Genomic DNA, 117,399 nt, shown 5'->3' on the forward strand with positions numbered 1-117,399 from the left:
CAGCTTCCTGCAAGCCCCTAGCACAGCTCTTTGCCTCCTGCACAGTGCGGATCCCAGGCAACTCCTGCCCGTAAGGCTGGAATGAGTCACTCGCTGGCTTTCTCGCTTCCCGCCTCCATCCTGCAGGATGCGGTGTTTTGTCGAGTCTTATCTGCACTGAGGTTGGAGGAAGCAGATGAATGCAGTGGTTTCATGTCTGCAGAGCGCCGGCCTCAGCAGAGGGGTGGGGTCATTAACAGAAACACGCAAACTTTATCTGGGAGGAATCAAGATTCCGAGCGGCCATCCAAGAGGACCTTTAGATTGCAATGTTCAGCCTGCATGATGATGTTCAGATCCAAGCCAAGAGAAATTAATTTAAAAGAAATAAAATAAAAAGGTTTTGTTAGACAGTACATCAAACTCTTCACTGATGAGTTGATGTATTGCCTTACGGTGTTCCCACACCCACTCATTATACAAAATGATAAGAAATCTCTCCATTTTTGCATTCTCGATAGCCTTACTCCCTAACTTTCGTTATCCCATCATCCTTTCGCCAGTCAGAGATTGATGTCACTCCCTGCCTTCCCCCTTGCTGTGTTCAGGACCGAAGTCAGAATTGCCAGGTAAAAATATCCAAGATTGCTCTTCTTTCCATTTCCTTTTCCAAGTTCCCAGCTATCTGCTTGGCTTTCCATCACTTCTAAAAGGTCACTCTCTCAGCAGTCTGGAGTACACATTGTCCTTGCTTACCACACACAAGCATATTCTTGGAATTACCTTCTTTTTAACCACTCACTGCTTCTGCATTGAGCCACACACTCTGGATGCCCACGCAGCTGTGACTGCTGCTCACTGGCAGCAGAGGAAGCTGAGGTCTAAGCGGGCAGCAGCAGTGGGTGGCTTGAATGACTCTTGACATGAGGTACTTCAGCACCCACCATGGACAGGTTTGGCACCTCCATTCTGCCCAGTGCTGCAATCTTCATCATTTCATGGGACAGGGCAGCACTGAAGGACACACGTAGGAGCTGGGGAGGAGCTCAGTAGGGCTGGTGCTGTGAGGGGAAAGCTTTGCACAGGGCTCAGAGCATGCCTGGGAATGTGGTTTTTGTGGCCGTCCCTTCCAGCACTGCCCAGGCAATGTGACAGAGCAGGGACACATCTGCCAGTCCTTGTCCTCCAGAGGCAGACCCATGCCTCTGGTACTTCTTGAGCCTCAATGCTCCCTAACTGCTCTCTAGGATCAACCCCCAGCTCAGAATTGTACGGTTGCTCATCCCCCCACCTTCCCTTTTCTCCAGAAAACCTGCTTGCTTTGCCCTTTTCCATTTCCAGACCTGTTATTTTTACCCACGGAGCTGTGTATTCCCAGGGGGAGCCATGTCTGCTGCTGCTGTCCTGCTGGAGGAGGCAGGGCTGTTCTGCCTTTCCAGGGCTCATTTTTAGGGCTCTGCAGCTCTCATGGGTGGTAGGTGCTCCCCACACATCCAGGACAAACAGCAAGCTGGGAATCACGAGCAAATCTGTAGCTTTCGGGTATGTGTAGGGACATACTCCATGAGGTTACAACACACTCTTGAGCTTCCTTCAGTTTTGCATGGAGCTAAATTTCTCATCCTTGCCAAAGATGACTGGATTCAAGGCCAAGGGCAGATCTAAGGGTCTCAGGGAAGATAAAGAGGGTGAACTGAAGGGCTCCCATGGGATCAGGGCCTCACCTTGCAGAAGGACACAGCCAGACTTAGGCCCCACTGAGACAAATCCCAGGAACAAGTTGTCTGCACAAAGGCTCTTAACCTGGGGCTTATTGCAGAACAAACTCCTTCACTCCCTGCAGTGACCAAGGAGCCTGAATTTCCACACCTAAGTCTGGGCAAACAGGAATACACCAGCAGGTGATGTGGAATGACCTGTGCAGGAAGAGAAGTCTCTTGCTAAGTGCCAAGACTGGAGAAGGGAAAGCTGCCTTTTGGTGTTCCTCCTGTTACACCAGAACCAGGAGAAACTGGGATTTGCCTGGCTTGCAGTGTGCAGCACCACTTCAGGACATAACTCGAATGTTGTTCTGTGTCCCAGTCTAAACCAGCAAGGGAGAACCTGTGCTGGATGGAGTTAGGAGAGAGCTTGTTTTATCCCAGCACACGGTGGGGCTGATACTCTCTGGACTGTTTTTCCAGGTGCTCATATTGAAGGATGTGGTGATTTGGGTCATACTCCTGTCTCTCTTCTCTGACTTTGTGTTGTGTATCCTTCTCTTCTGACATCTCTATAGAGGGAGTCCTCCTTCTCAGCAATGTGGGGAGGCCCCTGAACCCCACAGTCAATCCACGGGTGTGGGGGCAGGTCGGGAAAGCAGCAGGGATGGCACTCCCACATCCCACAAACCTCTGAGCTCCACCTGCCAAGGCCACACAGATGATGCCTATGAGCACGAGTCCATCCCAAGCCTCCAGCAGTCACAGGACTGTTGCCTCCCTCCTTTTCCCAGGAAGCAGATTGCAAACCTGTTGGAATCCTGGATGCTGAGAATTTTAAACTTTCTGTGCTGAAAGGCACAGACTTGCAAGAGAGCACTGCATTTGATCTGAGGCTGTGGAGAAGACTTAAAAATTGATTGATAGTACTGGGATTACAGGTGTGCAGTTGGTTAGAAGTGTGTAATATCACAGGGTGGAAAACTTAAGAGTTTGGGGTTTTAGAATATAGAAATAAATATGAAGCAAGATGGAGGTTTTAGGGTGGAGGCAGGTTGTTCTTTACTTTCTTCTTCCTTCTTCTTCATGGGCTTGGGTGATGTTTTGTAATTAGACAGAAAAGTCCACATTGCGGGCTTTGAGGGGTCAGTTACTAGGTTAAAAGGGAAAATAATCAAGGTGTCATTTCTTAATTGGATAGTTTAGTCTTAAAAGGCCTTGTAACAAGAGATTGTTAGCCATTTTGTGCCTTGCTAATGAAAGACTGCAGAACTCACGGTTGTGAGGCTGTTTCACTGATAAGAAACAATAAACACCAGAGTCTGAACAAGAACTATCGTCTCAAGTGCCTTAAATCCTGACCCTGATAGAGGTAGAAAAAACAAGCAGAGAACCCACACAAACCCATGTAACCACAGGGATCAGCAGAGCATGGAGGGTTCAAGCATCAGTCCACACCCATCTGTGGCTCCTGGGAAATTGCTTCTGATGAGGCAGGAGAAGCTGAGCCTGGGAAAAAACAAACCTTCCACTGGGTATGTCACTCTCCTCTCTTCCCGGAAAAAATGGAAGCAGTGTTCTGCAATGGACTGAGAATTTCTGGATCTGTAGATAAAAACAGCCCTGGACCATGTGTCACCCCAGCCCCTCCCAAAAAGCCTTTTGGTGGGGGTGGGTTTGAGCTCTGGACAGAACAGAAGAGTCTGTTTGGGTGGATTTGATGCTGGGGCAACAGTAAAGTGCAGCTTGACATCCCTGAATGACCTGCACTGAGTGAAAAGGCTTATTCCTCCATAGAATATTATTTTTCTCTTAAGTGAGAAAAAATTCTCTTCATGGGAGCAGTGTGTTCCCTTATTTTCCACTTGTGCCTGAGTGTTAGGAGGGTCTTAAGTGGAGCATCTATGGCCATGGAGGGTGACCTTGGTGAACAGGCATATCCTTCCCCAAGCCCTGCCCTTCCCAGAACTGCTGCCAGTATTTCCACCTACAAAACTAGGAACAGACACAACAGGAAGCAATGCTCTGGAATAAAACAGCTTTTCAGAGACTGGAGACTGGGCACAACCTCTCCCCAGGAAGTGCTGGGATGGGTTGGTGGGTTTGGCATGTGAATCTTTCATGTGTGTGGCCATATAATTGCATTTTGTCAGCCTGGGAAGTGAAAGGATGCTTTCCTTTTCCAGAGGTCAGGCATTACTACTCCTTATGGATCTCTGTGCTAAAGATCAGAGAACACCTGCAGTGGAGAGGATCAGTTCCAGGTTATCCGTGGCTTTTCCTCTCCCTGTTCCTGGCTGTGGAGATTTTGAGTGAGGAGTCTGTACAGGATGCAGAGCAGTTGGCAGAAGCTGCTGAGATGGTCAGCAGCTGGCTAAGCCACTCCAGGGAAAAGGGATGGGAGCTGGCATAATCTCCACATGGCCTGCGGCTGGACACACCACAGAAACAGGGAGAGCCCAACAACCTCACTGGAAAAGTCATCTTCTGCACAGATCAAAGCATGAGACTGTCCTCAAGAGGAGAAAATAACTAAAGAGAGTGAGAAACCTTGGGCTGTTTAGAAGAGAGGCAGAGGGAGAATGTGCCTCCCTGGATTGGCCTGGCAAGAGTCAGGCTTGCAGAGGTGGGACAGAACATCCTAGGAGAGTACTGGGAGAGCACTGAATTTTATAATTTTCATACGAAATCGGAACAGGTTAAAAACCTTTGTTTGCAAATCCAGAGCATAATTAGCAGTGAGTCATGGAAAGTGTTGTTCCAGCTACTGTAAAAAACCAAGCTGGCGCTGAAGAGTCTGCTGGTCATTTGAAAGCACTGAGAGCTTCAGCCCAAGATTCCTCCTTCCTTAATTGCACCACTCTTGGCCACTCACTCTAAATTAAGCAGACAGGAGCACAAGAGAACTAATGCACTGCTCTGAAAGGCCAACTATTAACCAAAGTGTCTCTCAGATGTTTAACTTCAAGGAGGTGCGATTGAAATCTCATCAATTATGATCAGCGGACATGAGGAGGGCTTGAAGTTCATCCATAACGTAATTTGCAGAGTAATAAAAATTAAAGATGTGAAATCTCTGCTAGGCTGAGTCTGCTTCAATCCCCGCAGTGAGTTAGATGGGTCCTTGTACCATAATTCCAACTGTGTTGCCTGTGTGCAATAAGTGCAGTGCAAGGAAAGTTTCTCTGATGCACTTTTGCTAGTCAGAGGATGTTGCTGTTGAATATTTACACCACACTTATAAATGTTAGGATTTTCTGTGCAGTCCCGGGCATATTTCCTGCTTTTGGCTTCATTGGCAGTTTTCTCTTTCCAAAATTCACCCAGTTTTTCTGACTGTTCTTGTGGACCACAAACAGCTCTCCGCTGTCCCCTCGCATGCTCTTCCTTTAAACACTTTGCCCAAGTTCCCTGCCCTAAGCAAACCAGTCAACATGAACAATAGACTTAGGGGAGACCGTGACATTCTCGGCTGAAAAACAAGATTGAGTCCTTCACTTTCCCACTGTGCTGCTGACAGAACACTACTTAGCACTCCTACCCTATGACACATTACCCAAACACGAGTTAATTATCCTGCCTGACTCCTTAGAAAGTAGGCAATTAAGTATTTAGCTTCATTCTCCTTGTGAAGAAAACTGGGCACAAAAAGAGGTTAATAGGGGAAAGACCAATCCTGTCCTATAGGGTGGAGAACATCCCTGCACCTGTATCAGAGAAAGGTTTGGGTTGGAAGAGACCTTGAAGACCATCTCATTCCAGCTCCCCTGCCATGAGCAGGAACACCTTCCACTGGGTTGCTCCAAGCCCCATCCAGCTTCTTGTTGAACACTTAGAGGGATGGGGCAGCCACAGCTTCTCTGAGCAACCTGTGCCAGGGCCTCCCTACCCACATAAGGAAGAATTTATTCCTAATACCCCATCTAACCCTGCCCTCTGGCATTGGGAAGCCATTCCCCCTTGTTCTGTCACCCCATGCTTTTGTCCCAAGTCCCTCTCCAGCTTTCCTGGAACCCTTTTATGCACTGGAAGGAGATCTAATGTCTCCCCAGAGCCTTGTCTTCAGATGAACATTGCCAGCTCTCCCAGCCTGGCTCCAGAGCAGAGTTGTTCCAGCCCTTGGAGCATCTTTATGGCCTCCTCTGCACTTGCTCCAACAGCTCCATATTCTTCTTATGTTGAAGGCTCCAGAGATGAACACAGTACCTTAGGTGGGGTGTGACCTTCCAGTCAATTCCAATTGAATTCCTCCAGTTTACAGGAGGAATGCAGAGCATGGGGCTTGTCTTACCCATCTCAACCATCTGCAATAAAGCTGAGCCCTTCTAGAATGTGCTTAGACAGAGCAGCACCGCAGGAGAGTGATTCAGCTTCACGCAAGATGTGTCCGACTATGGTGGGCTGAATCATCCTCTGGGAAGAGGACTCAAGGAGTCCACCTTCTCTGTAGCCCCCAGGGAAAGGTGTGGATGCCCCAAGCAGACAGCGTGACTTGTCTCCAAACCACAGACAGCAGTGTTGCCAGAAGCAGTGCTCAAGAGTTCCTGGATCCTGGGAAATGTTTTGCTGCTGTCATTTGAGCTGACTTTGGTGATCATGGTGGAGCACCACAGACAGAAAGAGGGCTGCAAGCTCGCTGCTATCAATTTGATGACCAGTGCTCCATGAATTTGGGATATTTTTGGAGGGAGAAAACGCTGCAATACACTATTTCTAATGCAGAGAGAAAACATTTAGCAAAAAGAGGAGCTTTTTAGCAACAGAAGGAGCTCAAGTCTAGTAGCAAGAGCTCTAGCCATTGTGACTAAGTATGCCATAAAATGTGTAATTAGGCACTATAGCAACTATTGAATTCCAAGGCACATTTTGCATCTGAAACACAGGACAGAGCTCTCTTTGGGTGATTCAGAGGAATCATCACAACACCCCAGCGCTCTGCAGTGTACAATGAGCAGTGAGTGCTTGCTGTGGAAGAGCATCCCTGTGGGAGCAGTCCCGCCTGGGATGAACACACCTGCCTGGGGGGGAAGAGATGAGTAAATATTTTTAGCCTGAGGCACAACTGGGAGTGTCTAGTCTGCTTCCTACGAGTGCTGAATTGTGGAGTGGAGCTGAGCGTGGTGGTGCGCCACACCTGTGGGCACAGAGGGAGTGGCATGGGGGTGATGTCGGAAAACTGCATTTTCCAAAAAAGAAGGACATGGTATTGCTTGAGCAAAGTCCAGAGGAGGGCCACAAAGTTGGCAAGAGGACTGGAACACCTCCTTTACAAAGACAGGCTCAGGAAGTTGGGGCTGTTCAGCCTGGAGAAGAGAAGGTTGTGTGGAGATCTCATAGCAATCTTTCAGTATCCTAACAGGGCCTACAGGGAAGTTGGAGAAGGATTCTTCATCAAGAACTGTAGTGATAGGACAAGGAGTAATGGCTACAAAGTAGAAGAGGGGAAATTTAGGCTAGATATTAGGAAAAAGTCTTTACTGTGAGGGTGGTGAGGCACTGGAGCACCAGTGGGAGGACATGGATGACCCAACCCTGGCAGTGTACAAGGCCAGGCTGGATAAGGCCCTGAGCAATGTGGTCTAGTGGAAGGTATCCGTGTTCATGGCAGGTGAGGTTGGGACTAGCTGATCTTTAAGGGCCCTTCCAACCCAAACCATTCTGTGGTTTTACCAAAGGATGGAGAGTGTGAGTGTGATTTGTACCACCATTCCCATCTCAGTGTCTTTCTCTGCCCTTGGGTGCCCTATATCAGTTCAGACAGGGCTGAGCATGCAAGGGTACCAAGGAGATCTTCTTTGCCCAGTGTGGCTCAAAGCCACTTGCATCCCTTAAAAGGCATCTTCTGACTCAGATACACTTTCCTCCATTTTTTGGGGCATGTTGTTTTGCAGCTGGAGACTAGTGAATGAAGCTGAGTTACTGACCTTGATTTGAAAAAAATGCACACTTGTGCTTTGCAAAACAAGGCTTTTAAAGCTGGCTTTTATGCAGAGAATTATGCCAATGTGTGTATGGAAGCGGTGGCATTTTGGGCCCCTTTCAATCTTCTGGATTGTCAGTGAGGTCTTTCACTGATTTAAGCCTTCAACCAAAGGACAGATGCTGCAAGAGGCAGTGAAGAGGACTCAAGCAGGTATTGGAGTGTTTAGCCCAGGAGCAGATGCTTGGATCAGGGCCTAGATCAAAAGAGGTATTTTATTATGCTGAAGGAGGTATTGTTTTACTGCATTGTAAGGAGGCACAGATGATCCCTCTCTCTAAGGGAAGAAATAAAACATCATCTGTTTTTGAGGCTTGTTCTCATCCCTTTTCGGTGTGGATGTGCATGGCAGCCCCACAAGAAATGGGTCTCAATGAGCTTTGCCACTTTTTTCCATCATGTCATCAAAATGAGAGATGAAGATGAGTGAGGCCAGTTTGAGGAGTTTTTGGAATTCCCTCTGGTCCTGCTCCAGCCTTGCCCAGAGGTTAGAGGCATTTTTCTTTGAAGATGCTATGGGAGGCAGCAGGCCTTTGGCTTGGGAGGAAGCTCTTAGCCTGTGTCTGGTGCAGGCAGGAGGTTTTATTCCCTTTGCACCATGTCTGAGTTAAACGAAGTCCTGGCCTTGCAGGAGGAGCTTGGTTAGGTGAGCACCGCCAAAATCTGGTAGGACAATACCCCGCTGGGCCAGTGCTCCGCTTCCGCTCCCTAAACAATAGGAGTTTACACAACTGCAGCCCACTTGAGGTTTCTGCCTTGCTTCATGGCTGAGCAACGAGACCCCAAATGTCACAGCTCTGCCTAATGTCCTTGGCTCTGTCCTGCTTTGGAAAGAAACATGCAGCGGCCTGTGCTGCCAATGCTATTTCCTCTCTCACTCGTCTTTAAAGGTCTCTTTTTCCAACAGCTGATCAGCTCCGCAGCTCCGGGGAGGACGTGAGATCCGGCTGGCCCACGAGCTGGCTGGTATGGCGGCGTGCCATGTTGTTGTTTGTATTGCTTTCATTTTTCTGGCGTTACTTGGCTCTTCCACGAAACTTGTTTTCATCCTGAACTATGTGCTCATTACATATCCAAACGCCCACGCGAGGTTTTGCATGAGGAAACTCGAAACACACGCGCAGTAGAGAAGAGTTTCTGATGGGGGGGATGAGATATTTGTCTCGAGACTGACAAACAATTGTAAAATCCCCAAGTTTCCTGCAGTTGGGGTTCCAGCTCGCTGATGACAAGCATGTGAACGCTGTGTGTGCATCCTCCTGGCAAAGAGACGTGGGGAACATCTCTTGTGGTCACCTTGGCCTTTCCCAGAAACTCCAGCTACTGTCCAAGGCACACGTCCAGCGACCTCCGAGCTCTCTCTGGCAGGCTGGTCCCTGAACGCCGAAGGGACCTTGTGCTGCTAGGAAAGCTCTCACTTCCCCTCTGCGGCCCCTCCTCAGAGGGCAGCCAGCCACAGGCTGCACGGATCCACCCAGCCAGCTCTGGGCCAGGAGGCACCAAAACGTGCTGGAGGGTTTCAGTGAGGTCCCAAGTGAGGGGGCAGAAACAGGAAAACTCTGCACGGAGTTTGCTTCATAAGGACAAGGAAGCTTGTGAAGGGCCTGGAGCACAAGTCTGATGAGGAGCAGCTGCGGGGAGCTGGAGGGGCTCAGCCTGGAGAAAAGGAGGCTCAGGGGGGAACTTCTCACTCTCTACAACTCCCTGACAGGAGGGTGCAGCCAGGTGAGGGTCAGTGTCTGCTCCCAGCAATGGGATGAGAGGAAACGTCCTCATGTTGTCCCAGGGGAGCTTTAGATTGGACATTACAGAAAATTTCTTCACTGAAAGTGTTGTCAAGCACTGAAACAAGCTGTTCTGGGTAGTGGTGGAATCACTATCCCTAGAAGTGTTCAAAAATCATGTAGATGTAGCACTTGGGGACATAGTTTAGTGGTGGGTTTGACACTGCTGGGTTAATGGTTGGACTTGATAATTTTAGAGGTCTTTCCCAACCTTAATGATTCCGTGATTCTATGTGTAAGTGCCCTCTTTGTGGTACTTCCCTGGAGCAATGGGTCTCTGTCACTGCTGGAGGCAGGATGAAGCATGCTGGTGTCATTGGGCTCCCCACATTCCTCAGATCCGGTGTTATATTGGCAGAGCAAGCACAGCACAGGCCTGGACCAGCACAGTGGGGTTCAGATACTTGTGTTTTCTGAATTTTCTCCCCTCTTCTATGGCCCCGTCACCAGCTGGGCTCCAGCAGCTGCTCTGGTTGGGATACAGAGAGCGCATCTGGAGGCTGCAGGCCGTCCAAATCTGCAGCACAACTCTGCCTTGCACATCATGCTCCTCCACACTGTGCTCTGTCCACTCAGTGTGGAAAAACCCTCTTCTCCAGCAGCCACTGGTAACTGCACAGCACTGGGCAGGCTGAGCCGGAGGGACCAGAGGGCTTGGTTTGCAGCTTTGGATTGCTCTGCTTCCTCAAAGCCTTCCCTCCTGCCTGTGCTGCAGATGAATAAAGATTTTCCAGGGCTGTCAGTACTGCATATTTCACCAGCATTCCCTTCACTTTAAGTCCAAAATGCGCTAAAAATACGCTGGCTTGGCATCCAGGTCTTGATTCAAGTATTAACAGGATACTGGGCAGAGAAATCCTGGGGTGGTTTCACTGTGCAGCAGCGAGCTGCTGGCTCTGCCTCCTTTTCCTCCTCCTCCTGGCCGCTGCAGGGCTGTTACCCCCACTCTCAAGCCCGTAAATTTCATATTCAGAGGTCACAGGTTTCACATGGCATCGCTCCCCTTGGGCTGGTTGTTAGCAAGGCTCCGAACACCGAGGTGACGTCTCTTCCTCTGGGGTTGGGAGTATATGATCAGCAAAGTATTTGCTTTATTACTCCTCTGGTAATTTTGGGAGGGGGATGCCTGCAGGCTGGAGCTGGGATAAGTAAAGTCTGAAATGCCACAAACTTCAAAAGGCCTCGCTAGTGAAGCAGAAGGAGGAGATGTGGAAGTTTGTGCCTCGCCCATAGATTTTGTTGTGTTGTTGCTGAGCCACGTGGCTTTGATACCAGTGAAAACACAGCAAAACCCCTCTGGGAAGGGGTCTTGAGATGAAGTGCTTTCTGCTCCCCCTCACTTTTAAAACACCCAGTTGATGTTCAGCCTTCAAGGCTGCTGAGCGACTTTTTCATCCGCAGGCAGATTTTGCTGCCACATTCTCACTCACTTTCCTAAAATAAAGGAGAAAAAAAATTTAAAAGAATTCTTGTGCTAATTTAATCTAGCCAGGCATCCTGCTGTCCTGCCTCATAATATCTCTCCAATCTGTCATTTCCAACAGACAGTGGTTTATTGGTTTGGCTTTTATTTTTCCTCCCCCTGGTCTTGAAATATCTCCCCTTCTTTCTCAAGTAGTCCAGAGCTCCCCCAGGGGTGTCCCAAATTTTCCCCTTGCTTTGATGGGAGCTCTGGGTGAAAACATCTCCCTTCTCCAGGAAAAACCCTACAACAACCTCAGACAGAGAAAACCTTGCCAAAGAATGCCCAGCTTATGTGCTGGGCCTGTCAGTGCTGCATTGATGGTTGGACTCAATGGTCTTAAGGGTCTTTTCCAACCTTCACAATTCTATAAATATAGGAGCTGGTGTAGGATCAAACCTCACTGGGTTTCTCTTGATCCCTTTCCCAATCACCTGCCCTTGTGGGGCCAGGGAAGGAGCATCTCCTTTGATAATTAACACTCCTCAGCCCCCTTGAGCCCCTCAGGGTATCCTTCTCGAGCCCCACAGGTCACCCCCTGAGCCCCTCATCCCCACAGTGCATGTCCCAAGCTTCTCAGCTCACCTCAAACCCTTGAGGCATCCCTTGAGTCCCTCAAGGCATCCCCTCATACCCACAGCCCCTCTGAGCCCCCCAAGGCCACCTCAGCTCCATGGGGCATCCTCTGAGTCCCTCAAGGCATCCCCGCAGACCCACAGCCCCTCTGAGCCCCCCAAGGCCACCTCAGCTCCATGGGGCATCCTCTGAGTCCCTCAAGGAACCCCTCAGACCCACAGCCCCTCTGAGCCCCTCAGGCCACCTCAGCTCTATGGGGCATCCCCTGAGTCCCTCAAGGCATCCCCGCAGACCCACAGCCCCTCTGAGCCCCACGGGACACCCCCGAACGCCTCACGGCACCTCAACCCCACAGAGCAGCCACAGAGCAATCCCACAGCCGCCGCCCGAGCCCCCTCAGACCGTCCCGGCGCGGCCCCTTTAAGAGCGCGGCCCCTTTAAGAGCGCGGCCCCGCCCCCCGCGGTCGCTGCCGGGGCCGCTGCTGACAACAAGATGGCGGCGGCGGCGGGTCCGGCGGGCGCTGAGAGTCGCGTGTTGGGCTACAGCCTGCACCGCTGGAGCAGCTTCTCCTCCACCTACCTGCCCGAGTGAGTGCCGGGCTCGGCACCGCGCCTGGAACGCGCTCCGGGCTCGGGTCTGGGGGTGGCCGGGCGGCTGGGCCTGTGTGCGGCCTGCGCGGACCCCGCGCTGAGGCCCGCGCGGGGAGGCCGCGGCGGGGGGGAGTGGGACCGGAGCTGTGTGTGAGCGGCGTTTTGTGTGTGAGAGGGCTCTGTGCAGCAGATTTTGGGGGGGACGTGTGTGAGGAGGGTCTGTACAGGACAGTTTGGGGCGGCTGTGTGTAAGAGGGTTCTCTACAGCAGGGTTGGGGGGCTGCGTTTGACGGAGATCTGTACTGCGGGACTTGGGGGTGTTAGTGGGGCAGGAGGTGCTCAGCAGGGCTGGAGGTTCAGGGACAGGTTACCATCACTTGGGGCTGTGTTTGAGAAAGTGGCTCATGAAGAGATGTGGGAGGAGTTGCGTGGGGCAGAGGGTCTGGGCTTGCAGGTTTGGGGTGGTGAGTTAAATGGGGAGGGCCTGGAGGGTCAGGTTTGGGGGTACCTTTAGCACGAGATATGGGCAAAGGAAAGTTGCAGCTAAAGAGGAGAAGCTGACCCCAGATTTGGGGTGAGAACAGGTGCCGGTGTGGGAGAGGCTGGTCAGTTACTGGGTGAAACAAGGAGAAGGGTCAGTGCCCCTCCTGCTCTGCCTCTGTCAGGTGCTTGTGGGCTCTGTGTTTTTTGGCAGCTGGGCGTCCTGTCCTGCCCCGACCTCTGGAATGCTGGGCTGTCTCCCCTGCTTTGTGTGGCTTTAGGGAAAAGGGGTCACTTGCTGCCCTAAGCGCTTGCCTCTAGGAATTTGGGGGTTGGCAGAGCTGTTACAGCCATCGGTTTGTGCTGCTGTACCAAGTGATCCCATCCTCTGTTGGCCACATGGCATCCAGCTGCAGCCTGCTGACAGTCAAGTTTGGAGTGGCCACAGCGTGGTTTACATGTGATGTTTTTGGTGCACCTTTTGGATAAGCCATCCTTGGTGCTGGAGTTGAGGAGGGCTGCTGGGGTCACAGCACAACGAGCTCATCATGGGCTGTCGAGACTCATCCGATCATCGATTGTGCTGCATTTGCTGACCTTTGATTGATGTGTCCTGAACTCACCTGCTGTCAACAAGTGACAGAGTTGCCTTAGTTGTTAATTATTAATATCCTCAATTATCTCCATTTTCCAAAATGAAGCAAACCTCTAAAACCAAATTTTTAAGTGAACTCTGAATTGTTTTGTTTTTCTGTTTTTTGTATATTTTCTGTGATGGATGGGAAAAATAACTGGTTTCTTTTCTAATTGGTAATCTTTGGTGGTAATTAAGCCATCCCTTTACCTTTCCTGTGAAAACAACTTGCCCTTAGGGTGCCTCTTTCAGGTCTTTGATGGTCTTGTAGTTGTTTCTACTGGCATTTCTGGCTTTTAAAATCTTGTTAAAGCGTTGGTCCCTGAGGAGAGGGGTGACAGTCCATTATTGATCTCAGTGATGCGATAGAAACACAGAGTATTGTCTTTGTCCTTGATATTCCTTTCCAAGGCTCCCATTAGTCCCTTTTGCTACCGACTCGTTTCAGGAATTAAATTACACGTGGCATCTGCAGTGCTGCCCAAAGTCCTTAATGCCTTCCCTGATACAAATTCCCATTCCTGTAGCTGGGATGGTATTTTACAAATGTGTGACCTTGCATTTGGCTGCTTTTAAGATGTTGTTTAAAAGTGCTTGTCATCAGTGAAAACCGTTTTATCTGCTTTTAAGCACTGTAATCCCAACAACAGGCTTGTTCTCTGGTGTGCTGACCTTGGTCTGAGGGATTCTGGTCCTAATGTGTTGTCTTGCTATGGAAGTTTTGGTTTTTGCTTGCTAACTTTATTCCCATGGCCTGGGAGAGAGCTGGAATACAGTCTGAATTGGAAAGGAAAGGCTTTGACCTCTCCTTGATTTAAGACCAGCCTCTCAAAATGAGGAAGATTAATAAGAAATATATGGGAGCGTGACTTTTTGGGGATGGACTGAAGATGGAAATCTTGAAAATTGCTGGGACAAGACCATAACACCCTGTGAGATGAACATGTGCATAGAGCTAAAGGTTCTCTTAGTATTTAATATGTAGAACAAAATGATGCTTGTCTGGAAGAACTTGATCTTAGAGGATGTTTTCCAGCTTGCATGACTCCATGACATTGGGAATTCTGGTTATGCTGTAGTTTAAATAAATTTGCTGGCATAGCTAGAAAGAAACCACTTAAACCTTTAAGGAGAAAAGGGGCTCTGCCCTCATGTGTGTAGGAGTGAATATACAACTTATTAAATATTATTGATTGTTGGGAGTTGTGATATTGCAGGCAAAGTGCTTGGGGAGGAGCAGCAGAGGAGTTAAGCATGTTTTAAACACATGCCTTAAGTAGTTGTATGATTTTAAATGTAAAACAAAGTTCTGGAATGTAAAACTTTCATCACTGCTGACCAGGGAAGAAATTAGATGTCTAGTGACATCTCACCTGCTTATGTGATGCTGAACTGACATTGAAACTTTTCAGAACACTGAAATCATCTGATAACCTCTCTTTTAATTAAAAAAGCCTAAACAAAGCAAAACAAAAAGTGTTTTTCAAAGGCCTTTCTGGTCATGCTCTAGTTGAGGATCAGTAGTCTATTGAAAAGCACTCATTTTCTTTCAGTACAGAGAAGCTTCCTCTGCTGAATGCCAGTGTCTTTCCTCTTGCATTTGGTGGTGGTACTGGAGGATTAGTTAGTGCTGGATCCAGTTTCTGGCAGTTTTACCAGTGCTGCAGCTACCTGCATGTTTGCAAGGACTTTCCAGACATTAAGTGAGGATTGTCTTAATGAAAAGAAATAGTTCTCCTGTTTTTCAAATCACTGGAGTTGTCTATTGGTTTGTACCCGCAAGAAGACTGACTTGGTTATTTATTTTAGAAACTGTGTGTAGAAATCAAAGAATTGGTCTGGTAGTAGTGGCTGTCTCAGTCTGTGTTGTAGGGGAGGTTGTACCTTTGGAAAGAGAACTGGTCCGAGAGGAAACTTGGTGTTGAAACATCTGGTGTTTCCAGAGATGTTCTGCCTGTGCAGAGGCACCAGTGCATTGAGAGGCTTTGGCTTATCCAACTTGGAATTGCCTGAGACTGTTCTGTCAGATCCATTCCTTGCCTCTCCAAGGTTCCTCCCGGGAGGAATGGAGCCTCAGGGGAGGCTGCTCCCTGATGCCTCACATGGGGCTGGCCTAGGGGTTGCCCCAGCACCGGCAGTGGCTTCACTCCAGTGACACAAACGAGTGCTGGTGTCTTTAGACATGCACAGAGACAGGGAGATGGACTTTATTCCTCTCTCTTCTCTGCCCTCCTGCACGAAGTGATGAGCTCAGTCACTTTGTTTCTTTCTGGACAAGGAGGGAATAAACAGATATAGAAGGTAATGCAGTCCTTGCTCCAGTTTGTTTTTTTTTTTTTTGGTAGGAAATAGAACCAGAAGCTATTGCTCTACACTGAGAGAAGCACTTCATATCCTGACTTTTTTAGTGGCTTGTTTTTGTACCTGCTCCAGTTTAAACTTCCTCCTTAGGTGAATGAGAGGTGAAGTGCTGTGCTCTGTGTGATGGTAGCCATGTACCCTTTATTATTGCCAGATTACTGCATCCTGGGGCTGTGGGTTCTAGTGCCTGCATCAGCCTCATGACTGATGGCATTTTGTATTTGGTAATACACCATGTCCTTCTGTCACTGTTTTATATGGCTGAAATTCCACTTCAGAGATTAACAAGAGCTTTTTGCTGTGTTCCTCTATTCACATACTTTGGTGAGGAACGTTCATCCTGTTTCTGTTGCTCAAATTTTCAGTCCTTCAAGTTTTCCTGTATGGAATCTCTGTAGAGGAAGATCAGCATATTTCCTATATTTGACTCCAGGATTTTTAATTAGTATTTTGTTTATTTCTTATGCTAAGGTTGTTATTAAGAATATAAATTAAGATTGGTTTCTTAGCTGATAATTAAATACCATTAACAACCTCTTAGCTGGTGTCACTTTTTCACTGCAACTCACTTTTATCTATTTAATGGTCAACTTCAGAGAATTCCAGTCTTCTCCAGTTTGATGCCTTGAGTGGTGTCATATGCTGAAGGCTGAATAACTCTGTTGTCCCTTTCCTAGGAAGTGTCCTGGAGCAAGGAAGGATCTAGTTGATTTGTTAAAATACCCTCAAGATAATTTTATTTTTTCATTGGTTTTCTGTATTTCCATCAAACTAGGGGAAGAAAACTTAGTGAAAGATACTTTGATAGTAAAATATGAGTGACTCATAGGCTTTTAAAGTGAGAATGCAAATTTAACTTTTGCTTTCAAGGTATGAGGATGTAACAGCAAGTTCCTGGCCAAACTAAAATGTACTGCTGTAGTGGTCTGCTCTGAAAGAAGTGTACTCTAATGTTTTCAAATCTTGCAAAACCTTATCAAAAAGGTGAAGAGAACACATGCAGCAAACCTTTTGGGGTAAAGTCCATAAGGATTAAAAACAACAGACCTAAACAAACAAACAAAAAGCCCCAAGTGAAAAATAACCTGAAATCTAGCTCCTGTGCTCGCTGAGATTTTTGTAACAGGAAAAAACATATGTTTGTGGCCAGTGAAATGTGGTTCTCAGTTTCTTCTCCAACCACATGAAACTGATGACTCAGAGCTGTACCATAGACGTTCATAAATCTCCTTGTAGATGCATCCAGCTCTTGAAGAATCTCCTGTTCAAGCTGAGATCAGTCATGACTAATGAAAAGGTATTTTTAATATTATGTTCCCTGAGCCCAAACTCTGTTCCCTTTACAAGGCGAGGATACCTTCTGCTGAGGTCTAAGCAGTTTAAAGCCATCTAAACCAGACCCAAATGGTGGAAGAGTTGTAGAACTGTGACTTTGGAGGTTTTTTGCACTGATAATAACCATTCATGTACTTCTTTCAGCTTAAGTTGTCAGCATTTCTAGCTTTACTTCAGTATTTTGACATAGCCAATTCACTTTCCTTGTCGTAATTATTTTGCCTTTAGATATGGGAAGGTGAGCAGGCACAGGGGCTGGCTCTGTAACTGCTGATGACTTTCATTATTGATCAATACTTCCAACATTTATTAAAATGAGCAGGGGGATGCAAACCCTGGCTAACCAGTGAGCTGCCCCACTCCTTCCCTCTGAGCTGAGCCCTGTGTATAGGTATGCTCTTAGTTCTGCTTTTCGTCCTTTCCAGTGGCCAGTGGAAAATATTTTTTCCCTCTGCTTGTTTGTGTGAACTTTCTGGATGTTTCTAGACAACCTCATGTTCTGACAGGCATTTTCCTCTTGTTTACATCACTTCTGTAGCCTAGGATTTTTTCTGTGAGTGCTGAGATTCAGTACTTACAGAGCAAAATATTTCTGTAGAAAATCAAGTTGCCTACAGATTGAATACATAACTATAAAATGTTTCTTTGGTGTCTGATAAAGGTAATTAGTGAGAAAGAAACATGTCAGAGGTGGAGGGAGTGAAAATAATCACAAAATTATGAAGTTATGAGAGATTTTGAGTTATGATATCTCTTGCTCCCCAGGTAAAAGCACAAGTGCTGTAGTATCAGGAGAAACCTCTTTAGGCTCCAGTTAAAATATAGACATTATTTAAGAGATTAGACAGGTTTATTCACTGACAGAAGGAGGAAGGTGAAATGCTAATTGCTCAGGTTCCCTGGTGTGCCCAACCTGGCAGAACCTGTAGTGCTCTAATGTTCAGCCTATTCTGGGATGGCATTTTACAGAACATTAAGAATGTAAAATTTTCATGGGAGGTGTTAACATCATCAGATTGTGGATCATTTGCTGTGTATGTGGCTGTATAGCCTGTGAGTTTAATAAAAGTTTTCCAGCCTTTAATTACTAATTACTGGTTTAAGGACCAACTAGTTATTTAAACAGAGTTTTCCTTGGGATAAATGTTGTTGCTCAGGCATCACATATAGTCTGCTTGATTTTTTTTTTTTTTCGTGGCAAAGAATATGGTTTTTAATTCTGTACATTCATTATGTTTTTATCAGATTGCAGGTAGAATGGTCAAGTGTATCACCACCACCAATTTTGTGATCTGATCCTCATTTTTTTGCTGAGATTAAGTGGTGTGGGTAGCACTGATTCCATCACTTACATAGATGGTGACTTGTTCCAAAGCAAGCCAGTGCTTGACTTCAATTGCATGTTAACACAAACTTGTAAACCCAGATGTCATTTTGCTTTTTTTGCCTGTTGAATTTTGTGTGAAGAGTGAGCTGTAAGTTCACTGGGTTTGAATTCCATAATACACCAGTTACTGGAACAAGGGAGGAGGAACACTGAAGACGTATTTTGTTGCTTTAGGTAGTTGCTATTTCAGTCATTACTTCCAACTCAGTGTGCATAATCCTTGAGAAATTATTTCCTGAATCAATTTAAATCAAGGAGCACAGCCATCTATTTAAGTTGAGGACAGCAGCCTGCACGTCTGAATTTAAACTGCAGGAGCAGACTGGCTGATAGCACTTGCTCTTCCTTTGCTGGCACCTTCTGGTGTTCCTGGAAGAGGACAGGATCTTCATCATGGAGAAAAATTGTGCTCTGGTCAGTCTGAATTTGGTGGTGTTTTCCTTGGTCTTCCCTGCCTTTCCCCTGAGACTGGCTGGATTCATAATGTCATGCTCAAGCTCTGGGAAGGTGCCTGAAAAAACATTGAAACTCTGTTTAGGATATGACCTGTATTTTTCTGGAATCCTTTTCTGTCAGTACATAGTTTAAACAGCATTTGGCTGTTAGGATAATTATATTTAAATAGCAATTTCCCAGCCTGTCCTGCACTTGAAAGTTTTATTAGTAAAGAGATGCTCTTAACACAGAGTGTTAAGTTGGAGGTAAAAAGTTGGGTTAGGTAAATTGACCCGTGAATAAGGAATTGATGAATGAGTGCCCACTACACTCTCATGTGACAGTGTACTATTGCTACTTTTCAATTTTGTCTTCTAAAAATCCTGATTTCTGCTACAGGATTTGGAAGCTGCCAAATATGAAAGTAATTTTGGCCTGGGAACTGCTGTATCCTTTAGCATGAATTATGTATATTGATCCAAAATAAAGAATAATTCCCTAACGTAATCCAGGGTTAAATGTTTGACCTGTACTGCATTTCTCCACATAACCAGCACTTAACAGGCTGATACTTCCTTATCTTTCCACATCAGTATTTTGTCTTCTGCATTCCCTGAGTTACACTGCCAGTGAGAGAAGCTTAATTTTGAAAGGAAAACTGTGAAAGTTTTCCCACTTGGAACCAGGAGGCATTTTCCATAGAGTTTTGGTGGAAAAATCTCCAAACCTGACATCAGTTTGGGCATGAGGGTGCTTCAGTCTATTTTGTTGAACATAGTCTGCTTTAAATTCTTTTACAGGCATCAGTTTTTTGGGTGAACTTTTACTGAGTGTGAGGTTACAGTGCTGATGAGTATTAAAGATGTGTTTATGGCTTACATTAGCAATGTATATCTTTACATATAATCACTCAATCTGGTTTTGTGGCTTCCCCTGAGTGGAATTATTACAGATATTGTGGAAAATAAGAGCATCCTTGCACTGTTGTGAAATCGTGGAAGGCCTTAATCTACTCCTGGCCTTTGTTAAGTTTTTCCATATGTGCATTAGTCAAACAGAAATACTCTACTGAGGTTGTGATGCTTCCAAAATACAGCACAGGGAATTTACATGGATGTGTGCTAGACATTGCTTTCCTCTAATCTACTTAAAAAGGATCTGTCCCGAACCAAGAAAATTATTTTGGAAATGAGAAGTGAGCAGTGCTGAAGTGGGCTGCTCCACCAGAACTGTGGAAGATTTGGAAAGTCCAAGTTTTTGTGCTGATTGCTGGCAGTAGAAATCCCTATGTTCATACATGACCCAAACGATTTTCAAGCTAGATAGGAGATTTTCTCAAAATGAAAACTGAATGTTGTTATCCAGTGGTTGTGGGTGGTGATGTTTTAAACTCTGGAGGATTTTACTGCAGTATTTTATCTATTGGCTACAAATTCAGTCAACTGAAGAGTGTAATCTCTTCATCTTTATCCTTGAGTCTTGAAGGGCAGAATTCCTGCTATTCTTGGTCTTCTTATTAAGCCTGGGATTTATTTCTACTCAGGGAGTCTTCTGGTATCTTACCTAAGCTTGGTTAAAAGGTAGGAATTCAGATATCCTTGTGTACTCAAGTGTCTGTATTGAGGGTAATGATATGTACAAGTGGACATATGTAATATATGTGCAGGTAATAATATGTACCAGTGAACACAGAGTATGAAATGAGTAAAAGAAATTGCATCAGATGATCTTATAATCACTGAGTTCACTAATATCACCGGTATTTTAAGTTATTTTCTTATTAAAAACCAGGTAGACATTAATCAAACTACATAGAAAAGATCTTTTTAGTGATCTAACAATTCTTAAATGTAAACTCAAAGTTAGTGCAGGGAGAGAATGAACCTTGGTAATTTTTCAAGCTTAGAAGAGTCTCAGCATCACTTAGCAGTGAAATTGCATCTAAACTATAATCCCTAAATGTTGGGACAATTTGGCTGGTAATCATCTGTGATGCGCGAAGTTTCTGTGGGTACCAACTTAAGTAAATAAGCCTGACTTTATTTTTTCTCCTGTTTGTTTTTCCTCTGTGCTAATACTGATATTCCCAGCCTGGAGCTGGGAGCTCTTGCCACCAAGGATTTGAATCTCTCAGTGATACAGTCAAAAGTTTAATCCGTGATTTAGGGATGTTGAGTGTCACTGGAATAGAAGTTATTTACTGGGCTCTGATAACTTGGAAATGACCTGAAGTTGTGCCAGGGGAGGGTTAGATGGGATATCAGGAAGGGATTCCTTACCAAAAGAGTTGTCCAGCCCTGGCTCAGCTGCCCAAAGCTGTGGTGGAGTCACTGTTCCTGGAGGGATTTTAAAGACACATGGATGTGGCACCTGGGGATGTGGTTTAGTGGTGGCCTTGGCAGTGCTGGTTTAATGGTTGGACTTGGTGATCTTAGGGCTTTCCCAACCCCAAGTGATTCTGTAACTTCCCGCACTACACTGCTGCAGTTTTAGTCACTATTGTTACTATTTAATTCCTGTCATGTCTCAAGGAAGAACTGATGAATCAAAAAATGTCAAACAGAAACACTCTATTAGTTTTAAAGACTTAACTAGATGGGGGAGTGGAAAAAAAAATACTTGCTAACTTGCCTTACTGGAAATGTCTGTGACAGGGCCATTTCGCATTTAGGAAGCATTTAGGTTGGTCTGGCAGTGATGATAGGCAGCTTAAAAAACAAAAGCATTGTCTCATTGAAAAAAATGAGAACTTGATTTTTACTGGGCTGTTTCTAGGCCGGAGCTAAGTAATGCCAGGTTTATTGTCCAGTATAGTCAGCTGTGATCTGATGAATGTATTTCTGTAAGGTTTCTGAATTCTTCAGTTTATTTTTCTAATGTTGTATTTACTAAGCTATTTCATTTTTTCTAGAAATAGGTTTATAATATACGGATGACAGTGTGAGACTGCTGAGGACATGACGCAAAATTGAGCAGAAAGTTGTCCAATCTTGTTACATTATAATATTTAAAACTGCACTCCTGTACATGTTCTACTCAAACTTTGTTTTGCTATGCAAGAGGTTAAGAAACCCTATATTGTAAAATAGCAACCCCAAAACCTCCCACTTTTTTTCCTGAATGGATCTGCAGAGTAACTTCCCATTTCTACTGTGTTTCAATCAAGACGTTCCCATGTCTTTACATCCTTCTGCCACTCTGAGCAGAGAACTTTTCCAGCGAGAAGGAGAGAAACTGTAGCAGAACCTAAAAAATGGTTTTTGACTTGCTTTAGGGGACAGCTATAGGTACATGCAGGTTTTCAAACATTGCAGCCAGGTGGTTCAAAACCAGCATGGCTTGTAATGAATTACGGGAGCTGCAGGAGAAAAAAAAAAAAAAATCTACAGTTCTTTCCAGATCCATTGGGTTTTTAGGTGGTAAGTCTGCTTTTTCCCCTGTTTTTCTTGGTTAAGGCTGTGTGTACATTCCAGTGTCTAGGCTGGGCAGGATTATCTCTGTGGATGCTTTCTGCTGGCTGCTGTGAGGGTTCTGCATGTTTGGAATAGTTTGGTCCACCACGTCTTACAGTGGACTTAGTGGAAATTCTAGCCTGCGTATTCCAGTTGCTGTATTCTTCCCAGTCTCTTTTGGGATGGTTGTAGGAAAAACAGAAAGAATCATCATGTGGACAATGCTGGAGCAAGTATTTAGCCAGTTTCTAGCCAGTCTGTGTTTTTCTAGCACTCCAAGTGCCTTTTTGCAGTGTAATGGTGTGGTAGCTCTGTGGTTTTGAAGAAGAGAGTCTGAGTTCCAAGTCCTCTTAGCAGAGCCTGTGCCCTTTCCTGCACAGCTGCTCTCTGAAGAGCCATATGAATGTGCCAAGCAAAGAGAGTGTTTGGGATTTGTTTATTCTTAAAGACTTGTCCCTAAAGTCATGGATTTCCCTAATAGCAGCTCCATGAAAATATTTAGGTTAGATGCAAATTATAGCAGCCTTAAACCTAATTTGCAATGTATTCTGCAAAGTCATTTTATTTCTTCCTTTCCCACTGAAGCAGAGGAAAACTCTCCTGTAGTGACTGTCATGCATGAACCCATAGAACTCTTTGCACAGAGAAGTTCCCAGGCATGAGGACATCTATGTCATTCCAGCAGAGATCAGCCAACAGTTGGCACAAAGGATATGATGGTTTCTGGGTTGGTAAAAGGAAAAACTATCTCCTTCCAGCAGTTGTGAGACCAGTGTCTGCCTGGGTAGTGAAAAGAAACTTGCACTGTGCTTTGCCAAGAGCTTTCTGCATGGAACCATCCACTCTTTAGTGGTGGGAATGCTTACAGTGAGGCTTAGCTGCTGGGAGCTGTGCAGGCAGTCAGGTTAGGAAATAAGGCACACCAGGGCTGCCTCTGGAATTGCTTGTGGTGTTAATAAAATGCCCCCTCCTGCTTTGCTTCTCATAGCAGAGGTGCTACATCATCTCATTTTTTTAGTAGTTTCTTTCCAGTGGGAAGGGGGGGATTGGGGAGTTCACTGCAGTGGGAACCCCATGTCCCAATCCAGCTGCTCATCTTTTAGTCTCAGTTTGTGCTGGTATGAGCTGAGCTGCAGAAGTGATCTGATGAAAGAAGTTATTTATACAAATCTTTATTATAGCTGCTGGTGTAGGGAGGGGGAGGATCCTTTGCGAGTGGGTGGGGTGGTCCTTTGGCAGTGTTGTAGATTCGTGCTAGACTTGATCTTGTATCCACAGCTGATGATGAGAAGTTATCTCAAACCACATTTAATGGGTTGCCTTTTTCACAGGAAAAGCTTGCGTAAAACCATTGGTACTTGTGGTAGCTCGAGGGCTTACAAATACCTTTTTTTAATGTCTTGTGAAAATTACATGGAAAGTCGTTGTGTTAATGGAATTTTCACTTCCAAAGTTTCTCAAATTTTAATTTACGTGTCATATCTGCAAAGCCTCCCTCCGGGTACTGTGTAGGAGTTTTGTGATGTCCAGAAAAAGGGCTTTACATGGAAAATGGCATCTGCTATTAGGACATGCATTTGTTTGTTTCTTATTGCCTCACGTCTGCTGCAGTGCTTGAATTCCTCCAAGTCCATAAATTTTCCTAAACTGTTATGGTAAATTTGCTTTGTACACATAGACTTCTGTCTTCAATGTTTGTTTAATTTTAATAAATTAATAACCCATGTATTTTAAACATTTCCAACTCCATTGATACTGCTATCTTTATATTTCATATTTCTTTTTAGCCTTTATTTTGTGTGAGCTGCCTGTCCCTCTTCTCTCACTCTGCGGAAGGGTTTTTATCTTGTCTAGCTGTACTGATTGAGATCTTTCTTGGTTGTGGCAAAACTGATCTTTGACCTGGAGAAGCAAACAAATCTGCTTCTAAAAATATGATATTTGGGATCTGTCCCAGGTACAAAATGCTTCTTTCCAGCTGGGCATTATCTGACCATGCAGCAGTGCCAATTCCTGCGAGTGTTGTTCAGTGCATGAAGAGTTTATTGTCTAATGTTTAAACAAATGTAATGGAATAATAAATAAAATTTATTCCGTAGGGTAACTTGTCTTCTTGTGTTCCAGGATTAGGATAAAGTTCCATAAAGGAGAAAAGCCATACAGCATTATCTAGTTTTATCTGCCTTTGTATCCCTAAAGTATTTAATATAAGTTACATATCTTTAAGTTTAGCATTTTTTTCTCTCCAGATGGTAGGAGGTATTAAGAATTTATTAAATACCATGTCTTGCCTGTGGCATGGTACAGGAGACTGCAGGTGATTCTTCTCAAAAGCAAGTGTCTTGTGGTTTCTAATGGTGACTTAGCTTTCAGACTGACAGCTTTTATTAGAAATTTGTTTCAGTTCCCAAATTCTTCCCTTTGCTTAGATTGGTTTGGTTTGTCCCAGTTGTAGTTAAAGCCAGGGCCAGGTTTTCTCTTGTAGTTGAGCCTCTTTGCAGTGCAGATGATGTTGTTAGCTGGATGTTGAATTATGTAGAGCCACGTTTTTTATGTTTGATGGGATTGGAACAGAGAGCAGTGCTGTTCCATTGTGTTTTCCCAAGTGGGAATAAAGCAGCCACAGACCTGGGTCGGTGCTGGCATTGCTGTGTTAATAAATGCTGTGCTGTGATGGGAATCAGCTAAAGGGAGGGAGAACTTCAGTTTTATTCCTGCACTGTGTGAAAATCCAGAGGTGTTCTCCAAGCCTATGGATAGACACAGCCACTTGGCCAGCTTTCAAAAGTGTTCAGATTTAAGAGTCCACCCTGGTGTGACTCCTGGCCGTGTCCCTTGTCCCATCATGGGACTGCTTGGATACCGTTGCTACTGCAGTGATTTTGGGCTGCCCAGTGTGGAAAGAGCCAGCTGATTTCTGTCTGGTAATGCTCAACCTCTGACTTCACCTCTTTCCCTTTGGAGCTTTCATTGGAGTGCTTTTTCCTCCAGCCCTTTGTAGTAATCCAGATGCTCGTGTTCTTTTCCTCCTACACAGCAGATGGAGATGGCAGAAGCCTTTTGATGACTGTTTCCTTCTTTTTACATAAGTTTTAAGAGCTGATGAGTTCGTTAGTTGGAAGTGGTGGAGCTCACAAGCCCTGTCCAGCAGGTGGTGCATTGTCACCTTGCCAATAATTATATATATTTTAGGGATTTTTAGGTTTTTTTTTTTTAGTTTAATCTGGGATGTGAGCTTTACTGCATGGTTATAGAAGAGAAGGCAGATGTGTCATCTAACTGTCATGATGAATCTGTTTTCATTTTAGCCAAAAAATAACTATTTTGAATTTATTAAATACCTAAGTATTGTGCTATTTCAAAGTGAAGAAAGCAACTCAGTTTTGCTGGTTGAAGAGTTGAACTACTATTTTGTATGTTGTTCTGAGCTTATAGCTCATGAAAAATACTTGTTAAAATTTGGCATGGCTCCGGTGGTCATCTTTCTATGCTCCAGGAAAGATTAAGTGGGTTAGCAGCCCTCTCTCTCCCTTCCAGTATTGCCTGGAATAAAGGAAAGTTTTTGGCTTACTAATCCTCCAGCTGCTCATCATTTTAACCTTATTGAAAAGTTCTTACCCTACTGAGGTGTATAAGCCCATTTTTTTTCTGCTTCATTAAAGACTTAATCCTATGTAAATTCATCTGTTTTACATTTATTTCACAATTTTAATTTTTTTTTTATTTCGCAACTTGGAGCTCTGTTTCACAACCACAAAGCTCAAAGGCATAATTTGATGGGTCCTGTAAAATAGCAATTTAGAAAATCTTTAATAAAAAAGGGAGAGAACCTGAGTCTGTACCTAATGATTTAGGTAGCTGCATGAGAATGCTACTGATCTGAATGCAAAACACATTTATTGGATATGTAAAATATGCAGCTGTTACTTAAATTACTTCTGGCTTCTCGTTTCTTAGGAATATCTTGGTGGATAGACCAAATGATCAGTCCTCAAGATGGTCTTCAGAAAGCAATTATCCTCCCCAGGTAAGCTCCTGAATCTCTGCTGTTCTATGCAATGTATTCTGGGTTTTTATTTTAAATGTGGGCTGCTGCTATTAACATCGACATATTTATAGGCTTCCTTCTCTGAGTAAAATGCAGGTTGTTGATACATGAGATATTTACATTTCTAGCAATTTGTGATCCTTCTAGAAGTGCTTCATTGCGGGGGAAGTTTCAGGTTTCCTCCTTGGCAGTCGTGGTCCTGCTGGAAATAATCAAACCTTCTGGTGAGATTAAGCTGCTAATGAGGTGTGCAGGTTCCCCTTTGTCAGCACTACTGGAGGCTGTTGTAGGTTCTTGGCCTTGAATCCCAGATCTAAGGAGCTGGTATTTGTTTCTCCTTATAGCACATTCAGAAATGTGGCCTCTGGTTAGAGGCACTAATGTCACCTCTTCTGCTGGTTAATCACCTTATTAAAATAAGATTTGTATTGATTTTAGCATCTAATTTGCTTTCTCGCTATTATTAAGGTTGTTAGATTACAAAGAATATTCTTTTCCACTTTTTTTTTTCTCCAATGAATGTCATCCTTTCCTCTGTTTTAGATCTGTACCTTATTACTCTGACATGTTTGATCAGCTTCTATGTCTCTTAGGGTGCTTGTTTTCAATTCTGTGTTTAAAGCACTGATACACAGCAGAGTGACTTGCACAGTGTCTCTCTCATGCAAAGTTCTGCTTATCTACTTATTTAATCCAAGTATTCCTCATGAGTGAAATCTCACAGGATCTTTCTCCAGGTAAATCTTGCTGCTTTGTCTTGGAGTTGTGTTAAAGATCCAGAGTCTACAGTGGTGGCTCCCTAGAGCAGCAGGTCATCTGCTGCCACTGAAGAGCTTTCACCTGGATTTTCTGATCAATCCTTCTATGTCACTGTGTCTGTAAAATTAGGTTTTTGGGTTTTTTAGAGGAGAAGGAAAGGTATCCTTTGTATTCTTTAAACCTAATTGTGAAGACTGATATTGATCCTCTTGATGCCTCTGTGCATCTACTGCTCTTTGTATTAGATTATTTTACTTATTTATATTTTGATAAACAATGTAGAATTTTAATCCATAGCCTGAAGCAGTTTAGTCTATCTAGGAACTATGGATTGCAGAGTAATGAGTATTGAGCATGGATTGTATCCCAGCCTGTGCCATCCTTTACTTTTATGCAAGAAGCACATGTTTTTCTTGGGATGCTTTTGTTCCCAAGGCAGGGTTGGCTCTTGGTATGTCTTTGGACTGGATTTTTCATCTGAGATGTGCTCTTAGTTGTTGCTTAAATTCACTCTTTAATTTTCTGAGCCATCATGAACATTCAGTCCTTTTAAAAATCTGATTCTGGAATGGAAACACACCTCCTGTAAGTGGATGCTTTAGAATATTCCCAATTTATACTTAAGGCTGACAAAGAGTGATGCAGATTATACTCAGACATGTAGATTAAGCAGGGATTAATTAGAGTGGCAGACTTCTGTACAAACCACATGAGCTTGTTAAAGAGATATCTTCCAAAAAGTTCATGTGTATGAGTCGTGACCTGAATGGAGATACTATTGCAGAATGACTTGACTCCAACCCTGGAGAGTTGGGCACTGCTCTGCATGCTAAACAAGGCATTTAACCCAAACTTCTTGGTAGGAGAGAGTTGAATTATCACTGGCATTATCTACCTGTGTGTCACATATCAAGACATATGTCAGGTATCCAGAATTAAGGCCTGGCTTGCAAAAAAAATGTCCTCATGTGGCAACTGAGATTGGCAAGACAGTATTTCAGTTTTATTCTCTTACTTAAAGACAAAACAAACAGAAAACGTAGCTGCCTGACTGGAAAAGACCATGTTGCTCTATCCTCTTGCTTGAATCTTTGTATCCAATAATGAGAATATAAAGTACTGTGTAGTTGCTCATGTGTTCAGCAAGCTGAATCCTGAGCACTGAGTAAGAGAGAGGATGTATTTGCAGTGCCTTTATGCTATATAAAGTACTATATGCTGCAGCTAATTCTCATGTTTCTAATCTGAGCGTTTAATTATTCATGTAAAGCACTTTTTATGGTTTAATTTCTCTGTTGAAAAATCAGCTGGAAAGAGGAAGTGGGGAATTAAAATCTGAAGAGTCCTGTGTGCAAAGAGTGCAAATTTTGTTATTTCTGTGTATATAGAAGCAGTTCCCATTTGTGTTGTCTCACATGTGACAGATGAAAGAACTCCAGATTTGGTTGCATTTTGATTGAAATAGTTATTGCACCTTGTCCATTGAAAGACTGCCAAATTAAATGCAGGAAAAACATTTATATAGGTGTTCTGCTTTCTTGGATTTTTTTTTTTCCCCCAGTGGCTGAAGTTGTTACACAGAATCTTAGCTTGTAAAACTTCAGTTGAAACAGTGGATGACTGAATTATAAGTGTGGTGAGGAGAGAATTTGGGGAAAAATCAAGTTGAATAGTTCATATTCCAAAAAATGTTGATTTATGCACATGACTTTTAATCTCTGGAATAAACATCATGGATCTTATAGGAAATGAAGCTGGAAAGCATTTTATAGGTGTTGTGTTGGCAGCTCTTCCGTTAAAAACTGGTCACTCGTGCGGTGACGCACTTTCTCGAGTGTGTGGGTGGCCATAATGGCCCGGACAGGAAGCGAACTAAAACTCAGGGAAATAAAGCTCTCCTTGTTCCCAGCTTTATTAGCTGAAACCAGGGCTTAGGCACAGCACAAGGACTGATGTCCAGCATGCTCAATGTGAGATATTTTAATAAGCTCTGCAGCCCTGATCGCTCGTGTTTGTCTCCTCAGTGCCTCACCTTAATGCCAGGGTTTAGCAATTCCCTGTTGAGGTGATGATGCTGTGCTGGCTTAAGGGGTAAAAATATGAGTGAGTCCCTAAACATTGGTTTATCCCTTCCCTCAGTGACTGAAACAAAACCTTTCTAGGCACCTTTTCTTTCAGAGCACGAATCAGAAGGACATAGGCAAAAACATTAAGATGTGTTCAGAAGCTCAGTGAAAATTGCAGTAAATGTGCTAAAGTCCGTACCAAACCTTTTTAAAAGGAGAATGAAAATGAAAGTGGAAGTGTAGGTACTTGAAATGCTGCCATGTGACTATATTTAGTAAAGGGTTGTCCTGGCTTCATGGATATGGTAGAGTTAAATAATTCCCATGGCCATAAAAGCCACCAGTTGGTTATGAATGAGTGCCAGTGAAAGGAAATACATCTGACAGCTGTTTTTCTGTTTATTAAACTAGATATCTTTCTTGAGTCTTGAAATAGATGACCCAGAAATTATATATTTAATAACAAACTTGTTATGTAGTAACCTATTCAGGCAGGAGAGGGCTGATGATTCTATTTTTAATGCTGTTCTCGGCTTATATTGGAAGTGTGAAGCAATGAGGCTGGTGATGCTGAAGACCATGGCCCTGTCAGAAAGACTCATCCTGATGATTCCAGTGATGGTCTGATGTGGAAGACTGTGCAGAACATTTAATTCCTCTGAGTGGCTTGATTAATAACATGTAGAACAAGAGCATAGATTTTTATTTAGCCACCAACTTAATTACAAGAGCAATCAAGATGTTTGTGTTGAGGACAAGGGCAGCCTTTGTCATTTTGTTATTTTGTGGGTTTTATTTTTACATGCAGTGCAAGTTTCACTGTTCCCTAATCAAAAAATATGCTTGAGCAGGACTAGTTAAAGAGAAAGAAATTGGTAAAAGATGGTGTGACTCTAATTGTACAGGCAGCTTGTGTAGTGCAGTTTGGAATCTAGTTCAGCATATTTGGTCACAGAATCAATTAGGTTGGAATAGACCTCTGAGATCAGAGTCCAGCCTTTTACCAATCACCACCTTCTCAGTGCCAGGGTCCAGTTAAATGCCACATCCACTTGTTTCTTGGACACCTCTGGGGATGGTGACTCTGCCACCTGCTCCTTGGGCAGCCGATTCCAGTCTTGTGGAATTGTTAATTTTGAACAGTTGAAGATCATATGCATAAAGTTAGTGGCATTGTCCAAACAATTGGTTTCAGTTTTGCATCTGAAGACCAGTTTTCCTCTGATTTCCATCCTGCTGTGTAGATTGTATCAGGAATTAATTTAAAGTACATTAATAAAATTTACACTCTGTTGTGTGATGCAGCAGCCTGCATATGGTTGTCATCAAATGGTAGCACAAACCAGAGCTTCAAAAAAGTTTGGAATTTGCTGCAGCTCTCAGGGTGACAAGGCTGGACTTGCTTATTTTGGGGGTACACTGTAAGCAGCTGTTGGGGTGTTGAAGTGCCATATGTGACTTACTCTGCTCTTTGTGCATATTTACTTACAAATGTGTTGAATCAGAAACCAGAAGTTGTCTTCTGGCGTTTTTCAGCATCTTTTTTGTTAGTGTTGTGATTTGAGGCCTAACTGGGCCGAGGTTTTTGCTCAGTCATGCCAGTTAGTATCTATGTGCCATGTTCTAATGGACAAACACTTCAGTTATAATTTGGATTTTTGGAATACTGCATGAATACGTGGACATTAAATGTACTGATGTTACTCACAGCAATAAAATGGAAAAGTGTCAAATATCTTGATGTATTTGCCTGAAATCTCATAGACCTGTTCTCTCTCCAGGTTGAATAAATCACTTGATCCTACAGACACTTCTGTTACATCTTATAGAGCTACAGAGAATAGTCTGTCACAGCTAAAATCCTGGTAGCAGTCCAAAAATATCCATGCAGCCAGCTGTTAGCTCTTGAGGCAGTCTGTTTTTTCAGCATCAGTGAAGTTCATAGCTGGTACTCACACAGTGGCAGTGGTGTGTGTTTGTATAGAAACCCAAAAAGTACCTCTCTGTATTTGTACCTATATCATTGAATTACAGAATAGTTTGTGTTAGGAAAGTCCTTAAACATCTCATATCAAGACCCCTGCCATGGGCAGGGACACCTTCCACTAGACCATGTTGCTCCAAGATCATATCATTCATCTAACCTGGCCTTGAACACTTTCAGGGATGGGGAATCCACAGGGTCTCACCACCCTCCCAGTAAAGAATTTATTCCTAATAGCTAATCTAAATGTATCTTCTAGTTTGGAAGTCTTTCTGTTTGATATGTGTGTATGTGCATAAGAGACCAGAAAAACACATATTTAGGTACAGGGTTTTATAGCAGATCTGTCCTTTGTTTCCATGTCAATCAATAGATAATTCACAAAAAAAGGTTGAGTTTAGCTTTTGTGCTTCTATTTTCTGTAAGGTCTGCATGACTCAGCAGGTGGTGGGATGTGTGGAAGTGGGAAGGAGGGTAGCAGAGTTCCTTCTCTATCTGTAGGGTTAAGAAATCACTGCTGGCCATGTGGAGTAATTGCTGTGCCTTGCTCCCTTCCAGGCATAAACGATTTAACTGCAGTCCTGGTTTTCTCTCCCTTAATTTAGGGTAAGAATTGAATAATGCAGGATGACATTTGTGCCAAGTTTTTGCAAATCTTGTGTGGTACTTGAGAAAGTATGTGTTCATGGCCCAGGCATTAGGTCTGGGATTCCAGCAGGATTAAGAATTGCAATTGCTGGTAGTGCTGGCTTCACTTTTCCAGCTTTGGGAGAAATCTGCAGCGAAGATATGATGGTGTAGGAGGAGTTCTTAGACTTTGTGTACTGTCTGTTCTTTATGGGAATTTTGGCAGCGGGCTGTGCCATGTATCAAGTGCTGCCTTGCTCATTAAAGGACCGTCCTTTTGCTCATCCTTTCCTTTCTTCTGCTTTAGAAAATCAGTTTTCTCTCTACAATTTTAGTGTTTTTTTTTTTTCCTGAAGTTTGGGAAGTACTTTGAGACAACAGCATGGCTTGCTGCTGCGTTAACGATGGGTTCTGACATTTAGGTGGATGGTGTTCTTCACAAAAGTAGAAATTTGTCATTAAAAGTATTTGGAAAAGCACTAAAGTGTTCTTCTGTTGTACCCTCACAGTGCTGCTACTGGTTTATTTTCTTAATTTTGAAAAAATTTGAGATACTGGAAGCATCTTTGACAGTAAGTCTGCAATTAGTACCTATCCAGTCTGCATCCTCATCTGTAACTGCTCTATGTACAAGTATTTCTCTGAATCTAAGCTTTTTGTAAGACTAGTAGGAACCAGCCATTGAGGTCAAACCTTTATCCTAGTGCTCTCCAGAACAATATCACTACTGCTCCTAGATTGAGAATTATTTGCTTTATAGGGCTGAGACAAAAAAACAAAACAAACAAACAAACAAACAAAACCCCAAAAAAAACCCCAAAAAAAACACCCAAAAAAAACCCCCCAAAAAAACCCTGAGAACTAAATGGATGAGCAAGTTTTTTCTGTTGCTCTCCCAAAAGTTACCTTTCTAGGTTAAGATTGCCCTGCTGATGTAGTTACCTAGGATAGTAGATACTCTCCTAAGATGTTCAGCATAGGAGATACTACTCAGTCTCTACAGAAAGCAACCACACACATGCAAATAACTCTACTTGATGTTGATGAAACACCAAAACTTGGTCATCATGTCTGGCTTGGCAGTGCTGCTGTTAGGAGGACAGAGCCACCAGCAGAGCGTGTGGTGGGAGGTGTCCTACAGCGTGCTGATCTGCTTGTGCTGGAGTCCTGATGACAGGGCTTTGTAAAAAAATCCAGCATGATGACTAATTGTCGTTCTGTGCTTTGCCTCTGTGGTGCACTGCTTATTTCTGAGAAATCAGAGACGAGAGTGAAACACATTGTTTTCAGATATAAAACTTGATGTATTCTGCAAGGTAAAAGAACCAGGTGTCTCCAGACTCCCCTCAAGAGCTGTTTGGTAGGGGAAGGCACTTGGTGGTCCCTGATGAATGGTGCAAGTGCTTCCCTGCTCCTGCTTTTCCATGGGAACAGACCTCTTCCTCCATTAGTGCTGGTGAAGCTGGTAGCTGTGGCCTGAGTATAAATAATTTGACTACTCATACACAGATTGTGTCTACCCAGTGTGAGAGGGAGTGTTCACAAGGGAGAACATTTTCATCATTTTCCATGTAAAGCTCCTTTTCTGTAATTAAGTGGCTCAGTTTTATTTGGGATGGTTAATAAGCGGTTGGTTCCTGTGTTTGCCACACACTAAACTTTGTGTTCAGTGGTTAAACAGCATCAGCCCAGAGAGGAAAAGTAATTTGATGTTCTCTTAGCATGTGGAACATACTGTATTTATCTAATTGTGTATTCAGTTTAGGTTTCATTTCAGGCTGTAGTGGGTGTTTGAATCTTCACTCTCTGTAGTTTGATCCTATTTGCCAGATTTCAGGAAGTCTTGCGTCCAATTTAAAGGAATATATGTAAGCTCTAAATAGAATTGCTAGGCATAAGTAGTTCAACCAAATACTTTTCCTAGGTAAACTGAGTTTAAAATAGTATTGTTTAAAAACCTTTCCTTCATTCCAGAACCAAATGAAAAAATGCCACAATGGGAAGGTTTCATCTTCACTTTCATTCTCTGATTTTGTAAACTGAGTATTTGGAGGCTGTAATGCTTCTCCTTTAGCGTGTTTTGCAGCCTTGGCTTTAATATTGAAACTCACTGTTTTCTCTTCCACAGTATTTGATTCTGAAGCTTGAAAGACCTGCCATAGTCCAGAGCATCACATTTGGCAAATATGAGAAAACGCATGTCTGCAATTTAAAGAAGTTTAAAGTCTTTGGTGGAATGAATGAGGAGAATATGACAGATCTCTTATCCAGGTAAGACGTGATTGCATCAGCTCTGGGAATCATAAAGGCTGGACCAAAATGCTCTTCCCCCTTGGCTCCCCAGCAGACACATGGCCAGTAGTGGGGCACAGCTGTGGTTGTGACCCTGCCATTGGCTGCCCTCGTGTTTGTGGTCAGGTCAGAGAGCAGCAATCCCAACACTTGCTCCAGGAGCCTTCCTTATCCTGCTATAACCACAGAGGGTTTGTGGAGAGCGAGCTCTTGGGGATTGGGAAGAGCTGAGCGCTGGGTGCAACGTTGCTGGATTGCGATTCCTTCCTTCCATGTGCTTGAGGCATGGAAGAAATGATTCCCCAGGTGTAGGGGACTTTGAAGTAACTTTTAAAAGCCCAAGTAACCTCCCCATGTCAAAACCCTTGTTGCAACCTTAAAGATCTCAACTAATCAGCTGGTCTGCCTTTTTCAGATGGGTAAATAAATCAAACAGGCAAATGGAAACCTGTATTTTCCTTTGTTTAGTTGGATTTTGTAGAGTTGTACTGATAGGGATTAAAAAAAGAGCCTTTTGGCTGTTCAGGTTATCCAGAACTTTTGAATAGGTGCTAATGTAAATTTGCAAGGGCCTTTTATGTTGTGTGCAGTTTCAGAAAGGGAAATGAGAGTTAAAATCCAGGAGTACAAGAGAAAAGAGTAGCAAGAACCAGTGTATTTTGGGGAGCCTACAGTAGAGAAGTTCATCTCCAGGGAATGTATGGGGTACATCATCTGTAGTCAAGCAGAGTAATCATGGACAAACATGGGAAATTCTATGTTGCAGGTATCATTCCAAGACCATATAGAATCTATCCACAACCCTTCCCACACTTTTGCCCTCTTTAGATAGATCAGTCTTGAAATTTGCCTTTATTGCTGTTACAATTGTGGGGGAAGAAGTCTTTTAGTATCACATTGGCATTTAATACTGTTTCACTTCTGCTGAAGTTTAATGAAAATCCTCATTTTGGGACCTGCACTTGTATTTTCAGTAAAAATGGACTTAAGATTTCTGATAAATTATACTAAATATTCGATATTTTTAGAAAGCAATGCCCATAAATGAATCACAAAGCACTTTGTCAGGGTGATAATTTTGAGATCTGATCCATCTCCCTCTTGGGAATGGAAGAGTGCAGTTCAGCACATCAGGAGCTGAAGTCTCAGGGTTCCAGGTGCAGAGGAACAGCACTGATCCAAAGCCAATTCCCTCCCAAAATCCCAGTGCTGTCTCCCAGGGAGGCACAGGTAGGTGGAGAGCAGCCCAGGCCTTGGTCCAGCACATGTACTGATGATTCAGAGTGGTGTGAAACAAGCTGTGTGTTTCAGGCGTGACCTAGATTGCGTTTATTAGCTAGTCCTTAAATACAAGGTAAGATTTAGTAACCTTATTTATTTTTTCCCACAGTGGCTTAAAGAATGATTATAACAAAGAAACATTCACCTTGAAGCATAAAATTGATGAACAGATGTTCCCCTGTCGATTCATTAAGATAGGTAAATGCATTTTTTCAGCATTCTGAGTAGAAAATAATCTCTTCTGATACTTGTGCCTGTCTTGGCACTTGTGACTTCATTGTACTCAGGCAAAGTATCCACAATAGCTGTTCCATTTCATCATCTTTTAGGCTGGTTAGATTGAAACACAGTGAAGTCCTGTTAATAAGAAATAGTAGCTTTATAATTTAGATCCTGGGGAGTGAAAGCAAAATAGAGTAATTTTCAGAAATACAGCTGTTGAGTCAACTAATTGCGGGAGAAGCTGCTTACTGTCCTCCTATGAATTGCTATATAGAGCTTTAAATAAATAACTGAGCTAAATATCAGTAAAAGTTTCCATATTGACAGCCCTCAAGTCTGAAAAAGCTGGAAAAGTTTCGTTCTGAGACACACTCGCAACATACAAAGCAACAGCAGAAGCCTCCCTTGTTCTCTCCCTGCTGCTCTTATCACAATGTCTCACTCACCTCTGGCTGAGGATGACACCCAGGGGCAGGGCATGTACCCCCTGATGTCTGGTTTGGCTGGGGCAAGGGTTGAGGGGGTGATCCCCAAGGCCAGGTACTGGGACGTGTGATGGGAGCAGGAAAGGATATCTCTTCCTTGCTTTCTGCAGGCCAGAGAGAGCAAGAGCCTAACAGTTGTTGGATTTAATCCAAGGATTTGGAGCCTTTCAGCTTGCTCAGTAAATTTATCTTTCCCTTCCTACCTACTGAGATAGTACAAGAATGACTGGGTTTAAACTAGCTGTTTAAAGTTAAAAATAGAGCAGGGAGGTAGTTGCTGAAAAATGAGATCCTGTTGGCTAATTTAAATGAATTTAGGAGTGTTGTGATGTGTTGGGTGATTCCTTTGCCAAGACTCTGATGATAGTGGCTGTGTAGGGGCTCCCCTCTGAGCCCTTTGCTCCAGTGTGTTCTTTCTGAATCTCCTCATGTTTGTCAGGAACTGAAAGCTTCAGGCTGGGAATCCAGTAATCATTTGTGGGGTTTCCTGTTCTTAGAGAAGCAGAGGTTTTGGTTGTTCACTGGGCTGGTTTCTGGCTGCTACTTTTGGAAGCAACTGTAGTGCTTGGCTTTAGGAAACCTCAAGAGTAGCAGAGGAATCAAGTTAAAGGTTGACTACAACAGGGAAGTTAAATGAATTTTTAAAAGCTTTATTTTTTATTTTTTATTCTGAAGCTTCCAACATTAAGTTTTTGGAAAATGCTATTTTTCAGTGGCTAAAAACTATCAAGTAGTTCCTGGAGGGCTAAAGGGACCAATGGAAAGATTTTTGGCTGCTTCTTTGGATGTGTAAATTGTATTCCAGGAAAGTGTGTTCTGATGAAATGAAGTGTAGCTGTGAATTGAAACTTGTTATGAAAGTGAAATGCTGATTAATTCCCATTGCCAGGATGTTTTCCTCTGAAATTACATCAGTACCTTGTTTTCTTGGGATGGGATCTTCATGTAGCACTTTTCTCAAGGGCATGTAGTGATAGGACAGGAGGAAACAGCCTTATCTGAAGGAGGGTAGATTTAGATTAGATATATTAGGAGGAAATCACTGATTCTGAGGGTGGTGAGGTCCTGGCACAGAGTGCCCAGAGCAGCTGTGGCTGCCTCTGGATCCCTGGAAGTGTCCAAGGCCAGGTTGGATGGGGCTTGGAGCCACTTGGGATAGTGGAAGGTGTCTGTGCCATGGCAGGGGGATGAAGTTGGATGCCCTTTCAGTTGCCTTGCCACCCAAACCATGCCATGAATAAACATTATTATCTACATTAATATTAGATTTGCATTGGGCTGTCACTTCCTCACTGGTTACGGTTTGAGATGAGTTTTTCTTTATCTATAGCCTTTCATTTCCTGAAGCTGTCTTCCATGAAGAAATTCCTATGCTAAGACAGAACTGGAAATGATCTTTTCACCTAAACCTATGAAAGCCTCTGGTTGATGGCTGGTGTAATTTTGTTGATGAAGTTGTGAGAGCAATTTTGCTGTGAAACAACTGCAAAACACTGTTACGAAATTCTGTTATTTTTCAGATTCACAGCTTGAAAATGTTTTGAGTTTGTTAAAATTTCCAAGCTGCTAGCCAAAGTAACTCAAAATTTCAAGCACCGTGCTGTGTTCCTTGTAACAGTGCCAGGAAATAAGGCCAAAATCTGCCCTTTTGGATTCTCGGGCACTGACACGGCAAAATCCCGCTATCAGTGAGGTTTGGGTTTGGGGGTTCACAGCACTTGCATGAGGAATGGGCTTTATGATTCCACAGATCAGCACAGGGACCTACAACAGCACTGTCAGTAACAAACAGTGGGGCTTATATGGGGGCGTGGGGCAGGAGAAACCATGGACAGATCTGGGAGAGGGGAAAGTTCCTCCTCCAGCCTCCACTGCTCACGTAGCAGAGGAATTTTCAGGCTCATAAAATGCAGAAAGAATAGCCTCTATCCTTCAGTCAGGAAAAGCCTTGCACTTCTGTTAGTTTAATAACTTCAACTTCAGTTCCTAAGTGCTGAAATGCCCAGTTGTGCAAACTTTTGACTTATTTGACAGTTAATTTTTACATGTCATGTAGTACCTCATTAAAGAACTGGAGAGAGAGAAGAAGGTGTTTATCCAGACAAAATATCGAAGAATAATCTTTTTCATGTCTGTGAGCTTTGTTTCTGGCTCTGTTCTCATGATTCCTCCAAGCAGAGATTTTTCTGTGCTGTGTCCTTGAAAGCAGAAGGTGTAAAGATTGATTGCCATGAAAGAACTTGAAAAATGCCAGGTGTAATTCTCATTGCACTTTGTTACTAACATGGGATTTGGTAACTAGGCTTCAAGATTTTTTGGCTTTGACGGAACAAAAATGAGGGACACTTTTTTAAAATGGATATTTTCTTCATTTTTGTAAGCGTACCTGTTTCTATGTCTGCCTGTAGATGAGGGACACAGAAATTAGCTTGAGAGAGGTATTTGAAATAACCATGTTTAATGCCCTTGCTATTATTATCTTCTTTACTACAGAGTTGCAGTCCTTGTCTAGGCATAGCTGTTATTGAGAAGTATCCCCTAAAATCATCCTTGTATGGATTAAGAACTGTTTAAGTGACTCAAATACCTTCTGTTTCTCAGAAGAATATTGATTTTTTTTTTTTTTTTTATTATTATTTTTCCTCTGCTGAGCTCCTCTCACTGTGGAGTGACAATTCTACTGTTCTGAACAGTTACACCTTTCCGGATGGATTGCTGTGGTACCTGCAGGAAAAAACATAGTGAGATGACTTTTTGATAAAAAGTGTAGGAATTACATATCTTTAGGCCTTCAACATCTTTGATTGTAGTACATTTCCATCTCAAAGGTGTGCAGAAAAAAGTGCTTCTATACTGCACTTAGTGCCTTCTCTTTCCAGGTATAAGTCAGATTGTGGGTGCTCTAAAAGGAGATTTTTCTGAAGATTTGAGCACTCCTATGGAGGCTTCAAAAAAGAGAGGGCAGAAGAAAGGGTGAGAGATGTCTCCTGGGAGTCAGGAAAGAAGTTCAGAAATGGGGAGATGATCCAGCAGAGCACTTCAACTTCCCTAACTGGAATAGAAATCACATCTCAGTGTCAACCTTCAGCTTTGTTTCTTTTCCTGCTCCTATGGAGTCAGGTTCAGTTTTCTCTGCCTGTGCAGTTTGGGGAAGAGTTTTCCTTCCCTTCCCTGTACAGCTTAATGTGCTTTCCTTAGAAAAGATGGTTACACTATGAAAATCTTGCTGTTAAAAATCACCATTTCTGGTGTTTTGTTTTTTTCCTTTTGGTAAAAAAAGGCTGTTGGAAGCTCTGAGTTCACTGTGTAGAAGACAAATGTCAGTAATTTGATGGCTTTGCTTTTTCTTGTGGTGGAAGCTGCCCCAGATTCTTGTGTACATCCCAATAACTTCTTAGGGGTTGTAGTTGGCATCAAAGAGAGGAAGGTGAATTGCTAATTTGTTTTCTGAGAGAAGCTCATATAAGTTTTGAGGAGAATTGATGAAAAGAAATAGAGGTGGATAGAGAAGGTTTCAGTTTGGAAATTGGCCTCAGGTTTACCATCAGGAAATGTATGGTCTTGGCCCATTTGAGGTGGTCTGTGGTTTAGTTAAGCGTTTCAGTTCAGTGAGCTGTTGGATAGACTTTGATGTTTATAGCTGACCAAATACCAAATTTAACCTCAGTTTGATCTGGTCTGTGTGTTCAGGTCTGAGGACAGACCATAGGTGCTACCCTCAGATGTGGTATTTTGCCAGATTGCTGCAGTAATGGGTAGGATATCTGGAACCTAACTTGAATTTAGCAGCAGTCATGTTTTATGGTGTTAAGTTACCATATTGGCAGCACTCAGCTTGTGCAGGGGATGAAAGTCAGCAAGAGGGAAATTTCCTGGGCAGAGAGTGTGGAATGTGGATGGGAGACAGGTGACTCTTGGTTTTTCTGACCACCTCACTTCTCTCCACAAACATGCACCTACAAGGAACTGCTCTGAAAGCATCACACTGTGTGCTTAAGTTGTAAAAAAACTGAAAAGATGTTTTGAGAGCCATAAAATAGAAAGTACCTTCTTAGGGATATTAAAATCAGTTAAGAGTTGCATATACAAAGTCTCTCTGGATCTTGACTATTCCCAGAAGTTACTGTGTGTCTTTAGCAATAGGTTTGTAAATCCACCCTCTAAAACTTAGAAAATCATGTGTTTGAACATGTGCCTTGTGCCCAAACACATTGCAGACAATCATAGATGTAGCTTGTTTGAGGTACAAATACTTAAGAACCTGTAAGAGCTCAGGAACAGCTTTATCCTGAGTTTGGGGATTTTATTTCCTCAAGGAGTAGGTCAGAAAAACCTGAGTTCAACAGGTTAATCTCAGTGGTATTTCATGGTGCCTGTTTCAACAGGCAGTTTCTTAGTGGCAAAAATAGTGGAAGGGAGGAGGTAGTGGACTCCTTGCTGTTGCTGGTAACTGCTCATTCCACTTCAATACTGTCTTTTCCTGTTTATCAGTTACAGTCACATAAAAAGGAAACAAAAGTATTTGAACTGAAACAACTCAATTTCATTGCAGTTTTAATGAGTCAGAGTTCACACACAAGTTTTCTGGGGGTTGGAGTTGCTTCAAAAAGCAGAAGCAGGTCTTAACCTGCAGATTAACCACAAAATCAGTGCAAGGCCACAGATGTTAACCCAGAGTGGTAGAGAAGCCATAGGTGAGAGGCTATAATGTGTTTCATGGGTCTTTTAGTATTTCAAGTCCATTTGTTCCAATATTCAGATAAAATAGTATCAACAAAAAACCTGCACAGATTAAAAATAAAGCTTAAAAAAATAGAATTTTTAAATTAGAAACTGACAGTTATCCCTCCCTCGCTCCTCTACAACTTGCAGATGTTACTAATTTTGTAAAATTTAAAATACCCAAGCTTCTTGTCTTCACCATTAGGGAAAATAATTGTTGCTGACAAATGGGGAAATAAATGTACTATTAGGAGCAAATACTGTCGTTAGTATGCTCGTGATTCCCATCCTTGTCAAAGCTTGTTGCTTCTTGGAGCTGTTTTTAATGATAGTGTTTTTGCTCTTCTGCTTAAAGCAAGCTTCTGCTTTGTAATGATCTGCTGTTTTAATGTTGCTCAGCACAGGTTGCTTTAAATGACAAACTTGAACATGATGTATTAGGTAATTTTCCTAAGCTAAGTTAAATGAGCTAGAACCTAAGTCAGAAACACTGAATTTTGTGTAAACTTTAAAAGCGTTCTGTTGCAATAGTGATTGTTTGATGTTTATGCATACTTTTTCTCCTTTTCCTTTCTTCTCCAGTTCCACTCTTATCATGGGGACCTAGCTTCAATTTTAGTATCTGGTATGTTGAACTAAATGGCATTGATGATCCAGATGTGGTCCAGCCGTGCCTCAACTGGTACAGCAAGGTAGGCCTGCATTTTAGATGCCTGTTTGTTTGAGGATTCCCAGTCTCAGAATCTTGTGAAACTTTTCTTACTGGAATGATGTGACCTTTTCATTCCTTGAACATCAGCTATTAAAACAGCAAACACGCATAGTTGGAACCACGTGGCTGACTTTGACCCTAAGGGAAACTTTCTGAATTTTATCTGTTTGTTCTCTTCGAAAAACCAACAACACAGCCCCAAGGAACCCCAAAACCACCAGCATCACCCAAAAAAACTGACAGGTAGACATTAAAAGAAGGGAACACTGAGCCAAAGGAGACAATATTAGTATTTGTGTTGGAAGGGAAATGAATCTTAACAAAACCAGATTCCGTTTCTCCCTCTTCTTGCCTTCTGATTCTTCTACCTCCAGTCCATGGAGTCCACAGCCTTTTGGGTTACAAATGCAGCTTTTGTTACAGGGTATAAAAATGACCTTTTTTAAAAGAGAATCCATGTTGGTGTCTTGCACTTCAGATGTTTTCCTCTTACTGTCTTTTTGCTGAATACCCTGGAACAGAGTAGAGCTGGTGCCACTGGACTGTGAGATGAGATGATTTATGCCATTTGTCATTTAATAGACAGAAAGTTCAAGGGGTTCCAAACTTTGTTTTTATAACCTGTATTTAATTGAGTATTAGACATGTCTCTCCTGTGGGAGGGAAGTGCACACTGACAACCAAAACACATTTTATTGGTACATTTTGTACATTGGATCTTCTGGAACAATTAATGAAACTCATATTGTGTTACAGAGAAGACATCCTTTCCAGCTGAGTAGGACTGAGTAGTGGAGCAGTGTATCTCTGCTTCCAGAAGGAAGAACTTAGAAGGGGATAGAGAATGTGTGTGATTAGTTATGGTGCTGCCAGAATGGTGAAGAAGCTGTGTGTGACTGTGGTGTCTGGCTCGTGCCCATTTACACCAACATCATGAGCTGCTTTGTGGAGGATTTAAATAACCAGCATGGTGGAAGTTGTCTGGAGCTGCTTTATGGCCCAAGTGGTGTTGTGGTCATGAGTCAGCTGATGATGGATGTCCAGTTCTGAAAAGTCCAGTTGACAGAAGCTGCTGGTGGTTTTCCTTTTGCTGGCTCTGCACGTGGTGGTGTGTCTGGCAATTTGGACCAGTTGCTGCAAGCAGGAAGCTCTGATTTTTATGTTCTTTTTTGGTCAGGAGTCATGCAGTGATGATGTCTACATCTGTTTTGTTCCATCTTATCCATGGAATCGGCACTTTTCCTGGTCAGCATTGTGTGTAGGGACGACTTCTTCAAGGGGTGCCAGCATTGTTCTCCTAAAGCTTGGAGCCCCAAAGCAGCAGAGCAGAAACTGAGTCACGATGGTGTGAGCTTTGCTAGGATCCACTGCCAAGTTTTTGGTGATGAGTGCATGTGTCACTGATGTTCTCCTCTCTCACAGAGGAGAGGCCACTGTTGCTGGATCCACGGAGGGGGATGTGCTGTCCCATATTTAGGGAAAGGCAGAAAGGTTGACCTGTTTCTTCCAGTTCTTTGAGGTGGTGGGAATATTTTCATGTGTGTTTTTGGAAATCTCAGAGTCTTTGAAGTGTAATAATTCTTCACTGCCCGCGACATCAGATGAGAGGAAGGTTCTATATCACGTTGCCCTTCCTTTTTGTTTTGTGCCAACAAAACCTCCCTCTCCTGTGGGGAGTAGAGCTGGGAATAATGGATAAGGACTGAAACATTCCTCAGGGCTTTCTCCTTCCTGTGCAGCTCAGCCTACTGCCTCCAAAAAGCCTTACCCCTTTTTCCTGAGGAGTGGACATACTTCAGCACCTAAGAAGAAGGGGTACTTTATCACTTCTGATAATGAGCACATAAGTATTTTTAATTCTCTGAATGTATTTGACAGTGTTGATGTCTTAGTCTCATGCTCTTGTTACGTTTTTAACCATAGGAATTATTTACAGCTTCAGATCAAAGCTATTATTTGGGTTGTCATCTCTTTAAACCTGTATGACAGGATTTAAAAAGGAGCCTTTTATATACTTTTTATACACACTTTTTTGCTTAAAGCAGGTTTTTACATTTAACTTTTGAAGTACTACTGTAGTGTCACTTGAATATAAACTTTTATATTGCATCAAGTGGCCAGACTCCATCCAAGTAATTCCTGGCTATTTAAGCCAGGTCTGTCACTCATGAGCAGCTCAGTGGAAGGGAGGAGGTACCCTCTGTCTCAAGCCTGCATTTTGTCTAATTTCTGAACTGGAGGATCTAAAAATGCAGAAACTGGTAGTTTCTGGTGTGTAGCTCTCCTTTTGCTTGCTATCCCTTTGAGCAAAAAAAATCTAATTTGGTTTTGGCCTTGTCTCATGCAAGTGAAGATTTGCTTCGAGAGTGTCTTAGGCATCTCTTGGAAAGGAAAAAAAAAGGAGTTGCTTTTTGCCAGTTGTGCTGTAAAACTGTTTTAGCTTTAATAATTCTTTGCTGCAGCCTTGCATTCTTATCGGTACATGTCCTTGGCCTTTATGTGGGCTGGGAACTGGTTTTCTAAAAATGCATAGTTCTGGCTATTTGCAGCTGTGAAATACTGATGGATTAAGAACTAAAAATACAGCACATGGCTGTGTTTCTTTTTAGCCGCTTCAGTTTATGAGATTCTTGCTATCGAGCCATTCTTTCGAGAGCATTAAATTTTGTTGAGTGGTCAGTGTTAGTTCCAGGTTTTCAGAAAGATTTTGTTCATTTAAATACTATAAGCTTCACTTTTAGCAGTAGTGTCCATTTAGGAGTAAAATCTTTTGTCTGTAATTTGCTCAGTCTTATAGATGCTTAAAGTTACATTTGCTTTTTACTACAGTAGTTGTGTGTTAAAGATGGAAATGGAGATTTTTTTTTTCTTTAATGCCTTAGAATTTAGGATTGAAAAGTCTATTTAAAATAAGTGGTTCTGCTACTTATCAACCTAAAAATCTATGTTTCTTATACGTCTTGTTAGCAGCTTTGAAAATTGCAGCTCTTACTCAGAGTTTACTACTCCCTCGTGTGTCGGTGCCAGGATGTTTGACCCAGCATGGGTTTTTCTTCACCTTTCTCACCCCTTCCCACAGCCGAGTGGGAGATGGGCAACTGTGGCTCCATCCGTGGTGTGAAAGCAGAGGTTCTGCTTCAAGATGCAGGCAAATATTTAGAAGTTAAAACTTTGGTGTGCACATAAATCCTTGGTGCTGCTGATCCCAAACCCTCACGAACCCCCAGGATTTGGGGTCAGACTTCTGCCTTTCCGTGGCAGGAGTGCTGGTCATTGCAAGTATTCCCATTCTCACAGCTTTTTTTTTTTTCCTTCTGCTTCTAGAAAAGCTGTGACCTACTTACTTTTCTAAATTATTTTGTTATGTAAGAGTCATACAATCAAATTATGTAACACTGATAGTGGAGGCTTTTTCCTGCTCTGTGCTTTGTGTAGGCCTCAAACAGCAGGGCCAAGCAGATGGGGGGGGGGAAATAATGGTCACCCCTGAGATCTGGGACACCACGCACTCTCTTCTTGTATGCTTATTAAATTGGATGATACCAAATTGTATAATTTCTATACTGTTGGAAAGGGAATGCCTGCACAGCTTGTAATGTGTCTCACATAGCCTTCCTCCCTGTGCTCAGGAGCTGTTTGTGTGGCGTGGATAAGAGATGCTGTCTCTGGACAGGTTCACAGGTAGTTGCCAGCAAAGGAAAAATCTCCATGTCTCAGAGGTTTTCTTGTGTTCCAGTAGTACCGTGAACAGGAAGCCATTCGCCTTTGCCTAAAGCATTTTCGGCAGCACAACTACACCGAGGCTTTCGAGTCGCTGCAGAAGAAAACCAAGATTGCTCTGGAGCACCCCATGTTGACAGACCTGCACGACAAACTGGTGTTGAAGGGGGACTTCGATGCTTGTGAAGAACTGATAGAAAAAGCTGTGAATGGTAAGAGAATCAGAGGAAGTGATTCATTAGTTTGAAAAAAAGCGCATTGAAATATTAACTTCTTCTGAATGTTACTGTGCTTAGTAGTAGAGTTGGCAGGTCCATGTGTTGTTTCATTTCTTGTGTGCTGTCAGCTTTTGGACTTGTGAGTGTGTGTGTGATGAAGGATAAAAATTCATGAAATCTCTTATCACTGCTACTTTTGGAGTCACTTTCCCCTAGAGATGACAAGGCGGTGCACTTGAGTGGGTAAAGACAAGTTCTTCATGTAAGTGTTGGCAAGCTGAAGGTGGGCTTAAACTGTCAGGAGAGTCACTGGAATGGTGAGCAGGGAAGCAGAAGACTGGAGTTCTCAGTGGTGATCTGGATCATGGTTTCTGATTGGAGCTCACCACTGAGTTTGTGGTGTTCAGGCAGAAGTTTTCAGCTGTGTTTGGATGAGGGTGCTCTCTTTGCTTATGGGGAAGATAATCCTTGGACAATTGTGTGGAAGTCAGTGACTGGAGGCAGAGCCTGTTTTTCTTTGCAGAGTGGGACCTTGGCAGGGCAGTCAGTTTCATTGGAACTGCTTTTAATTTTTTACTTGAAAGCTTTCTACTTAGAAACACAGTGTATAAACAGCTCTCAACTCCTAAAACGAGGGAGATGTACTCTCTCTTGATTGAATGGGATACAGAAAGAGTGGGGCTGTTGCCCTGAAGTGACTCTCAAGACCTGTGTAGCAGTTTTGGATTGCAGGCTGATAAAACAGAGGTGCTCTTGGCTATAAATGTAGAACTTCTTGACTCTGTGCAGTCACTCGTTATGGGAGACTTGTACTGGTGTAAGAGGAAAACTTTATGTCTGATGCCAGTAGAGTTAGGGACTTAGTGAACCAATTTCATGGATAGCTAAAGTTATTCTTTAATTCTGGGCTAATCAGTCATTTTGTAATACCTTTGGAAAGATGCTGATGTACCTACTTGACTCCCATCAGTGTGGTTTGTACCACTGAAGCTGGAAGTGGTTCTCAGAATGTGATAGAAATGATAGCTTGGAAATCAAGGCTTGTCTTCCATAAAAACCCACCATCTTTTTGTTAATAAGCTGTTCAACTGAGCACAGTTTTAAGGAGCTTATTGCAACAGGCCTTCCAAAACTGCAGTAAGTAGTTTTCTATGGGTTTGGCTCAAGGTTTCTCTTCAGACAGAGCAGTGGAGACCTGCCCTGTGCTGAGCTCCATGAGCAGCTGCAAGTGTTGAGACTGAGAATTGACATGTTCATCCTCACCCTCCCAAGACAATGGAGTGTTGGCTGGGCTGGGAGTGTGAACAGCTTCCTGCAATGCAGGGGCATTTTGTAACTGGCAGCTTCCTCCTGAATCGTAAGGGCAAGGGAGGATTGCAGGCTGGAAAAGCAGCAGGGAGCTGTTTCTTTCTGTGTCTCAAGACATGAGTGCCTGGAGGGAGCTGATGAGCCCACCACGATGCTGCAGCAGCCAGAGGAGTGCTGTGTGCTGATGGTGATGATTTTATCATTACCTCGCTCTGCTGCCTTGGCCATGGTTTAATCTCAGTGCCTGGAGGCTGTCCTCTTTCCACTTCATTGCAGACCAGAGTGGAAATGATTTCTTGAATAGAATTTCACTCAAAGTCTTAGAATGTGCTAAAAAAGTACTCTCAAAAATGGAATTTTTTCTTGGGCACTGATGAAGTGAATGTTTGTAGCCCAATTTTTTGAGCTATTATATCTTAATTTCTTTTACTACTTAATGTTTGCTGAGAGTGGGGCTGCTGTCAGCAGTGCGCTGCTTTTTCAGGTGTGGAAATACTGGCAAAGAACTGACCTGGTAGGAAACTGTAGGTCTTGTATTGTTCTGTCTGACAGTCAGACACTTGTTTCTTGTCAGATTTGATGTGGATAATCCTCCTTCCCTGGTTTTTGTTATCATGTCCCTTTTTGGAGGCTGGGGAGCTCGGCTTCACTTAGGTGAGCTGAAGGAATATGCTGTAGCTTGTTTTATCAGCCTTTTTTTAGTTCCAGCAAGTATAAGAAGCAAGTCTTGGTAGTAACAGACGGTGGATAATTTAGCAGGAGAGTCTTCAAGAACATCATTAGGTTTTGTCACTGCTTCTGAGGGACAGAAAAATATGCATGGGGATGTTTATTTTGCTTCATTTTAATCCAACACCTGGCTAGCTGAAGTTAAATGTCAGTGTGCACATCTCCCATTGCTCTGTTGGTCATCCTTAATGATTTTGCTTGTCTTGGAATACATTAACCTTCCTTCCCCCATCCTCCTGCCATTGTTTATGCTGTCTTCAGCTTTAAATGTAGCCATATAAAGCTCTATCGCCTCCCAGCACTCTTTGGAGAGAAGTGCTATCTATCCCGAGACACTGAGGCTGCATCCCATATTTGCTTTAAGCTGACACGACTGCGGGTTTTCACTAACTGGGTCAATCCTGCCCTTGCTCAGGACACTGTGTCCCTGGCACTGGTGCTCATGCTGCCACATGGCCAACCCAGACAGGGAGCTGATCAGGCTGGGGTAGGAGAGAGAGCAGGACAAACCTCTTCTGATAGCCACAAAACCCTCCCAAAACTGCAGCTGGAGCAATTTGTCTGAAGTTATTGCAGTCAAGGTGCTGAATATTAATGCTGCTTAACAGCTGGATTCTTCTTGGTAGGATGCGAACAGAGGTTTTCAGCCTTCAGCACGTTCTCCTACAGTATTCCTATTACCTCCTCCCAGTGATCTTCCACAGTTACCTGTCCTTACTCTGTTCTGCATCTGTCAAGCTCCCCAGCATTTTCTGAGCAGCCTGGTCTGGTGAAAGGTGTCCCTGTCCATGGCATGGGGTTTAGAACTGGATTATTTTTGAGGTCCCTTCCAACCCAGGCCATTCTGTGATGATTTTTTTATCATTTTACTTTCCTAGCAGCTCTGTTGTGAAGTCTCAATAGCTTGCTGCTTAGTCTCTAAGGTGTGGGTGTTCTTACCACTGAACTCCTGTCTGATGTGTTGTTTTTCCAAATAAAAGAGGATTAACTTTAGTCCTGTGTCTGTGTAGTGTAGCTGAAGTGTAGAGTTAATTGAGACATACAGATCCTTAAATTATCCCTGAAATCGTTCAAAGAGTGACTATTCTGTTGCAGACTGGGCATGAATATGTGAACTCCTGACCGCTTGCTGATCTGGGAGTTCATTGCCTTAAAGGCACAAACAGAAGTGCAGCGAGGTTGACAGAGATACTGCACACTCAGTTCAGCCTAAAATGTCTTCTGGAGAGGCTGATATTTGCAGTGGTGGGTATTGACAAAGTGCAACGCTCTGCATCTCTTGCGGGCTATTTCCATAGGCTTAGTCATGTAGAAAAAGAGTAGGTGGTCAAGAATTAGTGCTGGCAGAGCTAACTCTTGTTCTTTTGCATTGCTAATGATGAACGCTGTCTTCCACCTCACATCACCAGATGATTTCTTTTGAGAGCTCGGTGGCAGGCAGCCACACTTTTCCCACTGATTCTTTTGACTTGTGCGTTACACTTAGAAAATGGGCAAATGGAAACTCTGGCAGCTGCCTGACTTCGTCTCAAAAAGAAAAGGTTCCCTAAATCTCAGCTGGTTCACAGACTCAGTTCAAATGCTTCACATTTGGATCCATTCCTATAGCTTTCGGGCCTATATTATTGAAGGGAAAAAATCTGCTTAATATTCCTACAGAGAGTATGTGGAGTGCAAATTGCTTGGTTGAACTGCTTGCAGCTCCTGTAGACAGGGAAAGCTGCTTGGAATGGGTGGAAGAACTGCTTGTTTCCTATTAGTATTCCAGGGACTGAGGTGTTCCTTCTGGCACTGCTCGTATCAGTATGTGACATGTGTTTATCTGGTGACAAGTCAGTCCTGTGCAACAAACAAGAAGTTGGGATGTGCAGCCTGCAGGCTCCAGTGTCTCCTATGATTCACAGGAAGAGGAGGCACAGAAACAATTGTATTCTCCTTGAAGCTGTAGACAGACACGTATACCTGAATTTTACCATTTAATATTGTCTGGATTTAGTTCTGAGAAAGCTGTTCTGTATACTGGGATATATGGAGGGAAGAGGCTGGCTAGGGATCCAAAGCCTCTGGGAAGTAAATGGTTTTGAAGAAGAAGAATAACTTACATGGATTTGAGAGCAAACCTTGTTTCATTTTTATGAAAAACAAAGTGCAAGAAAATATTACAGCTCTGAGGCTGGAAAAAAAATTGTATGTTAACTTGTTTCTCCCCAGTCTTGAGGAAATTGTCAAGTAATGGCTGGATTTTTATCTGGTCGAACCTTTCTCTCCTTCAGGTTTACTTTAGAAGGTAGTTTGTGACTCAAAAAGCCTCAAACTGTTTAGCTATTTTGGCTACTTTTCTTTGGTTTGAGAAAAATATTAAAACCTCAAACCCCAGCTCCCAGAAATTATGGGCGAAGTGTCACCATGAAAGTTTTTTGAGCCATTGGCAGTGAAATGAACAGATTTCAGCAACTCTACCTGGAGATGTGTGTTGTCTAAAAACCCCCAAACTTTATACAACTTGCTCCTTATTGGCTTCAGCAAGTGAAATATTTTTGTCCTCAATGTTTGTCGTAATCCTTTCTGGGTAACCTGCAGTTGGCTGGCAAAATAAAGACTTGGGTTATCAGGGAGGCAGATTTTACTGAGCTTTAATCACAGTGAACTTCGTGTTGCTATGTCCAAAATGCGTCATGACTTACTGCAAAGAGCTTGAAAATAGTACAAAGTCGTTTTTTTGGCTGTAATTTTAGTAAACATGGACATTGAAGTGAGAGGTCTCCGGAGCGAAAAACACTTCATTTAAAAACTTCCACTCAGCGCTTTTTTTTTTTTTTTTTTTTTTTTTTGACTAGAGTCTTGAAATTTATTTTAAACTCCAGTTTCATTGGGAACAGCTGACAGACCTGAGCAGGCCTAGATGTGATCCTCAGTGCTTCACAGGAGCTTTGGAGACCTTTTGGTCAGCAGTGCTCTCCTGACAAGGAACATAAGGAGTGCGCTGGCGTAGGTCTGGCGTCGGGTACAGAATCCACCTAGAAATCCTCCTTTTTTTTCCCCTGGTGGTGTCAGACAGGTGGTGATTCAGCTTCCAAAACAAGCTGCTGCTGGTTTGCAATGCAAGTAGAGTGAATGTGGAACTGCTTCCAGCAGAAGGAAACATTTCTGGGAAGCAAGCTGGAGTATTTCCAAACCGATGTCCCATGGAAGATGAGAAGCATTATTAAAAGAGGCCGAAGGCACAGTAAGGGAGAAGTGTCATATCTTGACAAGTGCAGCCTGTGGGTGTAGAACATGGGAGAGAGGTTAAATCACCCTTTCAGATCCTATGTGGTGTAATTCATCCTTTTGAGCTATTTATGTCCAATTATCTATTGGCTGCCATAGGGATAAATACAGTTTTGGTTTCTGTCTTGCAGACCCAAGGCTGTAACAATAACCAAAAAGCTGCATTTCTGTCTGGGTTTGTGGCTGAGTCACTGTGGGATTTATTACAGCACATGCATTTGTTCTATTAGGCCTGGCTTTTCTGAATCACAATTTATGGGATCTCAAGCTTCAAGCCTCTCGTGTGTTGTCCCTGCTTCATAAATGCTGAAGAAGTGGGAGTTAAGAACCCTGCTATTAAACCCAAAATAAACCACTTTTCCTTCTACATACGTTGAGCAAACTTCTGGCTTTCCTCGATTACCTAATGTGGAGGGGAGAGCTGCTGGTTTTGGCGCTGAGGTGAAAGTAAAATTTGCCCTGTTTTCAGAGTATTTATTTGGAAAAACTTGCACAGTTGAGTTTATGGAAGTTTTATATTTTCAGACCAAACTCATCACTTTTCAGGAGCTCTTGAGTGCCCTTGTTTTCCTGTTAGATGGTCTCTAAATAGAGCTTTCATCTTCTCCCAGGAAATACTTGCTGGCTTGAGTTTTAATTAAAACCTGGATTTCAGTCACGACAAACTACAGGATGCCAGGAAACACTTGAACATTTTCTCTGAGCCTTGTGTCATGCTTAACAAAGACTTTTTACCTTTTTCTAAATAAATAGGGATGCATTCAGTAAGGATCATTCCTTTTTGCCTATATACCTACAAAGGGCTTTTGTATAAATAAGCAGAGGTGTTCATCATCTATTAAATTCCTATTGTTTTTTTTTTTTTTCCCCAGGTAATGCATTAATACATTAATACAGCAGAAACATTTGTCAGGAAGAGCTTGGGTGAGATGGTGGGTGATGGGTGGGATGTAGCCAGGCAAACAGTGCTCAGGTGCTCTCATAGTTTGTTGTGCTAGAGAAGGTGAAGTAGGTGTTTCAGAGGCGACTTTTGAAGAACAAAAGCACCAAGTTCCCCACGTGCCAAGCCCTTCCCAGACTGGAGAGCAGTCCCAGGGAGTGTGGGTGTTACAAGTCTCCTTTACAGAAAATTGGTGTTTATGTGGTGGACTGCTAACATCTGAACAGGATTAGGAACTGGCCTCTGGATGCTGAAGATGTGGCGGGCACAAGGGGAGTGTGGATAAAGTGCTGGAGCTGGTGCTGCTCACAGAAATGCTGCACTTGGCACATCTGGCCCAGGATCTAATGCCTCTGTCACTCTTCTTGCTGAATTCTCTGAAGAGAATGTAAACTATTGTTTTGTTTTTCATCCAGTGCTTGATTGTCCCATATCACAGCATTTAAACAATCTGCTCTGCTTCCCTTCTCTTCTCAGATGAAGCTCCAGAGATGCTGTCTGACCTAGTTTTAACTTAACGTGCACTAAAATGGTTGAATTTTATATGTACTGGCAACTTTCCTTTTGCTTAAATAAGGGGGAGGGATTCTATTCTTAATTAAATACACCACACTGGAGATTTATAGACACTTGGCACGACCTGGCAGCTAAACTGGATAATTCCTGATTGATCTAGTAGCAAGTATTCTTTTTATTTTAGTGCTCGCACATTTAGTTCATTAACAAACTAACAAAAGTTTAACAAACTAACAAAAGTTTAACAAACTAACTGACACATAATAGAGAACTCACTGAAAATGGAGGCTTTGGAGTGGCATACTGGATTGAGTTAGGCTGAGGTTACCCACATTAAAAGCGATTTTGCTATAATGGAAGTATAAATGTTTTATCCAGCAAAATTTTTGTTTTGCAGATGGCTTGTTCAATCAGTATATCAGTCAGCAAGAGTACAAACCTCGCTGGGGGCAGATTATCCCCAAAAGCACCAAAGGTAAGGACATTTCTTAAGATAGAACTCATGTACTGCCAGTTCTGTCTTGTTCCTTTGAGAATATGGAGCAAGGGAATGATGCAAGAAAGTCTCCTCTAGGAGAGTTCTAGGGAATGGTTTCTTCTCTGAAAAAGTTGCATTTGTTTGCAAATTCAGTGAAATTCAGCCTGCTCTCTGGTTGAGTAAGGAACAGTGTAGAAATTCTACTTGTAGCTTTAAGGATAGATCAGTTTAGTGACAAATCCCAGAATATTGGTTAAACATGAGAACAGTTATCTGTGTTACCAGATTTAGCACATGGAATTGAAGTAACTTCAACTTAAACTGAGGAGTTGGCAAATAAATACATTATCTCAACAGGGAGTATTTTAAATGAGGTGGATCTTTTGAAGTCTTGATCTGTTACACAGTAAATCCAAACTGCGGAAGCTTTTCCATTCCTGTCTGCCTTGAGAGGAGACTTGTAGCAGCATCCTTAACTACAGATTACAAAAATCATTGTCACAGAGCAAATGTAGGATCCAAGGTGACAATTGCCAAGTGTGGAGCACTGTCCCCAGGCCCCTTGGGAGGGGTTATCTGTGTCACCTGTCCTGAATGCTTAAGATACATAAAGTAGTTGGAAAGCTGCTTTAATTGGACAGTTGGAATTCCCTTATATGTGAGAATAGCTGGTGCAAAGCTAGCTGTCTCCATGTCTACATCACCTCCTGCTCCCATCCCAGGGGCTCATTTCCCTGTCATTTGAGTATCTGTTCTCAGAGCTCAGCCCTCAGGCAGCTCTCAGGTGGGGAGAGATGGAAGGGGAGCCAAAGGGTGGCTGTGTCATCCCTGCTGGAGAGCTGCAAGGAGAGCTCTTTTGTGTACAGACTGTGTCAGGAATGTTTGAGCTCCTTTCTAAGGCACTGGGAGTTGCAGTATTCACTTCTGCTCTCTGCCCTGTCAGTCACCAGATAATTCAGTATAAAACTTTGTACAGTTTTATAAAGCACAAAAAATATTACCTGGAAAAAGTGATGTGCTAGTGTTTAAGGAAGGGTGAGTTACTCAGTGCCTCTGCTTCCATGTTGAGGCTGTATCTTTCTTTGTTTTAAAAATCTTAAAATGGAAAATTCTCCCTTCCCTCTTTTTCTGTAGGTGACGGGGAAGACAGTCGGCCAGGGATGAGAGGTGGCCATCAGATGGTTATAGATGTGCAGACAGGTGAGTAGTTGTTACATTTCTTAACTAAATTATTTAATCAGTTAACTTCCAGATTAATATGCAAATGTGTTTTTCTTCAGACACCCTGCTAGCTTCAGGTTTTGAGGAAAAAAAATTGCACTTTCTAATAGTTGGATGAAATGCTCTGCTTCCTCTCTGGATCTATATTCCAGCTGCCTTTCCCCTTCTTCCCTAATAATTCTGTGTTATGCCTTAGCCATTTTCTTGTCTTAACTAAGAAACCAAGAACAATTGGTTTTAATTTTTTGTTCCTGCTACCATCTTAGAGCAGGAGTTCAAACAAGAGAAGAGAAATTAGAGATAATAATTTCCTTTATCTGCTACAGCCTGTGCTCAAGCAATAGATCTGATGTGTTGAAACATTCCTTGTATTTTGGTTGGAGTGGCTTCTAAGTCCCACAGTGTGCAAGAAACTCCTGTTAAATATAATTCTTTAGACATCTTTTACAAAAATATTTCCTGTAGCAGTTTAAGGAATGGCTCAGCCTGTTTCAGAGAACATACAGAGAAAAGAAAGCGGGGTGGTGTATCAGGAACAGTTCCAGTGATTGTTGTTCTGCATAATTTTCTATATCTTTGTCTGTTGCTTAATCAGATTTCTGTGCTACGTCAGTCCTTACTAAAATAAGGAAAGCATCTGCCCGAGTCTTTGCTGTGTGAGTGAAAGGATTGTTCTTAGGAAGGGAGAAACAAGATCAGGGCGTGGGTATTGGACAGGAATATAGGGTGGCATTGAAGGAGTTGGCAAAAAAATGCCCACGGCCATATCTGTTGTGGTCACAGGACGGGGACAGAGCATGTGACAGCATAGGACCTTCCAGAGTAATTTGCTAAGTCATGGTGAACAAGCAAAAATCCAGCAGTAGCTGCAGCCTCTGGCTTTTGCTCAGAGTAGTTACTGCACTGGAGGAAGCACTCAAGTTATTTGGTGTAGGAGAGTAAACTTCTCTCATTTGGTGGGAGAGGTTTGAGATTGATTAGAAAAAAACACTGCTGGAGGATTTGCTGGTGTTTGTCTATGCAGAGGCTGGGAACGCTCCCTAGTGGCCTCGGGAATTAGTAGTGAGTGTTTCACAAGAGCGTGGAAGAAAGATGATCCTTGTCAACTTGGAAATGATAGTCCTGCACACCTCCTGAAAATAAAATATCCATGGTAGTGTGAGCCTTCCTTTCCATTCCTCTTGCTTTTCTTAAGTCCCAGTGAGGCTGTCAGCTCTGCCTTTGACTTCAGTTTCACTCTGCTTTAACAAGGCAGTGAAACTCATCCATATATTTTTTAATATTTCTTGATATATTTTATATGTATTATATATACTTTGGATATATGTGTGTATTTACTATAAAATAATATTTATATTATTTATGGGAATAGATGTATAATGTATTATATACATTATATATATTATAAATGTGTATATATTATACATTATAATATAGTATAAATGTATCATATATATACAATTCAAAAATTTTATATTTTTTTACTTGCACAAAAGTGACTAGACAGTACCCACAGAGGTGGAGTCCTGGATCTCATGGTGGCCCTTTTTTGCTGTAGCTCTATTTACAGGTGGTGGGATACCTTCCCAAAATTTCCCTGTGGGCTGTTAGGGAAGTTGCTCTCAGCTTTGCATCCAGGTCCACTGAGGCTTGTAAAAGCTGAAATGTTTTTGAGATGATCAGTTTTGCCATTTAATTTGGCTCGTGACAGGCCAAGGGAAGTTCTTGGGGCTGTTTCCCATTGCTGATTGCTGATTTTCCTTTTGAATATAGGTGGAGTTGAATGAGCTGGTGGGAATGTAGCCAGTTAAGTCAGGATGCGTTTTACAGACTGGAGGTGGAAAGCTCCCTGGCTAACCTTAGACAGATCCAGTGCTAATGGAAAAGGGAGCAGTGGTGTACTCTTCCCTTCAAAGACATCCTCCCTCCTTACTCACACACTTGCTGAGTGGGTTTTCCTCAGGAGACTTCAGCAACTGAAGAAAAATCATTTCACTTTGCACTTCTTGTTAGAGGAGTTAGGTCCTTCTCAAAAATCAGTATTTTCTTCAAATTGAATCTTTTGGAAGTGAAGTGAAACAGCAAAATCATACTTACAAGAAGATTCTGAAGTTTCATATCATGTAGAATTAAGTGTTAGAAGCAAATTTTCCTCTCTGATGGCCAGACCTGCTGTAGCTATAAACGAACTCTAAATGGTTCAGTATTTTGATTAACCTCAAGGAGATTTTAACCACTTACTACTGACTAGAAAAATGATTCTAATTTAATAGTACTGAGCCTGCTGGATGCAGGTGCTGGTGTCAAGGTAGAGGATATGGGTTGGTGAGTAGCTGAACTAGATCTTAAGTTGCTGATCGTGCATGGAGTCACTGAGACTTTGTTCATCAGTTTTGGGTAGAACATGGATTAACTTGGTCTAAACTGCCTTTTAGCATGGTTTATCTTTCACTTAGAGTAGGCTGAAAGTAACCTGGCAGCCACTGACTTGTACTGGAGCTCATTTCCATCTGGCACTCGTGTTCTTAATACCTGCCACAGCTGACTGAGTAAGTGCAATGTTCCTGGTGCTTTGGAAACCACTTAAAGCTGGTATTTGAAATGGAACTGTAGGCATTGTGGAATGCAGAACTGAGAATGCAGCCTGATGCATTCTTCCTATGTATTAAAAAAAAAAAGAGAAAAATGGGAAATTAGTGATTCCCACTATATCCTCCATCATTTTAATCACATTAAGACTCAGACTGGAATGACTCTGGATGGGAGTACAAGTGCAGAAACATAAACTAAGAGAAATTCACTGTTATAGCTGAAACCACTATTAGGTACTTTAAAGCTTTAGACTGCAAATGAAAACAGAAGGCTCTTGTTATTCCTGCTTTTCCCTGCAAGGTGCATTTCTCATGCAGCTCTCTGTGTGGGAGGCTGGAGAGTTCTCTCTGCTTTTCTACAAGGAAGGGGAAGTATTTGAGCAGTTGCAACCCAGGTACATAGATTAAAACAAAATTATCCCCAAACAATCCCAAAAATACACAAGAACACAGTGTTGTGTGCTGCATGTCAGACATGAGAAGCTGTTTGTGTAGGCCCTGGGGAAATACTGGGGCAGTAACACACAGGCTCGTGTGCAGAACTGTGTTCCCAGGGAATTGAATCCTAATGCAGTTTTGGATGAGGGTGTCAGCATCTGGCACTGGTTCCTTATTAACTGCTCTTTGAGTCTGCCCTCCCTGGCCTCTTTATGGGTCAGATATGCCACATGTTTCAAAATTCCAGTGCTTATTCTGGAAGAGGGAGTGAGTCAGTGAATTGCCAAAAGCAAGTTTTAAGGAGTAGTGTCAATACTTAGGAACAGTATGTGTGTTGTGTTTTGGAGATGTGGTTTATAATTCCATAGGCAAGGTGGAATTGATCTCTTCTGGTCTTACAGGGCAGACACAGTGAATAACAGTCCATAAAGTCATATAATTGTTTTGGTAACAATAGAAATAGGGACCATGTAGAAATCATTCTATTGAAAAAAATATTTGGTGTTATATCAGGCTTTCTTAAATGTTGAAGTTTTCCCATGAGCCTGCTTTAGAAATAACAGCAAAGCACCCAGGTTGATTTTTCTTCTGTCTCCATTTCTCTTCTCTTTGGCAAGTGAAACAGTTTTTTGAGGGAAAGCATTACTGAAATGGTATTTATTGATGTGGTACCTCTGTTCTCTCACTGAAGTGCAACTGCTGTGTAATTTTGGTTGTACATCATTTTGCTTTTCCTTTCGTCCGAAGGAATTCTGTTTGCTTCCTTCCATTAGATAAATGAGGACAAATCTGTAGGTTGGGAACAGAGGGAGATTCAGAGCACTGGGCCCAGCGTGCCCATAGTATATGTGGGCAGCACAGCAGAAATGACAAGGCTCGTTCAAAAGCAGCATGGAAAGAAGAAAAAGATGAAGAGAGAGCAGCAGACATGAAGGATGCTGTTTTGCCTGAGGAAAACACTGCTATCCATAAGATATTTAAAGACAAGACTTGTGTACAGGATGAAGGGATCTCAGAAACAAAACACAGATGGCTTCTAAGCTCTGAAACACAAACAGCTGCTGAATCCTGGAGGTTACTCAACTTCATGGGGCTTTCACATTTGAGACTGTATGCCTATCCTTAAAAAAAACCCTTGTATTCAGCCAACTTGTATCCAGCTGAACTGTGGCTCAGAAACCAAGGAGTGTGATACTGCAAGAAGATTTAAGGCTGCTTTTATATTTGTGCTCTTAAATGCTCCTTGCAAAGTGGGCAGCGCTGCTGGCATGTAACTAAAGGTGTGGGTGCTACTTGGGGAAGTGACATCCTTTTGTAGAAGGCTTTTGAGAGATCTTATACCTTGTTTGGTTTGTTATTTCTGAGAGGAGCCTTTCATAGTTGTAGAGACAGTGATGTTCCAGTACAGCCCCAGCAAGTCTGTGCTGGCAGCTGACTGGGAGGGCAGTGGCTGATGAACTGGGAAACAGGGCCATGAGTCCAGGGGATCCTGAGAGGCTGCAGGAGAGCATTGTGAGGTTCTGATCCTGCCCTTGGGATGTGACAGCTGTGCAGGAAGACAGGCTGGGGACTGACTGCAAGGCGCTGGAAGTGGAATGTGCGTCAGCAGCATGTCCTTGTGGCATTAAAGGCCGGCCTCTCCTGCTGGATTGTACCAACACAAGCACAGCCAGCAGGGAGAGGGGAGGGTGATGTTCCCCTTCTGGGTACTCAGGGACACATCTGGAGTGCTGTGCCTGGTTTGGGCTCTCTGGGACAATAAGGATTGTGTCAAACTGAACTGACCAAGGTGGTCAGGGCTGGAGCATGTGGTGTGTGAGGAGATGCTCAAGGAGCTAGTGTCGTTCATCTGGTAGAAAAAAGGTTCATGGGAGGATCCTAGACCTGTCTTCAGCTGCTGGTGAGAGCATGGAGGTAGCCAGGCTCATTTTGGGGGGAGCAGAGGGGTAGGATAAAGGACAGGAAGGGAAAATCCTTTTAGATGTTAGGGGGGAAAATTGTCATGAAGTTAATCAGTCATTGCAGCAGGGATCCAGTCTGCAATGTCCATCCTTGAACAAAGTATAACTGAATAATTCCCTGGGCAATGTGGTCTCTGCTGAAGTTAACCCTCCTCTGAGGGATTTGGGGGATGACTGATGGACCTTGCAGAGGTGCTGTAGATCCACAATTCTTTTGTATTTCATGGAGAGCTGTTCTAGCAGAGACATGGAAATACTACTTGACCAAAGAATGTAGTTAAATATGTCACCAGGACTGGAATGTATTCACTGAGGAAGACCTCCTGTACCAAAATCCCACCAAGGATTTCACCACATGGTGAAAACGGAGTTAACAGGAGTTAGAGAACTGTCCTTGAGAATGTGTCTGAACCTGGACTGAAACCACCCCAGGAATTTTGATATTTAATGGTTTGGAGAAGGCTGCTGTGCTGCTTTTCTGAGAAACAGAAATTAAGGAGAGATTGATAGGAAATATGTGGATTGTTGGAAATATACGTCCTCTAATTTGAAGACTTCTCTGGCACCTTTTAATCATCTAGAGAGTAAGAGAAGAAAAGAACTCAGACATTACAGAAAAATTTTTGACTGAGCAAGCAGTTTAGAAATACTCACAGAACATATTTAATTCAAAGTGTTGAATTTGTATTCAGAAAAAAAAATGTAGAGGAAATAAGCTGAGGATGCTGGAGGAAAAATTTGACTTCCTAAACGTAGCTGGTAAAAGCTTTGAGTAAATATAATTGCTTTCAGGTTTTTTTCTTGTTGCCTTGCAGCTAGGTTTGAAAATTCTCCTGCTCTGCTCCTAAAGCTGAATAGAGACTTGCTTTAATAAAGCAGCATCAATTTGCTGTGTTCCGTATTGCTTGGATGCAGAGGGAGGATCCTTTCCTCCTTGAGTTCCCCAGTGCTACCAGAGTTATATTGGTGTGAGACTGCTGGGCTCTCCTTGAGCTGCCCTGCTGCTGCTGCCTGGGGTTTGTGGCCTCTGTCCTCTTCTTTGAATATTGCCCTTTGATACCTGTCCTGGTTTGGGTCTCTGCATGCAGGATGAAAAAAAACCCTCCCATAAAATCTGAATTAACAGCTAGAATACAAGCAGTGATACTGCTTGGGAAATAGAGTGAAGCTTGACTTCAAAAAAAAAACTTCAAAATCCCCAAAACACTCAAACCCAACCAAACCAAAACAATCAAACCCAACGCCAACCAAACAAGAACAATCCCTAAAACCACCAAACAACTATTTTTTGCTTTATACCATGGGAAAACAATTACAAATTTTAGGAGAACTATAAAAAATTATTTACTTGACATTGCCAGCAACAGATGCATTTATACATTAAGAAATACTCCTTTTAAAACATGGAACCTTCCTCTAAAATACGTATATACTTCTGCAATAAGGCAAGAAACAAAAAATTATTTTCATTGGGTCTAGATAGTGATGGAGTCTTTCTTTCATGTGAGCTTTACAGTTTTCCTTCATGATGAAAAATGGGTCTGGCACAGAGTTCATGTCCAGTTGTGTTCAGGGTGTTGCTCTGGGGATGTTCAGCACCAGTTGGGTGTTCGTGATCCTCTCTCAGTGCTCACATTTAATTCTGTCAGCCTGGGTTAGGTAACTTCCAAAATCTGAGTTTTCATCGGAGTCATTCAGGTTTGCTATTAAATTTCATGTGAGCCAACAAAGCCTTTCCAGGCAGGCCTGACATTTTGGCAAGGCCCCAGTAGGATTTTTAGCTGGTGCCAAATCTTTTATTTTTCTCGGCTATCAATGAAGCTGTTGTGGTAATGTGGGTTTTGTGAGCTGTGAGAATTTATGCGCACAAAGGGACCTGCTCTTTGCAGGGAACACTGGGAGCCCTGAGTCCAGGAGGAAGGGTAATTAAAGTTAATGAACCAGGGTAACCTTTCCATGGTGATGACCACTATCCTGATGGTAGGTAAGGGTCAGGGACTAGTCCCATTTTATAATCGTGCTCTAACTCCACACTTTAATTGGTGTTGGACTAAAAATTGGCCATTACCTCCATAATAGAAGTGGTTTGTGGATTTTAAAGGAGTTTTTCAACGCTCTGCAAGTCTTGAGGAGCTTGTTCTTCTTGGGCTTGGCTTTGTGTTCTGTTTTAATGCAGTCTGAAAATGAAGTATTTTTAGAATTTGGGACCAGATAGTGGTGTTTCTATAATGGGAGCAGTTTGGTTATCTCTCCATGGCAGAACAGAAATTCCTTTCTTAAATGCTTCCCCTTTTCAAAGGCTTCATCTGGTTTTATCAGTGAGTCTGGGAAGCCTTAGAACTTGCTGCACACAGAGCAGTTGTGGGTTTGAGGTGACAGCCCTGAAACACTGACTTTAATTTGTGACTCTTATACTCACTTTTGTTGCATCAGGTAAGTTACTTTATGCAAGACATTTCCCTTGAAGAGGATTTTGTACTTGATTTTTCTATCTAAGGGATGGACTAAACAGAAAACCTTCGCTGCTCCTATCTCCGAAATCTTGTTGATGTATAAATCCCGCACCAAACAGGGCACAGGCTGAGAATGTCATTGATAGACTGCATGCGCAGGATCCAAAATGTTAAATATTGTTCATTTGTCTGTCTGGAATTTTAATCAGAAAGCTGTGGGTTTGATTGCCTCTTATGTAAATGTGGAAATAGAAAATGACTCTGAGAATTGGCTGTCTATCAATCCTAAAATCTTCCATTACTAAACCAAACCACATTTTTGTCTTCATGACTAGTTCCATTCAAAGAGCAGTGGTGTTTTAAGTAAAAAAAAGAGTTGAAATTTATCTTCTGATAGTTTGTCTTTGTCACAGATGTTTTGTAGGCATTAGCCTGTTTAAACACATTCTCTTTTTAAAATAAAATTAACTTTTTTTTTTGTGAATAGAAACTGTATATTTGTTTGGTGGCTGGGATGGAACTCAGGATCTGGCTGACTTCTGGGCATATAGTGTGAAGGAAAACCAGTGGACCTGTATATCCAGGGATACCGAGAAAGAGGTAAGTTCTGCAAACATCCATATTTTTAAAAATACATCAATGGTTGCCCTCAAAAATGCCCCTGCTAAAGTACTTGTGTTGAAGTGCAGTATAAGGGTGAGAGCCACAGAGTTCAGACCTTCAAGTTCTGAAGACTTTTGAAATGCTTACGTGGGGAAAATATGAGCTGGAGGTGGCTTTGAAGTGCTAAGATTCCTGGAGGGGAAAGGTTTATTTCTCAAAAGCAGAAATGATCGGCTAAAAATCAGCTCAGCAAGTAGAGCACGAGTTAAATAACTTTGTGTGGCTGAACAACCAGACTTATCGCAGAATGTTTTGGGTTGGAAGAGATCTTAAAGATCATCCAGTTCCAGCCCTGCTGCCATGGGCAGGGACACCTCCCACTGGAAGGTTCCAAGAACTTGCTAATGAACATTTCAGACCCAATCCTGGTGTTTGAGCTTCAGAAACCAATTGTTTATTTTTTTAGCTTCTGTCAAAAATGGATAGAAATGGACAACTACCAGATGGAAATCTAGAGGACAGGGGTTACTGCCAAAGGCTACACAACCCCGAGAGCTTTCGTGGAATTCATTTGAACCATTTTCCTTGGCCTGTTTTGCTCAGTATTTGACGTATGAAACCTGAAATGAATGTAGCTTGGGTTATAGGACCAGACAAAAAAAGTCCAGTACCTTTGGTTTCTGTAATTAATTTCACTGTACACTGAAATCTTCAAGTTTTGTGTGGTTTATTGTGTTTTGTGTTCATTACTTGTTTGTCAGAGGAAGATTCATGCCACCTCTTCTTGGAGGTATGAAAAGTTTGAGATCCCACCACTTTTTGACAAATTCAGGAGTTTATTTCCTCAGCTATTTGAAAACAGTAGAAAAATATCTTGTTTCTCATTTGTATTTCTCAGTTACTCGTCATGACTAATTTTGTGAGCTTCCTTACCAGATTAAATAACACTTCAATTTTCTCATTTTTCTCATGGCAAAAGTTTTTTTAGAGGATGTGATCAAGTAGGACAAATAGCCTGAGCTGAAAAAAAAAGAATAAAATCTCACAGGCATTTCCTGTAGCCCTCGAATCTCTGTGTCATGGACTTACTGATTGGAACATCCTTTACAAAATGGGCAATAACAAAACTGAACGTGATATTCTGGTTTCTGTCAGAGCTGTGGAGAGGTAAAATTGTTATATTTATGTACTGTTTAGTCAAAAAGGGGCTGCTGTGTTTTGTTCCTGCACAAGCCAGTGTGGGTCAGTCTAGTGTTTAAGGTATGCATTTCCTTCTTGCTGGGGAGGTCGTGCCACATCCAGTTGAGTTTCTCTTAAGCTTAGGAGGCCTGGCTGGGGTGTTTTCTCTCCAGATTCCTCATACCTGTCTCCAGCACGGTAAGACTGGGATGGGAGGAAGGAGAGATGCACAGAAGGAGAGCTGTGGAGGAGACGCAGTAGAAGAGTTGTGAGTTGATGTGATTAAATAATTATAAAGGGATTTTTGGAGGCAAAAATGTTAGCAGAGTGTTATGGAAGTTCAGGAAATTCAGATGGAATATGGGAAGGGTCTAGTGAGGAGAGGAAGAAAGAGGAATTTTTAAAAAGTGGAGACTTGCTGAATGTATGAGGAATTTTGAAGAAGGGATGTGCTTAATAAAGTGTGGAGAAACATGGTTTTGGAAAGGGAATTCTAGAAGAACTCTCTGTGACAAACTTGTGAGGTGGGGCCCCTGTGAGCCTTGTGGAGTTCAACAAGGCCAAGTGCAAGGTCCTGCACATGGATTGGGGCAATTCCAAGAACAGATAGAGGCCAAGCAGAGAATGGATCCAAGAGCAGTCCTGAGGAGGAGGAGGAGGACTTGGGGTGTTGGTGGATGAGAAGCTCGACAGGCCACGATGATGTGGACTTGAGCACTTCTGCTCTGGAGCCAGGTTGGCAGAGCTGGGGGTGCTCACCTGGAGAAGAGAAGTCTCCAGGGAGAGCTCAGAGCCCCTGCCAGTGCCTTAAAGGGTTTCAGGAGAGTTAGAGAGGGACTTGGTTCAAAGGCACAGTGTACCAGGACAAGGGGGAATTGTTTCCCAGTGCCAGAGGGCAGGGTTAGATGGGATACTGGGAAGGAATCCCTGGCACAGGGTGCCCAGAGAAGCTGTGGCTGCCCCTGGATCCCTGGAAATGTCCAAGGCCAGGTTGGATGGGGCTTGGAGCCACCTGGCATAGTGGAAGGTGTTGCTGCCCACAGCAGGGGGTGGCACTGGAAGGGCTTTAAAGTCCCTTCCCACCCAAAGCATTCCATGATGCTGTGATATATTCAGCAGTGCTCAGGAGGCCTCCTGAAGTGTAGTTCAGGGTTTTGGTGACTTTCTGAGGTACAGTGAGCTGGCAGCTGCTGTACTTGGAAACTAGCAGTGGGTTGTGGTTTTTTTTTTTCCAAAGAGATCTGGATGAAACCTGATTTAGAAATGAAAAGGTCAATCTCAAATGTTGAGAAGTATATTCAAAAACAAAGACTCCAGATGTTTCTTTAATAGGGACATCAACTGCTCACAAACAATTTGCAAAAAGGAAATGTCTGTTGACATGGAATCTTAAAAAATATTCAGAGTAGATTCCAGAGGAGCTTAATCTTGTTTTGTTGTATTGTGCGAGTTCTGCTTCTGGCATTTTTATTCTAATTAATCAGTGGCAGTGGTTAAATTAGCCAGTCAAGAATTAAACGTGGATAAGAGTGAAATATGGTGAAAGTTGCATCCTGTCCAGTGTTATTGTAGGGATAATGCAGAGTAATGCTTTTGGGATAAGGGTACTGGGAGCTTCTGTTGCAGTGCATTAGGAAAACATTGTGTGACCTTTTTAGAAAATGTTTTTGCTGTTGTTTTTCAACATTTTCCACTGAGGTGTCTGTCACCTGAAGTTGCATTTGTCTTTTTTAACAATTAGACCACCAAAGCTGATTTTCCATAGCTCTTTTTCATAGAATCATTGAAGAGTTAGGTTGGAAAAGCCCTCTAAGATCAACTCCAACTGTTCTCCCAGCACTGCCAAGGCCACCACTAAACCATGTCCCCAAGTCTCACATCCACGTGGCTTTTGAATTCCTCCAGGGACAGGGACTCCATCACTGCCTTGGGCAGCTGTGCCAGGGATGGAAAACCCTTTCAGTGAAGAAATTTTTCCAAATATCCGAGCTCAACCTCCCCTGGTGTAACTTGAGGCCATTCCCTCTCCTCCTGTCCCTGTTCCCTGGAGTACAGCTTGACCCACCCCGGCTGTCCCCTCCTGGCAGGGACTTGTGCAGAGCCACAAGGTCCCCCCTGAGCCTCCTTTGCTCCAGGCTGAGCCCCTTTCCCAGCTCCCTCAGCCTCTCCTGGTGCTCCTCACTCTCCTGGTGAGACCCTTCCCAGCTCCATTCTCTTTCGTGGATATGCTCCAGCTCCTTATGTCTGTCTTGTATGTCTGGACAAGATGCTCAGGGCGCTGCTGGAGTAGCTGATCACCTACAGCATGAAAACAGGGTCTGCAGGACCTGCTGGTGAGCACACCACCACTGCTGATGGACAGACAGACCCCACCATCACTTCAGAGTATGGATCCGGCAGGACTCCTGCTGTGCCTGTCAAATCCTCTTCCTCAAGCCTGAATCCTTCCAGGGAGATGCTCCATGGAGCAGCTCAGGACCTCTCAGCTTACCTACAGCTTCTGTCTCTGGAGCGTGTGACAGCCCTGTGAATCCGCTGGCACAAGGCACAGCCAAAATGTGTTTCATTTAAGGGTCTTTAAGAGTTTCTACCCTGAATCAAGTGGAATGTTCTGACAAATGCTGTTGTCTTCAGGGTTTTTAAGGCTGTAGATCAACAGACTTCTTCAGGATTAGGGAATAAATAGTTCTAAAAAAAACAAACTTTGTCATTCCCTGGACATTTTTACTCTAGGCTAGTGTCAGTTAACAGGGAAATTTCATGTGTGTGTGTTTTGATGTCTGTTTCTAGTTTCCAAGCAGCAGCTTTCTCTTTTGATGGGTAATTTAGTTAAAACTGGTGCAGGAGGGTAATTTTAAATGTAGGAAAAACTTTGGTGTAAATTGATAGTCAGGGGATTTTGAAATAGGATCAAAATGCTGAGGGGTGTTGATGCCTCTGGAGATCAGATAAATGAGACTAAAGCAGTGTGATAGTTGGCATATTTTGTGTGTCTCTGGTATTCCTCTACCTTGTTTTAGTATTTCCTAGAGACAGGACATGGAGGGATCTCCCTTCAAACAGTGTCGCTGCACTGATTGGTACCTTCTGTGCTGCGTCTTGGAAAATACATTGACTCATCCTCATTCTGGCTTCTTCAGAGGAAAATCCTGCTCACAAATCAGCTCTGTGAAGGACGTGGAAATTGTGTAAATGGGTTAGGTTTAGGTGACACTGTATTTCTCTCAAAAATTGTTGAAATGTTTCCTTAGCAAACGTAGAAGTGAAGGTCTTGTCATGGTTTAACTGCTTGAGAGGAGAAATCTTTGTTCACAATGAAGGAGAGTGTAGGTCAACAAGTGCCTCCTGTTCAGTAGGTTCAAAATGATGTAGAAAATGGGTATATTGTGAGGTGACAGTTTGCTGTGAACAGAAAGTGCTTTTCCAGGATGCTGAAAGTAAAAGCTGACAAGTGTAGAAAGATCTCCTAATGGTGAGAGCCAGGGGGAATTTCAGCTGCTATTGTATTTCCAGTTAAATTTTCTCCAGTCTCTGCATGCATTTGTTGACATGGATGAATTTACCCAAAGCTTTCAGTGTCATATTACCACAGAAGCATTTTTGGTAGGAGTTTGTGACACCTCTGACTGTTTTTTTGGGTGTGATGCAAAAGTACATGAGCATATCAATGTAAAGCTTTTACCCTGTGCTGTTTGAAGTGTAGGAACTGAACTAGTCTCAAATATTGACTTCTTCCCACAGATGGTGATACAGTTTGGAAGACACTTCAAGTGACTTGAGGGACTTTTTGTTGCAAATATTGTGATGTTTACTTGAGATCTAATACAGCGAGTCTGCCATGTCCTACTGCTGAGCAGTTCCAGTGGTACAGATGCTCAGTTGTACAAGATTCCTGGTGCTGCAAAAGCACATAGGGAGAAGGCAGCTGTCCCTGAAAGAAACTTGGATACTGCAGACCTACCTCGGAGCCAACTCCCTAAATAGTGCAAATGCCTACAAAAGTAGGGACAAAGACAGCAGATGCTGGAGTGAACCAAATGAAAAGTATCCTAGGCTGATCCTAAATATCACAGGCTAATGGTTTATTATCCTCCCTGTTTAGTAGCATAATGGTTTAAAATGTTGTAAGCCAGTATTCTTTCACCAGAATGTTTGAGAGACTTTCACATATGCCTAACTGACATCCCCAGTGATTTCCACTTAGGCAGCCTAAAGCAAAAAAAACCCTGTTGAGGGAGTAGCACCTCAGCTTTTAAAAAGAATTTATTTTTAAATAAACTTTTTGGAAAAGGTTTTCAGCTTTTGAAGCTAACTTATGTGCTTATACTATCTTGTGTGCCTCAAGAGTTCTGTCCTCTTAATCCTGGTTTATTTGTCTTTTTTTTTTTTTAACTTTGACATTTTTAAAGGAAAATATCATCCATATTTGAAAACAGCTTCAGGTCTTAAGTTATTCAGTTCCCTCACTAGGTACCTGTATTTCTTGCTTCAAGTTTGAAAAAAAGCCTAGAAACCAGCCAAACTTCAGTTATTCCTCACACCAGGTGTTTGAATGTGTGGAGGTCCTTTTCCTCCACACACTGCTGTTTGAGTCAGTCCCGTGGAGAAAGGAGCATTAAATAAATGCCTTGTGCCCGATGTTCTGGAGGCTGCACAACTTTGGCAGCCCTGGAGCTTGTGCATGCCAGTCTTCAGGTTATGCTGAATTTCCAAGTCATCATAAAGCTTTCAGCTGCAAAGTAAAACTACTTTTAGTCCTTGAAGTAATGCATCAGGCAGAGTTGATTTGTGGCGTTTATGTTCCGATAAAAATCACCACTTCAGCTACAGCTTATGATGAGTTTAATGCTCTGATCTCTGGTCTGGAATGGAACTTTATTTTACTTACATGGCTTTATTAGGACATTATTGCATCATCCTAATGCATTTTGCAGTTCCCTGTAAATTGTAGATGAGGCAGTGTAGAGTCATTTTTGGGTGGCTGTGGATGCATCCTGGGGGGAAAAATGACGTTACAGGATTTTCAGGTAAAGATTTAGTGAAGAGATTGATGTTGGTACAAGGAATTCTGATTTATATCCTTTTGGCTTTTAAAGACACAGAAATATGCACCTGTGAGATGAGCCAGCTGGAATGCCAGGACCCCAGCATTTCACACTGAAGGGATTAAAAGAAAAGAATTTTAAAGAAATAGGAGAATATGTAGAGGTGGAAGGAAAACTTAACTCTTTTGCCGGTGAGTGAAAGTAGCTTCACACACCAGTCAACTTTGCCTTGGGAGTAGAGTAATGTCTTATTTCAGCTACACTGACAGACTTGTTACATTAATGTTACATTAATATTGCTCAATCTGTACAAATACAGTAATCCCTGAAGAAATATAAGTTATCCCAGGGTGGTAACAAAGGGGAAGCAGTCTCAAGTAGTATCACAGACAAAACTGTAGCTAAATTGTCTGGATAATTACGTGCTTGAAAATGTAGTAAGTTTTTGTGGACCTTGCTACTGAGGTATTTCAGCAGCTGGGTTTTGGAGGTAATTGGGAATTGAGCTTTCTGGAGTGTCTCAAGAGAACTTACTGGCACAATGGCTGGTGCAATGATGTGTTGAATTCAGATCTATCTGAAAGAGCTTAGTGTGTTTAATAGGACTTAATCCATGAGTTTTCCAGGGCTTGCATTTGATGGAGATGTTACTGATACTGGGCTCTAGGAAATTAAACAGCCACTTTTACAACTTGCCAACACCTTCGGGTGCAAACTGCTCTTTTGTCACAGTTAAAAACTGTCTTCGCTTTCTCAGAAACATCTGAGAGCCTGTGGCTGTTGAAGGATTTAGACTTAGAATTTCATGTTTGTCTATCACTGGCATCTCAAGGACAATTAATTACCCAAAAAAAATAAACTTTCAAAAGTGTAGCCTTTGTGGCTAAATAGTTTATAAGCAACCAGTTAATTTTTTTTCAGCCTTCTGGTCTGCAAGTGGGGCTGTAGCTCAGCTGAGTAGTTTGTGTCCATGGAAAAATCTCTCTTGGCTGGACCTTCGCTGGCCATTGTTACTGGTAACGAGAGGACAGCGTGAACTTGTGATGCATGCAAAAATGACCTCATTCAACATCCTGCAATTGTTAATGGGGTTAGTTAAATTCGGCACACGAGGGATGTTGTCCTGAGGGCCCATCTCGGAGCTGCTGAAAGCTCTGGTTCTCTGGTGGGTTGTCTGTTATGTTTCATCAGCATTGCTGAAAGCAAAGCTGAGCAGTGGATGTGGAACAAACTGACAATTGACTTGGTAAAATTTAAGAAGTTGAAACTTTTTTCACATTTCACCAGTGTGAGCAGCACTTTGTTTGCAGGTGAATTGTGCCTTTTGTTAGGAATAGCACAGAACTGATGTCCTTCTGCTGCAAGGTTGCCATGTACTGGGGTATTCCTTCAGTACTTCTCTTGTTTGCATTTGTAAGCTGAATCACAAAGGTTGGATGACTTTTATTTTTGACTGTAAACTAAAGCCTGCACAAGACCTTAATACAAATTCCTGCAACCTTCTCCCAATAAATTAAAGAATTACAGAATGGTTTGAATTGGAAGGGACCTTAAAGATCAACTCATTCCAACCCCTGCCATGCACTGGGACACCTTCCACTATCCCAGGTTGCTCCAAATCCCATCCAAGCTGGCCTTGGGCACTTCCAGGGATCCAGGGGCAGCCACAGCTTCTCTGGGCACCCTGTGCCAGGGCCTCACCACCCTCCTGAGCAGAGAATTTCCTTCTAACAGTTGATCTAAATGTCTCTTCTTTCAATTTAAAATTGGTCCACCTTGTCCTGTCACTATCTGCCTGTGTAAAAATCCCTCTTCATCTTTTTTTATAACCTCATTTTAAATACTGAGCAGCCACAAATTATTTCCCAATATTTACATGGTTGAAGATGTGGGAGCTTTTTCCCCTTTCCAGTGGCTTGTAAGATGTCTTGTTTTACTGCACCATAAGATCCATGGTGTTATGCATTGCTGGAAGGCCTTGATGATACCCTGGTGTGAGAGCAGAGAGCTCAGGAGATCCAGGAATGTGGCACCTGCACTGGCAATTCCTCTGGCAGTGGCTGCCAAAGCTGTTCCTGCACTGGAGGAAAACTCAGGCAGCACAGCTGTCAAAGCACAATGTTGGTGTTTTGGGAAGTTCAGCTGCAAGGACGCACTTTTCTTTAGAGGTGCCTTGATCAGGGCACATCAGAAGCCAGAATATCATGTATTAATTAATTCCTTTATGAGAATACTCTCAAATTAGTTATTTCTACAAGCAGGCTGGCAGGGAGGCTAATAAATAATAATTTCCTGAGAATAGAGCATTACCTGTTTTCATAGCAATGCTCATGGGCTGCACCGAGTCTGTGCTGTGATAAACCTGGGCTGATCCCTGAAGGATGGAGCAAAGACTTGGAGTCAAGTTCATGTTCAGACTGGAATGGTTGGGCTGTCAAGGGTCACCAAATCCCACTGCTGTCATAAGGATTGTGTTGTATGATCTCTGAGCCTGATCATTTGACTTATAAGCTCATTGAACCGTCTTTCAAAAATAGAACACCAGGCCATTAATTTTTTTAATTCTAATTTAAGCGGGGGAAGTCTCTTTGTGGCAGGCTCAGCTCAAGACCATGCAGCTTCAACAGTGGGAAATTAGGACTGTCCCAAATGTGAGCGTGCTTTTAGGAAGGGGAAAAAGAAAGTTTCATCCTGTTTAATTTTATTGTTTTCCCACCTTGAAGAGGTATGCACGCAAAACTGTGTGCTAAAAGCTGCCTCTGACTTTAATCTGCTCCATCATGTCTGAGTCAGATGCCCAGGAAGGACTTTGCTGGTAAATCTATCCCGTGGCATCGCTGTAGGAGGGCACCGGTAAGCAGATTAGCCATAGCTCAGATTCTGTGTCAACTGCCTGACCGAGGGTGTCTTCCTGTCTTCGCTGTGCCTGGACTTATTAATAGTTAATTATAACTTTTTAATATCCAAACCTAATATTTATCATAAGGCATTTAACTCTCTTGTGTGAAAAATTGTGTAAATTCATGGCTTTCCAATACTGGTCCTGAGTTTTCAGCATGATGATACTTAGATAGATTCTGGTCTATTTCTTAGGCTTCCCAAAATATTTTTTGGCAGAAAGTATTTAATTTATATGTAAGAGTTTTCAAGAGAAGCTGTGGCTACCCCATCCCTGGAAATGTCCAGTCTCAGGGGCTTGGAGCAACCTGGGATAGTGGAAGGCAGGGGAGTGGGACTGGATGAACTTTAAGGTCACTTCCAACCCAAACCATTCTATGGCTGATGAACTTGCATGATCTCAGAAATATTCTTTATAATTGGTAAAGCAGCCTTAAAATTAAGGTGGAATATCTGTTACTTTTATAAATAGCGCCAAGAGTCATGGAATGTTAAAGGTTCAAAGGGACTTTAGAGAACATCTAGTCCCAAACCCTTACCATGGGCAAAGACACTTCCCACTAGACCAGGTTGCTCCAAGCCCCATATAACCTGGCCTTGAACACTTCCAGGGATTATTTGCAGAGTGATTTAAAGAATGGAGTGTACATTGAGTATACAAAATACATTTTTTGAAGCTAAACTCACATTTCATGGTCCTAGAAACATTCATGCCTTTGCTGCATCTACCCTGTGTGATATCCAAAGGTTTTTAATTCTAGTGCTGGAGCTGTCTAGTCTTGGATATCAAATGACACAGGTGGCACTGACATCTGCTGTCCCACAGAGTAGGAAGGTGCTGTTTGAGGGCGGGTGTTTCACACTGAAAAAAAACATTACAGAGGGCTCTGAGCCCCTGCAGTGTGCCTGTGCTGGGCTTCTCTGGCCATGAGCACGACTGTGATGCTCCTTTTGTGTGACTGGATGTGCAGGACCCTCACACTGGTGGTTTGGTGCTCCTGGCGCATCATCGGTGATTTTGTGGGTGATAGGAACATATAAATACATCAGCCCCCAGCTCCTGTTTTGTGTTGAGGGACCATACAAATTCTTCATGCTGCCATTAAAAAAAAAAAAAAAAAAAAAATTAAATTATTTTCTTATGTTTCTGGCACTTTTAGGTTATGATAGACTTAAAATGCCTTCTGTGAGTAACCTGTATGGGATGAAAGTGTTTTATTTTGTTGTATGGCTGCAGTTGTTACTCTTGTTGAACTTAGTGTTCATGTAGAGCAAAGCAAATCTTTGCTGCGGCTCAGATTAAACATTTTGGGAGCACATTAGCCTGTAGACTGGCATTGATAAAGCACTAACAAGCTCTAATCTTAAAGCACATGGACTTGAATTAACGCCAGGAATAATATGCATTTCCTTTCATTTTCAAGTTTATGGAGAACTTTCCCCCTTTTTTTTTTGGGGGGGGGGGGGTGGAGGAGGAAACGAATTATAGTCCAAAACTGGGAAATGAGAGCAATTAATCTCTGCAGTTGTGTGTAGGCAGGAGGGACTATTTGTTGCCTGACAGGCTGCTCTCAGGACTGGAAACAAAGTAGGTTGTTTGTGTCTTTTTATGTCCTCGTCCTAGTTTGCTTTAGGACAAGAGCGTTTACCTCATGACGCTTATTTTTGAACTTCATACTGGAGGCAGTGTTCACATTCCACTCAGTCTTTTACAGGACCAAGAACGGAGAATTAGTCAGCTGTTCTTTGTTTTTATTTCCCTGACTCTTGAACAGGATCCAGGCTTGCTCCTGAGGTTTTTCATCTGGATTGGTCTGAATAAAACAGATTTTTCTTGCAACTGAAACCCCTTTATTTGCAAAAGGTTATGATAACCAGAAGAAGCCAAGCTCCCCCGGTTTTTGTTTGGGATGGGCAGTGGAACCAGCTTCCTGGGGTCATGTTCTCATTAAAGGAGGTTCATAGGACATTTATTTAAAAACAAACCAAAAAATGAAAGCTATCATGTTTGTGCCTTAGCATTCCAGGATGCTGTTGCTAAGATGATGCCTGCTGATTCTGGCATAAATAGTTGATTTGAGCAGACCCTACCCTAAGGAGTTGAGTCCCAGTCCTTTCTCCCCTGTATAGGAACAAATCAATTATTCTAAGGAGGCGGTGTTGTCTCTCGATGCTGTTGTGTTGCTTTTTGAAAACGTTTTGTAAGTTAGTCCTTAAGTGGGATAATTGCTTTCAGCATTTGCAAGTTAAATGAAGAAAGCTCTAATTAGATTTTATAAAGTGGCTTAGCATGTTGAGAAGGCTTTTCATAAAGTATACTGTGTATTCACTTGGCATTGCACAATTGAATTTCGTGTAGCACTGACGAAACCTAAAAATCCTATTTGGCCCTGGGTGCTTAAAGGATTGAAAGCCTTCCTTAAGTGCTCCTGGCCATACAGCCTCTCTTCCTTTCCCCACAATCCCACCCTCACCAGGGCATTTATCTGTGCTGTAGAGACTGGAGGAGTTGCATCAACACCAACCTGTTTAAAGAAGAGCCTTGGAGCTGGGCATAAAGCTTGGTATTTTGTAGCACTTCCAAACAGGACCCTACACATGCTGTTTAATCTGTTTTAGCTGTTATTGTGCTGGGCTGATTGTATGGTGGGGCTGGGTGGCACGGAGCCACTTTGTTCAGGTCAGTCCTGGCTCTGTGCGGGCACTTATTGAGTCCCACACAAACCCAGCAGTGCCTGTGCTTAGTAGTTTTTGGTATTGTTTGGTGTCCTGTAGGTTAGAAATGTGATATGCTAATGCTTTCCTCTTGCCATCACAGCCTTGGCAGCAGCTGAGGCACTGGCCAAAGCAGCCTGACACACTTATTGCCATCTGAATAAGGATTTAGCCCAGTCATAAGCGCCTTTCACATGTGGTTTCTGCAGTGTGTGTGCCAGGAGCTTTCTGATGAGAATTGGAAGGAGTCCCCAGAGCCAGTGTTTGTTCAGGTCATTGGGTGCTGTTGCTGGATGTGACTTTCAGAGTCTTATAGAAGATGGGCTGTGTTTGGGAAGCAACACCTCTACTACCTCAGTCAATCAGGTCGTGAAACTTCGTCTGCAAAAATGTGGATTCCATTTGTAACAACTTAGAAGAAACCAGATCTAAAGTAAAGTACTTAATTATAAAATCACAGAATGGTTTGGGTTGGGATAGACCTTAAAGACCCTCTAGTTTCACCCCCCTGACGTGGGCAAGGACACCTTCCACTAGGCCAGGCTGCTGAGGGCCCCATCCACTGGCCTTGAACACTTCCATGAGGAGTTTTGCATGCGTTTTTTATGAGTTCAGACAGTCACAGAAGCAACTTGTCAAAACTGACTTGGTGATAAGGCCTGAATTTGAAGAAGGGCATAGAGATCTCTAGTAAGGTTCACTCAGCCTGGGACATTAATTAATGGATCACCAGCCTACATCCTGGCAGGGGGACAAAAGATTGCTCTTTTGCTCTCTAGCCATGCTTGATCTCTTCAACCTTGGGTTAGAAAGTCAACTCTGTCATGGTCAGTTTTTCTCATTCATTGCTTTTAAAGAGTCAGATTCTTTGAACACTTGTAGAATCAACAAACTTTCCTGTTTGAATTTACTGGATTGCTGTGTCCATGACAAGCCGTGGCAGAGTGTTCCTCGTGTGAACAACAGGCTGCTGTTGTAACCACACGGCTTTGGATGAACGTTCGCAGCCACCCACGGGCTCTTGATTCATCACATGTGCCTTGAAGCTTTTTACTCTTTTGTAGTGTCTTTGCAAATTGACTTTGTGTCACTCTTTGAAGTACATTTGAGCTACAAGGGCTGCCATGGTCAGGCTGAACTCAGAAGTGAACACAGATTTAGGCCTTTCCCCTTTTCTGCCTTAAATGTCAAACCAGCATGTAACACTGTTAATGGAGTTATTTACTCAGTTTGGTAAACATGTAGGCTAAGGAGGAAACTTTGGCAGGTACCTTGTGATCTTGTGAGTGGTGTGCAGGCAGAACTCCAGTTTTCTTGGAGAACAGATTTCAAATTGGATGAAGCTTCCTGTATTGCAAGAGATAATTCCTGCTATGGCAAACTCTGCAGTTTGGTAGAGCTGAAGTTCTTGCATGAACTTGAGATGATGAAGATTCTGTGTCTGTAGAGATGAAATGTTCACCTTAAGAGCTCTTTAAGAAAGCAGATACTACTGTGTGAGATGTGGCCAAGATGTAATTAAAGAAAAATGGTATTTTTCCTGAATTCTTTTCTCATTTTAAAATAGTCTTAGGAAATCTGTATGTTGCATATTTAGTGTAGCAACTGTGGTTTTGGTGCCATTGCCTTGAAACAGGTACTGAGTTGTGAAGCATCTCAGCCTTGTGTCTGTGCTCAAACAAGTTTTGGTTGATGATGTAGCTTTTCATGGAAAGGCAGCTCTGGAAATTGCTAAATAGGAGATTTACTCCTGAAAGTGCCGAAGACATTATTTGAACAAGTTTGGGAGGATTTAATTTAGTCCCTGTAGAGGTGAGAGAGTGGGGGAACGATTCTTAGGTTATCCAATTTCATTAAAAAACTGCAGTGACCTGCCAGAGGAGAGGATCAGAAAGCACAGGTGGGTCCTCACATCTCACCCACAAGGCAGCTGTGCCAAGGCAAATAGGTGCTCATTGGCAGGGGACCGGTGCCATGTCCCTCACTGTCCCAGCTTCATGGCTTGGGATGGACTTTGCACACTGGGGTGATTTATTTGTGAACCAGGGGCTGCCTTTGTGAGTGCACAGATTGGTGCTTCTCATGCAGAGGAACTTCCCTGTGTGTTTGGAACAGGGTCATTTGCAAGATACTGTTTTTATGTTTTCTAGGAAAAATGACAATTGTGTTGTTGCTTTCTGTGTCATCTTCCTTCGTGACCAAAGGCAATCAATGAGCTTTTGCTGCATTTCAGGATTTTATGCTAATATTTCACTGCTATCAGTACTTTTTTTTTTCAGAAAATAAAATTATCCTAATTACCCTGAAGTAACTAATCCTCAAAGCTGTAATCATTGCCGACATAATACTTCATATTTACAAAATATGAACAATTCAGTTCACCTCTTCACATGGTCTTTTGAGTTACTGTAAACTGTTTCCTGGAACCATTGCTTAATCAAGAAATTGAATTTTGTAACATGACTAGTAAAGGCTTTTGACAACAAAGATGTAATGCTTCCTTTCTTGTTTTATCCAATTTAGTGATGTGCATTCCATCAGTGTACTTTAAATTTCAATAGAATTTAAGTGAAAGGGTACAATTATGAAGATATTTTCATATGACAATACTTAGTAGCATGCAGAGCAACTATTTTGCTGATTATTTGGTGTGATATGGCTACTCTTCTTTAACAATAAGTCTTCAATAATGATTTTAAAGATTTGCTATATCCTTGCCTACTTGCCTAATCTTTACTTTTCAATAGGTTTTAATAGATTTTTTTATATAGAATCCCAGAATGGTTTGGGTTGGAAGAGACCTTAAAGATCATCCCATTCCAATGCCCTGCCATGGGCAGGGACACCTTCCACTATCCCAGGTTGCTCCAGGCCATTTCCAGCCTGGCCTTGGACACTTCAGGGATCCAGGGGCAGCCACAGCTTCTCTGGGCAACTTGTGCCAGGAGCTCACCACCCTCACAGGGAAGAATTTCTTCCCCATATCTAATTTAAACCTGCCCTCTGTCAGTGGGAAGCCATTCTCTGTGTCCTGACACCCAACTGTGTCAAAATAAACTACAGAATTGATCTATACTCATGATACAATGCTTTTCATCTGATATTTTGCACATAAGGCTTTGCAAACCTTGATTTCTAATGTTTTGGTGTACCGGAACATCACTCTCATGCTTCAGGAAACAGTCTATGAAGGGCCTTAAAATGAGATTTGGGAAGCAGAAAGGAAACTGCCCAGGACTGCATAATCATCATCATAATGTCATTAAATAAATTACTCCATGATTTAACTTGAGCACTCCTGGATGGATTAAGCCCATAATAATTTGACATGGGGCACTCTATTTGTTTCTCTTGAAGATCATAACTCAGAGCAGTTTTGCTTACCGTGGGAAACTTTCAGCTGGAGACTGGGAGGGCCATATCTATTTGTGAAGGACAGGGAGTGCTTTTGTTACCTTCCCAGAGCCATTACGGGATATGATTGCTTGGGGGAGTGTCTGCTTATGATCTGTTAGAAAACAGCCTATTAATAAAACAGAGACTCTTGTAATAGAGCACTTCTTAATCTTCTTCCTGTGTAGTTATTTATAGGCTGTGACATCTTAATTTGCCTCTCATGTGCTTCGACTTCTGTTATTTTAAAAGATCAAGTAGTTTTCACACGCCTCTGAGAATCACTTCTGGGAGAAACTGTCTGTTTTCTAAGGAATCTGACAAAAAGGGTTCAAATCATAAGTTTGTTGTGACAAATTCATTAAGGTTTTTGCTGGTGTCTTTCTAAAGGACAGAAGTTATGGGATGTGCACTTGTAGTTAGTTATGTATTAATCCTGTATTTGCTTACAAGCAGATTTTCCTGAATTCCCCAAGGATTTCTAGCTGCTGCTAATACTTATTTCCCCTTAGCAACCTACCTGGAGCAATATCAAATCCATTATTCTCTTCATTTTTGCGGTCCTTTGCTTTCTCAGAGCGGTCCCAGTGCCAGGTCCTGTCACAAGATGTGCATTGACATCCAGCGACGGCAGATCTACACCCTGGGGCGGTACCTGGATTCCTCCGTGAGGAACAGCAAGTCCCTGAAAAGTGACTTCTACCGCTACGACATCGACACCAACACCTGGATGTTGCTGAGCGAGGACACCGCTGCAGATGGAGGCCCCAAGCTGGTGTTTGATCATCAGGTCAGCCACACTCATCCTCCTGCTGCAAGCTCTCTGTGTATAAAAGTCAGTTTTGATCGTAGTCTCTGCGATTTCAATTTGCTGTAGCAGGTAACAGAGCAGGGATCAAGAGGGTGTGATCTGCACTCAATTAAATCCTAATAGCATTGCTGCTCAATTGCAGCCACTGGCTGCTGGTGCGCTAATCAAACCGAGTCAGAAGAATCATAAAAACCTTTGCAAACAAATGCATTTTATTAAAACACGTTTTATTAAAGCCCAAAGCACAGTTCATCTGGTTTTAATCAGTCTCCTTGAGCTGGGTTTGCAGATATGCCTGGCTTGGAGGGCCTTGGGGAGCAACTTGTAAAGCTGTGTATGGTGCCTTTGGAAGAATACTCCAAGCAAGCTGCTGGACTGAGGCCAACACAGGAGCAGGATTCTTTACAAATTGGTTACCTTTAAAAATTGTAGAATGTGCTTTCATTATAGAGCTTAAAACACTTTAGAGGAATGGCTACTAATCCTTTAAAAAGTCACATCCGTCCATGTGTTCAAATTGAAAACTTCTTTACTTATGTTGTGTACAGTGGCTTTTGTCTACTTGGACAAGGTATTTTGTTCTCGATTGATTTTTTTTTTTTTTTTTTTTTTTTTTTTTTTTTTTTTTTTTTTTTTATGAAGCATCGCCAAGAAACAGCACATCAGGACTCATTTTTAAAGCAGCCCAAGATCAGCTTTTATTGGTACTGGCTGTTTTGTAACCAAAGCTGTTGTTTGCCAGCACAATGTGCCTTTCTGCTGACACCGAAAATTAAAGATACGCCATGTCTGCAGAACAAAAGCCAATCAGTCTTTCTGTTCTATTAATAACCAGTGCCAGTCTCCCAGGTGTTGGGGAAGAGGCACAAGGAAATTGTCAGCTGGCAAGGCTACTCTGGGTACCTTGCTTGCCTCTTGAAATGATTCCTTTTTTTTCCTGTTCTGTCTCTTAGGGAAGAAAGGCCTCACTGACTTCTGTCAGTCTGCAGCTCTCCCTCTTCTCTCCCTCAGCACCTACTGCGATGGCAGTTTTTTATTTAACCTTCAGAAATGTGCTGCACTAGAAGTGTTTTGTGTAGGCTTTGCTGAGTAGCATCTCTGTCTTACTGTAATCTTGTCTGTTTGTTGGTTTGCTTTTTTTTTTTTTTCCCCTTTGGTATTTTGTAACCCTCTGCTTTGCACTTTGTCGGAAAACATCACCTGGCGTCAGGAGGTTTGGTTTGATTTGTGCTGCAGTGCTTCTTGTGTGTGCCATAACCTCAGTTTAGGTTTGGAGATTAAACATATTTCTGCTGCAGTCCCAGGAGGAATCTTTGGCTGGGTTAAGCCCCCACTTCCAGTAATGGGGATAACAGTAAATGTGTGCTGGGGGTGGAATCTCAGTAGCAAATCACAGACTGATTTTTGCATCAGTTGATTGGTGGGCAGTGAATTAGCAGTGATTTTGAATTTCTCCCTTGCACAACCATTGCCAAAGGTGATACCCTGTTAATTCTGGCTATAAGCATGTAGCTTGAAAAGATCGCCATAGACCTTTTCTGTGGAATCTATGGAAAAGAACCCTGCGAATCTTTGTGAAAGACTTTCAAGTACTTTTCCCTGAAATCAGCAGGTTTTTTAGTTGATGAAGGGTACATTTAGTATTTTCTTTTGTATATTAAATGGCATGTAGAAATTAGACTTGTGTTTTAAATTCCTTTCATGAGATTAAGACCTGACAGCCATGAAGATCTGTGTCCTTTTCTAATTTGTTGGAGGTTCGGACGATGTGCAGAGCACTGACTTAGCTTAGTAGGCATTGCTTGCAGGAGAGGGGTGTTTAATGTTAGACCTCAGAGTGTCCAGGTCTTACTGTGCCAGCTTAAAACTGCTTCCCTGCTTCTTGCAGATGTGCATGGATTCTGAAAAACACATGATCTACACCTTTGGAGGCCGAATCCTGACCTGCAATGGCAGTGTGGATGACAGCAGAGCCAGTGAGCCCCAGTTCAGCGGCTTGTTTGCTTTCGACTGCCAGTGCCAGACGTGGAAACTTCTGAGGGAGGATTCCTGCAACGCCGGACCCGAGGATATCCAGTCCCGGATAGGGCACTGCATGTTGTTCCATTCTGTAAGTATCCACACCCTACTTTGATTTATGATGTCTGACTTTAAGGAGAACATCTGGTTTTGGTTTTTCTTGCAAATTTTGAGCACTTTAATCCCCTGAGCAATGTGTTGTCTCAGTTAATTCAATGTTTGCTGACATTCTGATCCTGCTTTGGTAAGTGCAGGAGGTGCTAATTCAAGTTTCAGAGCCTTCATGACTCCAACTGAATAAAATTTCAAGTAAAAATCAAGGTGAATTTTAAAGAGTTGATTTTAATATCATAATAGTAAATAGAACCAAAGGCTGTAGTTAATTTTGACCTAAAAATGTATTCTTTTTAAGTTAGGAGAGCAATTTAGAAGCTTCTGGTTGGTAGATACTCTGTGCTGTTACTGCAAAGGGACTTAATGGGTGTGCATTGAGTTGCACAGGTCTCAGAGCCTTTGGTACTGGAGCATCCAGCTGCTCTTTGTTGTCCTGAGCAGCTGCAAACAGCTGTAAACAGCTGGGATTATGAACACTTCATCCAGAGCCTCATGGAGAAGCAGAAGGATGGGGGAGAGGTGTGTATAGCATTTTACTCTTATGTTGGGTATTAAAAACCACCTTACATTGCCTCTCCAGTTGTGTTCATCAACCACATGTCTATTTAAGAGAAGGGAACTAAAGAGAATTAAAATTAAGGTTGTGACATTTAAATATTTACTGATACCATCAACTCAAAACCCACCAATTTGAAGAAATTGCTGATTTTATTTGTCTTGCCCTTTCAAGTGAACGATGAGAATTTTTACAGTGAATACTGGGCTTTCTGAGCTTTCAATTTTATTTTTGTTTTGAGTGGTTCTTTAAAATCTGGTGGAAAAACATTGCCCCACAAAATTCTGCACAAGGATTTGAGGATCTTTCAAATAGGTGTCTGTGGTAAATGTAAGAATACTGGTTTCTGTAAGCACAGGTCATGGAAGTTTAAGTCCTTTTCTGTTTTCTCAACCATTTGAAAGAAAAATAATCCGCCTCTTACGGACTTTCCACTTGGCAGACTTGAAAGAAGCAATAAACCTGTTATTCTTGGCTTGCTCCTTGCCATTTGCCTGTACTGAATTTAGTAATGTGCTGGTACTTGGATGGTTTCTCCTACAATCTGTCTTTTGTTCCTGTTGTGTTTTTAACAGTGATTTTATGATGGACTTTAGAGATGTGCCCTGTTAATTCTTTAATAATAAACTTGAGAGATGAGCTGCTGCTTAAGTCAAAGCTGGATGAGGCAGGGCTGCATCAGTTACCTGAGCACAATGATATTAAACTTAGAAGAGACATCTCTGTTCCTCTTTGATTCATTAATGGCTGTCCCTGGAACTGTTCCAGGCCAGGTTGGATAGGACTCGGAGCAACCTGGGATAGTGGAAGGGGATGGGCTTTAATGTCCCTTCCAACCCAACCCACTTATGATTCTATAATAAATACTGCTGTTAATGATCACAGTTGACCAACATACTGTCTTGAACTTGTATAGACTCTTTTTTCCCCCCTCTCTTTTCCAGAAAAATCGCTGCTTATATGTATTTGGTGGCCAGAGATCAAAGACTTATTTGAACGACTTCTTCAGTTATGATGTGGACAGTGACCACGTGGACATTATCTCAGATGGCACGAAAAAAGATTCAGGGATGGGTAAGAGGACAACTGCATAATCATTTCATTCCCTTGGGACAAATGAGAAATATACTGTGAAAGATGAACTATTGTAAAAAGAGAAATATGGAGGTGAAAGGCCAAGTTCAACCTGTGGGATCAGGTTCACATCCTTCACTAACCCTCCACACCCAGCTAAACTCCACACTATACAGATTAAATTTATGCTGGCTCTTCTGTCCTTTCTGTCATTTGACACTCTCCATCTTGAGCACAATACAAATAATTGATGCATGAAACCACATAGCACCTCAAAAGAAAAAAAAAAAAAAACAACAGCAAAATAAGAACTAAGAATACCTCTTCTGGAAACTCTAGCGAAGACAAAAAAAAACCTGAAAAAGTTTTTAAGCCTGGAAAGAAGAAAGTTTCTGGTTTTCACTAAGTTAAAGTTTCTGGTTTTCATAAGATAAAGATAATCTGCAGGAAGGCAGGTACAGTGCTCAGAGGTAGAGAATTGGAGTACAGGGACAAAAGTTATTTTCACCAGAAAGATGATAACAAGCTGTTGTCCTGTTATATTTGTAATAAATATCAGAAAAAGAGAAAAAAAAAAAACAAAAAGGAAGAGGAGGGAGCAAGGGAGCAGAGCTTCAGTTCTGTGTGATTCGTAGCACTGGGGCTACATATCCTGTGTATAGTTCTGTATGACAGAAGTCTTTAAAAACACCCAGAAGGCCTGTAACATAACCATAAAGAACTGATTTCATGCCTTTTCTCCTCAAATGACAGAGAAAAATGTTCCTTTCTTCCCGAAAAGCCTTTCTGCATGTATAAGCACATCATTTTCCTGTTACAAATACCCTGATCTTCATCCTGCCAGTCAGAATTTGAAATTTGAGTTGCCCTGTGTACCACTATGGAACAAAAGTTATGAGTATTTCTCAAGTTTTGTATATTCAGTCCCAGTCTTCTCTTCTTCCAGTTACTAAAAACCCCAGGAAGGTAATTAATCTTGAATTTAGGCTACCCTCCTCCTTTTTGATCAGGCTTAACTTTTAGCAAGTAATTTTACTGAAACTCTAAAGTCAATTATTGGTGGTGACGAGTTATTGTTTGCTCATTAATTTAGTTATGCCAATAAGGGAGAAAAGTACCCAAGCTCTAATTCTCTGGAGTAATTTATTTACTCAAGTGCTTCCAAGAAAGAGCCAGCTCATATTGTCTCCTTTATTCAGGTGCACGTTGCCTGATGCTGCTCTGTACACACCCACGCTCCCTTTGTTGTCCTTAGCGCTTTTAAAGAATAGATTTTTTTTTCTCCAGGAAATTAGTAACATTCTGCCATTTTGATCTTTTCAAGCCACATGTCTTCATAGCCAGAAGCTTAAAAATATGTGGCTTTAAGCTGACACCTTTGTCTGCTTCAGATTTAAAGATACTGAGTTTGTCAGGACACCGAGCTCTGCTTTTCATACATGAACTTCAACGTTCAGTGAATTAAATGAGAAATGAAGTAAATTTTTAGCCCTTCTCCCTGTTCCCACAGGCCCTGAAGTGATGAATAGAAGATTTTATATTTTTTTTTTTAATAAGCAAATGACTCACTGGAAATAATTCACAAGTAGATTTTTTTTGGTTTACTGCTCTCCTGTGTGTGGAAAGTAAACAAAGAGATTTGAACGTTTCCATTGCTTTTGAAAGAAAACGCTGGGATAATTTGCATTTTAACAGGAAGAGAACAAAATGCTTATTACATTCAGACAGCAAATGTTGACAGCACTATTTTCACCCCAAAAAAGCAAGTCTTTATTGTGCTCTTGTTAGATAGTGATACACCATTTTGATCTGTCTGAACAAAGTGATTGCCTGCCTGGTCGCTGTGAAGTTTTAAGCTGTTCAGTGTGATGAGTCAAGTTGAGGATGCCTGACCTAGATGTTCCTATAAAATCCCATGATTACATTTTGTTCCTGGCTCGCATGTGGCATTCAGTTCTATTCTTAGTGGAGCTATTTTGATTTTTACCCTTTCTAAAAGAACTTAATTGTGCATTTGTTTAAATATCTCGTGGAGTAGGGAGATTTCTTTAAAAAGTAGTGAAATAATAAGGATTATCAGTAACACAAAGTTATTGCAATGCTATAAAACCATGGTTAATGATATGTTGATTTTGCTGCTCTCATCTTCTGAGATATTTCTGCTGTTCAGCATTTCTTTACTTTTGTTTGTGCCTCTGATGTTGATCCTGTGATCAGCTCCTTGGATGGCTGATGTGTTTGGGAATGATGGGTGATAAGTATCACTTAAGTAAAATACATAATTCTAACAAATTTAGACATGCAACTGTGGTGATGTGTTAGATGTGAAGGAAGACAACAGAGGTGCAAATTAGAGGTGTTTTAGTGTGCTTGAATAGAATTTGTGTTTGGAGGAGAGACAGAAATGTTTATGTTGATAGAAACACTTTTAGAGAAGTTTTATATTTTAATTGCTTTAAAAAGCACATAAACAACACTCAGGCAACAAAATCCCCCCAGCAAACAAAAATGGTGTATATCTGAAGCATACAGGTGATCTGGAGATGCCACCAGTCCCAGGTGTCCCTAAGGGCTGGACTGGGAGCTTTCCTGAGTCTCTTAGTCCCATGACTAATCGTGGGCAGTCATTTCAGCTCTGAGGGAGCTCATGGTAACATTTGTGGTTGAGGTTTCTGTGATAATCCCCTCTGGCCCTGGTGATGTGTCAGAGCTCCTGCTCAGAGGGAGAATTCCTTCTGCAAGAGGATGTGCCAAAAATCTTACATCCCTTGGCATCAAGTAACTTCCAGAGTTAAATGTGAGCAAGCCTTAAAAGTTCTTGTGGCTCATTGTAGTGGTGAAGTGGTTCTTAAGGGCAGCCTACAGATTTTAGAGCTCAGCCTTGTTTTTAAGCTACCAGGAAAGCATCCAGGGCTTTTGTTGGGCAGGTGTTCATTTCATGTACAGAACTGTGCACCTGATGGATGGTGAATTTCATGGTTAAGTACCACGGACAGAGGCGACCCAGCCCAGCCCAGGAAACAAGGCAAAGTCAGAAAAACATGAATCAAAATAGCTAGTACAGCTGGCTCAACATGGCTGGGCTCCAGCTCAGACAGGCAGCCTCAGTGTCCCATTTTCATCACCTCTTAGTGACACCTGGCATGTTGTGCCTGTGTTCAGGTAAGGTCTTGCAGTGGCCAGCACATCCCTTGCCATGGAAGCGTTTTGTTTTGTGACAAAACAAAAAGACCTTATGTGCTTTCTATCTTGTGAGGTGCTTCTCAAAACTAATCCCCAAATCCTTTCCTCTACCTGTGAAGGTGAGGAGGGGGACAGGCAGTCACCTGCAGTGCTGCTATAGCTCAGAATTCCATTCAGATTTACTGATTGATTGTTTTTTTGCAAAATCTCAGAAAGACCCGAGTGTTAGACATTGGATTGTTGCTTTGTCAATATGACAACCAAACTATTCAGATGTCTCCTTAGCTGCTCTGTGGCAGACTGCCAGATGCAGTCTCATCAGGAAGAATCCAAGAGGATAATCATTATCTTGCTGTGTCAACAGCTGGCCTGGTGCTATCATTCACCACGACTTGCTCCATTGAAGTCTGGGGGAGGTGCTGCTTCCACTTTGGAGGAACTACAAGGAGTGGTTTGGAATAATTTGCAGACCTACCACTTTTTAAAAATTAACCCACTGGGAGGTGCCAGGTTCTGGTGAGCAGCAGAATCCATGTCATGAAGTTTTCTCCCAATTTTGTAATCACAAGGCATCACAAGGAGGGAGGATACTTGCAAATCACTTGCAGTGGGACAGGCAGTCACATGTTTTGAAGGTTTCATAACTCAGGTGGCACTAAAACCCTGTCAGTGAACTTGCTTCCCTTATTTATCCTTCATGAATCCTTCAGGCATGGTCTGTAGACTATAAATTTATAGCATTGTTTGGCCATTGCTGTGTTTCAAAGTGCATTGAAAAATTTGCCATAGTATCCCCTCAAATGTAAGAGATGAGATTTTATTTCCAAAATGCTGTCCACTACTATGAGAACCACATCTGTGTAACCATCAACTTGACTTCAGGTTGCCCAGAGGGCAGGGGCTACCCCTGGATCCATGGAAATGTCCAAGGCCAGGTTGGACAGGACTTGGAGCAACCTGAGGATAGTGGAAGGTGTCCCTGCCCGTGGCAGGGGGGTTAGAATGAGATGATCTTTAAGGTCCTTTCCAACCCAAACCACCCTAGAATTCCATTAATTTAAATCTCCTGTTTTGCAAGCTTTGTCTCTGTGTAAAAGCTGTTTCCTTGCTTCGATACTGGCAGCAGCCAAGGTTCTGCTTGAAACAACTGTAGCTGTTTGCACGCACAAGCCAAAAAATACTCAGCTGGCTGAAATGATCACTGCAATCCCATAAACTCCTGTAAGCAGGGACTGTGCTAGTGGGAACGTGGCTGTTCCGTGATTAGGTGTCACTTTCGGAGAAAAGCTTTTCCCGTGTGTTGTATTTAAGTGGAAATTACACTGTACATCAGCTCCTCGGAGCTTGCTCAGGAATTATTGCTTGCTTATGGAACTGGCTGCAAACTACAGGCCTGTGTGGCTGAATATTGTATTTAAAAATTGAGGCCACAAGCTTTTAGTTTTTACTCTGTAAAAATTAATGAAAATACTAAGTTCCTGAGCAAGGTTTCAGACTTCTTATTTTCAGGTAGTTACTGCCTTTCTGCCCTAGGTTGGTTAATAAGATTAAGGGGGAAGAAAACATTCAGTAGCACTGGAAAAGCATTCACCATCTTCTAGACTTTTAGGATGGTGTTGTGTTCAGTGATTTCTCTCTACAGCTTTTCCTCTTCAATAAGAGATGTATTGCCATAGGAGCCAAGTTAATATCACGTAGCCACAGGCCAGTGTTCAAAACATCCAGGGCTAAGTCCTCAGCCTGCTTTGTCCTTGGAGCTGGCTGCCCACAGCTCACCAAAGAGGTGCCCTGAAAGGTGTGGAATGGGTAGGGATTTGCTCCAAAGCTGATTTTACATCTCTGTGAAGAAGTACAAGTGAGGGAACTTGCATGGAGCCTTTCTTACCACTTCGTTCACCCCTTGGATCTAGTACATTGCAAATAACAGATCTGGAAGTTCTCTGGTTCTCACCCCTTACTATTTGACTTTTTTCTGCCAAATCATAAAATTGAAGAAGATATATCCTAAGCAATCATGTTATAGACCCATGTTTACAGGTTCAATTTCGTTGCCCATGCACAGTTAGATTTCCTTCCCAGCGTGCATTTTGTTACCTAAATGTCACAAGTATTTTTCCAATGTTTCCAGCCTGTGTTCCTCTCTGATACTCCGGCCATTCTCATTTGAATTCTGTCCAACATTTCCTGCCAGTCTGCTGCACTTGCAGATGATGAACCTCTCTTACCCCCTAGTGGAAGTATTTCAGTCCTGAGGTTTTTATGGAGCCCTTTTGCTCTGGCAAGGATCAGACTTCTTGGAAAACATCTTTTTGATGTTTCTGTTGGGTTTAAAACATCACAGCTTTTCCTGCCCACTGTGTAGCATCTTGTCTTACTGTCTACTTATTTTCAGGGACTTGTTTATCAAATTTGTGTTACGGGGTTTTTTTTAATGACACTGCATCCAACTTTATCATTTTGTCCTCCTCTGTAAAAGACCAGATGTCAACTCTTTCTTGCCTAAGGCACTACTTAAATACAGTTTCTACCCAGTTGCTTAGATAGGTCACAGAGTTTATATAAGTTACTCCCTGTCTCTGGCCCTTAGTAAATGTGGGGATTTATATTTCTGATACTTTTCTAGGCATTCTGCATTTCAAATGGTCTCAAGAAGAGATTGATTTACAGCTGAGGGAAGCCTGAAATTACTTGACTTGAATCTTGGTTTGATTGCAGTTGCTGCAGATGAATTCTATTCTTAATATCAAGAGGAAAAAACCACCAGCGCTGAACTTTGGCAGCTTTTCCCTCCTTCATTATTTAAATAATAATTTCAGCTTCGGGAAATCGAGCATAAACGAGATACAAAATTATTTTATTTAACAACATTTCAGGAGGAGGGATGGGACTTCCATAGATAAGTTTCAGATGCTTTGACTATCAATGGTAAGAGAGCAGCTATGTTCCTCATGATTATAATAATTTTCATTTCAATGAGGTATTAGTGCTCTGAAGATTTGCACAGGGTTTTTTTTTTTTTCTAATATTCCCGGCTTGGTCTCAAATATTCAAAGCAGCAGATAGGGTTGCAAAGACATTTTCCATGTCCATTAGCATTGCTGATCAAATTTAGATGGCTCTCCTGCCAGAAATGTCTCAAGCAGGCCTTGAATTTAATCCTTTTGGGTCAGCAACTTAGTTCCTGACTATGCAAGCAAACATACTGCACGATATGTTTCAAAAATTAGCAGTTTTTAGTCTACAGTCATCTTTCTGTTCTCAATTTCCTTATGAGATGACTTTCACAGTCCTCATTTGCCTTATTTAAAAACTAAGTTCTTTGTGGTTTGCAGATAAAACAAAGTGTGTAGCCATTGTTGTGTCAGTGTTAGTCCTTTATTTTTTATTCTTTACTATCACCCATTTGCTTATAAACTGGATTAATTTTCCTTCAAAACTTTGTGGCAAAATTGGAGGTCAAACTAGACAGGTTTATGCTGATGAGGGCTCCAAAGCCTCTTCCTCCTGTAAAATTGTAAGGAAGGATTTTGTCAAAGGTAGTCTGAGTTATCTAAATATATTCCAGTTTCTGTTTAAATTTACATAAGAATTAAGCATTTAAGTTTTTTTTTAAGAAATGCTTCGGTTTTGTGGTGTTGCTAAATTCTTCAGTAGGGGCTAAAATTGTAGAGAACCAAATTCTACTCAGAATTTTTTAATTCCTTGATTGCTTTCCTGGCCTAACAAGTGAAAAGAGTGATGCGTGAGAATGAAACCAGTTACAGAATGGGCTTCCAAAATACCATTTTGTGTATTCCCCAGCGGCAGTATTAAATGATTTATTAACATAGGGCTTGTTTTCTAGGCTGTGGGGGCAATTCAGTTAATTGCAAGGAAGAATTTGCAAAATACAAGAGTTCTGAGAATATTTCATGCCAAAATCTTGACTGAAGGCCAGGAACCTTTACCAGCCTTTGTAAACTGACCCAGAAAGAGAAAGGAGACAAACAGGATCTGTAAACAAAGATCACGTGCCCTTCACAAATACATTTTGGAAGGATGGTTGCCTAGGGAAACAGGAAACAGGGAATTACACAACAAACAAAAAGGACTGCCAAACAAATTTGCTGACCTTTTTTCCAGGGAATTATGGTGAAAACTATTGGAATACGCATGATTTCACCATATTTCTAAATCTGAAGGTGTGACAGAAGAATAGTTTGGTAATTACGCCACAACTACTCAGGAAATACAAAAAGCTTCTTTGACATCTTTGTCCTGCAGGGTTGTGAGCTATAGAATTGAGAGGTCATCCTGAATTTTTTGGAGTTTCCCAGCTTTTGCAATTAGGCTTCCTGGAATCAATGCTTCCTTTTACAGATGAGATAATAACAAAATCACTCCATTCATATTTGTAAGGGTCATCTGATCATTCAGCTCTATATTAGGCAGCTAGTCCTCATTTCTGAGCTGGTCATCTCCCAGATGGCTCTGTCCGTATCTTTTCCTAGGAAACAGCAGCTCTCAGAATGGTTTGTTTTTTCTTCCAAGAGTCAGAGATAAGAAGAGAAGAAAAGAATTTTCATTGGACTTGGCTTCAGCAGGGAAGAAGTTGGCCTCTGCATGGTGATCTGCTGAATTGCAGGGGGAAGAAAACTCATTTGCCTGATGTTTGGATCCCTTTCTGCATATTCCGTTGTTTCCAGCATGTAACTTTGATTTTCTTTTCCCAGTTCCAATGACAGGTTTCACTCAAAGGGCCACCATTGATCCCGAACTGAATGAAATCCACGTCTTGTCAGGGCTCAGTAAAGACAAGGAGAAGCGGGAAGAGAACGTGAGGAATTCCTTCTGGATTTATGACATTGTGAGGAACAGCTGGTAAGTCCCAAGTTCTGACTTCCATGCTGACTTTATTTAGAAAGCAATCCTGTCTCCATAAGGCAACTCTGTAACCTCTATTAACCATGGAATTGTTGAAAATTGTGAAAGACAGCTGAGTTCCCTTTAGGCACCTCTTTTTCCCATTGTCTTTAGAGGTAATAATGGCAATAATCCAAATGAGGGAGAGAAATCATGTGAACATCTTTATTGGAACCAGGTGGAGGGGATGAGGGGAAGTGAGCAGTTAAAAAAGGCTTTTCCTGTAGGAAGGGTTCAAGGCCAGGATTCAGCATCAGTGCAGCAAATTCAGTCCAGTGTAAGTTGTTAATGCAGTGTACATGGCTCTGAGGAAACTGGTGCAAGTGAATGGTGATGAAGAAGTCTCCGTGCCAGATGGGATATTCTGAGAAAATATCTCCTGGTTTTGTACTTAGTAGCTCATTGCCACTGTTCCTTTCCAGAACTGACAGCAATTGTGTTCAAGGCCTCTTTTAAAATGGGGTCAATCACTTCAAAAGGTGTGAGTGTTGTTTTTTAAAAGTGAATTCTCAGTTATGACTTAAGTCTGCTTGGAAAACACTGACTGAAATACCACCTCTGCTATAATCTCTGGTCTGAAGCTCTACTGGGTCCAAGATATTTTCTTCCACAATAAGAAAATACTTCATGCTGACAGTTCTGTAGGCAAATAATGTAACATCTGAAGAGATCCCCAAAGCTCATGACAAATAATTTTCTAGAATTTTTTCCTGTTTGGTTGTGCTTGAGGACTATTTTCAGCCAAGATGACCTCTGATTATTGGCTGAGTTCTTTGTAGAGCTAAGAATGGGATGGGGTGGGATGGGATAAGAGAGGACAACATAAAGAGAAATAAGAAAATCTTTGGTATTTTACATCATTTGTAACTTCCAGCCTTTCAGCACCTTTTTCTGCTTCCTGTAGGTACAATTAATAATTCTTTACTGCTTTGAATTTCAGGTCTTGTGTCTATAAGAATGACCAAGCAGCAAAAGAAAATCCAGGTAAAAGCCTTCAGGAAGAGGAACCCTGCCCAAGGTTTGCCCATCAGCTGGTGTACGATGAGTTGCACAAGGTATGAAGTGATTTTTTTTTTAGTCTTTTTGCTCTGATGATGTAGCTATTTCCTTAAAGATGGTACAATAAATATACTTTCTGAATGTTTGGATTGATATGGTGAATAACTCTCATTTCCCATATTTTGAAATAAGGGGCTAAACTGCTTTTAATGTCAATATGAAATGAATATGAGATCTGTTCTCACACTTCAGAACACACGAAGCTTCATTCATTATCCTCAGGGATTTAATCTCACCTGTTGGTGAATAAATGAGAACAGATAGTTACCAAAATTTCTAGGAAAAGATGTGTTTGAGTGAGCTAATCGCAGTTAAGAATCCTCTGAACCAGATGTGCCTGACTTTGCCCCTCGTGTCAGAAGCAACTGTCATTCTTTAGCACTGTCAGCCTCCCATGGACACATTCATACTTAAATAGACTTAAAATGTGGTTTAGTGTATATGACAGCTCAGTAAACTTAGGGCTTTGTACATATTAACCAGTAAAGCACAATCCCACAGATTAGGTTCATAAATTCATTACCTCATGAATTTAAATTACTGTGACACTTTTACTGATCTTTACATGTATTTTTCTAAAAATTCTCCCTAGTCTGAAACAGTCTGAGTTAAAGAAAACATATTTTAGTCTTGCATTTTGTGGGATGTTAATCAAATTTGGGAAACTCAGCTAGCCCAAGACTTGAGGGATTTTAAGGAGGAATGGGTGCAGATTCTGTATGGAGAAATTGCATTGCTTGTTGTCTTCACTGTAATGATGATACAGTAAATAAGTAAATACTGTTCTGCCTTCTAAGTGTAAGGCATCATGAGACTGAGTAGTATTTTCTGAGTTACTCTGAAGGCTGCTAAATCACAGTTGCCCAGCTTTATCTGAGGATCTGTTTGATGTGCTTGTTTTGAAGAGTCTTATTTTTAGAAACCTCTGTTCCAATGACCTTTCTAAACTCCTCTGATATAAATAAGGAGAGCCTACAGCAGTGGGATGCAGAATACATTGTTCTGAGTGATTATTTTTAAAGCCGTGGGGAAAGGTAGTCTGTTGGACTTGTTAAACTTCAGCATTTGAAGGTCCTTTGTAGCATGTTTTAATAACAACAGTCCAGAGTCTGAAATTACCACACGATGGGAAGAAAAATGTAGTGAAGAAATAAACTGTGACACTTCCACTGTTCTGGAAATTTGCTTCTCTCTGTGTCCAGATTGTGCTGGACTGGGCTTGCTGTCACTTTACTTTGGACTTCTTTAGGACTTCCAACTCATTTTGCCAGTGCTCAAGGATTTATCATTCTCATAGGCTTTTCCTGAAGAAAAAGTTTGCATGAATTTTGGATGTTCATTTATAAATATCTCAGGTATCTGCTAAAAGGATGTTCTAACAGTACAACTCTTTCATTATCTTAAAATGTAAATTTTAGGAGAACTTTCTTCATCTCTACGGGGACAAAGTGAGGTTGATAATAAGATGGAGAAACTTGTCTAAAAGGCAGAGTTTATCCCACCAGAATAAACCTCTGCAAAGCTGCTGACATAGTAAATTGTCTTTGTTCAGTGGATTTACACAAACAATCAGTTTTTTGATCTGCCTCTCATTTCCTTAGGTTCATTACTTATTTGGAGGGAATCCTGGTAAATCCTGCTCTCCAAAGATGAGATTAGATGATTTCTGGTCTCTGAAGCTCTGTCGACCTTCAAAGGAATACCTGCTAAGACACTGCAAATACCTCATCAGAAAGCACAGGTATAGAAACTAAGGTGGTTTGCAATTTCCTTTTCCAGATGTCTCTTTTTTATTCAAGTTGCTAAGACTCAAATCTCTCACAAACCATTTTGCGAAATGTCATTTTGTTGGTTATAATGGAGCTAGATGCTCTTCAAGGTTCCTTAAACCTTCTGCACGTTTCTTGATTAGTTCTTAAAATTATTTTAATAAAAAGCAGTGGGCCAGGGCTAAACTACAAAATTAACTTGATTCATTTTGCCCATGCTATTCTAAAACTAGAAAAATCTGGTTATTGTGTGGGGAGTCATGGGGAATTTTTAGATTCCCTTTTCACTGTGCTGCTCATCAACATGTGTTTTGGTACTGTCACCTCCCAAGGAAATGGAGTATGTTTTGGAAACACTGCTTGGAGATAGTAACAGCCTGCAAGGATGCTAATGAAGTCTGGAGGCTGGATGCTTTTGCACATCTGAGACTCAACCGTAGTGAAGTCATCAGAGTTTCTCATTCAGAAACTCCTGAAAGAGCTCACTTAGGCAGAATTCAGCTACACTGCAGTGCTTCTTGCACTCTGGATGCTTCAGAGCTGCCTTGTATTTGCTATTAAGGGCAACAGCTTTTCAAAATCAAGCTTATGGTGTTGCCTTAGTCAAGAAATTGCAGCAGTGAGAGAGCCTTTTAGGACCCAGCAAATCATTTGAAGGCAGTAAATAGCTCTCCCTGCATTTTAGGGGAGAATACTTTGTTATCAGGCTCTGCCAAGAGTTACAAGGTCAGGTTAAAATACCTGATGGTATTTTATTTCTGTGGCAGCAAGCAAATTGCTGTACTCAAATCACAGCCACAGTGGCTGGGTGAGACACTGAGATTAGCACACAGTAGATGTGAATACCTACAAGAATGAATAAAGACCTTGCCCAGTTATCTGGGAGGCTTATTAAACCCAGATGTGGTGGTATAGAAATGCAGCTGTGCAGCCTCCAGAGACAGCTCTGAATTATTTGTTTCAACTTGCTTAAATTGCACTTGGAGGAAATGTTGCTGTGTGTTAAATGCCAGAAGTTTTGGGTTTATGCACCATGCTCCCATTTTTGGGGTCTGTGTGAGGGAGCCAAACCTGAGCAGCCAGGGATGGTGGAATGGATGCCTGGCTGGAGCTGAATTGCTGTGGAGTCACTGGCTGCTCTTTTACCTGCACTCCTCCAAACTCTGGGTACCAGAACAGGTACTGGTCTTGCATCCACAGCAAACCCACAGCATCAGCTGGGTCCTGTTTTTCCCATGAACTTGTTCAGTACCAGTCAGCCAGGCTGGGCAGGTGGAAAAGAGCAAGGTGGCAGTGGTTCCACTCATTTAAAGCACTTCATCTCTCTGGACCAGGGTGATATCATCTGAGAAAATCTATGGCAGTGTTTGAAACCATGTGTAGTGACCAAACTGTCAGATGCATCAGGTGACAGACAAGGTCTTTGTGCTCCCTGTGCTGCTCAATCATTGACATCTTTTGGCAGTTTCAAAATTCAGGATACACATGTCCACTGTGGTATAAATAGCCAGGTAGATGACCCAAATGAAAATGAAAAAATAACAAGATGATAAGATGACAAACAGTGTGATGCTGAACTCAGTGGGTAGGTGAGAGGAGGAAAAGGATGATTTTTAAACCTCATCCTTTCTAGGCTTATGCAACCAACTCAGTGCTGCAGAGAAGCAGCTCTGCTCACTGAGTAAAATGAGCCCAGAATCATTTCCTGAGGGCTCTGTTCATTTCTTGAAGGAATTTACAGAAGTTGCAGTTCCTGTTCATTAAAAGAAAATGAGGAAATACTGGTGGTGCACAGGATTTTTACGGAGCTGTGCTCTTTCCAAAGGTGGGATGTTAATATCCCGGGGACTGAAGTGCTTAAGGCTTAAGTCTGATCTGTGAGGTGCTACTCACATCTTACTTAATTTGTGGAAAACAAGCTGCACTCAAGATTTTATATTTATATATCAAGAAGCTTCTGTGCATATGCTTTTGAGTATTTTTAGTAAGAATGTAATACTTTACTGTTTTAACTCCCTTATACCTCAAAAAGCCCTCTTTCATGTTTCAGTCTGGCTTGAAATTCCATCAAACATGAGGCTTAGCTGCCATTAACGTGGTTTCCTTTGGAAACACTGGGTTTGTTAGATGGGTTTTGCTCCCTGTTGAGCCAGTAGTACTTAGTCCTGAAGGAAAAGGCTGTGCTCAAGTTATGTCTCTTTGCAGGTTTGAAGAGAAAGCTCAGACTGACCCTCTTAGTGCACTGAAGTACCTGCAGAATGATTTATATGTAACCGTGGATCACTCAGACCCTGAGGAGACAAAGGAGGTGAGGATCAATGAACCTTGTCCTAAAGAAATTTAGACTGCATTCTCATTGAAAGTTTTGGGCCTCTTAAACCTAGGTTTTATTCAGTTTGTAAAAGCTCAGCAGGTGCCAGACACTTTGCTGTATCACGTATTTCTCTGCACTTAAGTCACACTGTTTTGGAAACAGTCATGTAACAACTGCAGGTCCAGATAAAATAGCTTTTGTACTCCTAAGAGTGAAGACTAAGCCTTTGTTTTAATTCCAGTGTGCTGGTGTGTATTTTGGGAGCTTTAATTGAAATGTAAACTCTCTGAAATGTCACCAGTCTGTAGTTGGTTGTGCAGTAGAAAGGGAGTAGAAACTTACTCATGCTCAAGCTTCTCAATATTCAGCATCTCTTGGGGGGGGAAAGCTTTTCTAAAGATGATCAATGTTTCTGGAAGTAGTTTATACCGATACACTGCTTGCTACCCTTAAAATCTTACTTCCTTTGCCTTTTGAATATTATCCAGTAGGCATGTTCTTTATTTATTCCAGGAATTTGTTCCCATTTCCTGTTTTGATTCCAGATCTGCAGTGCGTGTCACTTTACAAGACGGATTAAAGAAATAGTGAGAAGTGTCAGATAAGGTGGTTGATTTGACTCTGGCATTATTTTCCACATGGAGTTTGGGGCAGCCAGCTGAGATGTGCCAGCATTCTGCTCCTGATGGGTAGATAAGGAAAAGTCTGGGGTTCTTGCTGTCTCCTTTCCTTAATGACTTGGGAAAGGATTCAACAGCTCCTTTTATAAAATCATGATAGGAGGAGGGACAGTTCTATTCCATGCTGAGTCCCTGGATTAAATCTCTTAATCTGTTGGCTTTAACTTGCTACTTTAGCTAAAGAAAAGATTATACAGACACTGAAAGGTCTTGGGGGAGAATATAAGAATATTCTTGTGCGTGCACAGGATGGAATTGTAGAGTTAGAATTAGGAGAAAAGCTTACTCTTACCAGGATCTTGGAAGTGATCACATTTGTCATAAATTCTAATCAGCATTTATAAACATGTGAGTCAACAAAATATTTAAGTGCTGTGACGCTCTGTTCTCTGTAAATGGTTTCTTGTTCAAATTGTTCCATATCAAGTAGTTTCACATCCTTTCTAGTCATTTCTAGCACAGGAAACACAACAGATGATCCTGCTTTTCTTAAGATAGAAAAGGAGATTTTTTTTTCCCGATATGTGCCATCTTCCCAGTGTGGTAACACTTCCAGAGTCTTTGAGGTTGGAAAAGACCTTTAAGGTCGTCAAGTGCAACCATTGCGTCAGCACGGCCAAGGCCACCACTAAGCCATGTCCCCAGGTGCCACATCTATGTGGCTTTTAAATACCTCCAGGGCTGGGGATTGTATTTCCCCAGGCAGCCTGTGCCAGAGCTGGACAACCCTTCTGGTGAATTTTTTCCTGATACCCAGTCTTAATTTGAAGCCATTTCCTCTTGTCCTGCGTTTTAACACTTGGGAGTGATCCCCCAGCTGTCCCCTCCTGTCAGGGAGTTGTGCAGAGCCAGAAGATCCCCCCTGAGCTTCCTTTTCTTCAGGCTGAGCCCCTTTCCCAGCTCCCTCAGCCTCAGACCCTTCCCCAGCTCAATTCCCCTCCCTGGACATACTCCATCCCCTCAGTGACTTTCTTGTTGTGAGGAGCCCAAAACTGAACCCAGAATTCAAAGTTTCTTCTTCCTGTTTGAGCTGTACTAACCCATACAGTACCAGCCCCCATCTTGATGCTCTCTTTTTCCCTTCTGCTCCCTCCCACTCCTATAAGATATGTCCTGTGTTCTCTGATCTCCTTTTTTCTCCATGTCACACCTGTGTGCTGGTAGCCTGTCTCTCCTCAGCCAGTTATTCCTAAGGAGATCTTGCATCTCGTGGGTGGCTGGGCCTTTTTGTTATTCCCTGAACAGCAAACATCTGTGGTGTGATGAGCAAGTGCCTCTCCTAGTTCCTGCTGCCTCCTGTCACCCACAGACCGAGGGAGCTGCTGCAGAAGCTGCATTTTGGGCACACCTGGCACAGAAAACCCTTTAATATCCTCCTTTTCCCAGCTCAGTGTTCAACTTGTCTACCTTGTAGGAATGGAGAATTTACATGCCTGCATGGTCTTCTCTGAGATTCTGGGGGAATGTAGAAGCTGTATCATACCAGTAAAAACAGAATAAAATGTTTGAAAAAAAGAATTACCCCTTTTTAGAGAGCACACTGGTGTTCTGAACGTTAATGATCCAGCAAATGAGCTTACATAGCTCAGTCCAGCTGAGTGAATATATTGTGGATTTTTTCTCTGCAGGCCTAATGTCTGATCCAAACAAAATCCAATAGCTTCTGTCTGTCCCGTCAGATCAGCACACACCATTCAGCAGAATTAAAGCTTCCATCCATTCCAGTCATCTCCAAAAATAATTTAACAGTTTCTTGGATGCTTTTTTGTTTGGGTTTTGGAGGGTTTTTTTTTTCGTTTTGTTTTGTTTGTTGTTGTTTTTTTTTTTTATTATTATTATTATTATTCATTGTGCTGGTCATAAAGCTTTAACTTCCAAAGCTTTTTTTACACTGGGACAGATCTGCCAGGGCTGTGGCACAGAGCCAGCTTCTGGGCTGGTACTGACTGGGTGCATTTCCAGTTGACGTCAATTTACCTTCCGGTTATCACATCGAGTTGGCTTTTTGCTCTGGCATTGCATCTTCAAATAGCTCCTGTGCTTTCCAAAGGACTGACGCAGGCATTTTGGATTCCATATCGAATTTCAAGCACAAGTCTGATTGTGTCTCTCAGCCCAGACACCTCCATACCCTGTCTTTATTTGATTTGTATCTCAATTAATAGCAAAGGTGACAGATGTGATTGGCTGCAGCCATTGAATGCTGTAAGGCATCTTAGAACTTTAGGTAATCCATTCCTGCCTGTGTTCCCTCTTTCCAGGGCAACTGTTAAATTTGGGAAGGACCAGGCTGGATAGATTCATCCCTAACTTCATGCAATAATTCTGGAGACTGGCCTGTATGGCTTCATGTTTTATGGATGGAGATCTGGGTGGTGTTATATACCATTACAAGCAGAATTTCCCCTTGTGGTGAGGCTTGCTTGCTTTGTAATAGAAGTAATTCCTTCTGACTTAGTTAGGCAAGTCTGTTCAGCTGTTTGCAGTTGGATGCCAAGGAAAACAAACAGACTGTTCTTGAAACTTACTTTTGCCTTAGTAACCGATTTTGTTTAAAGTAGCATGAATGATTGATAGTAGGAACATACCCCAAGATTTTCATTCTGTTGCTGTGAATTTTAGGGATGCTAAGAGGACTGTTTTTTCCCCCTTTTTTATTATTCTGAAATTAAATAGATGCTTGCAAGTAACAGGTATTGCATGGGTGCTTGGTTTAGTAGCCACAGGCTGTGTGCCAGCAACTTCTCTGCCCCCAAATGCAGATCCAGTCTTTAACTATGATTCTGCTTGACATCACTTAAACCTCCTCAGTCAGTTCAACGTTCCCAAATCAGTGGATCTTTTTAGTGGCTCTGGGTTAATAGCCCTGACACTACAGGAAAAGGAGGGTAAATTTGTAGAAAATGGGGAATTTTGCCTGTGATTTAACAGATTAAAAGTTGTATGAAAGAGTCATTTGCTGGTGTAAAATTTTCTGCTGGCATGGCTGTTCTTCTCTGTCACACACAGATGTGAATTTGGTGAAAGATTACAACAGCAGGCTTGTAAAGATAAAAGGATGGTCCAAATAAATATCAAATTGGATTTCAGATTTTGTACTTAGAGAAAAACAGGTGCTGTTAAAGCACAGAAACATCAGTAGTTCATGTACAAAAGCTAAAGATGCTCCTTGAACATTGCAGTAATCATACCCAGAGCTTTGCTGCTGTTAAATGGGCTGCAGTAGAAATCAAGATGATACAAAAAAATGTCTAGTGCTTTCCAAGTATGGGAGAGCAGGATGAGTTTGTACATGGAGATTTAACAACTGATGAAGCTTAATCCCATGATTGTTGTAAAACAGATACAAAGCAAAAGGAAAACTCACAGTATGTTTTTCTTGGAGCATGGTAGGAGAAAGAGCAAGGACCTAGAGGCCAATCTGAGGCCTGACTTGTAGACTGAGGCTGGAGGCCCCTGTTCAAGGCTGCTTCATACTTTCTATTCTTAAGACCTTGTCTTTAATAAATTTGACAGATAAAGCCAGCAGGACCCAAAAGTATTGTTTGAATCTGCATTAGACTGGTATTTCTGGGAAAATTGAAGCCCAAATGGGAAAAATAGTTCTAGGAAGGAGCTAAGAAAAGCCTGTTTCTCTTCTTTGTGTCCTGCTGTGATTCTTTGTAAAGCCTCAGAGCCTAAGTGCTGCAGGAGCAGAGGCTTTGGAGCCAAGGAACCTTTACAAAAATAGTGTTCAGCCTTCCCAATTTCAGCGACAGCTCCATCCTCAAAGGGTTTGAGCTTTTCTTTGCCTCTTTGAGCCTGTGCTGGGAGTCACCAGCCCCAGAGAACTGGTCAAAGCTGAGGAACTGGTTTATGCTGTGTTCTGAGCACTCACACACAGGCATTACAGAGGAGGAGGAGGAATTGTGTCTGATTCATACAACTGGCCATGTATCCCAAACGAGAGTTAGTCATTCCCTCTTAATCATTTTGTTTGTGCAAAGGCAGAGGTGTGCAGCAAATATATAAAAATAGACATAGTATATAACCTTCCATTAGTTACCCAGATCTGTTTATCTCCCAGGAACCCCTGCCTCCGTTCAGGAGGTTGGTTGGATCTCCGAGAGAGAAGTTAATTGTGTAACAAAGGGAGACGCTGTCTTTTGAGTGGAGGCTTAATTTGGAATGGATGAAGCCAGTGAGCCAGAGGGATTGTTAGAAGAAAATGGGTGGTGGTGTGATTAAAGCAGTTGGATGCTTCTGCCTGGATAATTGAATTCTGCTTTTGCCTTTGTAACAGAGTTGCTGTGTGATATTAAGCAAATTGTTTTTCCTAGATTGTCATTAATTGGTTGTTTCATTCTAGTGCCTGATGGGGGAGATCTGAGGTGTGATTTGCTTGAGGGCCGTGCTTTTCTGTGAATTCAGAAGCTGTTGCATAACACTACATATTTTGAAAAATCAGATACTGTTAGTTTCAAATAGACCCAAAATTAATCAGAGTTTGAAATGCCATCTGTTAGAATAACAATTAATATGATAAGAAAGTTGATGAAGAAATTAATTCCTTCTTTAGAGCAGAGCTTGAACTTTGTGAAGAAAATAGTACATTGGATATCTGCTGGGAATGGTATGTAGGAGACTTGGTATTGAGTGAGCAGTAACTGTCCCACACTTTGGGAAAAAAGTGGGGATCTTTTGGGATAACATTGTAGGGTTTGGGATTGTAATACAAATGCGGAGTGAACCAGCTTAGGTTCAGCACTGTCCTTAACTGATGTTCTTAATTCACATGCTTGACTTTTTCATCAGAAAGTGCTTTTCAAGTGTGAGCTGATACACAAATTAAATTTCAAACCAACCAAACATCAGCACTCAAGGTTAACTCAAGTGTGGTGCCATCAGTGGAGAAGGGAACAAGATCCTCCTTCCCCACAAAGCTGCAAAGAAACTGGTAGCTGTGAAAATCCATCATGCCTGGTGCAGATGAGGCTGGAAACTTGGCAGAGGCCATTTTCAGCGGGGTTTTGGTCTCAGTTCAGCGAGTTCTTGGCTGAACCCTGCTCATCTGGCCTCTTAGTCGGGCACCTGAGCCCCAGTGTGGCTTTGTGCTCCCAGCAGGGCGTTGCTGCAGGAGCATGGGAACCCCTGGGAGCACGTGGCACCCGCTTTATCCCAGCTTGGTGTGCCACCAGGCAGCTGGCAGCGGGCCCGTGAGGCCATCGTGTGGGAGGGAAGGATGGCCAGAGCGTGGCATTTGCTCTCAGAAGCCGCACGGATTTAGCCACGGGTTTTATTGGAACTTTTGGAGCTATTTATGCTGGGCAGCTGTTTAAGTACGGTGTTGCTGGGAAGCCAAGCTGCTCTCACAAATGAGGCTCACGGTGGAATCCACGTGTGGCATTGCAGTGAGTTAGTGTGACCAGGCCTTACACTCAGGAGGGCACTTTACACCCTCCCTCCCCCTCATCTCCAGTTTGTCAGTCCTGTGTCTTTCTCACCACACCCTCCCCAAAGGATGCAGACTTACCCAGACACTACAGTCCTTATTTTAGCCTGATTTTTCCCTTGATGTCACATTGAAACTGATCTTACTGAAGTGTTTTTGTAGCTTCTTGCACTGGGTTGTAGATCTCCTTTTTGTAGCAGCCTTTTACATCTGTGACTTCCGGCAGCTTTGCGCTTGGCCATCATTCTCTGCAGCCCTGACTCCTTTGAGCTTTCTTTTTAGAACTTGCTTTTCAGAATACTTAATTTTTTTTTTTCTAGTGCATTCCTCATATGTTGCTAACTGATACAGGGCATCCTAAAATGGGCTCCTTATTGTAGAGGAGATTTTAAAACCTTGATAACAGCAAGAGTATTTTATTTAAAGATTCTTCTCCTTTTCATGCATTTGTCAGTTTTATTATAAAGTGATACTGATTTGTTGTAGCGCCTAAGTGCATTTTCACAGAGCCTCTGCACCTGTTCTGTATTACTGATTTTTCCTGCTTATGTTGATTTGCACTTGGCCCTGGCGAAATGCACCTCAATCCATCATTATAATTTGGATTAAGTGGAAAAACAGTTGGAAGGCTGGCTGTTCCATGCTGGCAGTCAGTCTGAGAGTGGTGTAAGGTCTGGTGATCCTGCCCTGTTCTGCCAAGCAGGTTATCACTGAAAACCCAGGGTGATGCTGACCCCGGGGCACAGATGAATCATTCCTGATTCAAGGCTCCATTTTGATGTCAAACCATTGATGGCCACCCACAGAAAAGTTATTTGATCTGTTTGCCTTTCCCTGTTGGCTTAATCTAAGTGATGCCTTCACAATGTGCCTTAAATATCATATAAAAGTGTTAGAATTCCTATGAAAGTCAGAATGGACAAGATCTATTACCAAGTCCCATCCCTAGGGCCTTCTGCCTCATAGGAGAAATCAGATTGATGTACTGCAACTTGTTGTTGCCAAATTCATGTTGGCTGCTACTCATCACCTTCTCCACTCCTACGTGCCTACAAATTGTCTGTGTTCCCAATTTTTATTGAAATTAAACTGATGGATATGTAATGCCTGGCTGTTCTTTCCACTCCTTCCCTGAACATACTTGCTTCTCTTCTGGTTTTTTCCTCCCTTCTTTTCCTTTGGGCTGTGTGCTGAAAAGACACACAGGCAGGAGACACAAGATGCCCAGGCTTTAAGGAATCAACTCTTTCTTTGCAGGAGCATGACAAAGCACTAAGCTTTTCTGTTCCTTGGGTTCCTGGAAACAGCAGTCAGCAGCAGAGGAAGACACTGTAGTCACTGTCTATCAGTGAGACATGAAGGGAGAATAAAACCATGAATGTGTTAAGTAAAGTGTTTTTATTCATGGTCTTGATGTTCCCAAATAAAGAATTTTTATTTTTAGTTAAGAAGATAATGCCTTAAATTTGTGATGTGAGATCTCTGGCAGTTCAGAAGATGAATGTTGTTGTTGTCATTAGAATCACAGAATGGTTTGGGTTGGATGGGATGTTAAGGATCATTGAGTTCCAAACCCCCTGCCATGGGCAGGGATGCCACCCATTAGATCAGGTTGCTCAGTCCCATCTGGCCTTGAACATTGCCAGGGTTGGGGCATCCAGAGCTTCTCTGGGCAAAGCTTTCTCTGTTTCCAAGAAGTTCATGCTCATTCCAGCAGTTTCCCTGTTTTTCCCTAATCCCTGGCTGCTGAGCCTGTACCTTGTTAATCCCTGGGAATGTTACTGTGTGGAAGGGACTCTACCTTCTGCCAAAGAGGCAAAAAGTTATGTTAAAAAATGCGATTTTTAGAGCTCTCAGTCAAATACCTTTCATTGCATCAGCACTTCTCTAATTCTAGGAAAAAACATCTAACTTGTGCCAAGGTGACAAACTGTAGTGCTCATGTGAAAGTGCCTGCTGCTGTTATTCATATGTATGGCACAGGAGTTAGGAGGATTGTGTAGAGAAAACACAGCAACTCTAAAGCTACTTGTACTTCTGTGAATCCCTTGGGGTTTTTACCTTTGTGGTTAATAACACTTTTTTCCTTCTTTGTCCCTTTACCTCTTCTTCTGCAGTTTCAGCTTCTTGCCTCAGCATTATTTAAGTCTGGCTCGGATTTCACGACTCTCGGTGAGTATTGTGTGTCAGAGGAATTACATGATGTTCTCTTTGATAATACTCTTAGTTTCTACTGTTTTTTATATCAGATGTTATAGTTCCTATCAACATTGCAGGCTCTTTTCAATATGCAAAGTGCCACTACCCAGACATTTGAGAGGTTATTTATAATGACTAGTGTCCAATACCTCAAGCCCATATTTAAAACATCTCTCAACAACAGTGGTTTTAAACCAATGCCTCCTGGGATCATTTTGTGTCTCTTATTACATCTAATCCTTCACTGTTACCCAAGTAAACAGAAGCTTTGGTCAGAATAAAGCACCTCCTGTCATGTCACTTTGGAATCTCACAGCATGGCTACGGCTCTGTTTGCTGTGATAACTGCAATTCCTGGAGTAGTTTGGTTCGCTCTGTTCTCTGCAGAATGAGTTCTTTGGGCAGAGTGTCAAGAGTGAAGAAAACAGTGGCGTGAAGGGCTGGAAACAGGAGGGCTGAGCCAAAGCCATGATTTGTTTCACTGCTCTGTCCAGTTAACTCTTTGAGAGATCTCAGAGACTCATCCTGGGCAACCTGTGGGAAGGGTACAGGCAGAAATTACGTCCTTGTACTGGAGCATCCTCAAGTCACTGAGCTCTCGCTAAGAGAACGGATGACTTCAGCTTTTAATGGAAGTGTAATTCCCAATCTGAGAAACTGAGGGAAGGTTAAAGCCCACTGCAGTTCTGCCCTGCTGGATGAGGAAGCTCTGCTGAGTTCCTGTCGTTTGGAAGACATCAAGCTGACCTATAGGATCAACTGCTTTTAAAGAAAGAAAACCCAAGTTTCAAAAAAGTTGGATTTTTCATAGACTCATAGAATGGTTTGGGCTGCAAGGGACCTTCAAAAAATCATTTCATTCCAACCCCCTCTGCCATGGGCAGGGACACCTACCACTAGCCCAGGTTGCTCCAAGCCCCATCCAACCTGGCCTTGAACACTTCAGGTATGGGACATCCACAGCTTCTCTGAGCAACCTGTGCCAGTGTTTCACCACCCTCAAAACTTTTCCCTAGTTTTAAGCATTTTAAAAGATGAATTAGTTCTTCACTCAGTACAATACTTTATCCAGATTTTGGGTTTCCAGATAGGAGGGATATGTACGTTGAGAGGTGCTTTGAGAATAAAAACCCCAGCCCTCCTTGATTTGTTTAACTTGGTTGACTTTGATTAACTGAAGAGTGAGTTCACTAAATTAAAAAGCATTCCTTTGAGATAGCAGCAATGGAAGTAATCCAAAGTGGAGGAGATCATTGTGTGCCTGCCCTATTGTTCTTGCTGATGGTTTTAGTGTAGGATTTGGATAAACAATGCAAACCAAACCCTGCCGTGTTGGGAGGCAGCACTCCAGAAACCGGTTTGCAAAGCTCCTGTGTGCCAAGATGCAGCCAGGTGCAAGTCCAGTGAGTAAATACCAGCTCTGAGTTGGGACTCCTGCTGTCAGCAGAGCTTATCTCAAGGAAAACTCCAAGCAACCAAGGAGCAGTTCTGGTTGTGGCAGTGAAGATAATGAAGAAAGCCCGAGGACAGAAGAAATGAGGCACCAAATAAAAATAGCTGCATGGATTTTGTTTTCTGGGGCATCAGAGCAGTCCCCTGAGAACTCCTGCTTCCCCCATTTCTTCAGGGCTGTCAGTGAGCTTGACAGGCATTTGTTTATTACTTTTTATGGCATCTCAATGGCAGTGCTGGCTTGGGGTGACATAATCTCTCTATATGTGCTCACAGTAGTGGGACAGAGAGCCAGCAGCCTTATTAGTGGAGGCAGAGGGAGGTGTTAACTTTTATCCCAAATGGACAATTCCACAGCTAAACTGAGTGTTTGGGATTGGGAGGAGTGACTTACTTTCCCCTTTCTTTCCTCCCCCAGGATTTTCAGACGTTGACCACACGTATGCCCAGAGAACTCAGCTCTTTGACACGTTAGTCAACTTCTTCCCAGACAACATGACCCCTCCTAAAGGCAACCTGGTGGACCTCATCACGCTGTAATGGAGCAATCACTGGACACATGGAAGAGGGGAAAAGCATCCATTTTCAGTATTTTAATTTTTTTACTGCATTGATTGACTGCTGGGATGAAGTTAATATAGTAACCCCTAGGTGTTTGAAAGGGGTTTTATACTTGTATGGTGAATCCCTGGAGCTTTTCCCTTGGAGTAGGTTAATAAAATGTAACTGACGTACTTCTGACTAAATATATATATTTTTTCTGACTTTGGATTTTGAGTTAGCAAATGTAAGATGAAAAGGTGGGGGAAAGAAAAAGAAATAAAACCCAGTCGTGCGGTGATCTTTTTGCCTATGGGGGAAAATTTGAGATTTGTGAGTTGTCTGGGATTAAAGATGATGGGTTTTATTTTGTGTTTCCTGAGGAAGAGGGGGAAGAGGTTTTTCTTTCCTCATTTGTAGCTAGTCATGATGTATTGCTTTATCCTACAGCTCCATCCTCAGCAGCTGAATAACTTGGTGTCAGGACACTGGCAGGTGTTGAGATGGTGTAATTTATGTCCTGAGTCTTGTACTCACAGTGTGTTGCGGGAAGGCGAGCCTGTGTTCTAACTGTCTGTCTCCCCTTCCCAGAGTTGTGCTGACAGTCATGTCTAATTGCTTCTGAGACTCCATCTAAACTGACAGCCTACAGCCCTATCTCCTGTTCTCTGGAGCCTTCCACTTAAGCCTGGCAGGCAAGAGGGAACCTGAGATACAGCTGGAAAACGGGAGTGTGGTCACCGCCCACATGGGCCCTTTTCAGGGATTGATCTCTTTGCTGCTGTGCTCATCCACTGAGAAACGCTGTGGTCCTCAGCGAGCCTGGCAGAACTGGGTCTTCCACCACACACATCCCCAACCTCTGCAAACCTGACCCCAGGTTGGGTGTCGGATTTCTGGAGCAGATTGTCTTCGTTTCCATGTGCTTCTGTGTGTGTTTGTCCGTGTGTACATGTACAGGGCGTTGCTCCCAACAGCTTATCTCCTTCCCATGTAAGTGCAGCTCCCTTGTCAAAACATTTTAGACCTAGATCTGAATGTGAGGGAGGCCTTCTTAGCATAAATCTCTGAAAATGAGCTGATGCATATGTATAGAAAATGTATTCTTCCTTTTGCTGAAATCCTTCTTTATAAACACTGTAAGGGCTTGGTGCTGCACTGTGAGGTTGAATGAAGGACATGCATAGCCAGCATTAGAAACTCTGCATTCAGTGTCCGTGAGCATTCAGTACACACTGGCAGATGTAAATATTTATATGAAACTGCAAAACTTTCTGTCCAGCAGTATTCATGCCAGTCAGGTATCGTTGCTGCACCCGCTGTGGCTCCTGTTGAACTTGGTGGAAGTCCTGTGTGTACAAAGATGATTTGGACTCTTGAAATAAAGAGTTAGTCAAGTGTCTTTTTCAGAGTTTGAGTGTCTGCTTGCTTTGATTGTATTGCCTCTTTATCATGTTCTTTGTGTAACTTTTGTAGACCTGGTGCATTAGAAATAAATTTCAAAACCTCATACTAATGTATAATCACTTAGAAAGGAACAGTATGTCAGAGGCCAGGCTTGTCTTCAGGGAGGACTGTACAAATGAAGTGGTTTTAACCTGTCACTTGAGACTGTTCAGACACTGTGCACTTCAGTGGATGGCAAAGCAGATGTCTGCGGAAGAATCCACTCGGTGTGGGAAATGAAGTCTGATGAAATTGTTTCTTTGGAACGTGGCAGGTTTTTTTCCTATTGACATGGAAAGTTTTACATCACTGCTGGGCTTTGTGTTGCACTACCTGTGCTGAGGCTTTGTCAAGTAACATAGAGTTTATACAGTACAAATGTAGTTGCTGGGGGAATATTCCAGCTGAGCTGTTGCTTCCATTGAGATCAAAATGAGCACTTTTAGTGCAACCAGCCAAAATCCTACAACCTTTTAGTACTTAAATTTAGTGCTGCTGTGCTCCTTTATCACTTGATCTCATTGCTTGTGTATCCTCAGCTTCAATCAGGTGATTAAATACTCTTTGTGACAGTTCTGTAATTAACCAAGCTCTTCATAAACTGTTGTGTGTCCACCTTGGATGGCTGAAAGAACCCAAAAGATACACCTTGGTGGAGAAGCCCTGGTGAGCAGGCAGGGGAAGTTCAGGAACGGCAGAGCTGTGAATGGTGTTGCTGGTGAGCAGTGCATCGTGTCAGGTCTGATTTGTTTGACAGGAATTCAATCCAAACTCATTGTCCTCTGCGCCGGGGGTGCGTGCGGAGCCCGGCAGCCTCGGCTCTGTGTTCTGTAGCATCGTGCAAATCAATGATTTGTTTGAGCAGGGGGAACGTGGCTTCTGCAGGACTGACAGTCCCAGCTAACGAGAGCACTTCAGGATGATCAAATATTGACCTGCCTTTGTCCCGAGCAGATCGATGCCGCTCGCACCAGCACAGTTCATGGATTACAGCTGGTGATTAACCAGCAGAAACTTTGCTCAGCTCTGCAGTATTTGTTGAGCAGCAGAGGCACCATGTGGCCAGAGAGGTTAATCCAAAGGGAAGGCTTATTGTGGCTTTGCCAAGGGTCTTTCCTTCTTTTTGTCCTTGAGGCTAAGAGTCAAATGATCTCTTTGCGTTGATCTATGCTACATTACCTGCTTTAAATGCTAACCAAAAATTCTGAGCAGTGAAGTATAAATTTCCTTTTAAAATCAGCCACTTATTGTCAGGCAGTGACAGAGGTAGTCTGAATTTCATTGCATGCTGATCTTTAAAGACACTGATGATATTCCAGGAAAGCATCTGATGTGCTCATTACAGAAAGCCCAAAATACAAACAGTAAAGAAACCTACTGGATCTGAAAACAGCCACCTGAAAAGGTTTCACAGCCCAGTGCATGCGAGATTATAAATATCTGAGCTGTGCGTGAGAAGTCTTCAAACCTCACCATCATTGCTTGTAGGCTGTGTCTGAGGCTGCTCTTTAGCTTAGACAAGACAAACATACTCTATTTGCCTTTACTTTAGATTATAAGGTGACTTTGTGTATGAACTTGACACCACATAATCTTTGCACTACAGTGAGTAGTTCTATCTGTAAATTCTGTGTTAACTTGTAAATAAGGTATTGCAAAGGAAAACATCGTTCCTTGTCAAAGAGGGACTCATTCATCATGTTTTGGGTCTTTAAAGCCAAAGTTACAAGGTTCTGGTATGTCTTTTAAAGCTAGAGGAAGTCAGGGTGGGGTGAACTTAATGCAGACATCCAGACTTCACTCTTGCTTTAGCTTTTTAAAAAATATCCTTTGACATCCCTATGTTTGGTTCTTCACTGACTCTGACCCTTACAATACCCTTTAGTGGATCATCTCCTTGGAAAACAAGAAATTCTTTATGCTTTTCCTATCAAGTGATGCATTTTCTTCGAGAAATAAAGCCCTTCAGAATTAATTTTTTTGGTCACTTGGATTAGGTAGAATTAAGTGAGTTTGTTACTGTTCGTCTTACACAACCCCTCATAGTAGGCATGAGGTAGAAGTTGTTAAGAGTTCTCCCAAAATTATTTTTCCAAGCATGTTCTGCTCTTGCAGTGTGACTCAAAATGTTGTCATGTGGCAGAAGGACTTTGTTACATGTTGTTAAATGAGATTATAACAACTTTAGCCACCTTTTTGCCTCTTTTCTTTTGAGGATCCCATTAGTTAGTATTGGTCCTGGGAAGGCCTAAGGGGTGATGCAAAATGTTCATTGAAATTAATTGTAGTTGTTATCTTCTGGCTCTTTCAAAGATATTTGTGATATGTTTATTCTTATAATCTCTTCCTTTTGCTGAGCATAGTGAGGAAGGAGACTTCGTCTTGGAAAAGTTCAGTTTGCCCTTTCCCTGGGTGGCATCTTGCATGGGTAGTTAAGGTAGTTGTACCTAGTTGTGTAAATAAACCTCTGGAATTTGTTTTTTGTTTGCCTAGGCACCTGGCTCTGGGTGTACACAGGTACACGCTGGCTCAGGGATCATGCTGGAGCTTCCTACCAGAACTTCAGTTAGCAAAATCTTATTTTGGAAAATCAGTCTGGGAACACCCAGTTGGAAAAGCTTTTCTAAGGCATTGCCTTGTGCAGTGGCAACTGGAGTGAAATTAGAAATTTCCCTAAAAAGCATAGAAAAGCTTCCCTTTATGGAGTGACAAAGTTAAATGAAATTGCTGAAACTTTTTGGTCATTGATAATAATTACCCAGCCTGAAAATTGAATGATTAATGATTGCAGTTTAAAGATTGAGGAGTCAGTGAGCAAATTAACTGGACCCACCTATTTGCAGGAGAGTGGCAGAGGTGTGGGGCTGGTGGCCAGCGATTGCCACAGCTCATCTGTGTGTCTTTAATTGGCAGCCACAAGTGTCCAGGGCTCTGTGAGCTATTCTTTCTTCCAGAAGAAACTCCTTCCAAAGCCGAGTAATGACTCTGGAAGAGTGTTTTCCGTAGGGCTTTGTGGAACAGCTGTTGCCTGAACCATTTTCCTGATGCGTGCAGATTTTTTGAAGGGAGTTTTCTCTGCCCCAGGGTTTTGTGCTGACCTGGCCATGCTGTGCCAACCTGTGCTGGTGAGTGATGGGTTCAGAGCAGAGTCCTGAGGAAAGCTTCAAACTTGTTTGCTGCTCTTACTGTGAGAAAGATGAGCATTAGTGCTGCTTGTGTCAAATGCAGGAGGGTAGGTACCTGTAACACAAATACTATCAGCTCTCTTGCTGCCTCCTGCATTTCAAAATCGAGAAATAAATACTTTTGTAGAGCTTATTGAGTGAACTTGAAGTTTGAATAAGTTGTGTACAACCTCCATCTCTGTACAGGCAGTAATTCTGCTGATGTAGTGCTGTGCCACTTCTGGGGAAAACGGCAAAAATTAGTAGATATGTTTCCATTCGGTCCCTTTGTTTTTAAAAGTGGAAAAATGTCTTGTGAAACTTTGAAGTCCCCGTGTTTGCAATGAATTTTAGTTTATTAGTTGGCTCAGAGTTAAGGAATGTTTGGCTATTGTCAAGTGAAGTCCTGACAGTCAAAGCAGTTCATGTGTGTCTCTGGAAGTGCTTGTGTTGTTTTATAGCTGTACTTATTACAGAAACAGAGGTGGAACCAGTTGAAAAATTAAAATTATTGGTGTTTTAATTTATGAGGAAGATTATAGAAACTCTGAGCTTGGCCTATTTTAATAAGTACATGTGTTAATTTGGAGATGGGTCTTATTTTGTGAGAGGAGAGTTTAAGAACAGCTATATGACTTGTTCTTGCTATAGATTGCTAGTACTATATAAGCTGTAAATACTGTTGAAATGTAAATGTGCTGTCAGAAGCTTGTTAGTGTATCTAAATGCCTGTGGGAATGGGAGACCCGATCATACCCTGTCGTGGAAAAGGATATACTGGAGATTATTCAAGTTGTAATGGCTTATAGGCAAAACCCCTCTTTTACTGAAAGCTTCTAGTATAATGAAAAGTTGGAGTGGAGAAATTAGGTTAACTGTACTGGAACCAGGATAAGAGTCCATGGCTCAGCACCTGGATAAATTGACTCCAGATGCTTTTGCCTATAGGCAATGGATTCAAACGTGGTTTTGGAGTGGAAGGCAGTTAATGACCCACTGATTGCTGCTGGAGAGTCCTACAGGAGAGCCTCATGGGGATGCCAGCAGGTATCCCTTTGGCATTCTGGGCAGAGGTCACAGAGCTGGCTGGAGTTTGGGATTATCCACGTGTGCTTTGGTTATATCCTAAACCTCCGAGGAGGGCGTGGTTGCTGTGTGGGTTGTGTGTAATTCCAGCTGCGTTGCTAAGGTGTGGAGCTCTGCAGGGCAGCACCTTCCCCAAGCACAGATCCTGAGGATAACACATTGCTGCTGTCTGCTTTGCTTTCATGGGCTTGGTTTGATAGGGGTGAACTCCAGATATTGCTGTGACCCAAATTCGGTGCTCTGCTTCCAGTGGAGCTGCTATCAGTGCATCACCTTGGTACCCTGAAATCTCAATTTATACTTGGTGCAGACACAGCTCCACGTTGCCTTGGCTTCCAGCTGTTTGCTGTAAGTCAGCACAGCTTTTACTGATGACCTGGAGAGTGTGAGTGCTGTTAGAACTCGCTTGACTGTTCAGCTCCAGCGTGGAATTGCAGTTCATTCCGGGAAACAGATGTGAGTGAACAGCTCAAAACTGGCTCTGTCAGGTTAGATTTTTGGGTTTGCTACTAGTTTTGAAAGGAAAGTCTTATCACTAACAGGTGTGATGGTTAAAGCATGACCCTTTGGTTTTTTCCCCATTTATTCTGAATTTTCTTTCTCTGTGTGGCTGTTCACTCCTATTAAAATGCTTCAGACTTCCCTGAATTTAATGGGTATCTATGGAAGAATTAAAGGTTAGAGCTGCGTGGTGGGTATTGAGGCATCAGTTTCTCTATATCATACTCCAGTTGTTTCCTTTGCAAAACTCCTCCTGCTGCCTCTGAAACAGTCAGGAAGGATCCTTGTGATTTACACTGTTCTTTCCAGGGCTGTTTCTCATCCTGGGTAGGGACAGGGAAGCCTGGGAGATGATTTCCCACTGCAGCACACAGTTATTTACTTGTGCCCTTCCATGGCCTCACATTCAGTGCTGTGATGCTCCTTTCTTCCCATCTCAGGGTTTATTTTGTGTGGCTTCGAGAATAAAAAGGTGATAATACCAACCCTGAAGTTGTCCTACGTTCCTGCACCTGCTCTAATCATCCCAAAACTTTCACAGGTATTGGGGTGTTCGGTTTATTTCAGCAGGGTAGAAGGAAAGAGAAGAGAAATAGTCTTGGGGTTAATACAGAGATGCTGATATGAGTAGGTGTGTAAGGTGTGGTCTGTCTTTGTGGAAGGGCTTCAAAGGACTCTCCTAGCAGTAGCTCTGCTATTTAGAGCTGATTTTACAATATGAGCTGGATTCTCTGGCTCTTTTTCAGAGAGAAGTGATGCAATGTCAGGATCTTCTTGTCCCGGAGCTTCACCTCAAGCTTCAGCCCCTTTCCACCCCAGACACCAGAGAGAATAATACAAATTCTGTTCTCTCCACAGCAATTGTGAGGAAGCCAGGTGGGCTTAACCCTGCTCAAACAGAACAGAGGTGGTGCAGCCCCATTGGCTTTTGGATCAGGTCTGGCTGCCCTAAGGGATTGTTAAAACCTAAGAATGTTTTGAGCTTTCTGATGAAATCTGCCAGTTCAATGAAAGGAGATTATGTGCTTTTTAATTAATATGATGGTGGGGAGGCTAGACCATAACAGTGGCTCCAGTGGTTGCAGTCATCTCCACATCCCAAAGAGCAATGGATAGGTTTTACTCCCCAGTGATAGAAAAATATACTTTGAATATCCTGATTTAGTAACCAAGAGATTCAATCAATTACTCAGTGTTTCACTAAATAGATAAGTGCTGTGGTGTGTGAACAGGGTCTGTTCATTAAAAAAGCCACTGAAAAGTGGCTGAAAAGTGATTTTTTTTTTCTTTTTTTTGAAGTTTAGACAAAAACTCAGCTCTTAAAAGGGGAAAACGGAGGAGAACAAGTGCTGCTGACTTGTTTCCCCCTCCTGACTGCTGTGGTCATCAGGAATGCAAAGTAGCAGTGAAGGGTGAATATTGCCTTCATCTCTCCCTCCTCATTCCTGTCCCTCCCGTTGATGTTTTGATGTGCAAAACACCCTTCACTTCAGAAGCTGCTGTGCGGGGTAGTGGAAAAGAAAACAAACCCCTCGTTATTAGTGGCTGTTGCCATTTGCTAAAGCTGTATTTTCTGCTGCTTTCCAGCACTCCCTCCTCCACAGCAGGAAATGAGGGGGTGCTGGGGAGACCGTGAGCCAGAGACAAGAGCTTAATTATACAAACAAATGTGTTCATGGGAGTCTTGCGAGTTGGAGGCCCCGAACCACGCAGACCACTTTGCTGAGGGACAGAAATTGAAAGTCTGTGGGCTCATTCCCAGTTAATTGGAGGTGGCATTCCTGTCCTTGTGGGCTGGTGGTGTTGTACATGTTGTGCATTCAGATGCTGAGAATGCAGCGTGTCTCATTTTGGGAGTATTGAGCCTCGTTAAATGTTTGCCCTTTGAAGCTGCAGTTCCCCTCTTAGGGGAGTTGGTGGCGTGGACAGGACCTTGGTAGCTTGGGGTCAAACACCAGTGAGCTGGCTGGGCACCATCACCTGCTTGGGGTGGGGTTTCGAGCTGTTTGTTGAGCTGTTGCCTCAACTCTGATGGTGGCACTGTAGTGTGTGATGGTTGTTTGTTTGTCTGGACCTTCAGTGTTCATTATCTTGTCCTCTACACCCCAGTGTGGTCCCCAAAAGCTGGTTCTCCCTCCCTAGTGCTGGAAATGTGAGTGTCCACCCCCTGTCCACAATTTGGGCGCTCTGTTCTGTTTTGGCACTCAGCTTGAAGCGTTTGCACCTCCCCAGCAATCCTGCAGGCTCTGGTGTCCATCTGGATTCCCTTTGGTGTCTGTCCTGCAGTTGTTGTCTGGGACACCTGGGCACAGGAGAGCTGAGCTGAGAGGTGTGGACAGCTCTGGGCTGGAAAGAAGCACCCGTGGGGTGATGAAAGCTGTGAACTGCTCATGTGTTTTAATAGGCAGGTCAAATATTGACTGCTCCTGTGCTGAGCCCATGGTGGTTACAGGCATCTTCCCTGGACTCTGGTGATTCCCCTTCCCACCCTTTTCTTTATGGATGATCTTTGTTCAGCCTGGAGTGTTAATTTTCTTCCTTGGCATAAATCATCTTTGATGATTTCTGGGTTGGTGTGTGAGCCCCATGCTGTACATAAATGAATGAGTGACACGAGGAATATCTACAAATGTAGTTATGTTGTATGTAATGTACATAAGGAGAGAATGTATTTTGTTCATTTTTTTCTTAATAAAAATGTATATGCTAGCAAGGGTGTTGATTTAAGATCTGTTTGTTCTCACATTGCTTCAGAGAGTGGAAAAATGCCTGTGAAGGTCTTTTAGTGGTAGAGAAATGGTGAAACTAGTGGCACATTACATCTGGCCCTGTTGCCTGACCTCACTGATGAGCTCAGTCAGTATCCCATAAATCCAGCATATTTCACAGGAACTTTTCCTGGGGAGGAGCACGGAGTTAGAACATAGGCTGTGGCAAACTGCTGATTTTTAATATCTGTCTTCAAATTCCTTTTTTTTTTTTTTTTCCTTTACATAAGCAGGAGCTTAACCTGGAACAAAATGTTTTATTTTGGGTGCTTGAAGGTCAGTGGGGCCACTGAGCTGCCCACGCTGCTGCTGCCCCTCTGCTGCCCTTGGGTGATGCCTCTCCTTGCTTTATGTGTGAGGTTTAGATTCCCTCCTCCACAGCCTGACCTGAGTGCGAGGAGGGTCTGCAGACTGGAGTGAGTTAGGATGAAATGCAGAAAAAAATAAGGCTGAAATGCAGAAATAAGGGTGGAATGCAGAAATAAGGGCGAGTTGCCTTTTCCTCTGACAGTCTGAAGGCACCAAGAGCTCAAACAAGTGCTCAGGCTATGGTGGGGTGCCCCCACATCACCTCAGCTTCCCACCCCTCTGAGTCCTCTGATTTTTTTTCCACCACTATAATACTTCCTTCTGCACAGGAAAAATACAGGCTTTTCCATGGCTGGCTACCTTGAAGGTCTGGGCTGGTTTTGTTCCAGCTGGTCCAGTGTTTTCCCATGGAGCCTCTCCAGAGCAGGAAGTTGTGGCCCTGGAACTTGTCCTCTGACCTGCCCACCCCTCCTCACTCATCCAAAGACACGAGTCTTTTACATAAGAATGTTTATTGACAGAAATACATGATGCTCTCAAAATATATTTGTAGGAAAATGCAAGAATAATCTCTTACAATCCAGTTCCTCAGTAAATTCCAGTGTAAATCAGACTCCTGTCCCCGTGAGAGGTGCTGCTACACACAGTATGTAAGAGCTCTACTATATGTGCAAGGTTCAACAGGTAACCACCTGGGGAATTAGGTTTTCCTTCTCCAGTCCCTCATGGATTATGACTTCTGTGTGTCTTCTGTAGGCAGCAGTCACAGTATCAACCTCATCAGCTGGGTCACAGCACTGTGAGCGGGAGATAAAATGCTCCTAAAAGTATTTACACGTTTCCTCTTGAATCTGAAAATAGAAAAGTCTCTTGCAAGGACATCTGAGCTGCTTGTAAAGCTCCCGCCGAAAGGTAAGAGCAGGAATCTCTTTGTACAATGTGTGGGATGTTAAAGCTGTTTTGGGGGAGAGAAGAGGAGCTCAGAGAAGGGAGGAGGGGCAGGGAGGAAGGAAATGCCTCAGTAAATCTTTTTTTTTTAATTTATTATTTTTGGTCTAACAATTATGGCTACGGTCTACAAAGGGAAGGGTTAAGGCCAAAGATGCTCATTGCTGCATTTCCTACCTGATTTTTTTTTTTCCTCCAAAGAAAGAATGTTCTCAACATTAAAAAAACCAAAAAGTACTGTTTTCTTTTCCTGTGGAAATAGTTCTTTTAAATAGGGGAAGGAACATCTACTATAAAATATTAGTGGTTTAAAAATATGGTGTCTGGAAAAATAAATAAATGTACAATTCCTATTCAAATATAAATCACTATAAGCACTTGCTGAGCAGTTAATATCCTCACTGGTCTCTGCTTGGAAAGATTTAAGGTTACTTGATCTCAAGCCTCTGTAGGATTCTCTTGGAAAGTCTTTGGACCTGACTCATTAAAGCACTTTGGCATCTCTTTGCTGGGATGGGGGAATCTTTAGGCACATGCCAGAGCCTGGAGATGCCCTGCCAGGGGTGTCCTTGTGGCAACTCAGCCCCGGTGGCCACAGCATCGCTGCTGCCCTGTGTTTTCACTGTGTTTGTTTGCTGGGAAGGACAGAAATGTGAGGCCATGGACCTGCTGCTTGTCTGTCAGGGCAGCTGGGAGGCCACAATGCTCACAAGAGCAATTGTGGATGCCGAGACTCGTGGCCATGTTAAAGAGCTGAACTTGATGCTGCCAGAACAGGGACAAAGCTGTGGCACAAAGTTACCTGGGCAAGAGGTGTTCTTCTGCTTCACGTCAAATTTTTATCTCCTACCAGGCTGACCTTTAGCTTTTTTTTTTTTTTTTTTTTTTAAGATTTTAATTTTTTTTTAAATTTATTTCATTTGTTATTTCCCCTCCCCTCCAAAATTACTTCCCCATAGTGCAGTGCACAGGTAAATGAAGTGTGCGGAATACATTGCTAATGAATAGCAGGAATATTTACATACAAAAATAGAAAGGTTTGAACACTTCAGACTCTGCCCTTTGGTGCAGGACAGAAGGGGGAAGAGCCACTTGTATCTTCTGCCAGTGCCTGTCCCAGGGCTGAGCAAAACACCCCAGTCCCCTCCTTCCTGAGTACTCCAGGGTTTCTCCAAGCTTCCCATTGCTTGGCTCTGCTTTTCCCCTCATTCAGGGCAGCCGTGGGAGCAGATCCCAGTCGGGTTGACTTGGTGGCAGAGCCCAGAGGAAATCTCCCCATTGTGCCTTGGTTTGTGGCAGGCAGAGGAGAGGGGCCGTGTGTGGGCATCGCTCTTGTCTGCAGCTCCTCTGGCTTGCAGAGGGTTTGGGACAAGCACCTTCCTCACTTTGGGAGAGGGACTCAGCCAAGTGACCTTCTGGTCCTCGTGTGTCCAGGATGGACCCCAGCTGGAGGATGATCCCTGCCTCTGCCAGGACTGAGCTGCTTCACCAGGGCAAAGGCATGAAACTCTCCCCAGCCTTTTAGAGCCATTTAGGAGCTGTGGTGGGGAGTCAAAATCCAGAAATAGCCTCAGTCCAGCCATGTTTTTCTTCTCCCCTTTAAAGGCTTCAGCAAAGGGAGACCTGGGTGACAGACTAAGAGCTGCAGGACAAAGCTCAGTCCCAGTTTCGCTGCTGAGCTGGAAGTTGCTTTGCAGGTCTCTGTTATTTTAGTGGCTTGTGAAGAAGAGCTTGAGGCTGAGCTTTTAAACCTTGAGTGGGGCGAAACACCAAGGCCACCTGAATGCCACTGAGCTCCCTGGCTCACGTTCTGCTGCTCAAGCAGGAAAATGTGTCCTCAAAAATCACAAACCATCGTGGTGCGTGTGTCCCACAGTCTCGTGGAGGATGGATGAGGGCTGTGAGATGCTGCTTGTAATTCCTGGAAGGCAAGTGATCCTTCCAGAGGGAAATGCAGCACCAGAGCTGGGATCCTGCACCACAAAACCCCCAACACCACACCTGGGCTAGAGACCAGGCATCGCTCTTGCTCTCCACACCCTTC

General features: G+C 42.6%; 1 protein-coding gene across 3 annotated transcripts; it reads left to right on the forward strand.

Annotated features, from left to right (window-relative positions):
* Window positions 1–11,945: 11,945 nt before the first annotated feature.
* On the forward strand, window positions 11,946–105,327 carry MKLN1 (muskelin 1). 3 transcript variants are annotated; one of them, XM_053943359.1, is made up of 18 exons: window positions 11,946–12,069; window positions 26,114–26,183; window positions 33,769–33,911; window positions 35,323–35,411; window positions 41,225–41,334; window positions 45,094–45,286; window positions 52,453–52,530; window positions 53,668–53,733; window positions 61,685–61,797; window positions 77,608–77,820; window positions 79,730–79,951; window positions 81,475–81,604; window positions 89,500–89,647; window positions 90,630–90,744; window positions 92,350–92,489; window positions 94,723–94,825; window positions 103,060–103,114; window positions 105,012–105,327. In XM_053943359.1, exons 1-18 carry the CDS (start codon window positions 11,975–11,977, stop codon window positions 105,131–105,133), a joined length of 2,205 nt encoding a protein of 734 aa, XP_053799334.1. In that variant the 5' UTR covers window positions 11,946–11,974; the 3' UTR covers window positions 105,134–105,327. The 3 variants fall into 3 exon arrangements, with proteins under 3 accessions (XP_053799334.1, XP_053799336.1, XP_053799335.1); XM_053943360.1 differs by lacking the exon at window positions 11,946–12,069 and adding an exon at window positions 16,822–16,844; XM_053943361.1 differs by lacking the exons at window positions 103,060–103,114; window positions 105,012–105,327 and adding an exon at window positions 95,345–97,048.
* The last annotated feature ends 12,072 nt before the right edge of the window (window positions 105,328–117,399 follow it).

This window comes from Vidua chalybeata, chromosome 5 (genome assembly GCF_026979565.1).
Source record: "Vidua chalybeata isolate OUT-0048 chromosome 5, bVidCha1 merged haplotype, whole genome shotgun sequence".
Lineage (NCBI taxonomy): Eukaryota > Metazoa > Chordata > Aves > Passeriformes > Viduidae > Vidua > Vidua chalybeata.

Coding starts and splice junctions, on each gene's coding strand:
- MKLN1 (XM_053943359.1), top strand. CDS start 11,975: ATGGCGGCGGCGGCGGGTCCGGCGGGCGCTGAGAGTCGCGTGTTGGGC. Junction 12,070..26,113: donor TCCTCCACCTACCTGCCCGA/GTGAGTGCCGGG, acceptor CTCGTTTCTTAG/GAATATCTTGGTGGATAGAC. Junction 89,648..90,629: donor GACATTGTGAGGAACAGCTG/GTAAGTCCCAAG, acceptor TTTGAATTTCAG/GTCTTGTGTCTATAAGAATG.